At 42.3% G+C, this 109,571-nt stretch overlaps 2 protein-coding genes and 1 pseudogene across 4 annotated transcripts; 1 reads left to right on the plus strand and 2 right to left on the minus strand.

Moving 5' to 3' along the window:
• Positions 1–20,710: 20,710 nt before the first annotated feature.
• Positions 20,711–83,233, minus strand: LOC135522597 (limb region 1 protein homolog). Of its 3 annotated transcripts, XM_064949021.1 has the most exons (17): positions 83,061–83,233; positions 74,653–74,725; positions 65,766–65,805; positions 64,013–64,152; positions 62,620–62,723; positions 51,590–51,716; positions 50,636–50,704; positions 50,309–50,373; positions 49,776–49,848; positions 43,230–43,316; positions 41,908–41,984; positions 40,963–41,040; positions 37,387–37,460; positions 36,921–37,011; positions 36,243–36,309; positions 31,352–31,513; positions 20,711–23,988 (listed from the first exon to the last, which is right to left on the minus strand). In XM_064949021.1, the coding sequence occupies exons 1-17, from the start codon at positions 83,121–83,123 to the stop codon at positions 23,903–23,905; spliced, it is 1,476 nt and encodes a 491-aa protein (XP_064805093.1). In that variant the 5' UTR covers positions 83,124–83,233; the 3' UTR covers positions 20,711–23,902. The 3 variants fall into 3 exon arrangements, with proteins under 3 accessions (XP_064805093.1, XP_064805094.1, XP_064805095.1); XM_064949022.1 differs by lacking the exon at positions 64,013–64,152; XM_064949023.1 differs by lacking the exons at positions 62,620–62,723; positions 64,013–64,152; positions 83,061–83,233 and having other exon boundaries at positions 74,653–74,687.
• A 4,627-nt stretch (positions 83,234–87,860) lies between these two features.
• Positions 87,861–97,426, plus strand: LOC135521646 (nucleolar MIF4G domain-containing protein 1-like; annotated as a pseudogene).
• Positions 97,427–106,990: 9,564 nt separating this feature from the next.
• LOC135523153 (motor neuron and pancreas homeobox 1-like) lies at positions 106,991–109,050 on the minus strand. The gene is made up of 3 exons (XM_064949879.1): positions 108,549–109,050; positions 107,506–107,666; positions 106,991–107,278 (listed from the first exon to the last, which is right to left on the minus strand). Exons 1-3 carry the CDS (start codon positions 109,024–109,026, stop codon positions 106,991–106,993), a joined length of 927 nt encoding a protein of 308 aa, XP_064805951.1. The 5' UTR covers positions 109,027–109,050.
• Between the last annotated feature and the right edge of the window lie 521 nt (positions 109,051–109,571).

Genomic DNA, 109,571 nt, shown 5'->3' on the forward strand with positions numbered 1-109,571 from the left:
CTTTGGGGGTTTTATGTTGTTGTTTTTTATGATGGGCTTGGCTTTTGACAATCAAACCATTTTGATTTTTTGAGTGAGGGAAATGTTTGCGAGAGGTTAATCCTGTGTGCTGTATTGGCACGAAAGTGTAACCAAATGCCAAAATATATTGTCATGTATAATCAGAAATGTGGTAGCAATGAGTTCACTTGTGGTGGCACTGGCAACAAAGGTACACCTGCCACAAAAACACCTTTTACCTAAAGACATTTGCGTTTTCCGGAGTAAGCACTGTAACACAGAAGACCAGAAAACACAAAACATTCAAGTCACGTGCCGTGATCTGTCAGTCTATTTGAAAATGTACATCTAACCACAAACCTCAAGTACCTTCTTAAAAAGTGCACCGTTGTTGTTGTTGTTTTGAGCAGTTCAGAAACCCTGTGTTTTGTTGTTGAATTATTTTTGACTGGCACAAGAACATCTCTACCATGTTGTAAGCTCTCATCACCTGAACATGTATTCATACAAGCACGGTAGAGGAGACAGTGGGGTCCTGTACTGCAGACGCGGAAAGTCCTCAGTTATGTGGTAATTCTAGAGAGTGGTTGGGATATTTATTCTTATTGCCCAAAGAACTTGGCATTTACGAGACTCACCACAAAACACATTCCACCAAGCACAGCACAGGCAAACTTGAGGCTCCCTCCCTCCCTCCCTCCCTCCCTCCCTCCCTCCCTCCCTCCCTCACTCACTCCCTCAGATGAAATAGCTACTGATTTATGGTGTATTTTGAAGGAAGTCTCCAGGCTTAGTTTTTAATTCTGGCGCTTTTTAAAATTAAATCAGTTAATTACCTTTTCTTTGAGGAGGGGTTGGCAATATTAACGAGTATGCAAATAAACTACAACAAACAGCCTGCAGTATTTTCACCTCACACCTCAACCATTCAATATGCCCCCCCCCCCTCCCCCCTTAGGTAGGGTGTGAAAACCATAGAAGTACATATAGATAATAGGATCTCTATGGTGAAAACATTGCTGTAAATTACATGATCTCTAAATGGTCATTTACTTTTGCGTAAGACATATTATATACATATGTCATGTTAGTTCCAAATGTTATAACGCTTATTTCCAAAGTCACTCCATAACTAAGAACAGGGGAAGTCCTGTTCACTGTGCTCACAATGTTTTTTTAGGATTGGACCAATGGACCTCAGTGCTAAAGGTATAATTTGAATCATTGCTATGTGCCATGTATGTAATCAGCATGCAGTCAAGGATAAGTACAAAACCCTGTATGGAAGTTTCAATGCCTTTCAGACACAGCAGGGTTGGTCAGATTTTCTCTAATAATTCCGTCCTAAAGCACCATTTAAGGCCATTATGTGAGTCTATTTTTGGCCACAGTGATGGATTCTGCTCAATTATTGTCCATTATGGAGAGAGATGGCCTAACATGCGTGACAGGAATTACTGGTGACGGCTGTGACATCCACTGTGAAATCCACTTTGCACATTTAGCTCAGCTCATCAACAAGTTTGTATTTCTAATTCACTTATTTGTGCAATGGCTGGCGGTTGCTTTCATGTTGTCTTCTTCCATTGTCATATTAGGTATCTTTACAGATGTGGGATCTTAATTTGACCAGGTTCGTCTCAGGATTAAAATAATCCTGCAGCAGGAGGATTGGACTATAAAAAAGGTGCTCATTTCTAACGGGAAATGTGTTTTGATGGGCTAAAGTAGACTATAGTTTTTGGCGTGAGATCTAGTGAGAGAAAGAGAGCTGCAGGTTTTCAATTCATTTATGTAAATGTATGTCATTTATTTTTTTCTGCGACAACAGATACAACACCTGTAGTTTATCAATTCATTGGTAAATGCTCCACATACTCAACGTAATTGTACCTATGATGAATAGGTACCCATCACGTATAGCCTACCAACTCTCCATATAGCCCAGGGTTATGTGAAAATATCATAAAAGCATGAAACTTGGTACAGTTTGGGGCATATATAATGCTATTTGCATAACCTGCAGTGGTAGTTGTCTTATCCAGACTAATAGAATAGAAAAAGGCAACAGAGGTTGAGTTAGTTCCTATAACTCTTCTCCTGGCACTAGGGCACTGCAGTGGATGTCGTCTTGCCAGGGTTCAGTCACAGCAGTCAGCACAAACTGAAGCTAATTGAGAAGGACAAGTGGAAACAAGTTCTACCAGAGGGCCTGAGAACAACCCCAAGAGCCACCAAGGCCCCCGCCAGAGATGAATCAAAATGGTCGATCAATAACTTCTCAAGTGCTAATAAGCGCTGGCACATTTGGTTATATGTGAGCCTGTTCGTCATTTCAACTGCGCAAAGAGTTATGGGAAATCCATTGTTTGGTCCAAAGTATGACGTAATGTAGCACTTAGTAAATGAAGGAAAACCAAAAGCCCTCTGTGATTTGTATTTCATTTACAAAGGACAAGTCTAATCATTAGGAGCTCAATCTCTTCGAAACACATAGGAAATGCTATAATGATGGCCATGTTGTTTTTTTATAGCCGACTTAGTCAGCAATGAGTCAACGACACAGGAGATTACAGCAAATAGTATAGCCTTTCTGTCTTCCATCTTTGATTGGTTCCTTCTCAGATAACCAGGGGATGGATTCCTATTCACCATAAGGTGATTAAAGTCATGTTAGGAAACCGTTATAGGGGAGTCGTAAAATGATTTGATTTCTGTCCTCTCCACTGTCCCCTATCAAAGTGATTGGTCTACTAGGTCATCTGCAGTGTTTGACATAATTGTTAATTAGCCATTATGGCCTGGCCTCTCTCCCCCGGAAATGTAATCTCTGACCAATTATTCATTTGAAAACAATGCCTTATATCACAGTGTGATGTATGGATCCAGAACAGTTTTATTACCACAGACTGACACAGTGGCCTGAAATGGTGATATATTACACTCCAGTCTAGACATTACATTACATATTGATTGCAATATGAAAATTAAATCATAATATAGCAAAAGCTGCAAGTCATTCCCTGTATTCCTTCACTCATGCTGCCAAACATACCATCGTAAAACTGACCATCCTATCGATCCTTGACTTTGGCGATGTCATTTACAACATAGCCCCCAACACTCTACTCAGCAAACTGGATGTTGTCTATCACAGTGCCATCCGTTTTGTCACCAAAGCCCCATATACTACCCACCACTGTGACCTGCATGCTCTCGTTGGCTGGCCCTCACTACATATCGCTTCGCAAAACCCACTGGCTCCAGGTCATCTATAAGTCTTTGCTAGGTAAAGCCCCGCCTTATCTCAGCTCACTGGTCACCATAGCAACACCCACCCGTAGCACGCACTCCAGCAAGTATATTCCGCTGGTCACCACCAAAGCCAATTCCTCCTTTGGCCGCCTTTCCTTCTAGTCCTCTGCTGCCAATGACTAGAATGAATTGCAAAATCTTTGAAGCTGGAGTCTTGTAACTCCCTCTCTAACTTTAAGCATCAGCTGTCAGAGCAGTTTACCGATCACTGTACCTGTACACAGCCAATCTGTAAATAGCACACCCATCTACCTCATCCACATATTATTACTTACCCTCTTGCTCTTTTGCACCCCAGTATCTCTGCCTGCACATCATCTGCACATCTATCACTCCAGTATTAATGCTAAATTGTAATTATTTGACCTCTATGGCATATTTATTGCCTACCTCCCTACTCTTCTACATTAGCACACACTGTACATACATTTTTCTATTGTGTCATTGACTGTACATTTGTTTATGTGTAACTCTGTGATGTTGTTTTTGTCGCACTGCTTTGCTTTATCTTGGCCAGGTCGCAGTTGTAAATGAGAACTTGTTCTCAACTGGCCTACCTGGTTAAATAAAGTATTTTATAAAGAAATATATTTCAACTGTCAACTTTCAATTTCCCTGCATATTAAATAGTTCGGTCCAGCTATACTCATCAGATATAGTACTATATCACTGTTCAATGCGTTGTCCATCCAAGTAAGCACAAGGCTTATGTTTTATTAAAGAGAGACCCCGTTTATAGAGAGGAAAATGGAGGTCGGTAAAAGGCTGTGTGACCATGTGGATACATACCAGTGATATGGGTCAAGTCCACGGTCAAAATATGTGAAACGGAGAAGACTGCTTCCTCTTTAGATAGGCAACTCGGATTGACAAGACTAAAATGAAAAGTTGATATCAAAATCATGGGTCACCTGACTTGAATCAACAACGATGTAAAACAAATTGTATCAAACTGATTATTTAACAGTGAGGGATATATGAGGGAATAGCTGTATAAAGCAGATTTTTGTCATCCTTTCAGTGAATATTCTTAAATGTTATTTTATTTACCCTTATAATTGTATATCAGTGATTGAATAAACATGTGATATCATATCAACCATTGTAACATATTTTGTTTGTGTTCCTGGCATCTGGGCATGTTACTAATCAAATCATGTTGATACCCTGCATGTCTTTTTCAGCATAGATAAATTGTGGGATTATTTCTTCTATCATATTCAAGTTGTCGTTGGCTCACACAGTTTGCAAAGGGGTACAGCAAAGGGCTCTCTTTCAACTCTTTACCACTACAGACCACCTTTTTTTCAGTCGTCAGCTTTTTGCACGACAAGGTGAGTTTTTCTTTTCAAAATACCACAGATCAGGTAAAGAGGTTGGGAGGGATGAAAGTTAAATAAAAGGCTCTTTAACATGGTATTCATAAAGAAAAAGATAAACAGTGTCCCTGTTGAAAATAAAAGTTCTGAAATGTTCGGAAATCCATTCTGATGACAGTTGGAAGAATGCAGAGCTTTATGAAGGACTTGAGCCCCATTTTTGCCATATCTTTTAACCATGATTATTTACTTAAAAACACAAGCGAGGGCCCAAGTCTGGCATTTTGGACGGCAGTCTTTTGATAGGGGCTCTAGGCTTGAATTCTTAACTAATAATTTGTTCCACGCCTTTGTCTGAGGCATTAACGGCAGTGGTCTGCGTTTTTCTTTCTCTAATCTCAAGAATGTGCCAGCCTCTTGAGAAGCGCAGGGCTTCCCTCCTCTCCCTGAGCGGGCTCCTGGTTTTGTTTTTTTAGAGGGCTCCCCAGATTGACAAGCCTCATCGTTGGGCCCTCTCCTCAGCCATCTGTTTTCACTGATTCTGTCCCAGCACATCAAAGTCAATCAGAGTCACAAAGCATTTTAAAAGACACATACCAACCCCACAGTGTGTGAGAAATAAGGCTAACTTTCATCAACCCGACAGAAAAAGATTGTTAGGAACTCATTTATGTTTGTGTGTACAATTTTCCATGTTGGGGGACCTGAGAGGGATTCCTTAGCTCACAGCATAGGTATGAGCAGCTAAGCTTTGTTCATCTCCAGCTCTGACGACTGCTCGGTGAGTAAATCCGTCCCAACATATACCATAGACTTAGATAGACATCGCATCAATATATCTGTCCATTATGCTGTCTATGAGGCCATTTCCATTTTGAAGTAGTCCAATTCTTATTCTACGAACTGAAAGGGGGCATACAAACAAACTGAAAAGGTGCATACTGCCACCTAGAGTGTGTTGTTTGAACAGGTATAAACCCTCCTGGGGACCTGGATGGAATGATGTGATCCTTCCTTAACCCATAGGAGATCCCACCCAGCTGACTACTTAAAAATTGTGAAAATCATCAATGGCGCTGCACATGCTAAAACATGCTTTTTGGCATTAGAATCCACTATTTATCTCTATGACATAGACTGATTTTTTTTGGTAATGTATTCAGTGACATCTCTTGACAATATTGGCAGACTCGACAGCCTTGGTTTCTCAAATGATTGCCTGGTTTACCAACTACTTCTCTGATAGAGTTCAGTGTGTCAAATCGGAGGGCCTGTTGTCTGGACCTCTGACAGTCTCTATGGGTGTGCCACAGGGTTCAATTCTCGGGCCGACTCTCTTTTCTGTATACATTGCTCTTGCTGCTGGTGATTCTCTGATCCACCTCTACGCAGACGACACCATTCTGTATACTTCTGGCCCCTCCTTGGACACTGTGTTAACTAACCTCCAGACGAGCTTCAATGCCATACAACTCTCCTTCCGTGGCCTCCAACTGCTCTTAAACGCAAGTAAAACTAAATGCATGCTTTTCAATCGATCACTGCCCGCACCTACTCACCCGTCCAGCATCACTACTCTGGACGGCTCTGACTTAGAATACATGGGCAACTACAAATACCTGGGTGTCTGGTTAGACTGTAAACTCTCCTTTCAGACTCACATTAAGCATCTCCAATCCAAAATTAAATCTAGAATTGGCTTCCTATATCGCAACAAAGCATCCTTCACTCATGCTGCCAAACATACCCTCGGAAAACTGACCATCCTACCGATCCTCGAATTTGGTGATGTCATCTATAAAATAGCCTCCAACACTCTACTCAACAAACTGGATGCAGTCTATCACAGTGCCATCCATTTTGTCACCAAATCCTCATACACTACCCACCATTGCGACCTGTACGCTCTCGTTGGTTGGCCCTCGCTTCATACTCGTCGCCAAACCCACTGGCTACAGGTTGTCTACAAGTCTCTGCTAGGTAAAGCCCCGCCTTATCTCAGCTCACTGGTCACCATAGCAGCACCCACTCGTAGCACGCACTCCAGCAGGTATATCCCACTGGTCACCCCCAAAAGCCAATTCCTCCTTTGGTCGTCTTTCCTACCAGTTCTCTGCTGCCCATGACTGGAACGAATTGCAAAAATCTCTGAAGCTGGAGACTCACATCTCCCTCACTGGCTTTAAACACCAGCTGTCAGAGCAGTTTACAGATCACTGCACCTGTACAGCCTATCTGTAAGCAGCCCATCTACCTACCTCATTCCCATACTGTTATTTATTTATTTATTTTGCTCCTTTGCACCCTAGTATCTCTACCTGCACATTCATCTTCTGCCGATCTACCATTCCAGTGTTTAATTGCTATATTGTAATTACTTCGCCACCATGGCCTATTTATTTCCTTAACTTACCTCATTTGCACTCACTGTATATAGACTTTTTGTTTTCTTTTGTTCTACTGTATTATTGACTGTATGTTTTGTTTATTCCATGTGTAACTCTGTGTTGTTGTACGTGTCGAATTGCTACGCTTTATCTTGTCCAGGTCGCAGTTGCAAATGAGAACTTGTTCTCAACTAGCTTACCTGGTGAAATAAAATGAAAATAAAATAAAATGAAGAAATCACCTGTAGTGAAGACAGAAGTCAGTTCAATTACGTTTTTGTAGGAAATCATATTTTTATTTAGGTCAAATGAAGAACATGGCTATATATAGTGACATGAAAGATGACTAATGGGACTGGCTGGGGGTATTGTACCACAATACTCTATTAGCCCACTGTGCGAAAGCCTAGGAATTAGCACGGGGAGCTAACTCAAGTCTTCAAGTTTCAGACAAGGTTGCTTAGGCAAGCGTAGTTCACCGAACCACGTCTGCGTGAACCAGTGTTTTTTACGGTCTCTAGTGTGAACCCATTAAGTATCATAGCAGAAATATTAAATCTGGTTGATACAATACATTAATTTATCTTTCTTCATGGAATAAACAGCATTTTATGATGTGTGAATGTGATGATTGGAAAACAATGTTCTATTCAAGTTCAAACCCTAAAGGTAGCTAGACAGTTAGGGCTCAACAACAACAAAACCCAAACATTACTATTATTATCATGCTATTAGAGCCCTAATATTTTTTTTCAATTAAAAGCATGAACATTTTATGTAGTCAAATCTGGGTAGCCTGGTTCAGACATGTAAAACATTCTCAATTTCCATCCAGTAACCTAGAAGACAACGGAAATGCCATTAAACCATTACAAAGTATATTCTTGTGTTTTCTAGCAGGTTAACAGCACAAGGCAAATAGACTTATTCTCAGCCCAATCGGTGATTCACTTGGCCAAGGAACTTGTTGGGGGTGGATGGGGAGGAGGATGTGATGGGGGACTATTATTCAATTATTCAAGTATTCTAATTCCTAATTCTACGGGGCAGATCATGATGAAGGTTTGGATTTTACTCTTTGTATCGGTCTTGTTTTCGATTCCTGTCAATCATGAAATCCTTTTTGCAACAATCGTAGCGACTGTTCTTTCCGGACAATCATTCAGACGCATGAATAGGTAGACAGCCCTTTAGCTAGCTATTTCGACCTGTAAATGTAACAACGTTACAATGTAGCGAAGCAGCTAGCTTTCCGACTAACAAGTCTCAGTTGGGCATCTTTCAGCTAGCTGAGTGACATGTTCTGACTGAGAAACATATGTTTGAACATAATTAAGTGCATTTGTCATAGGCAATGTTTTAATGTAAGTTTTGGGGTCCAACTGTGAGAGGCATTTATTTGTCTATCATAAAGCAACAAACCAGATTCATGTCCCATTTTGCAAAACACCTTTTCTGCGTGTGCACATTTCCACAGATTTTAAAAGTCTTTATATGAATGCAAAGACACTAAATTAGGCTATGTGAATATTAGTTCTTTAAAAAAAACTTGTCTTATTTATTCATTCTAAAATAGATGCAAACTTCACTATCACAGTTCAAGAGGGGGTTCTCTCATTAAACAGGGCTTGAACTCAAAAGCAAGTTGGCGATCACCACAATTGCTCTTCAAGACCATATCATATAAAACTTACTGTTTCGGAATTTGTCACTGTGTGACCCTGTGAAGGCAAGATGGTGCAGAATAGCCTCCACAGACACCCACTGCAAAAGAAACCATGTGAAAGGAACTGTGAATCAGAAAGGTTCTCGTCGTCCCCAGTCACACAATGGACCAGAGGAGAAACAGTATATGCTAGGTAGCCCCCAAAACAATCTACCAATCAATTACATTTACTTTACAGTAGTCAGTTGGGAACTGGGGAACTCGTTCAAAAACACTTCTGAACTAGGAAGTCTCATTGTGAAATCAAATCTGCATGTCGGTGCTTAGGCTACTACAGAGCTATTTGAATGTTTCACTTGCTATTTGATATTGTGCCGTTGTCTGCCTCTCCAGACCAGCTATTTGTAGTTTGGTGGAATCCCCGGCCAGGAGACTGATGGTGGATGAATGGAGTTGGGTCAAGTCGAGGTCTATTCACAAGGGAGACTCCAAGCAGCCCTGTGTGATCTGCAGGGAGGAGTTTCGCCTATAGACTCGGGTATTCCTCCATACACAATACCTGGTGTTAATTCTCAGTCAGAGTCAGTTAGAGGACCCTTTTTGAACGTTTTCAACGTTCCTCACCCTCCCTAGGGCAGCCCCCCCCCCCCCCCCCGACTCCCCAACACCCTCTCTACCCCTCCCCCTGGTTCTTGTATTTTCTAATCTGTGTAGACAACTGTACAAATTTCCCATACTGCCTTGGAACTCAACTGTGACACGATGATGTAGCAATCAGTGTGTTACTGTGAGGGGCATTCAGTCTTACATCTTTCTGATCCCCTTTTAAGATGCCAATCTCAAGAATGCGGACTAGAGTAGACTGCCTCACAAAGCACAGTTGCCATACATGCCTGTGTAAATATTAGTTTGACTGGAGGGAACATTTTTAATTAGAGCCTGGAAAGTGACAAAAGTGAATCTTTGTTGACTTGTTGATGTGTTTGACACAAACATGTTAAATGGGTTTGTTATTAGTGAAACAGTGCAATTATTTGAAATTGTCTTATTTCCTGTATTCTAAAATGCTTCCTTATTTCATACAATATCAATTATTGCAGATTATGCTTTCAGCTATTTAACACTGTACTAACACCAAATACAGACCATACCATGTATATATAGATATAGACTGAGCACTGCAGTGAGCCCTTTCACTGGTGATATAGTATGTTGGTCAGGCCAAAAACAATGGGAAATCAATATGGCTCCCCTGCCCTCTAGAGCTCGGAGTACACTGGTTTGTGTGTCCCAAGCCCCTTAGCTGGAGCTACTGACTCCTCAATCTCCTTGTGAGAGCAGACGACAAAAGAGTCTGTGGCAGGTGGAGCAGAGGAGAGGAGACTGCAGTCCCAGGTCCCAGCCCTCCCAGCAGGGGCTCGCTGACTCCCACTGCCCCCTGAGAAATAGCACACACACTCACACACACTCACACACACGTACACGCACGCACACGCACGCACACGCACACACACGCACACACACACACACACACACACACACACACACACACACACACACACACACACACACACACACACACACACACACACACACACACACACATCTCTCACAGGGCTCACCAGAAACACTTAGAGAGATGTGAAAAACTATACATATGCTCCAGCATCCCCCAGGAGACTCTGCATGTCACAATTATTTCAAAAGTCATTCAATCGGTAAAATGCAGAGGGTATTTCAGTTGGATAAAACCAAACAAACAAACCAAAAATCTAATCTAATTATAAGGCTGAAGATGATTCGTTTAAATATAACTAATATATATATATATATATATATATATATATATATATATATATATATATATATATATATATATATATATATATATACACGTGTGTTTATAATTTATAATTGTGTGTATAATATTCAACAATCAGCACTAATGATATTCATATTGTGTCTAGGTTTGGACGTCCAGATCCCATGTGTTTCACAGAGCCAGTATGCCGGCCTTTGAGAGGTTTTCAGGTAGGAAGTTCTGTCCTCTTTACAGGAAGGAGCAGTATGAGACCAGAAATTCACGATGGAGCTCGCCTCTTCAAAAAGAGGTGTGCCATCAGGTTAACTTCTCCAGAGATTGGACTGCATGTTTCCCTCTATTTACTGGGTTGTTACACCAATTTGGTGCCTTTCCTTCAGTGTAACTTAATTAAACATTTTTCAAAAGTTTAATTTCACCAGATTTTACCATTGTGCCATGAAGATCACATGTTCAAATTCATTAAAAACACATTTTCCTATCTCAAGAGGTTAAATTTTAAAAAAATACTATAATAGGTGCCTATCAAGTGCCAAATAAAGTAATTGTTGGGTTGACCTTAACAGGGTTGAAGGTTTTTGTCAAATATTACCTGGGGATTTTAACAAAGCAAATTTGAGAACAATGCTACCTAAATTCTATCACCATATTGACTGTATCACTGTTACTCTAACTTCCACAATACATACAAGGCCCTCCCCCGCCCTCCTTTTGGCAAATCTGACCATGACTCCATTTTGCTCCTCCTTCCTATAGGTAGAAACTCAAACAGGATGTACCCGTGCTAAGGACTATTCAACGCTGGTCTGACCAATCGGAATCCACGCTTCAAGATTGTTTTTGACACGGACTTGGACATGTTCTGACCAGCCTCAGAGAATAATATTGACGTATACTCTGATTCGGTTAGTGAGTTTATAAGGAAGTATATAGGAGATGTTGGACCTACTGTGACTATTAGAATCTACCCTAACCAGAGACAGTGGATAGATGGTTGCATTCGTGCAAAACTGAAAGCACGAACCACCACATTTAACCATGGAAAGGTGACTGGGAATATGGTTGAATACAAGAGTGAGCAAAGCTGTCATCAAGGCAAAGGGTGGCTTTTGATTTGTTTAACACTTTTTTGGTTACTACATAATTCCATATGTGTTATTTCATAGTTTTGATGTCTTCTAAATGATTGGATGTCTTCTAAAAAGTAGAAAATAGTAAAAATAAAGAAAAACCCTTGAATGAGTAGATGAGTAGACTTTTGACTGGTACTGTGTATTAAAAAGCAGATTTATTGAGTTCTCCATTAGGTCTCTATTAAAGGGCATTTAATTTCATATAACAGGCTTTTAAAATGCAATACTGGTGCACAATTTCAACTTAAAATATCAAAGTTACACAAAAGGCACTCATTTCGTTGAACGACCCTACTATATCCTGAACAATGCCATGACGGCTCAAAACACTTATCTGGTGAGTCTGTCAACTGGTGACCACCAGGTCACATTGCTGAGGCTTTTCCCTACTCCTATAAGTATGTGTCGCAAATGGCACCCTATTCCCTGTGTAGTGCACTGCTTTTGATCAGAGCTCTATGGGTCCTGGTCAAAAGTAGTGCCCTATAAAGGTAATAGGGTGCCATTTGGGATGCGTCCTAAATCAGCATTCTTTCTGAAACTCACCCGCCAGACATTCCTCACCTATTTAGCAGTGGTGGACTTTAGGTTGCTGTGATTGATGGACAGACAGCCGATCTGATCACAGGTCAGTGTGGAGTGGACATGGGCCTCAGTGGAGGTGGAGGGCCGAGTAAGGGGGAACTGAACTCTCTAAGCAGCTCCAGAGGGCCTTTGATGCCGTGTGAATCATACACTGTTTGTAAACTAATTATGGAGAGTGTGTGTTTTGGTCAAACAGTCTGGACATTCCAGGGTCAATACAAAAGCAAGTGTTTGTCTGTGTGTTTTGCCCCCAATGCACATCGGGGGCAGGTTCCCTGGTTGTCATTTGCATTGGCTTTTTTCACTGTCCCACTTTAAGAAGGAAAATATTCCATTGGATTTCACTTTGATCTAAGGAAAGAATACACATTCTAAAGGGTTAGTCCTTTCAGCTTTGGCTGGCTGGTTGCGGGATCTAGCAACTGGAAGGGGGCCTATCGACATTAAGGCCACTCTGCCTTCTCTAGTCTGTGGCTCCCTGGAAAAGGGAAGATTGCCACCTAGTGAGACTGAAATCTCCCCCTCCATTTTACTTACTTACCTCTGACTGGAGTGCAGCTTTGCAGAGGTTTGCAGAGGTTTGCAGAGGCAAGGCTGAATAGAAAACACTGACCATGGCTACTTTTGAGCTTTTCACTACATTTGGTTCTACCTTTACCGGTCGGCACAGTTTTTCACTAGCTATGCCATTTTTCCATCAAACAGACAAGTTAAAACTTGAGTAGCACATATACTGAGGTAGGCCGTCATTGTAAAAAAGAATTTGTTCTTAATTAACTGACTTGCCTAGTTAAATAAAGGTTAAAAAAAGATCTAATAAAAATAAAATAAAATAGGGCTCTGGTCAAAAGTAGTACACTTAAATAGGGAATAGGGTGCCTCTGTGGGATGTAGGATGTCCTACTCTATCCTAGAATCCTCTAGGAGCCGCCAATCACTTCTCTCTCTAGGGCTCTATGTAATCAATCAGTGTGCCTCTATGGATTCGGAGAGACCCGTTGATTACGCCCAACTTGTAATGCCTCGGAGAGGTCCATCACCTATAAACCCTGCCTTAGAATGTCACTTAAACACGGAGCAGCAGACATTATATTGGTCTCATTAACTCTGTTGGAACTCATTAGCCCCGTCCAGGGTCCCATCCTGGTGCCAGTGACGGCCACGTCAAGGATGGGGATTGACGGCTCCAAGAAGATTCTGAGATAGAGTAGGGCATCCTCCATCACACAGAGACAGGTTGACTCCCAAATGGCACCCTATTCCCTATTTAGTGCACTACTTTTGACCAGAGCCCTATAGGCCCAGTTGCTCCAAGGCAGCAAAGCCTTTAAGACGTTCTACCAGTTTTCACATTCTTATCAGCCGACTGCGATGACCAGCTTTCCATTTGTACCTTTTTGACGTCTGACCCGAAGTCAACACATTAAGGAGGATAACTGGTGACATCAAAAATGGATTGCAGTGAGATAATGCAGAACCCCCCCCCCCTCGCTCCATCCCTTTTCCTGTCCTCTGTGGTGAGACAAGGCAAAGTTCACCAGGGTCCATGTTTTTGGATTCGCTGTAGAAAAGTCAGCTCATAAAACCTCATCTGAATGGTTAACAGTTGTTTATCTCGTGCTAAAAGCCCAGCAATAAAGCACTTGTGATGTCACTGTGACATGAGCGAGCTCGGTGGGGCAGCCTGAGGGATGGCTTGTGTCCATTTCCCAACACCAGCTATCCTATTACTGGTTTCCATAAATGTTCCATGTAAGTCTGAGACGTGCCGGTGTCAATTTGGCCTGTTTAGTAACTTGACTTTGTCAGCAGGCTTCATGCATTACAATATAGCAGCAATTAAATCTGAGATAAAAACAGAACTCTATTTGGTGTCCAATTGAAGGACGCCCCTTGGTACAACTAAATGGTTTCCAATTAGTTGCAGGAGTTGAATGACAGCTTTGTCCAATACCGCCACACAGATGTGGAGGCTTTCCTGAAGGATATCGACGAGTTGTGCCATCGAGCTGAAGAGTGTTCCATCAGTTTAAGGGAGAGCACATCTCAGAGCCGCAGATGGATGATTAGAGGAAAATACAGGATAAGATTTGGGCCCTGAATGTGGAAAAGTGTTGCAAAATTCCTGGAACATTCCCAAAATTCCCAGGTTTTCCGGGAAAATCTCCAAGCGGGATTTCTGGAAAACCTGGGAATCTTGGGAAAGTTACAGGAATTGTGCAAACCCTACTGTGGAAAAAGTCGCCATACAAATACCATAGTGCACCATCAAAGAGAATCTCATAAAGTTCTAAACCTGGTCTAATTCTCCCTGTAGCCATGCCATTCATTCAACATGCTAACGCTTGTCCAGGAGAGGCAGCTGCTACAAAGTCAAATCTCCCAGAGATGATCATTCACTTTTCCAAGTGAATGATGGAAATAATTCTCTGTGTTTACAAAAAACTGAGCGAGTCTGTAATAATGCATTCATCTGTACCATCTGCACTGTGGTCCGAAATGGAAAGAGATCTAGACTTGCTCTTCCATATGCTCTGTTGTATATAGGTATTTTTAATGCCAGCCAATGTAGTTTCCCACAATCCCACAGGAGGTGAAAAAGGGTATGTTTCTTTATCTTGTGTTAAAAGGTTGTGCGCAGGGCAACAGGTGTTGCTCAACCTTGACTCTGTACAGAGAGAATAAAACGGTGAACTCGGGGTGTTAATCGCACACAGTGCACCTTCCTCATGAAGGTAAACACTATAAATGTCGCAAAGCTCATTATCAAGCGTTTAAGCCTTGGGGGTGTTGACCGTTTCTGAATAAAGGAAGCCGTCTCAGAGTTAATCATTGGTGGAGTTGCAGCAGACACCTGTCCCCCAACGGTATCTCAGAGACACACGGCCAAATAATCAAGCTTGTGTGACGCGCTAAACCAGATAATGTCAACTGAACAGGGGTGTGTAAAGAGGCTTTTGTGAGAGAAGATAACCATTATAAATGTGTGGTAGCAAGGTTGGGGTCAATTCCATTTCAATAGCGGAGGCGCATTAATATGGCGGCCCCCTTGCACTTAACACAAATTCCTTGTTTTGTTAAGTTTGCCTTATTGTACATTGCTCTCTGTTACTCTTAATTGAATAACGGGAAAAGTAGCTTGTGCTGATTTATAGGCACATTGAACCATGTAACACAACGTAGTTTAAACAGTCAGTGCAATGACGTGATATCTGAATTCAGCCATTTTTATTCACATTCCCCATTGTCAATTCAGGAAGTAGACTGACATTCTAATTACCCAAAATGTTCCTAGGCTTTGAGGAAAATGTGAGTTCCCTTCCTTACTCGACATGGAATTGACCCCAACAGTATGTGGTGGTGTGGTAACGTGTTGTGGGAATTTATTGAAGACTTGAAGTCTTATTTTGGAATGCTGGTCCGTCCCTTCAAATAACAGCCCTGTCTGGCACAGGTCATCCAGAGAGTGACACGGGAGGGTCCCATTTGCCTCACCGCATCCCCAGACTCGGGACAGACGCAGGGAGGATAGAACAAAATACTGGTTGGATGTAACTTCAACACGTACACACACGCACACACAGTACCAACCAAAAGTTTGGACACACCTACTCATTCAAGGGTTTGTCTTTATTTGGAGTATTTTCTACATTGTAGAATAATAGTGAAGACATCAAAACTATGAAATAACACATATGGAATCATGTAGCAACCAAATCAAAATATATTTTATATTTGGGATTCTTCAAAGTAGTCACCCTTTGCCTTGATGACAGCTTTGCATTCTCTTGGCATTCTCGCAAACGACTTCATGACCTGGAATGCATTTCAATTAACAGGTGTGCCTTGTTAAAAGTTAATTTGTGGAATTTCTTTCCTTAATGCATTTGAGCCAATCAGTTGTGTTGTGACAAGGTAGGGGTGGTATACAGAAGATAGCCCTAAACAGCTCAAATAAGCAAAGAGAAACGACAGTCCATCATTACTTTAAGGCATGAAGGTCAGTCAATTCAGAAAAATTCAAGAACTTCTTCAAGTGCAGCATTAAAAACCATCAAGCACTATAATGAAACTAGCTCAAATGAGGACCGCCACAGGAAAGGAAGACCCACCATAACATTAAGCATTGTACATGTTATTTTGGCCAACTCTGTGTGGTTACAGTATTGCCATTTTGTATTTTCCATTTCGGCACGGGATATTGCAGAGGATCAGTTACCAGCCTCAGAACTTGCAGCCCAAATAAATGCTTCACAGAGTTTGAGTAACAGACACATCTCAACATCAACTGTTCAGAGAAGACTGTATGAATCAGGCCTTCACGGTCAAATTGCTGCAAAGAAATCACTTCTAAAGGACACCAATAATAAGAAGAGACTTGCTTGGGCTAATAATTCTCTGTGTTTACAAAATAACTGAGTGAGTCTTATAATGCACTCTTGGGGCTTTCATCGCCCCATCTGAACCACCTGTATTGTGGCACATCTAAACATCAACTGTTCAGATGAGACTGTATGAATCAGGCCTTCACCAATAATAAGAAGAGATTTGCTTGGGCCAAGAAACACAAGCAATCAACATTAGACCAGTGAAAATATGTCCAATGGTCTGATGAGTCCAAATTTGAGATCTTTGGTTCAACCTCTGCGTCTTTGTGAGACGCAGAAAAGGTGAACAGAGTATCTCTCTGTAAGTGTGGTTCCCACCATGAAGCACGAAGGAGGAGGTGTTATGGTGTGGGGGTGCTTTGCTGGTGACACTGTCTGTGATTTATTTAGAATTCAAGGCACACTTAACCAGCATAGCTAACACAGCATTCTGGAGCGATATGCCATTGCCATTGGGCAAATCTGACCATAATTATATCCTCCTGATTCCTGCTTACAAGGAAAAATGAAAGCAGGAAGCACCAGTGACCCGTTCAATAAATAAGGGGTCAGATGAAGCAGATGCTAAGACAAAAGACTGTTTTTCTTGCACAGACTGGAACTTGTTCCAGGATTCGTCTGATGGCATTGATGAGTACACCACATCAGTCACCGGCTTCATCAATAAGTGCATCGATGACGTCATCCCCACGGTGACTGTACGTACATTACAGCCAACAACAGCACTGAGCTAAAGGGTAGAGCTGCCGCTTTCATGGAGCAGGACTCTAACCCAAAAGCTTATAAGAAGTCCCGCTATGCCCTCCGACGAACCATCAAACAGGCAAAGCGTCAATACAGGACTAAGATTGAATCGTACTACACTGGCTCTGACCCTCATCGGATGTGGCAGGGCTTGCAAACTATTACAGACTACAAAGGGAAGCACAGCCGAGAGATGCCCAGATGAGCTAAATACTTTTATGCTCGCTTCGAGGCAAATAACACTGAAACATGCATGAGAGCACCAGCTGTTCCGAATGACTGTGTGATCACGCTGTCCACAGCCGATGTGAGTAAGACCTTTAAACTGGTCAACATTCACAAGGCCGCAGGGCCAGACGGATTACCAGAAAGTGTCTTCGCTGATATTTTCAATCTCTCCCTGTCTGAGTCTGTAATACCAACATGTTTAAAGCAGACCGCCATAGTCCCTGTGCCCATGAACATTAAGGTAACCTACCTAAACGACTACTGACCCGTAGCATTCACACCTGTAGCCATAAAGCGCTTTGAAAGGATGGTCATGGCTCACATCACTATTATCCCAGAAACCCTAGACCCACTCCAATTTGCATACCGCCCCAACAGATCCAAAGATGATGCAATCTCTATTGCACTCCACACTGCCCTTTCACACCAGAACAAAAGGAAATGACTGTGCCTGTAAACAACTTGGAAAATTCCAGAAAATGATGTCATGGCTTTAGAAGCGTCTGATAGACTAATTGACATAATTTGAGTCAATTGGAGGTGTACCTGTGGATGTATTTCAAGGCCTACCTTCAAACTCAGTGCCTCTTTGTTTGACATCATGGAAACATCAAAAGAAATCAGCCAAGACCTCAGGAACAAAATTGGAGACCTCCTAAGGTCTGGTTCATCCTTGGGAGCAATTTCCAAACGTCTGAAGGTACCACGTTCATCTGTAGAAACAATAGTACGCAAGTATAAACACAATGGGACCACGCAGCCGTCATACTGCTCAGGAAGGAGACGCGTTCTGTCTCCTAGAGATGAACGTACTTTGGTGCGAAAAGTGCAAATCAATCCCAGAACAACAGCTAAGGACCTTGAGATGCTGGAGGAAACAGGTACAAAAGTATCTATATCCACAGTAAAACGAGTCCTATATCGACATAACCTGAAAGGCCGCTCAGCAAGGAAGAAGCTACTGCTCCAAAACCGCCATAAAAAAAGCAAGACTACGGTTTGAAACTGCATTGGTATAACTGCAACAGCAGAACTGAAAAAGTGTGTGCAAGCAAGGAGGCCTACAAACCTGAGTCACACCAGCTCTGTAAGGAGGAATGGGCCAAAATTCACCCAAATTATTGCGGGAAGCTTGTAGAAGGCTACCCGAAACGTTTGACCCAAGTAAAAAATTTAAAGGCAATGCTCCCAAATACTTATTGAGTGTATGTAAACTTCTGGAATGGGGATGTAATGTAAGAAATAAAAGCTGAAATAAATAATTCTCTCTACTATTTCATGCCCCAAACAATTGGAAAGGGCATTCATCAAAGAAAATGCCCCAGTCCTCAGCAGTCCAATCCCTGTACCTTTTGCAGAATATCAGTCTCTCCTTGGTGTTTTTCCTGGAGAGAAGTGGCTTCTTTGCTGCCCTTCTTTGACACCAGGCCATCCTCCAAAAGTCTTCGCCTCACTGTGTGTGCAGATGCACTCACACCTGCCTGCTGCCATTCCTGAGCAAGCTCTATACTGGTGGTGCCCTAGATCCCGTAGCTGAATCAACTTTAGGAGACGGTCCTGGCGCTTGCAGGACTTTCTTGGGCGCCCTGAAGCCTTCATCACAACAATTGAACCGCTCTCCTTGAAGGTCTTGATGATCCGATTAATGGTTGATTTAGGTGCAATCTTACTGGCAGCAATATCCTTGCTGTGAAGCCCTTTTTGTGCAAAGCAATGATGACGCCACGTGTTTCCTTGCAGGTAACCATGATTGACAGAGGAAGAACAATGATTCCAAGCACCACCCTCCTTTTGAAGCTTCCAGTCTGTTATTCGAACTCAGTCAGCATGACAGAGTGATCTCTAGCCTTGTCCTCGTCAACACTCACACCTGTGTTAACGAGAGAATCACTGACATGTCAGCTGGTCCTTTTGTGGCATGGCTGAAATGCAGTGGAAATGTTTTTTGGGGATTCAGTTAATTTGCATGGCAAAGAGGGACTTTGCAATTAATTGCAATTCATCTGATCAATCTTCATAACATTCTGGAGTATATGCAAATTGCCATCATACGTACTGAGGTAGCAGACTTTGTGAAAATGTACATTTCTATTATTTATTTATATAACCTTTGGCCACGACTGTACATACTGAGCACACAAAAAATGAAGAACACCTTCCTTATATTGAGCTGCACCCTCCCTCAGAACAGGCTGTTTGTCAGGGCATGGACTCTACCAGGTGTCGAAAACATTCCACAGGGATGGTGGCCCATGTTGACTTCAGTGCTGCCCACAGTTGAGTCAAGTTTTCTGGATGTCCTTTGGGTGGTGGATCATTCTTGATACACATGGGAAACAATGAGCTGGAACAACTAGCTGTGTTGCAGCTCTTGACACAAACTGGTGTGCCTGGCACCTACCACCATACCCCATTCAAAAGGCACTTAAATATTTTGTCTTTCCCATTCACCCTCTGAAGAGCACAAATACACAATCGATGTCTCAATTGTGTAAAGACTTAAAAACTCTTCTTTAACCGGTCTTCTCCCCTTCATCTACACTGATTTATTTAACAGGTGACATCAATAAGGGATCATAGCTTTCACCTGTATTCATCTGGTCAGTCATTGAAAGAGCAGGTGGTCTTAATGTTTTGAATACTCAGTGTATATGTAGTGAAGATGTTTGTTTCTACAGCACCTCCAGAATCTAAATTAAAAGCATTTTCACAGAAATCGTATAATTTCTCAAAATGGTTTAGATTGAGCGCTTCCAACAGGCCTTACATGTTGCGGTTTGTCGACTGTAAAGGACACAAGGAATCAAATGTGCAGTAAAACAGGAAGTTATTCCTGTTGTTTTATTAAAATAGTTTAAATGCATCATCAAAAGACAAAAATGCAAGTATCACTTTCAGGCATCCACACCAATAAAGTGCATTTATTACTCAAGTCCCCATTCCTCTGGCGGCTCAAACCCGGAATACTGTGTTACCACTGTGACTTTCCAGGAGTTCATACAGCCAGATAGAGCCATGGTAACAGCAAGCTTACTTTTGCCAAGTGTGCCCGTACATCTCAAAAAGAAGCCTGTGACGTACGCCACAAATGTAAATGTGAAATTAAAAAGCAAAACGTCAACATAAAAAGATTTTCATTGTTTTATTTGCAAAAAAAAACAACATCATAAAACAACAACACACACACACATATATAGCAACTCAGAAAAGAACAAGGTAAAAAAATATATACATTCACATAAATGGGCAGGAAATTACATGCGGACACAGAAAATCAAACAGACAGACAAAACTACCAGCTACTCCACCGACAGTACAGGCCACCCCTCAACATTTCAAACCCTCTGCGAGTGGAAAAAAAAACTGCAAGGCAATCAAAAGTGTTCCCTTAGGTTGGAACAGGCCTCGACTGTGTCCTCCACAGAAACTAAATGGAAAAGTCATATTGTAATAGATTGTGATCACTGGTGTATTTCTTCAACCAATAATACATGCAGCATAAACATTGTCTGAAGTAGCAATAATTAAAAAAAATATATTAAAAGAATAAAACTGATAGTTGAGGGTGAGAGGAACACAGAGGGGTTCACAGTCATCAAGGAAACACAAACCAGACATTATTAGCCACAGTAGTAATGGGTTTTGGTTAGTGATTTTTTTTTCAATTCTGGATTTTCACAGTATCATTTATCATCACCAAATCAACCTGAGATGTGAAATTGGATCACTCATAATCTTGCATTTTAATGAGGGGACAGAACACAGTACAAGGCTTGGCACTGCGAACTCTAGAATCTAAGGTGAGCCTTGTGACAGACAATAGCTACTGCTTTCCTTACTTTTAAATTTCATCCAAACTATTACTGTATAATTACATTCCTTTTTTAAATAAAACAGTCCCTGTAAAAAACAAGAAGTCTCAAATGCATATTTTAATAAAATATGTTAATCGTATCTCCTGCCATTTGCATCATGACAAGTCACAATGAAAACACATCATAAAAACAGTCTATGACACATTAATTATTAGGGCACATCACCTTCCCTTTTCACAAGTGCTCAGGTTATCTGATAATTCGTATTTTTGGAAGCCCACTATGGCTATTTGAGTTAAGGGGAGATTATATACTACATTCACCGCAAAGGACAATGAAGAAGTTCAAACTGGTTTGCAATTGAAATCCAGAGACAAGGTGTTCACAGTCAGGTTGTCTTTTTTTAAACAAACATACCTACACGTGAGCACACACACAAATAGGAGCCTCCTATAAAGACTGTGGTGAATTCCTCCTCTAGCTAAGGCATAAAAGGTGCTTCTAGTGACAAGTAGCATCACAGTCCAAAAAGAGCTTCTGTAGACTTTTTTACAACAAATACTTGAGGCTTAACGGCAGCCCACTATTTACATCCAAATAATGCAAGAGAGGTATGAAACATAAATGGTATGAAACAAATACAACATTTACCATAGGAAGAAGTTCAACAAAGCTTCATGCCAGGTGAAATAAGATACATTTTAAAATAGCTTAATAGTTATTTGGGGAGATCGAGATCAAGTTAACCAACGCACAACCTTTTTAGGACATTCACCCACAGAATCAAACTCTGAAAGCTGTGCTCTTTGGGACCAAAAAAAAGACAATTTTTCCCATCTCTAGAGTGATCGAAATCGACAGCACCGAAAACAACATTCATTAAATCAAGACAAAATAATTAACTACATCTTTTATGAAATTAAAGCACAGTAGGCCGACAGACTACGAGTAAAGGGAAATAAAAAAGAGCACATTGTTACACATTCACAACTGGCCTGCGACAACCAGAAAGATGGAAGGCTTGGCTAGTCACGCCTCCACAATGCCTCCCCATTCTTTCTGTGTTAATGGAGCTCCGGTGTGGCTCCGGTGGTCACTGTGGTGAACGGGTACTAAATGTACCAACAAAGAAGTGGTAATACACAGGCACCTGTGAGGACAAGCAAAGCAACTGGGTATGTCGTGTAAAATGGCTAAGAGTGATATGTCAAATGACTAAGAGGCGGGGCGGCAGTGTAGCCTAGTGGTTAGAGCATTGGACTAGTAACCGGAAGGTTGCAAGTTCAAACCCCCGAGCTGACAAGGTACATATCTGTCATTCTGCCCCTGAACAGGCAGTAAATCCACTGTTTACTGCCTGTTCAGGCAGTCATTGAAAATAAGAATTTGTTCTTAACTGACTTGACTAGTTAAATAAAGGTTAAAAAATTTAAAAATATAAGTACGATTTATTTTTCATGCAAAGGTGCTTTCAAAGCAAGTCTATCATAGAACGGCGTCATCTTTCACATATTATCTTCTGACATTAACAAATAAAAATGTCCACTTATTAAACCAGTAGCCATCCATACTTCACACATATAATATACATTACATGACAAACTAAATTAGATGACTGTTGGAGACCACCACAATACAGATAATCTATTGTGAATGCCCCCACGGCCACATCACATTTACTTTCTAATTCTGAAATGGAATTGTCTTCTCATTATACTTTGGTGAGGCGGCATTTTTTTCTCTCTCTCTCCAAATAACCCTGAGCTGCATTTTATAACTAACATGTATTTTAAACTGTGTTGGAAATAGAACAGGGTGTAGACATAAGTGTAAAAATGGCCACAAGTCGAAAGGTTACATTGCATCTTCCAAGACAATACGGCATAGTGCAATGGTTAGGTTATGGGGGAGAAAATAACAGATAAGAAGAGCGAAACACAAGAGGTTAGAATGAGATTGGTTAGAGCAGAGCTCTCCAACCCTGTTCCTGGAGAGCTACCCTTTCGCTCCAACCCCAGTTGTAGCTAACCTGATTCAGCTTATCAACCAGCTAATTATTAGAATCAAGTGTGATAGATTAGAGTTGGAGTGAAAACCTACAGGACGGGAGCGCTCCATAAAAACGGTTAGAGGGTAGAATGAGATAAGAATAGACAAAGAGAGAGAAGAAAGTTGGTGCTGAGGGAAAAGAAAGTCCCCCAGACATCGGCTATGGCCCATGGTCACAGTCACTGTTGAGGTCAACATCAAGGTCACTGTTGTGAAGACGGCAGTCTGTCAGAGGGCTCAAATCAGTCCCTGTCCTGCATCCATCCATCCACGAGGAAGGAATGTCACGAAGCTAAATTGCAGTTTCTTCTCAGTTCGCAAAGCCCGTCAGACACTGTGGGAGTATACTAAGTCGCTTCCACAGACTCAATCCCTTTCACCTTCTGCTGTGGAGTTCGGTACTATCAAAATCTCCCTTTGGCTGCCGTTAGGTGTGTGTCGGTTGTCTCTTTTACAATGTCTTCTGATGCCCGTTGGCCGAGAGCTTCCCAGACTCCGGGTCTGTGGGGCTGTTTGACAGTTGTAATTTATCCAGACCTGGCCAGGAAGAGATAAGGGGCAGAAATGTAATTAAAATAAACACAGTTAACCTTCAAGACGAGGAATGGAAAAAAATTAACTGCCTCCCACTGCCTCCATCTGACATTTTCTACATCAGACATCCTGGGTCTGTCACATCAAGCTTGAGAGACGTCCCCCCTTCGCCTCATAATATTTCACTGTCACATATCAGTCGTAAGGCACATTGGATTTTGCCGTCATTTCCCCACTTTGTCACTCGAGGTGTGTGTGTGACAGGAATCAACACTAGGCTATACATCTCTCTGGCTGCAGCCACAGTAGTCTTACTACTGCCTGAGTTGCAGAGAATGCAGACCCAGATAGCCCCTGCAGACTTGGAACCGGTTAAGAGTTATGATAATAAGTCATAGGGAGACTGACTTCTTTGTAATTAGTGTTGATTATTACTGAAATGAACAAAAACCTAAAAGTTTACTTCTCGTCAGTGCAAATAACTATGGTAAAAAATTTGACGATATTCAATCATACAGCATTCATTTGGTTCAATCGGAGCATAAAGCGTAATAATAATGTAATTATAATACAACTATTCATTTGGGACAATTCATACAAATACAGTGACTCAATGCGCTGTACATAATAAAATAACACAAAATAGATAAAAAGACAAAGCAATTTGCATCCCAAAGGCTGGCAGATCGATATAATATGCTAGAGCAGCTAAATGCTAATCCCAGATGTTGTGTATCGCGTTCAGCCAATCAGGTTTCAGCAATCTGTTGTTTACCATTGGCTGATCGCGAGGTGCAACATCAGGAAGTATCATTCCTAGGCATTAGCCACTCTAGCATGGTGGAGGAAAATAAGTGTTTCATAAAGAAAGTATGCATATTTTCCCCCTTCTCGTCGTTAAATAAAATTGAGGAAATCGAAGCCTTTTGCAGCCTGAATGGAGAATGTTTTCGGCACGAACCGGACCACGGGGTGGGGGGGGGTACGAGTGTCTTGCCGGCTGCATACAATGCATTTGGCCGGTAAAATGAACTCAATATCGAGATCAAACATTTGAAGCAGCATAGTGATCTGAATGGTCTGGTTTTATTAGAAGGTCTCATGTCGGCTGCTGAAGATCCCAAGATTCAACATGGTGAAATCTTTGCCAATCATAAGTATGCAGACGTTCGGTCTTCTGCCAAGGGGCTAGCTAGCTATACTGCTGCAGTTTTAGCCAACTTAGCTTGCTGATACAATACTTCCCTGTTTCTGGTGCATGTATTTCATGATAGCCGTTTACTACAAACCCTTGCTACAACCAGTGGTAACTTTGTTTCAACGTTTTATCACGTCATTGTAAAAAGGCACCTATACCGCGGGAAACGGTCTCGACCGAGCAGGGCTCCAAAGTAACATTTTTCATTGGTAGCACTGGTGCTCCCAACTAACACAATTTTTTATTTATTTTTTAAAGGTAGGCGACATTTTGGAAAATATATATATATTTTTTTTAATTGATTGAGATGCAGCCTATATTGGGCCTATATGAATTTGAGCTACTTTTGAAGCACATGTCGTGCGCTAGAAACTATACTGAACAAAAATATAAAAACGCAACATGTAAAGTGTTACATGAGCTGAAATAAAAAGATCCCAGAAAAGTTCCATACATACAAAAAGTGTATAGTGCTCTCTAGTGCACTCGGAAACAACTATACAGCGAAACCCTTTCATTACAACAATTATTATCTGGGATATATTTTTCATAGTCGCACAGGGGAGGCAGGGTAGCCTAGTGGTTAGAGCGTTGGACTAGTAACCGAAAGGTTGCAAGTTCAAATCCCCGAGCTGACATGGTACAAATCTGTCATTCTGCCCCTGAACAGGCAGTTAACCCAATGTTCCTAGGCCGTCATTGAAAATAAGAATTTATTCTTAACTGACTTGCCTGGTTAAATAAAGGTAAAAAAAAAAAAAGTGGTCCAAAAATAAAATTCCTGGTCTCACAGCAAAATATTTTGTTGCACTTTAGAGACCTTGCAACCAAGCAGCTTGGCTTTTTGACCTGAATGCCCAGTCTTTAGTCTGCTATTCTACAAAATGTTTTAAAGCTAATTTCCGGCAATTCTACATATTTTCACATAGCTCACTAATTAGTCTATATATTAGCCCATTATAGGAGATGTGAATTGTTCTAATGATTTACATCAGTTACTGTGAAAGACCAAATAAATTAAAACAGATCAAATCTCCTGAAGACAAGATGACATCGCTTAAATCTTCCCCTACACCCAACTCAAATGATCTTTTAATCTATTGTACTCCCACTAGAACCAGTTACACATTTGGGTTCACAATCTGTTTGGGCAAAATATGGTTCATAATAAAGTTGTATCAGGTCACACCACCAAACTTCCTGCTGAATGCTGCCTTTTCATTGTTACAGCCTAATGAACCTAGTGCTGAATTACCAATGACCAAACGAGGTGAATAACATAGCCTATAGACCTGGGGCTGCAATTGGTGGATTCAATCACTAGTAGGAGATGACATTATCACATGCTGTCAAAAGGAAGCATTCTGTGAGTGGGACAGGAGTGATAGCAAATTCATTTGTTGACAATTGTGTACAGAATAACGCTACAAGTTGCAGTTTTGACAATTGACTTCATGAACTTTGTTAAACGGAGAATGAACGTGCCTGTCCAGTCTGCCAGGGCTGCCTGCTCCACTCTAATCTTGAGGGGAGTTTCTTTACAAACACGCATCCAATCTCCTTGGGTCCGGAACCTTACTAAACCAATCACAAGCTTCAATCTGCTATGGTTCACAGTGCGGTGGCAGGAAAATTATGGATCTCCCAAGTGAAGCTGATGTGGTCACAATGCTCAAGATATAGAATTGCAGGCGCATATGCTCCGATTTCAAAATGATTTGAAGGCACAGTTGAAAAGAAAACACAATGAATGGAGTGGATTAATTAGAAAAGAAAAGCAGTATTTTTTTTCAATGTGTGAGAAATAAAAGGTGTGTTGTGTGAAGAGGGTCAAATGTGTGTGTCTCAATGCGTGAGAGGTGGCAGCACTGGGTGAAAAGCCTTGAGATGAGATGGCGCCGATAGATAGGGCAGCCATGCTTCTAGCGCCAAAGCAACTTTGGTGTATTGAGTTTATTTATGTGTTATTTCTTACATTAATAGCCCAGAATTTGTTTTGTTTTATTACATACACCCGTATGTAACTCACCAGCATTTACCACCAGGAATACGACATTCCCGAATTGGTCCTATGTTCATACCCCCCAGGGCAATTTATCTGATTCCAGTGGCTGATCAAAAACACCGCAGGCAAAGAAGAAGTATTCGGAATGAACTCCTAGTCCGATTCAGGAGGTGCGCACACCACCCACCGCTTCCGAGTATATTACTCGCTAATGTTCAGTCTCTGTATAATAAAGTAGACGAGCTCAGGGCGAGGATCTCCTTCCAGAGATATATCAGGGATTGTAACACACTCTGTTTCATGGAAACATAGCTCTCTCGGGACATACTGTCTGAGTCTGTTCAGCCAGTTGGGTTCTCAGTTTATCACGCAGACAGAAAAGGAAGGGCGGGTGTGTATGTTTCAAAATTAACTACTCATGGTGTGATTGTGATAACATACAGAAACTCAATTCCTTTTGTTCACCCGACCGAGAACACCTCAATAAAAAATACCAACAATATTACCCCCCAAGATAATAGTCTTTGGTTATAGTCACAGCCGTGTATATTCCCCCTCAAGCCGATACCACGACGGATCTCAAAGAACTACACTGGACTCTATACCAACTGGAAACCGCTTATCCTGAGGCCGCATTTATTGTAGCCGGGGATTTTAACAAACCTAATCTGAGAATAACGCTACTGAAGTTTACCAACACACTATACGTTGCACTAGCTCAGAGAAAACATCGGACAACTGCTACTCAACTTTTCGCAATGCCTACAAAGCCCACCAATGCCCTCCCTTCGGCAAATCTGATCACAACTCCATTTTGCTCCTCCTTTCCTATAGGCAGAATCTCAAACAAGAAGTACTCGTGCTACGGACTATTCAACGCTGATCTGACCAATCGGAATCCCATGCTTCAAGATTGTTTTGATCGTGTGGACTGGGAAATGTTCCAGGTGGCCACAGAATAATATCAACGAATACATGGATAAGGTGATTGAGTTTATCTGGAAATGTATAGGAGATGTTGTACCCACTGTGACTATTAAAACCTGCCCAAACCAGAAACCATGGCAGCATTTGCGCAAAACTGAAAGCGCGAACCACCACATTTAACCATGGCAAGGTGTAGTTACTCCCTCAGTAAGGCAATCAAACAGGCAAAACATCATTATAGAGACAAAGTAGACTCGCAATTCAACCACTCAGATACGAGATGTATGTGGCAGGATCTACAGACAATTACGGACTACAAAGGGAAAACCAGCCACGTCGCGGACACCCGACGTCTTGCTTCCGGACAAGCTAAAACACCTTTTTCAGCTGCTTTCCAGATAACACAGTGCCACCGACGCGGCCACTCCCAAGGATTGTGGGCTCTCCTTCTCCATGGCCGTCTTGAGTAAGACATTGAAGCGTGTTAACCCTCGCAAGTGTAACGATGTACGCTGAGAGTCGGGAAGCAAGTTCAGGGAGTGAATACATTTAATTAATAAATGAACAAAACAAGAAACATGAACAGCGCACAGACAAGAAACAGGAACATTAATGACTGGGGAAGAAACCAAAGGGAGTGACATACAAAGGGCAGGTAATGAAGGAGGTGATGGAGTCCAGGTGAGTGTCATTATGCGCATAACGCTGGTGACAGGTGTGCGGCCTAACGAGTAGCCTGGTGACCTAGAGGACGGAGAGGGAGCACACGTAACAGCAAGGATGCCGGCCCAGACGACATTCCTATCCGCGTCCTCAGAGCATGTCCAGACCAGCTGGCTGGAGTGTTTACGGACATATTCAATATCCCCCTATCCCAGTCTGCTGTCCCCACATGCTTCAAGATAGCCACCATTGTTCCTGTACCCAAGAAGGCAAAGGTAACTGAACTAAATGACTATTGCCCTGTAGCACTCACTTCTGTCATAATGAAGTGTTTTGAGAGTCAAGAAACATTTACCTGACACTCTAGACCCACTTCAAATTTGCTTACCGCCCCAATAGATCCACAGACGATGCAATCGCCATCGCACCGCACATTGCCCTATCCCATCTGGACAAGAGGAATACCTATGTAAGAATGCTGTTCATTGACTACAGCTCAGCATTCAACACCATAGTACCCTCCAAGCTCATTATTAAGCTGGGTCCTGAACTTCCTGACGGGCCACCCCCAGGTGGTAAGGTAGGAAACACCACCACTTTGCTGATCCTCAACACAGGGACCCCACAAGGGTGAGTGCTCAGCCCCCTCCTGTAGTCCCTGTTCACCATGACTGCGTGGCCAAGTGTGCTTCCAACTCAATCATCAAGTTTGCAGATGACAACATTAGTAGGCCTGATTACCAACAACGACAAGACAGCCTACAGGGAGGAGGTGAGGGCCCTGGGAGAGTGGTGCCAGGAAAATATCCTCTCGCTCAACATCAACAAAACAAAGGAGCTGATCATGGACTTCAGGAAACAGTAGAGGGAGCACCACCCCCCCATCCACATTTTGACGGGACCGCAGTGGAGAAGGAGGAAAGCTTCAAGCTCCCTGGCATACACATAACTGACAACCTGAAATGCTCCACCAACACAGACAATGTGGTGAAGAAGGCACAAAAGGGCCTCTTCAACCTCAGGAGGCTGAAGAAATTTGGCTTGGCACTTAAAACACTCAAACTTTTACAGATGCAGAATTGAGAGCTGTATCACCGCCTGGTAAGGCAACGGCACAGCACTCCAGAGGGTGGTGTACGGTCTGCCGAACACATCACCGGGGGCAAACGACCTGCCCTCCAAGACACCTACAGCACCTGTCACAGGAAGGCCAAAAGGATAATCAAGGTGAACAACCACCCGAGCCACAGCCCGTTCACCCCGTTATCATCCAGAAGCTTCTATCTCAAGGCCATCGGACTGTTAAATAGCCATCACTTGCACATTTGAGGCTGCAGCCCTATATACATAGACTTGAAATCACTGGCCACTTTAATAATGGAACACTAGTCACTTACATATTTTGCATTACTCATCTCATATGTATATACTGTATTCTATTCTAATGTGTATTAGTCTATGCCGCTCCGACATTGCTCATCCAAGTATTTATAGATTCTTAATTCCATTCCTTTACTTTAGATTTGTGTGTATTGTGTCTATTGTTGTGAACTTGTTAGATATTACTGCACTGTTGGAGCTAGAAACACAAGCATTTCACTACACCTGCAATAACATCTACTAAACTTGTGTATGTGACCAATACAATTTAATTTGGTTAGATTACCTGGCTTTTTATTTTACCTTTATTTAACTAGGCAAGTCAGTTAAGAACAAATTCTTATTTTCAATTACGGCCTAGGAACAGTGGGTTAACTGCCTGTTCAGGGGCAGAACGACAGATTTGTACCTTGTAAGCTCAGGGATTCGAACTTGCTACTTGTTACTAGTCCAACGCTCTTAACCACTAGGCTACCCTGCTGCCCCGGATAGTTCACCCAAATTACATATTGGGTTTGCTTACAATATATGAGGTATGCCTGCAAAAGATGCGTTGGTTTAATTTCTCTGGCACTAAAGTTTTAGCATTTGTGGAACAAATCTCATTCACATCATGACACCGATATTAGCATTATTATACCATACAGAAATGGTTTGTCGAGATCGGTGTGGAAGAACTTGACGGGCCTGCACAGACCCCTGACCTCAACCCCATCGAACACCTTTGGGATGAATTGAACTGCCAATTGCGAGCCAGGCCTAAACGCCCAACATCAATGCACAACCTTACTAATGCTTGTGGCTGAATGGAAGCAAGTTCCCGCAGCAATGTTCCAACATATAGTGGAAAGCCTTCCCAGAATAGAGGTGGCTGTTATAGCAGCAAAGGGGGGACCAACTCCATATTAAATGCCAGTTTGACCAATATCTTATAGTCAAAGGTATTAAAAGCAGTACTCAAATCTAAAAGACTGTACAGGTGGAGGATTTCAAAAGCATAGAGTGCGCTTTCATCAATTGTTGAAAACAATATTCTCCGATTGTCCTCGTTGTCTGTAGTAATCTATGATAAGGCTTTATTATTGTATATAGCAATGCATTCTTTAAGAATGTCGGTAACTCAATGAAACAGTAATAACGTCATTTCAGCTTTGTTTGACATGAACATAAGTATATGAATATAAAAATGTTACCTAATGCTTTCAAGAGTTCCTCTCGGACCGCTGAGGTAAACTTCCGGACTAGGCAGAGAGTAGTTACCACGGCAAATAGCAAGTTGTACGACAGGACGATATAGAAGTTTCCCAGCCAATTGAATCTCCCGAAGTCTCCGAGAAGGTCAAACCTGGTGATACCTGTGAAGATGTTAAATAAAAGAACAGCAGATTCAATATTTTACTATTTGAGTGGATTATAACGCAAAACAATTCATATAACTATATCATGATCATTTAGAAATACCGGACCATAGTTTATTATGTTTTTATTTTACTTCAAGCACGGATCATTTCACAACACAACACACCAGCTCTAACCCCTGGTTGAATTATCTAAGTCACAGGAGTTTGGTGGCAACTTAATTGGGCAGGACGGCCTCATAGGAATGGCTGGAACGGAATCGATGCAACGATAACGAACTCAAACACATGGTTTCCTTGGGTTTGATACCATTCCATTTACTCCATTCCAGCCATGATTTATGAGCCCCTCAGCAGCCCCTGTGGTCTAAGTAATGTAGACCTATCAATATTCTCTGATTCCCATTGAGGCAGTGACCAGCAGCATTACATGATCTGACACTGTGGACTGAAAACCAAGAGCAATCGAGCATGGGGCACAAAAATGTTACAAAAAAAGTGAGCTTGGATTATTTCCCAATGACAGACGCTAAGTATACATGTTCCTTTTTCCAAACACCTTTGGCAAGACAAGAGTTGTGTTAATAATCACAAACCCTTCCCCTTTCCACTACTGCTTCAGCAAATTAACTATTTAAGAATGTCTGTTCTGTCGGCAGTTGAGGCACTTTGAAAAGCGTCTCTTCAATAGCCTGACTCTTTCAACAGGAAAGAAAGGCCAAATTGAAAGAAGCGCTTATACCCAAAAACCATTTGATGTACACTGTATACTAAGATGCTCAGGCATTGCCGGATCCAGGACGGACGAAAATAAAACCAAAATAGCCAAACCCTTTATATAAATGATTTAGCGGCCAATGCCGCTCTTCCTGAGATAAAGTCATCTTCATTGTCTGACATTTGGCAGATTACTAATATTCCTTTCATAGGAAAGTGTTTTGTTAGTGGGACTGTATAGACAATTTGTTAGCGTGCAAAAATCGAGTGGAACAAAAAAAATACAGAAATGAGCCACACCCCAGGCAACATGGGTATCAATGGGACCACAGTCACCTGCACATACACCTGAGTCAACTGTTGTTGTACAAGCAGAATCTTGTAGGTTTCCGGTGTTGCCAAGACCGCTTGTACAAGTCATGGCGGGCGGGCCTGACCTCCCCCCTGCGAGAGGGAATCCTCAGTTTCAGGCCAGTCAGAGCCATTCACTCAATGTCTTGTCCCAGTGTATGCTTCGTATGAATCACACACATCGTAAACAAAACCATGTCTGAAATTCATCAGAACTTCACAAAAGCTACTTCAATATGGCCCAGTAGCCACCTCATCCTGTCCACTATTTAGCTACGCACACTTCTGCAGTTACTGAGGAGGAACTAATGTGGAGACGTGCTGCAAACAGTTTCAATGCATTGGGAGGTTGTCTCTACTGCTCCACCCATCCATCTCTCTAGCATTGACAGAGACAGAACAGAGTTGCTAATCCCTCGTTTCTCTAGTGGGGCCAGAGCCTTTTACAGCCACGCTGGGACTCCGCCAGACCTGAGCGGGTTTTCCAATTTCAAACAATCTGTCATGGCAGATCACACGCTGCATGCAGAGGCGTCAACACCCTATTGTTTTCCTATTTATTTATCATGGGCTGCTGCTTCTTCTAGAACCTTCCAGAATGTTCCACCAGCCCCGGCCAGTACAATAACATCTCGGTCCCAAATGGCATCTTATTACCTATATAATGCACTACTTTTGACTTGAGCCCTGGCCAGAAGAAGTGCACTACGCAAGGGAATAGGGTGCCATTTGGGACGCAAACCCAGACTCATCTCAGTAGTCAAGGGTTTTGCTGCCGTCAAAAGAAATGTACTCAAAAAAGTGACAGGATAACCTACCCTGAGGTGGATTAAAACACGTCAGTTGTAAATAGTCTTCACTCTTATAGTCCGAAGCAGTGGAACTCATTCATTCCTGTGCTTTCAATGTTCTCTACCCGTGTGAACTAAATAACAGTTCATGCAGCCCACCTTTCGAAGTAAGACCACGACAAGCCTACCCAATATCAATACATGAACCAACCAGTCACTTCATAAACTGGCATAGCTCACAGTGTGAGGTAATGTTCTTGGATCCCCCTCCCCCCCCTCCCCCCTTCGGTAATGCCTGCGAAACTGCTGCGTGGCAATCAATTTGGTATCTGGAAAGATGTATTTACAGCCTCTAAGCAGTTGGCAAGCATCAAGGGCCTTGAAACAAGTTGCTTGTAAAAGAGAGGCAGACAGGTTGGAGAGATGGCAGTCAATACACCTTGCCACACCGGTCAAGCCTAATTAATTTCTAATGCAAAACATTTTGATCTTGGTTTGGTATTTGGAGCTGTTAGATAGTAAAGTTTTTGGGGGCCTTTGGAATGGCCCCGTTAGCAGAAGGGGAAACTATGCTTACGTCCCAAGGGCCCATAGGGCTCTGGTCAAAGGAAGTGCACTTTGTAGGGAATATGGTGCCATTTGGGATGCTGCCAATATGTTGTGTGTCTAGAGATGACGTAACCTCTCATAGAAGAACCTGTCTTCCTCCGATCACCCGATTCACTTCAGCCAGTTTTTCTCATCACCATTTGCAGAATGTATCATTATGTATCACTGTGTGTATGTGGGCCAAGTGATATCCAACATGTCTCACAATCCATTCCAAGTAAGATGGAAGCCGTTGTGGGTGATTACATTTGCTGATTCATTCTGATCATTCATCCACTAATTTGCGAGAATGGTGACCTATGTATTAATTCGACTTCAGATAAGGAATGATAAATGACCATCTAGAATTGCATCTATGTAATAAATGATCATTTTCTGAGATGGTTTATACTCTGGTAGGGTGTATCCCAAATGGCACCCTATACCCTATATAGAGCACTACATTTGAGCAGAGCCCAGCCACCGTGTATTATCCCAGGAACAGCAGCCAGGCTGACAGTAGTGACCCAAGTCCTCTCTGCTGCAGTATCTTACTGTGTTTTTTGGGGACACTGCAGACGAAATTTACACAAACATCCAGGGGAGAAAATAACTTCTCGGTGGGAGCGATGGGGGTGGGGTCCCCCAAATGTCCCCCATGGTTTAAAGTAGTGCACTATGTAGGGAATGCGGTGCCATTTGGGACGCATCCTATACATTTACATTTAAGTCATTTAGCAGACGCTCTTATCCAGAGCGACTTACAACCACTCGGATGCTTTCAAAACACACACACTTCGATAACTGGTCCACCTGTAAAGCCTAGCCTCTTTTAGCCCCCCCCAAATAAAGTGTGTTCATTGGACTTTTACCCTTGTCTGCACCCTAACTAACCCCGACGTTGCTGCCACTGAGAAACGAGCACTCCCATTTCAGTAGCATTACAGGTCCCATGGCCCTCCTTCAAGAGAAGCTTAAATAAAACATGGCCGACAGGACTACTGTACAAGCAGCGGGTAACATTAGCCCCAGGATCTCCTACAGCCCCTCAACTCTGTGCAGTTTATTTCTCTCAGACATGCGTTCAAATACTTTGAGCGTTTGCTTGAGTGCCAGATGGGCAGGGTTTACAGTTTTGGGACTTTTCTATTGGTTTATTAAGCCAGGCAAGCACAAACAGGTACATAAAGTATTTTAAACAGTTGAAACCCAAGTAATCTGACTTATTTTGCTACATCAATCATGCTCTCTGGTTTACACACACAATAATAATAATATAATAATAATATATCCCATTTAGCAGACGCTTTTGTCCAAAGCGACTTACAAGTCGGCTAGGGCCACTACTTTTACATATGGGTGGCCCCAGCGGGAATCGAACCCACGACGCTTGGCGTTGCAAGCGCCATGCTCTACTGACTGAGCCACACACACACACACACACACACACACACACACACACACACACACACACACACACACACACACACACACACACACACACACACACACACACACACACACACACACACACACACACACACACACACACACACACAGTTTGCCATGTTAATATCTTCACAAAATAGCAGAACGGTAACACTAAAAGAGTTTACCTCTCCCATATCATTGACACACACATTACACAAGCATACACACTCCCTCTCCCCACGTCTTTCTCCTTTGGCTGAGGGGGGGCATTCATTTATTCCTTTTCATCTATTCAGTGTCACAGAGCAGAACCTTTGGTATTTTGTAAAGCTCTCTGACTCACTGTAAGCCAACACACACACACACACACACACACACACACACACGCAATGGTGCTATTTGAACAGCTGTGTCTGCTCCCTACGTGTTTATTAGTGCCATTGTTATGCCGCTGCTATCATGTCATTTTCTCCCACTCTTGCTCCATTCTCTTCTTAAATCGCTATGGCAAACTAGAAAGGAATTTAACTTGTTAACCTTAACGGTCTGTGAGTGGGGGGGGGATTCACCTTGCCTCCCTCCATCTCTGCCCTCCAATTAGTTTCTCACAAAAGCACTCCCGAAATGTTCACCGAACATCAGTGCTCACCTATTCATTCCATCTACTACGTGTTCAATCCATGGGTTGAATAGATTGATTTTGACATCTATGAATTTCACAAAGGTAGCATCTAAAATGGCACCATATTCCCTATGTAGTGCACTACTTTGACCAGGGCTCATAGGGAATAGAGTGCCATTTGGGAAAGAAAATTATAAAATATGGATAAAAGCTAGGAGAGACTCACCAAGTGTTCTGGACATGACTGGCAGGGCTGAACTCAGCACCAGGATGGACACACAGCAACCAATGATCTACATGGAGGGAGTCGCAGAGAGTTAGAGTCAGCAGGTATAGAACCTTAACTGATGAAAACCATTAACACATAGATAGGCCATGATGAAACCATTGAGTGTGAGAACTGAGGGCGTGATTACCTTAACAAGACACTGTGTACACACACACACATACAGATGTACACACACACACACACACACACACACACACACACACACACACACACACACAACCTCTTCACAGTAAATGGATTCCACACATATTGTGCAATTAGTAGTTCTGAAGATGCTCATTACCAGATTCTGCTCTTTTGTGGCTTTCAAGTCCTTTCACTGAATCGCCATGGCTCGTTAACAAGCCTCACCGTTCCCCCCGTTCATTACTAAGTGAATGGCTGCCCCCGTGTGCCAAACAGAGCACACAACCAGCCCCCCCACAACACACACAACCACCCCCACCCACCCCTCGCTGATGTACAAGAAAAGAAGCGAATGTTTTACGCAACTCACAAACAAATATTGGGTGGGAGATGAACTGAACCATTCAGACGGAGGACTGGAGGCGGGGGGCTGAAGAGGATGAAACACAAGGTCTCAATATATCATCACCGCTGTGTGTGTGCATTTACCGTTGTCATGGTCGTGTCGTCTTTCCTGGGAGTGAGGCCTTCAAACACTCGCAAGCTGTAGAAGCCGACAACTGAGGACACCATCAAGTAGCTGGTAGGGAATCAAGGACAAGAAATCCAAAGCGTCTTGATTCGGACATTTGTTGACATTTTAAGTGGCCAGTTGGCACCTTTTCACCAAGGAAGAATGTGACGAAACACAACAGAATGTCCCGGAAAATGTCAGACTAAGCAAGGTCTTAAGTAAGTAAACACCACTGGCCCTGGGAATGTCACTCGTATCACCATGGAGCAAGGGCCATATGTACCAAATGTCACAGAGTAGGACTGCTGAAATAGGATCAGTCTTGCATTTTTTTTATCCCAATAAAAAATAATACATTGACAGAGGACTTGATCCTAGATCGGTAACTCCTACTCAGACACTTCATATGGCCCCAGAGCAGAGGGATCATTGAAAGGATACAACATGAGGATGATGTCGACGACAGCCTGGACCAGTCCAAATGTGGACAGCGAGGTGTTCCCAAGCCCCCGATCCTGGAATGACAGAGGAAGAGGGGGTTTTGTTGTTGTTGTCTTGTTAAGGAAGGGGGGCAGTCACACTCCTCTTGATTTATTGTGGATAGAGAACAGGACAGGAAAGGAGACAAGGAGAGGAAATATAGGAGGAGACAGAGTGTGCTGAAATAGCAGTGGGCTCGATTCAACCCCATTCTGCAGTGGTATGTGTTCCAGAGGCCAAAAGGCTAAACCACAAATCAAATCAACATTCAAAATGAGGATCTCTCATTTGTTTGTGTGTCATCAGAAGAACACCAAAATAGTTTTTTTTTGTTTAACAGTGCAAATAAATCCTGAATAGAATGATTTTATATGACAAAAGTTAAAAACTTAGCTAGGTTCTGTAATCTGTAAGTATGTGATTACAAAAAAAAAAGAAAAGTTAAAACATTTACATTACAGGTTAGTCATTTAGCAGACGCTCTTATCCAGAGTGACTTACAGGAGCAATTAGGGTTAAGTGCCTTGCTCATGGGCACATCAACAGATTTTCACCTAAATCGGCCCTGGGATTCGAACCAGCAACCTTTCAGTTACTTGCCCAACACTCTTAACCACTAGCCTACCTAAAACTCGGCACAAGTCGAAGTTTCCCTTTCAACAGACTCCAACCGGCTCAGTAATGGATGGAAAGAGATGAAAGAGAGAAAAGACTCCCTTTTCAAATCACTGTCCATCACACCATATGCAAACAGGTGTTGAGACAAGCAGCAAGGCACAGAAGTGCTTACGGTAAAAAGTGGAGAACGTGAATGCATGCCAATAACAAATACAAATAAATTAAAAAACGCTTCAGCAAACACGCCAGATGTTTTCTGCCCTGCCCAATTGAAGTTCGTGCGGGGAAAAGAGACATCTATATATTACGCCAATAGTCTCGGCATCTGTGTTTTGTTTGAGTGATAAACATTTGCTTTTGTAAGACTTGGCACCCTAGCTGTTTACATGAACTACTTTTCACTTCAATCCAAAAGAGGATCAGTGACCTGCTTGCTCTGTGTTGGAGCGACTCGCAGCAGAGGACGTCGGCCGCGTCCCAAACGGCACCCCGTATTCCCTATACAGCGCACTACTTTTGAGCCGGGCCCCATTGGCCCTGTTCAAAAGTGGAGCGCTAGAAAAGGGAACAGGATGCCATTTGGGATGCATGCTCTCTGTTGGAGAGATCCATGCTATGGCACAGCAGCACAGGGACACGTTGTACAGAGGGTTGCACTTCTGTCAAGTTAAAAACGGCACCGGTCGTCAATATCTAGGAGCTAGCTCCAGCTGCATTAATACTGACAAAAACACACTTGTACAGGTCACTTTCAACAAACACACACACACACACACACACACACGGCAAAGAAAGAGAAAATAAAAAGGAAAGTGTAGTTTCACACCTTTTTCTGCAACGGTCTCTGTAGAGCCCTCTTTCTCAGTGAATTAGCACACAGCATCTGATGTCATTTATTAATAGTGGAGTGGGAGGGGTTGTGTAATGCATGTGACCATGTCATGGGAAAGGTCAACTCTTCAGTGTTACGTTTCTGCCATTTTGGGAAGATATTAACATGTTAAGGTGACAGGTGGGTGGGCGTGTGGCAGCTTTCTCATTAAGCCACCTTTCAATCTGGTCTCCTTTTCATTCCAGTGGCAGGGTGGAGGGCTGCTAGGGTTGGTGTTCCTCGCAGCCTGGCTCATTCAGACACACCGTGTCTGTTGCTTCTGGGATTAGCGAGGAGCAACACCTGTGTGCCGGCGAGGTCGTATGGAGAGCGTCACACCCAGCCAGGCCCTTCAGGCGTGTCCCGTCCTCCTCCGTCACGCTTTGATTTACCTCACATAGTTTCAGTGACGGATAATAACAGAAGAAAAAAAATACTCACCGTGGATCCCCCCCTTATCATTTCTTTGTTTTGCAAAGCCACAGATTGAGAAGGAACCGAATGTCATCAGTCAAAGGTTCAGAGGATCCCCTAGGTACGGATCTAGGATCAGCTTCCCATCCTCCAATCCTAACCTTAACCATTAGCGGGGTAAAATGCCAAATTGACCCAAGATCAGCACCTACAGGGGATGAGCTGGCAATAACACGGTTGTATAAGTCCTCTTAACGCCTGTTCATCAAGCTGTAAAAAGCCCTGTCCTCTGACTGGTGCACCTCCTCTCCTCCCCTCCTGTCTGGCTGTGAGTCAGGGAGAGAGATAGAGGAGGCTGGAGGTTGGAGCAGCAGTAGCCCTGTAGTACTGAGTATGCCGAGTGCCATGCAGTGTTGTGTAGGAGGGAGGGAGGGATAAACAAACATCTACAGTTCCTCTCCATTGCTCCGTTCTGCTCCCAGCCCTACAGCTCTATCTAGAATGGCCCTCAGTTGACTTTCCCCACAGTCTGGAGCCCATTGGCCCTACCCCTCGCTTTCCCTTCTCTCTCCCTTTCTCACCTACCTGGCCCAGTCATCCCTCCCTCCCTTGCTCCCTCTTCCCCTCCTCTCCCCCTCTCTCTCGGCCCCCTCGCTCCTCTCTCAGAGAGTGCATAGTAGCTGAGAGGGCATTGCAATGCACCAGCCATCCCTGTTAAGTTGGTTAGATGGGTATGATATCCGTAATGATTGACTGTTAGGACACACGAATGCCCCCCCCCCCCGGTCGCCTTAGCAATGTGAGATCAGAGGCGCGGCATCCTTCCAGCTCATCAAACGCGTAAACCATTTAGCTGTGCTGTGGCTGTCAGGGGGAGGCGGGAGGCAGGAATCAAGCTGCATGACAAGCATAATTTGGGGGATTTTCTGCAATGCGTCATGCCAAAGAAAATATCTCCTCAATTGGAATGTCGAGAAGGAGGGCGGACGGTCGCCCGTAAGACGAGCTGAGAAATTAGGCAGAAAGAAGATACCTTTTGTTACCTTAGTCATACGAAAGGAAAACACACACAAACACACAAGAGACGAGCGAACGCGCGTACACACACACACACTTCGTTTGTAGCAGATGAAACGAGATAAAGAGATTAAGGAAGTACATTACATGCAAGAGTATTAGGACCTCCAGTCAGACACATAACAGGAGTTCACCTGGTCTGCCTGGTCCACACAGCGCTACTGACTGAACCCCCCCCCCCCCCCAAACACACACACACAGAGGGTAAAGCAGCTTATTTCACCTGCTGCGGACATCACACATTTCATCTGCATGCCACTGTGAAATGACTTTCAATGAGCAGCAGCACGACAAAAAAGGCATCCAGGCCAGCTCTGCTATGATAAACATCTGGCCCAGAGCTTTCTTTCCAACATGCACCTGAGCATATCCGGAATTTGATTTATATCCCCGACGACTGCCAAGCACCTTCGCAGCGGTCTAGTTCAGTAGCTGCCTCGCTCCGGATTTACCTGTGTGTGCGTGCGTTAGGGCTTGTATAAAAAAGAAACGGCCCCTGATGTGAATCTGTTCATAAGGGGAACAGGAAGTAAGTCTCTCTCGCCATTATAGCCTACCTCTGATCCCTTTGGCATGGCAGTCTCATCCACCAGCAGATAGAGGATATTCAGCGCCACCAGTAGGACTGAGATGGTCTAGAGAGGAGGAGGAGGAGAGTTGAGAAACAGAGGAATTTAGCTAAAAAGATCAAAATCAAAAGACAAGAAGGAACTAATCATGGGTTTGTTTCTCTGTACTCTGCAAACCTATTCTGTAAGCAGTTCCACACTGAGGCTGTATAACAGGAGCATGTTAAAAGAGGCAGATTACTCTACATGGATGGATTCAATCGAAAGCCCAGCTGCTTCAGCGGTGTGAATATTTAGCGGAGCCTTTTCTTTAACTGTCACGAATCCCGCCGAAGATGGTGCCTCTTCCTGTTCGGGCAGCGCTCGGCGGTCGTCGTCGCCGGCCTATTAGCTGCCATCGATTCCCTTTCCTTTTGTTTCTGTTAGTTGGGTCTAATTGGTTACACCTGTTTTGAGTTTAGTTTTGTTTGTAGGCTATTTAAGGGCACTAGGCCCGCTGGTTATTGTGCGGGCTTGTTCTCTGTTTTATGGTGTTGGTTGATTATTGTGATCTCTATTTTTCCGGACAGTTTTAGTCCTGTTTGTTTGGAAGGGTTGTTTCATGCCTCCTTGTGTTTTGCATGTCCGTTTTTCCACTGTCATTGGAATAAAAGATCCCACGTACGGAACTACCTGCTCTCTGCGCTTGATTCCTCCACCCACCATTCATAGAAGTCTTAACATTAACACGGCAAACGATAGGGTGCCACAGGGCTCTGGACAAAAGGAGTGCACTACATAGAGAATAGGGTGCTATTTGAGATTGCAAACTAAGCTGACCAGGGAAAACTCCCCAGCAGCCACCAAGGCTTTATGCTTCATATGCCATTGGGAAACAGGGGGGGGGCTTTAGTGGGAGTGACTGGCTGCAGCAGTATCAATCTGAATACTCACCGTCCCTGTGAGTAGTATTAACATCACAATGGGGTAGAGCAGGTTCTTTTCCCATGCAGAGGCTTTCTTCCTCCTCTCTAGGGGAGGGAAGATGGGAAGGTAGGAGAGAGAATGAAAGAGGGTGGGGGGACAGTGCGAGAAAGAGGGGATGAGAAAGAAAGACAAAGAAAGAGATGGGGAGAGAGGTCTGAGTTGGGAAACCACCACATTCATTGAGTTTGGGATTCTAACCATTTAGGCAAATACGACCAATACCTCAAATCAATAGAGTGAATCACTTACGATATTAAAGACTGTTTGTTTTCCTAAACCGTTTCATTAATATATCAAAAGTGAGTCGTGAAACCTCATGGCTTCAGGGTTTATTTCTAGAGTTAGTACAACTTGGTTTGGTAAAACATATCGTGAGTGTGGGCACCAACATTATCTGCTCTCTCATCAGAGAGACCATAAATCAGTCTTCCTCTTTAATTAGTCTATCTTCGCTATATAGAAACAATAACGGAGTACAGATGAAACAGAAAACTGAGATTAAAATGAACAGCTTGATTTATAGGTCTACCTGTTAAAGGATGACAGACAGCGCCGCTACCGATCTGCCTTCTTGTTCTGACACAAATAGATGGTTACAGAGAATAGGTCTCTATCGTTTAAATCGTTCTACGCATTGAGAATCTGCCTTATAATAGTATTATGTCAGCAGTGATAGCTTCTGAAGACTGACGGAAGAGTACACCACAGCGTGGGCCAAGGACAGTAAAGGACATGTGATATAAAGGGATTTCAGAAAGGACATTACAACACTGTGGTCCAGTGTCCTTATGACTAGCTTGACTGACTTGCCCTCCATCCTTCTCTCTCTCTCGCCCCCCCCCCAATCTCTCTCCCTCCCCATGTGCCAGGCTGGGCGGCCTGTGACGTTTGCCAAGGCGCACTCTATATGCACCCTCCTGCTAAATTAATGACATCACTAAAAGGCTGGGCACAATATAAAGTTTGCATCTTGTCCAATATCCTAAGTGCCTTTGTGGCCTCATCTCCCCCTCCCAACCCCCAAAAGCCTTGGCGCGCACCCATTGTACCTCATTTATAATATCCTAAAAAGGATGGAAAATAATAATTATCGGGCAGAAATGCTTTGGGACGTGTCCAAATTAAGAAATAAGACCGAGAGGGAAAAGAAAGGCTCGCTGGCTCTCAGCAATATCTGAAAAGCCTACCTCTTTGCATATGTTTCAATGGAAAATTCAAAGTCCCGAAAGACAGCATCTGTCCATACACATTATAATCTGAGAAAGCATAATGCGGCACCAACAACTCACCCAGTTTATTCCTCTGATCTCGGACAATGTCCAATTCTTTGTTGAGTCGATGAGCACTTCCTTGGGAATGAGAGTGAGATGTCGACCCTGCGGACAAGAGGGGGGGGGGGGGGGGGGGACACACACAACATCAAATAAGGGTCTCAGGAATGGCATTTTATCAAGCTTTTAACTTACCTTTACACTTCACTCACTCACGCACCACGTAGTCATTGTGATTCGACTGCCAAGTATCTGCCAAATAACTGAAAAGGTATATTTGTTAATTCTGTAAAAACAGGGAGGCTAAACAGACAGTTCGATTAGCTACACGTGATTAATGTTCAACAATAATTAATAGTCATGGCAAGGGGTCTCCCTTTAACAGGTAAATAAAGCATTTTCAGTCACTGCTCACGTAAGTGCAGTTCTTTCTCCAGAAAGGTTGCACTAAAGCCTCTAATAAAAAAGCATGACTACTTCTGTATTGTCAACCCTCAACCTTTATGGCATTTCTCCTATTTTATTAAGAAATCCCATCTGAACGGGTAATCCTGCTTTGTACATAACAATGTGGTCTCCCAAACAAGTAAAAATAATCTCCCGTGTCAATGCTGTCTAGCGAGCGAACGGGTGCATGCTCCAACTGGTTCCCGGGGCTAGGGAGAAGACAGCGAGGGATTCTCCAGGAAAACCACAAGGGCAGCTCATTTAAGGCTAATTGATCTGTTTTACTCTGTTTTCCTTCCAGCCTTGACGTACAGGTTGGAGCCCTCAAAGCCAAGTGGAAGAGTATCCATTTGCATCCCCTGGGGTGATTGGCAGATCAAGACTAATTAGTTCAGTGTCACACTGTTACTAGCGTGCAATAAAAAGATGATCTTTCATCTTTGTTACAGGGGTGAAGAACCAATCACTTTGATCAAATATTTCTCCCCCCCCCCCCCCAACTATTATGACACACCCTGTCTGGATGGGCTTTGGGATACAACAAGAAAGAGAAAAAAAAGGATAGAGTAGGTGGAGGGGAAAAAAAAACCCAGAGTGGATCCTGTCTGTGCCCTGCCTAATACCTGTCCCAGGAACGCAGTTGGGGAAACTTTGAACCCTCAAACCAAATGCAGTCACAATGCAACAGGAAATGTCACGAGCAGTTCAACAGGACGTGATTTGAGAATTGAGTCGGACCCAACATCGAGTCCTGAGGGGCACCGTGACTGTTCAGCCACAAGACATCCCATCTATCTGGAGAACGTATGCAAAACAATATCCTCAGCCATCACCTTATCACAGTAATCCTATTATTACACCGACTCTAAATCAATTTCAAGCCAGGTCGCAGTTGTAAATGAGAACTTGTTCTCAACTGGCCTACCTGGTCAAATAAAGGTGAAATAAAAATAATATTTACAAAAAGCTCCAACTAGCCATGACTATTATTAGGAACATCAAATTATCTGACCACCAACCAAGAACAAAATCATTACATGATAAAAAACAACAACAATGCAGACGATAAAGGAAAAGTGAAGAATAGCATTTTAAGAAGTGACATCCTTCAAGCAAAAGCAAGATATATTAATGTACTGGCAGCAGAGGAGACAGCAGTCCCCCAAAAAGTTCCAGTGTTCCTGCACGTACCGACGCTGCTACTGCTGCCGAAAATAATGAAACTTCTCCTCTCCAACCTTCACCATAGTTTAGCGATTACGTCACCTAACATTATGCTAAGCAGCATGCGGAGGCGACGGACGGAGGCGTTGGCAAGGTCATCGTGCCGCATAGCATCTGGACCAGAGCACGCTGCTGCTGCCGCGAAACACACAGAGGGAACCAGAGGGGCTAGCGAGCCTCAACTAAGACAGCAGCTTAGCTCATGTCTGAGCAGCATCCCAAATGGTACCCTATTCCCTATATAGTGCACTTTTTTCGTCCAGAGGCCCTGCTTTTGGACACAACCCTGGACTGGAGTTGGAATACTGGACTAGCTCTGGTGCAAGGCCTTTACATTAGCATAGGGCCATTGTTACGTTGCCCTCTCACCTAATTAGCTACTGCGTCTGAAGATGTGGCATAAGGTCAAAAATCGAAACCATCCCTGTCACTCACTATAGAACACCGTGAACTACATAGACCCAGGCATTGACACTTTTCAGAAAAGGCCAGAAGTATCGGGGGAAAGACCGTCAAAAGAGAGATAATTGGATATCTTAATCCATTATGAAGACATTTTGTGACATTGGACAATATCAAATGTAGCCTAACTTTGCATAATCCATTTCCTAAAATGACCAACACACTTAAATTTATCTCAATGCACCAAACTGCAGTAACTTAACAAAAGAACACGTCCCAATAATATCTCCTTTTCTCCTGAAGTGTGCATTTGTTCGCTCCTTCCCACAAATCTAAAATCATTGGATCGGTGGAGGCATGGGCTAAATGTTTCGGCCATATTTCTTATACCAGTCATTTCCTTTCAGTCAAGGGATGTGAACAAGTGCATACTTTGGGAGGAAGGAGAGACAACAGGGACATAGCTAGACTCTCAATGAAATAGGCTACAGCATAGCAAACAAACAGGGACACCTGGTGGAGGGGGCTCCGGACACATCATTCTGTCAGGCCAATGTAAAACTATGCATAATGTCAATTCTCCTGACACGAATTACATATGCAGATAAATCATGCAACACTGTGCATTTTCAAAAGGACAAGCTTGCTCCCCATCACTGGCTAGGCTAGCCAGATCTGATATTGTAATGAGCGTGTCACTGCGCGTCTCCTTGCGGTTCATATGGTCCTATCAAACCTCTCGCAGAGTAAACGCACACGCACACGCACACACACACACACACACACACACACACACACACACGGCCACTCAGCCGGAATAACCCACCGCTCCTGCTCATCTAAAGCAAACAACCAAATCCTAAATGCTATTTGGGATGTAATTGCACAGAGAAGAGATGCAAACTCAAAACCCTGAAGAGTAAATATACATCAATCCAATCCATTGATCGGTCTCGTTAATCCAAAACAGCAAACATAAACAAAGTGTAATGAGACAGGTCTAATCTACGGCCGGGCAGGCGAGGGATGCAGAGGACACAAGCCAAGCGAGGAGGACATTGGGCGCTTGTGGAGTGTGTCCTGTGAACTATCCCTGAACCTCTTCCTCCTTCTCGAAAAGATCAGAGGGAACCTCACCCTCCACTCATACCCTTCGAGTTACACCCAAGTGTGTGTGTGGTGAAAAAAAAAAAACATTCCTGGGATTCCCGATAAGGCGACACGGATCTCGCTACTTAGCGTCTGAGCGATAGCTATTCTCCCAGCTGCTTAGCTCTCGCTCTCTCCACCACGGGAGAGCGGTGGAGTTAGGCCAGGCCGCGCCGCCCCGGTGGACTGGAGAAGTCGTGGAGTGGGGTTATTGTGTTCAACTCACGGCGACATCAAACCCTCGTCCCGGTGATAAGGAACAGATTACACTTATTTTATCAGGTGTTCAAAGCACCAGCATTTGGCATAAGCCCTAGGAAACCAAACCGCTCAATAGCAGACCTATTGAGAGGAGCACCGGCGTAGCGTTTGAAAACAGAACTATCAGCACAAGCAATCTTCCGTACCTCCCTGGTTTGTAAAGACACTCATCCTCTTTATTTACTTGCATCTGTACACTTTGTTGCGTGCTTCACTTGATATTAAAGTATGTTTGGCGGGCGCCCCAAATACTTCCTGCTTTGTGGGATTCTTCAACACTAAAAGAAGGAATTTGGGAACAGTGGCCGTAGGTAGATAAAAGGCAACGCAGGTTGACAAATAGTGTATTTTGCAAGTAAAACATTTTAGCGGCCCTCTTGACAGCAAATAACATTTCTTTTTAGTTTTAGTTCATTTCCTTTAAACCATGGGGAGTAGAGAAGATTTTGCAGTTGTAAAGCAATAATGCTGCACATCTACACATTTTGACATGGGGTGGAGAGAAAAAATGTGCAATTTTACAGCTTATTTCCTGTAGTTCTACACATTTGGTGGAGAGGCATGTTTGCAGTCTCTAGCATGATATGAGTGAGAGCGACTAACAAAATCAATGATAACCCTGTTGGTAATGTACGTTTAGATAGCTGGCTGCTAGACTAATTTACCAATCTAAAAATGTTTAGCTGACATGGGCTAATTGAGTGAAAAACTGCTGATGCACAACCAAATTTCGAAATGGCACCTTGTGTATTCTACTATTCTAACATTCAACAATAAGTTGAGATCCCGAGTACCAAAATTATTATTTTTTAAAAACCATTTTTTGGGGTCTTGGGAAATTGATTCACGGGCCTACAAAAAAGGGGGGCCGCCGCCAGTTGCCCATCCCTGGCCTAGTTAGTAGTAGTCTATCAACATGTTTCACCAACATCTACTACACCACCATCAGAAATAAATACAGTATGCGTCCCAAATGGCACCCTGTTCGCTACACAGTGCACTGTTTTTGACCAGAGCCCTATGTGCCATTTGAGACACAGTTACTCTCCAAGACCATTTCAATTCCCTCCTAATGAGGGGCCTGTCATTACTAGTCTGGGGCCAGAGATCAAATGAGGAAATCGCCTGGCCAGTAGTGCCAGTGGAAGGCAGTGTGCCGTGTTCTTAAATTGACTCTAAAACTCTCCACCAATGTAATTTATGGTCTCTGACAATGGCAGCTGCAGCTTGTCCTTTAGAAAAAGTGAAAGAGAGAGCGAGCGAGGGAGGGAAAGAAAGCGAGCGAGGGAAAGAAAGAGAAAAAGAGAGCGAGAGAGAGAGAGAAAAGACGAGAGAGAAAAAGAGGGGGAGAGAGAGAGGACAGGGAAATAGAGAGTTGTTGGGGGAAGAGAGGGGACGAGAGAGAGAAGGGAGCAAATGAGAACGAGAAAAAGAGGGGTGGAGTGGGGAGGCTGATTTGTCAATGCTAATTGGTTCCAGTGCAGGAGCGCTCCATCACGACCCAATGGCGAACGTGCATAAAGACGACAGGACATCAGTTTTTAGCACTATCCACTGAGTTTTAAAACTATAGCGTGCGATATGGTTCAAAGTGCCAATAAATGCCAAATTGCCGGCATCTTGAAATTGAGCTTTGCTAACGACCATACAAAAAAAAGAGTAATGGAGAGCAACGTACAATATGGCGAACTGAGCAAAAACTAGGAATTTGTGGTAAGTGCATGGGGGCCGCCATCTTTATGCACCTCTGCTATTGTGCAGTCATCTCCTTGTAATGTGCCAACACATTTCCTGGTCTGTGTCCGAAATGGCACTCTATTCCCTATAGCTGATAGCGCATTACCATAGAGCTCTGGTTAGGGCTCGCACAATTACCGTATAACAGACGGTCATGGGGGGGGACGAACAGCTGACTGAAGGTAGGATGGCCGGGCATTCGTGCGGTTGAGTCCCTTTCTGCGGTAACATGGACTCTTAACAACGTGATGAAACTTTATTGCTCCTTGCTAAAACAAACAAGGCGTTGTAGCAAACAAGTCTTTGGTTGCCTAGGCAATGCACCCCACCCTATAGCAGTAGCAACCATAGAAATAGAATGAATAGAACAGGCTTGGAACCTCTAACCCTGGTAATTTCACAGGTAAACTCATAGTCCCAGTCGATACAAAAATAGAACATCTCGGCCCTGCCCGCCTGTGAGGAAATCAACTTCTGGTTACCTCGGTTACCCCATTGGCTCACAGCCAAATCTCGACCAACAGAGAAGGTTTTTCTGGATCAAAAAGAGGGATAGATGATGGTCCTGTTGGGGTCGGGTAATGGGCGTTTATTGCCATTCTGTTCTTATGCTCAAACATTATAACAAAACCCATTTGGCCCCCAATCGGGTCCTCTGGGCATGTGCCCTGCGTGCCACGTCAGTAATCCAGTCATGCCAAAAACACTCCTAAATTCTTGTTTTTTTCCTCTCCTTGACTGTCTAGCTTGCATTTATTAGGTTTTGTAGTTCTCAAAGATTATATTATAAAAAATATATGGGTAAAGGGGCGGCAGGTAGCCTAGTGGTTAGGGCTTTGGGCCAGTAACCGAAAGGTTGCTGGATCGAATCCCCGAGCTGACAAGGTAAAAATCTGTCGTTCTGCCCCTGAACAAGGCAGTTCACCCACTGTTCCCCAATAGGCAGTCATGGTAAATTAGAATTTGATCTTACATGACTAAAGGTTAAATAAAAATGTTAAAGTATCTGTTTTACATATTTTCAGTATGGTTTTAGTCATTTAAGGTTACACTGAAAGCCTTTTCCAAACCGGAAAATTAATTTAAAAAAAAATGTGGGTGTGCAGCGTCGGTGCGCATTCTAAATGCATATAGGGGAAACATTGAACTTCTATTCATTCCATTTCTATGGCAGCACATGTAGTCAGGAGCTGATAAGAGAAAATGTGTGTCGTTTTCGCGATTCAAACGGTCATTACAGTGAACGTTGTCATTTGGCTGCCTCACAGCCCTAGCTCTGGTCAAAAGTAGCGCACTAAATATAAATAGGGTGCAATTGTGGGCGAGGATCTACTGACAACGTACCGTTCAATCTCCTCTGAAGGGCTTCCTCTTGCAAAGTAACGCAGTAAATCTGCTCATCCAGGTCCTCCAGGATCTGAGGGGACAAAATGGGTTATAATAAGGTCCGAAGTGGGGCCGGAGAGTAACAGATGGGTGGATGAGTTGGTGACATGTTTGTAGTCCTCGTGTCCACAAGTCGCACATGTTAATAGCAGAAATGACCCATTTCAGAGTCAGACAGAGGAAAGCTAGAAGTCCATGTCGGTCAAACGTATAAAGTCACTAAAATATTTACAGTACACATAAATACATGTAGCAATGTGTTCACAAAAATCTGAAGTAGCCAGCGTAATAAAAAAAAGGTGCCAGGCAGTGGAGGGGCATGCTCGCACTTTAAAATTGAATGTGGCATCTGCTGTACTGCAATTTGCTAAAGTCAATTAGGTAGCCAGTCATATGAGGGTTAGTATGCCAGCTATTTGGCTGGCATCTGGCGCTTATAAAACACAATGAAGGCGTTTGAGGTAGAGCATGGAATGGAAGTTAGCACTCACGGTTGGTTTGACTAGTAACTGGCCCATGACTGTGAACATTCTGGACAGGCCCACAGGAGTACACACTGGTGATAAAGAAGTTACAAGTGGCGAGACACAACCAAAACAGTTCCAGCATATTAGGGACCTAGGGATTACAACACAAATGACCTTCTTGTCCAAGCCATATGTGATCCCCCCCACCCCATACACTTTTTCTTAAAATCATGAAACTTGGTACACTTGTACAGTTTAGGCCCCTATCAAAAGTGTTACTGAACCTCCTGCACATGAATCAAGATCATATTAAATTTATTATGTTCCTATTGATTCAACAACAATACTCACTCAGGAGGAGCAGTCCCCCCATCAGAGATATACAGGAGTAGAGGTATGGTAAGTAGAATTCCCAGAGATCTGAAGGAAAAGGGATGAAATGTTAGTTAAAGCTGAACAAATACAGTACCAGTCAAAAGTTCAGACACACCTACCCATTCAAGGGTTTTTCTTTATTTTTACTATTTTCTACATTGTAGAATAGTGAAGACATCAACAGTATGAAACAACACATACGGAATCATGTAGTAACCACAAAAAGTGTTAAATCTAAATATATTTTAGATTCTTCAAAGTAGCCACCATTTGCCATGATGACAGCTTTGCACACTCATGGTATTCTCTCAACCACCTTCACCTGGAATGCTTTTTGAACAGTCTTGAAGGAGAGCCACATATGCTGAGCATTTGTTGGCCGCTTTTCCTTCACTTTGCAGTCCAACTCATACCAAACGATCTCATTTGGGTTAAGGTTGAGTGAAAGTTGTCATTTTCCAGATTGACTGACCTTCATGTCTTAAAGTATTGATGGACTGTCATTTTTTTCTTATTTGAGTTGTTCTTGTCATTTTACCAAATAGGGCTACCTTCTGTGTATCACCAAAGGGTGGCTACTTTGAAGAATCTCAAATATAAAATATATTTTGATTTGTTTAACACTTTTGGTTACTACATAACTCCATGTGTTATTTCACAGTTTTGATGTCTTCACTATTATTCTACAATGTAGAAAATTGTAAAAGAAAAATAAAGAAAAACCCATGAATAATTAGCTGTGTCCAAACTTTTGATTGGTACAGTACATCAAACCACACAGCTAGAAAACAGAGGTTGCATCCCAAATGCCACCCTATTCCCTACATAGTCCACTAATTTTGACCAATGCCCATAGAGCTCTGGTAAAATGTAGTGCACTAAATAGGGAATAGTGTGCCATTTGTGACACACAAATCCCCATAGCCTTACCATAGAGTGACTCCATACTGGCTGCGTCATTGTCGATGAGCGCGGACGCCACCCAGACAATTCCTAGGATGAGCAGTCCGAGGAGGAAGAGCATCACAAAGGTCTCTAGAACCCGTGACTTAATGCCCTGTGAGAAAACACACACAGATGGAGGAGAGAGAAGTGATGAACAAAAACAGCCATGTTACCGTTTTTATTCATACAAAGCTGTGATTTTTGCCAAGTTCTCCTAAGGCTTTTCACACTGCCTAGGAATTGAGTAAGGCTAAGAAGGGTCAGCAAAACAAGCTCATTCTAAAAAATGACATCAGTTGAATGAATCACTTGGGCCCAGTTCCAAATGGCCAGAGCCCATGACCAGAGTCCTATGTTAAACAAGTAGGCAGCCTTGCACGAGCCAGAAAGGCTCGTCCTGCCCTATGGGCCAATCTCCTGTTTCTGTAGCGTTCGACAGATTGGTACCCCAAACCTTAACCTTAATGCTGAGTGCCAAGCAGAGAGGCATTGGGTCCCATTTTTGGGGTCTGTGGTATGACTTGACTGGGGGTCAAAACCCCAACCCTGCAATCTCAGGTCGGACACTACCCCACAAGGCCACTGAGCTGGTATGGGCCCTGGTCAAAAGCGGTGCACTATTGAATAGGGTGCCATTTGGGATGCAATCTTGGAACATAGAGTGAAACCACGCAGACACTGCAGTCTCCCCACAACCAGTGTTGCTGCAGCCTCACTACGTTACCTCAAATATCAAATGTAGCTACTACAGTGCCTTCTCTATAAAATCACCCAAACTAATGCTGCACTCTACTTTTAATAAAACGCTATTGCTTTACATTCAGGGAACGTCCCAAAATGGCACCATAACCCCTATGTAGTGCACTACTTTTGACCAGGGCTCATAGGTGCCTGATCAAAAGTAGTGCACCATTTAGGGAATAGGGGAATGTTTGTGAGGCATCCCCAGATCCATATTTACAGCCCCACGCATACTTAACTGATCCCAGAGAAGACCATGTTAAAGCACCTTCTACAACAGTATATTAAAAGGGGCCTATCCAGACTCAGAGCCGGGTCCGGTTAAATAAAAAAACAAGTGGAAGTGAAGCCTCGCTCCTGTGTGTAGATTAAGAGCAGGCCTCCCATTACATCTGGGGACGATTAGGGGGCTCTTAACGCGCCCACGGCCCTGCGGCCCAGCGCAGACAGGAGTTGTGGTAATTTGGGTTTTCCGGGTCACAGACTGCTGAGTGGTTAATAAAGTCTTCTCTACCTGTTCACACAAGAGTCCATTTACCCCCCGCGCCGCCAGTGGAGGCGGACAGGCTCTACACGAACGCAAAAACAGTGGCTGCCTTCCAAATGGCACCATATTCCTTATCTAGTGCACTACTTTTGACCAGGGCCTATAGGGGTCTGGTCAAAAGTAGTGTAGTTTAAAGGGGATAGGGTGCCATTTGGGACGCAACCTCTGTTTAACAACACTGTAGAGGAGATACTGTCTGGCACTATAGGAATAGGCTGCAGAGCATGACTTACACAGGGCTTGTGGGTAAGCCTCAAATTGGGCATCTATGATCAATTTGTTACTAGGTAAATGGTGATCCGCTAACTGGTGTGTGGAATTTGTTTATAGCCAGGTATATATATATGGGGCTGCAGGTAGCCTAGTGGTTAGAGCGTTTGGCCAGTAACCAAAAGGTTGCTAGATCAAATCCCTGAGCTGACAAGGTAAAGATCTGTCATTCTGCCCCTGAACAAGGCAGTTAACCCACAGTTCCCCGGTTGGCTGTAATTGTAAGTAAGAAATTGTTCCTAACTGACTAGCCTAGTTAAATAAAGGTTCAATAAAAGAAATACATAGTGCAGTGATCTGTTTGAAAGTGATCCTCATGTAATGTAACTGCTTTTTAAAAGTCTGAACTCAACATTGAGCCCACATCTCACACACTGAACACTTAACTTACCAATGATCTCAAACACCATCGTCACAACCATTTTGATCATCAATCATATTCTGCAAACACACAATCTCTCCACACATACAGCGGAGCTGTTGAATCTAAGCTTGTGTTCCAAATGGCACCGCATTCCCTATATAGTGCACTATGTCAAAAGCACTGCACAATATAGGGAGCCATTTGGGGGACACACAGACTGTCATATTACTGACGTATCCCCCCCCCCCCCCCACACATGTAGGCTTGATAGAAGGTACCGGTGTAGAATTTTCTAGCACAGCAGTGGGAGTAGTCTAGAGCGCCCCATTGTGGCCATGTCTGGTACGATCTGCTGCACCTCAGCAGGCAGGCATACTGATTCTCTAAAGTGAGGAAAGGAGTTTTGAATATACTGTATACTGTATGTAGTCTGCATCCCAAATGGCACCCTAATCTCTATATAGCTCTATGGACCCTGGCAAAAATGTTGTACACTATTTTGGGAATAGGGTGCCATTTGAGACGAAGACAAAACCTCATATCTAGAGAAGCATCTCATGTGGTATACTGAGGGAATATGTCTTCGTCTCAAATGGCACCCTATTCCCTAAATAGTGCACGGCTCTAAAATGGTTTAATGACAGGCCCTTTATCCTGACCTGCATACTGAAACCTCTATCCTCCAATGTGTTCAGTTCATCCTACTGAGTACATAACTACTGTGATGCTGCAGTCTAGCAGCTCACATCAGAGCTGAACTGGCCAATAGTGAGCTCTCAATGCAGAGAGAGATAGATAGATGGTGGAGGAGAAGAGGAGAGCAGTTGAATGTCTGAACGCATCTCGAAAGAGGTGAGAGAGGAATGCTTTCAGGGACTTCTGTCACATCCCCCACACACACACTCTTAAGGAGGCTCTGGGATGGATAGAACCTTGCATGGCCTGCTACTGGAGGTGGCTCTGCTCGGTTGCCTCGGTCCACCTTAACCAGCAGCCCATGCCATGCTGAAGGTGTATTCCCTCCAGGCCAGGCCTCTCGATCATTTATAAGACTCAAATCATTACCCATTCAGATCATTTAGGGCAAAGGCAATGCATGTCACCTCCCCTAATATTATTTCTGTGGAGTGTCAGACAAAGGTCGGGCAAGTGTTGGGAAGCAGAGGGTCTGAATTGCAAGCTTTCAATTAATCACATATCACATAACATATTCCATTACTTATACCCTGCATTCTCCTTGTTGCTCTTTCATAACAAATTAGCATAATTATTTTCTTAAGTACTGAAGATGTGTTTTTTCATTAGAATGGTAAGCACTGCAGACAGTCACCACAATCATCAAAACGTGGAAAACGTAGTTAAAACTCGTTTAAAAATAGGCAAGGGAGAGCGCCATGGCATCTAGAGCCGAGCGCCAGCCCGAGCTGAATGTTTCTATTCTTGCCATTCTAAATGTGTACACCACTATTCAGCTTCCCAGATCCTCACACCGCACCGCTGTCGAGCGTGGGGCTAGCTGCCTGCTCTGCCCAGTGCAGCTCCACTAGAAAACCAGGGAATCAGATACTTCTAAGAAATGTGTGTGTGTGAGGGACACTGCCCTGTGTGTATGAGATGACTGCATCTAAACAACCACAGCGACACACTCGCAACAACCTACACTTGTGTGTGTTCTCACCCAGACCCATTCCAAACCACCAACAACCCAGGGGACACTGAATTAGAGGTCTAACTCCCTTACAGTGGATATACCCTAGTGGACCTGACCACGGCTCTGCATAAAGACTATAGCTTTTAGGTTAGGGGAAGTTGCTGATTATAGCATGCCTAAACTAATACATTAACCAGAGGGAAACTTAGCTGATACATTTTATTGTCTCTTTTTATTATTTTTTTACCGGGTCCGTTTAGGGTTCTTGTAGGAAATCCAGGTCAGTTCCTTTCCGATCCAACTTTTTGGACCTGTGAAGACCTCTACACTGAATCACTGGTTGCCCTAATACCAACACTGAATGGCTCAATGCCACCCTCTTACTCTGTAGGATCAGAAACTAAATATCTGGATGGATACATGCATTCCCATGCGTGTCCTTGGGGAAGCAGAGCTAGACAGTGTCAGCATCTTCAATGGCCCCCTATTCCCTACATAGTGCACTACTTTGACCAGGGCCCAAAAGGGGTGCACATGCAGTGTTTCATCAGTGCTGAATGTCATTGTGGCATGGTGTGCTATTCCCTCCGCATCCCCAGGGCAGAGAAAGAGGGCAAAAGAGAGAGAGAGAGTGATGGGAAATGAGATGGGACAGCAAGAGAGAAAACGAGGTATGAGCAAACGAGTGAGGAGAGGGAGAAAACAGAGGAAGGTAAAGAAGGGGCGGGGCAGAGTTGCAGAGAGAGAGAGAGAGGGGGACAGGAGAGGAATAGAATAAGGAAGGAGGATAGGGACTATAGTGATGGATAGAATAAAGTATAGCATGGGATGCCTGGGAGAGGTTGAGCGCCACAGAGACCCAGACATGGGGTCTCTGTGGCGGGGGGAGGGGGGGGAGCGCGTCCTTCCCTCCAGCCCCATTAATCTGCAGCAGGTCAGCGCACAGTGGCAGAGATCATCCCACTGCCCATCGCTCCCCTCCCCGACAGGAGCGTGTGGGATGGAGGGACAGAGGGAGGGGGCCGACCCCAATCCACCACTCCAAGCCAGTCCACTTCTCTGCCTATGCTTGCTAAAGAGACGCCAGATGCAAAGGGCCCTTATTAGCGTACCCTTCAGTCCCGTCCTTCAGCCGCGGCCGTGTCAGAGACAGAAAACAGAGAGGGAGTCGCTGGTCTGGAGGGGACTGGAAAGCTTCCCCCTGTTAAGCTGCCGCAAACTAAACTTCTAAAGATTCGCCCCCAACGACACAGCAGTGGGCGCGTGGGAAATCGTTTGCTTCACGTCATAGCCCGATCATTCGATTCACGTCCGCCTTGTACGACGAGAGAGGAAAAAAACAATGCCGTGAAACTCATGCTTCACTCGCACTCCCCTTTTTTTGTTTTAAATTTAAAGCCTTTAAATGAACCTGAGTCATTCGCTCCCAAGCTCCCATGGCCAAAACATTAGACGCGAGTCAGAAAAAGGGATTTACAAGTATGCTACTTTCGATGTTTTCCTCGAGTTTATTCAAATAAAAATGTATTTGTCAGATGCGCCGAATACAACAGACCATAGAGTGAAATGCTTACTTACAAACCCTTAACCAACAATGCAGTTAAGTAAAAAACAAGTGTATAGTAAAAACTAGATAGTAAAAAATACTAATAATTATAGAGCAGCAGTAAAATAACAGAAGCGATGCTATATACAGGGGGTACCGATACAGAGTCAATATGCGGGGGCACAGGTTGGTTGAGGTAATATGTACATGTAGGTAGAATTAGTGACTATGGATAGATAATAAACAGAGTAGCAGCAGCGTAAAAATAGGGGGGACAACACAAATAGTCTGGGTAGCCATTTGATTACCTGTTCAGGAGTCTTATGGCTTGGGGTTAGAAGCTGTGAAGAAGCATTTTGGACCTAGACTTGGCGCTCCGGTACTGCTAAATGTGCGGTAGCAGAGAGAAAAGGTCTATGACTAGGGTGGCTGGAGCCTTATTATTAGGGCCTTCCTCTGACACTGCCTGGTATAGAGGTCCCCCTGCAAGGACTCCATATTGTTGTCATTACCAAGAGGTGTCAGGCTGATAAGTCCTCAAAGAAGAAATGACCGTCACCTGTGTTAATAAAATCACAATTTTTGGATGTCGCACACCACGTTCAGCCAATCAGATTGCAGCAGTCAGTTGTTTCCCCTTAGCTGAACACGGTACGCAAGATCAGGAAGCAGCACTGGCCACTCTAGCATGGTGGTGGAAAATGGTGTTTTATTAAGACACTGCATATTTTCCCTTTTTTGGAGGCCGGCAGGCCATTAAATCAAGGAACCACCCCTTTTTTTAAATTTAATTTCACCTAAGATGACATACCCAAATCTAACTGTCTGTAGCTCAGGCCCTGAAGCAAGGATATGCATATTCTTGGTACCATTTTAGAGGAAACATTTTGAGGTTTGTGGAAAGGAATGTAGGAGAATAACACAATAGATCTGGAAAAAGATAATACAAAGAAGAAAAAAAACATTATTTTGTATTTTTACGGTACCATCTTTGAAATGCAAGAGAAAGGTCATAATGTACTATTCCAGCCCAGGTGCAATTTAGATTTTGGCCACAAGATGGCAGTGTACGTGCAATGTTTTAGACTGATCCAATGAACCATTGCATTTCTGTTCAAAATGTTGAACCAAGACTTCCTTCCTTTCCTTTCACTCTGTCATTTAGGCTAGTATTGTGGAGTAACTACAATGTTGTTAGTCCATCCTCAGTTGTTTTCTCCTATCACAACCATTAAAAACTCTGTAATTGTTTTAAAGTCATCATTGGTCTCATGGTGAAATCCCTGAGCGGTTTCCTTCCTCTCCTGCAACCGAGTTAGGAAGGATACCTGTACCTTTGTAGTGACTAGATGTATTGATACACCATAACTTCACCATGCTCAAAGCGATATTCAAATCTTTTTTTTTACCAATTTACCACTAGGTGCCCTTCTCTGCGAGGCATTGGAAAACCTCCCTGGTCTTTGTGGTTGAATCTCTGCTTGAAATCCACTGCTCAACTGAGGGACCTTACATATAAATGGTATGTGTGTGGTACAGAGATGCTGGAGTCATTCAAAAATCATATTAAACACTATTATTGCACACATAGTGAGTCCATACAACTTATTATGTAACTTGTTAAGCACATTTTTACTCCTGAACTTATTTAGGCTTGCCACAACAAAGGGGTTGAATACTTATTGATATTTCAGCTTTTCATTTATAAAAAATTTCAATTAACATAAATCCACTTTGACATTATGCGGTATTGTGTGTGGGCCAATTGACAGAGAAATAAAACGCAATATAATCCATTTTTAATTCAGGGTGTAACAACACAATGTGGAATACGTCCAGGTGTGTGAATACTTTCTGAAGGCACTGTATAGCCGACTGGATACATTAAAGTCGGACGCATACGACAAACTAAGTAAAAGTAATATGCAGAAATCGCTCCACCATATCCTGGTTGCAATTAGAAGATACCGCCTAACTTCAATTTATGTGACAAAACAAGCAATCATTGTGTAGATATTCATTGTAGCATCTAAACTGCTGTGAAATATATTTTCCATAACAGAAAAATATGATATTTTCAGCTGTTTGAAGCTGGTGTACAAAACCAAACTTAAAAGACTCAAAGCGAAACGTAAGAACAGGACGCATAGAAGCAGCGCACAAAGAACAGATCTACCGCTTCTTAGACATGCCTTCAATGAGAAAGACAGATCTATAACTCACATTTCTATACGGATTTGGTCGGGTCGCCCAAAAAGTTACACATTGCAGCTTTAAATCTTGAATTAAAAAATGTTTGTGCCAAAATCCGGGATCAAACCAATGAATAAGACTTTTATCTTGAAATGATTAACATTGGACTTCAATCTCAGGCTTGTATAGCAGGCATAATATATTTTTTTCCAAACCGACAGAAAGAAGTCTAATACCCCAAAAGACAACACAAGCTATAAAATAAACAGGCAATTTCATCCAAAAAATGTAAACGCAGTCCCTCTAGGAGCTGATCAATTCATTTGAAAGACAGAGGTAAATAAGAAATTCTCAGCTCAAACTAATATGTTACCATGGCGATGGACATTGTAACAGAGGGGCTTTCGTGAGACATTCTGACCTTAAAGGAAGGTATGTAAACATCACTTTATATTCTCCGGCCACCCCTGCCAGAGCAAAGGCCTGGGAAAAATGTCTACATGTGCAGGGAGATTTGAAATAAACATCCAGGCTCCATTGTGGAGCGCCAACAAAGAACAGTATCTTAGTAACACAAGGCGGTTTACTCAGCTCAGACGTTTCCCCTCCACAATAAACACACACACTTTTCTTCATTAAAGGGTTTGGCCTAGGGCGTTAGATTGATGAGTAGCTTCTTTTAGCAACAGATGAAAACTGCTGGCCCATAGCTGGGTCACTTTCTGGGTCAGACAAAGTCTGTGTCCCATATGGCACCCTGTCCCCTATATAGTGCACTAATTTTGACCCCCCCCCCAAAAAAACTGTAGTGCACTTTATGGGAAATAGGATGCTATTTGGAACGTAACCTAGCGAAAGGAGAGGATCCGCAGAGTACTCAATATTGGTTGGAAGACAAAAAAAGGCATGCCACTCTATACTTTATAACAGCTTTGTTGACGTGATGTTTCTATCCCATATGAACTGGAGACTTCTCATGCCTAGGGGATGTATGAGGAATTAGGCCCACAATGGGAGAGGAAGTCCTTTTTATGGAAGCCTTCGAAATGAGGTTGTCTTGGTGGACTGGGAGAGCTGCGAGGCCAAGGCAGAGGAGGGACCCTAGGCCACTAGTCCATCATACAGATACTGACCGACCATCATCATAAACATGCCATCTACTGGTGGTGAATACACAACAGGGCCTTCACCCTCCACATCAGAGGGATATGCTAATATACGCTAAAACCAAAATAATTCATAGTTAAAGATAATGAATAGATCATTGATAGTTAATATATAAACAAAAAAACACATAAAAAAATGTAATATCCAAAAAACATAGCCAAAATGTGAAGAAAAAAGGCCTGGTTAGAATTATAGCTTAAATCAGCGATGGGTAGCTTTGATGGGGGTGGGGGCCACAAAAGATATCTGAACACATCAAGACGCCCCCTTCTTGACAACGGAGAGAATAAAACTTGAATTTGAGTTAATTTCCTGTAATGCAGTTTTAAAGCAAGTTTGCAGCAATTCTACATTTTGATATGGGACGGAGAGAAAATGTTTCCATTATACAGCTAATTTCCTGCAATTCCACAATTTTGCCATATGGTGGACTGGTGGAGGAAAATGTTTGCAGTTTTTAATATGAAACCGGAGTGAAAGTGACTAACAAAATCAATTGGGGCCCCCCCGTTTCGATAATTAGACTACAAATACTATAAGTTTAGAAAGCTGGCTGCTAGACTAACTTACCAAACTAAAACATTTTTTGCTGACATGGGCTAATTGAGTGACTGTCAGTGACTGACATAACAAGAGAAAAACTACAGATGCACTACCATATTTAAAAAATTGCACCTTGTGTATTCTACTATTCTAACACAACAGTAATTCAGACTCTGACAGAGTCCCCAAAAAATGTAACCACGGGCCAGGGATAGGCCAGTGGCCCATCTCTAGCCTAAAATCAACCAGCCCTAAAAGGCAGTTCGTTCATCACAAAGTAGATCTAGTCTGGTATCTCTGTATAAGCATGAGATGATGACTTGCTGGCACACAGTCTGCAGCATAAATGGGTTTCTGGAACAAGACCAGGAGCCAAAACCGTTCAACGTTTAAAATCTGCCACTTCTCCGCAATGATTTTAAAAGCATTTTACAACCATTAGTAATGAATCTTCTTCAGCTAAGAAAGTCAGAGAGAGTAAGGTTATTGTGGGGAATTTTATGCCGGTGAACAAAGTTAGTTCATACCCACATTTGGGCCGTAATTCTGATTCATCCACAATTTGGACAATTTGAAAGACTGTTAATCATGTGGACAACAGAACGTCTGAGTGAGCTAATAATTTTTTTTTTTAAAGCATAGAACATTTCAATCTCGATTCAACTCGGAGAGCTTTAGTGCCCTCGTCAAAAGTAAACAGAGCCACATGAAAAGCCTGACTTAAACCGTTACCAGTTAAATTCATCATTCACTTCATTTCCGCAGTCAAAGGGACTTTTCAGTGGCGTAACATTATGGCCACATAAACCCCTGAAATCTAATACTCAAGTCTCTTAATACTTTTATTGGGCGAGGGATAATATCACATTATAAAAACTTAAATCAAGCTTTTAAATGTCATCCTGTGGTCGGTCTGTTGAGTGACTCGGCAGGGTGCTTTCCTCTGTTCTCCACAAATACACACAACTATACCTGGATGTGTAGCCAACATTAAGCAGTGCTTCCTCTCTGCGAATTTATAGATGATCAGTAGCAAGAAAGGGTACAAAAGCCTAAAGTGATAGAGGCCAGTGTGTTCCACTTCCTAGCCATCCTGGACTTCATTACAAGAAATCCAAACGAAACAAATTAGCAGTCCCCCCCCACTCTGCCAAAAAAACGAGGCTGTAAACTACAGTAACAGACACATTTTTATGTAAGTTTGCCAGGAGGGACATAAACCAGAGGGGTTTCAAACTGTGACACAGGATAGAGGTGTATTAAAAGTAAATCTTTCCCCGCGCTTTTTCAGCTCCATTGTGCCATCACGTTGTTCTGTCTTTATGGACCCGCGAAACACGGGCCCCGGCCTCTTTTCAGAGGTAATTAATTAAAAGAGGAAGTTTGCAGAGTCTTACAACTCGATTATTAGTTTGTCCGTTTGAAGTTTTATTTTAGGGCAGAGGGGGGGGGGTGTGGGGGATCAGGCCCTAAATCACGCCGGCCGATGCCGTGGTGTTGAACTGTTTGCAGCGTCTGGCTTATTGGAACGGCTTGTCAGGATGTGGCGAATGCCGAAGACCAGATTGTCGTTGTTTCATGGTTAATGAGGTTTTTGCGGTCGCAGTTACGGTCAACTGATGAGAGTCAGAGAGAGGGCAAGGACCAGGCACCTGCTGTTGTCACTAGACATACTCTCACACAGACAGACAACGTAAACAGGAATTAATAGACATTCTTAGACAACAAAAGGCGGAGAAACAAAAGAGACAAACTATCTACTCTGCAACATGCTCTGCTTATGACAATCGACTCAATAGCCATAATCATTAGGATTACTGATTGATTAAGATGGTGTAGTTCTGCTATGGCACAGTGGACAATTTTAAACAGCTGTGTGAAAACATGGAGATGTAAATCAAGAAAGATCAAGAGTTCATCAATACTACAAGAGCATGTAAAACAAAAATGCACAGGTTTTAGCAAGTTGTTAGCAAACCCATGCGTTTTGTACCTTTTTTGATCCAGCAAATCCCTCAGACTCCAGGAAGAAATAGGCAAACGGCATCAGGACGAAGAGGCAGAGATTGGAGAAGAGCGATACCAGATTCCACAGGCCTGTAAGGGCAACATTACAGCTAGTCCTGATCAATTAATCAACCAATCAATCTTTCAAGAATATCGCCAAGCAAAATACAACATGACAGAAATCACACCTTACAATAAAACACATTATCCTCAGAGGCATCCTAAATGCCACCCTATTCCCTACGTAAATGCACTACTACCCTAAATAGTGCACTGGGTAGTGCGCTATATAGGGAATAGTTTGCCATTTTGGGACACATGTCTAGTCTCACGAGAAAGCGTTGCTTTGGATAGATAGACAGCACAGTTGTTCCCACTGGCCACCATGTATTCCTGCAGTCAACTGCTAAACCATGGACTCTGATGCCCCCTTGTGACAGCAAATGAAGATGTTTGTAATACCCTATCCTTTGCCGAATCCCCAACAACCGGATGTTCCAGGTTTGAGGGAAATGGAAAGAGAGTCTGTGACACAACGCGACTTCCACTTTTGGACGCTAACAAGGCGACACGCCAGCTTAACTCCTCCTCCACATTTACTGGATTGGTTGAACAACGCAGAAGAGAACCCCCCCCCCCTCCCCCGACAGTTTTTATTTCTTCTTGTCAAGACCAGTATTTAGGGGATCTAGTTTCCGGCGTTAGCTTACTGATTACCCTGTTCCTGAAGACCTATGGGTGTGAAGACTTTTGTCCCAGGCCAGCACGCCACGTCAGTTTCCGCTAATGATAAAGTTGATTACATGAATCAGGTGCAGTGCTAGAACAAAATCCTACAACCCCCTGCAGACCTCCGGGACTAGGGTTGGTGGCTACTGCCGTTGGGATGGTTTCGGCATGCTTTGCAGTCATGCTCACAAATAGAAAAGCAGGTCTTGACGAATGTAACACTCTCTGACAAACCACCAGGTTGTGTCCTATTCCCTTTACTTCTTTTGACGAGGGCCCATAGGGCTCTGGTTGAAAGTGGTGCAATTTATAGGGAATAGGGTGCCATTTGGGAAGGACAGGTCTGATGGAAACAGATCTTTGTGACTAGATGTATAAAAGGAGTGATTCTGTTATGTGTTGTCAGTGGACCAAATCCAAAAAGAGACCAGGACTTACTTATCTAAAGCTGGAACTACAACATCGAAAACACTCAAAACAAAACCAAATCCACATACAGCCTGCGTCCCAAATGACACCCTACACAGTGCACTACTTTCAACAAGACCCCTATGGGCCCTGGTCAAAAGTAGGACGCTATATAGGGGAAAAGGTGCCATCTGGGATTCAACCAAACAAACAAGATGTGAAATGTGAATGACACTACTGACCATGGATGAGGGAGCCATTGAGCCACTGAATGTAGTAGTTTTTGGGGAAGGAGAGCAGGATCTCATTGCTAATGATAGAGAAAGGCAGGAGGAGTACAGCCCCACCCGACATGGCCAGGGTGAAGGTGCACAGGTACAGTCTGTGGGGAAGCCACACACACGTGCAAGAGCGCGCACACACACACACACACACAAACACACACACACACACACAGTGAAAGAGAGGAATTAGTAATAAAGTCTACAGTTTGCTGTGAAATCACACAGCTTTGTTAAGGAATTGTTAAGAACTTACACACATACAGTATCTTACAGGTAGTGTCGGCAACAGGTGGCCCGCGGGCCAAAACCAGCACCCGGGTGATTTAAAAATATATATTTTATTTGGGAAAATACAATAAAAATATTTTTTTTAAATCACCAGCTAAAATGAGTTTAATTTAGGAAATATAAAAGTATTCCCACAAATAAAAAAATACACTTATGTGATCGTGTCTCAATGTAGTCAAGGCATTAAATTATTGTTATTTTCAAATACAAAAATCACTTTTTGGGCTTAGTTGTGGTCAATTTGCAGTGATCAAATTGTTATAATTATGTTCTGGCCCCCCGACCCGTCGCTCTGACAAAAATCATCCCGAGGCTGAATCTAGTTGCCTACCCCCGTCTTACAGTATTAATTCATATAAGAATGGCAGTGTCGCAGCTCTACACATCAGCTTTCAAATGCATCTACATGAGCTGTATCCACACATACAATGCCCACATTCATGCAGGCTAGGAATCGTTTGAATACATTTGAGTACTCAAGTAGAACTGTATTCCAACGGTCTTGAAAGGATTCGTGTTCAAATACAAGTCACATTAATGGAGAATCTTCTTATACAGTGTCACAGGGATTAATAATAAGGGAATTAAGTTGTTTAGTGCAGCAGGCTGCTTCCCAAATGGCACCCCATCTCCTATATAGTGCACTACGGGCCCTGGTCAAAAGGGGCTCTGGTCAAAAGTAGCGCACTAAATGGGGAATAGGGTTCCATTTGGGATGCACGACAGTCGACCACTTCACTTAAATACTAGTGGAGCAGATGGCCACTTCAATGTCTATGAGCTGTATGTCAATCTATATCCCTCCCTCCCCTGCAACCTGGCATCCCAGCAGCGCAGGGGCCTGGGCTTTAGCCTGCATGTGGAGCTTGCCAGATTCTGCTGGCCAGAGGACTACTTCTGTTCCTCTCCCCCGTGGGATGTGGACAAGGTCACCACTTTGATATATAGCTCGAGAATTAAATTAATGTGGAATGCTACACCATTTACTTTGCTGAGCTGTTCCCCCTTGCAATAATCACCATTAGCTGGACCCAAGAGAACAAGTGACAAAGTGGGCCACAAACATATGGTCTACTGTTTCTGCTTTACTACCAGAGTTGTGTTGGTTAGGCCCGGTGTGCAGTGGTGTGTGCTATGTGAAAGACAAGCCATTCGAACCAAGACATAGGCTACACCTGTGTTTCCCAAAGCGGTCCGCGTGACGCTCAGCCGTTCCACATATTTGTTCTATTCCAACACAAGCACACCTGATTCACCTAATCAGTACTTGCTGATTAGTTGTCTAGTTGATGCAGGTGTGCTAGTGTTGGAATAGAACAAATATGTAGAATGGCTGAGAGGCATGAGGATCGGTTCGGGAAACACTGAGATACTAGAAGTAGGGCTATTTCTTAACAGCTTTATTGAAAGTAGTTCCACTCACGATATTCTGTTGACGATGGCGTCTTCGTCCTCCTGGTCATCTGAGGGAGAGGAAACCACTTAAGTCACAGCAGGTACAGCAAGTGAACCCTACAGAGACAAGCAAGGGCCTCTTGGGAATAAAAACCCCATGTTGCCCGGGTTCAAATCCTGGGTTGGACTACTGTTATTGCATTAATGTACTTGGCTTAGGGGAGTCCCTTTTTCCTATGGGCATGTCCCAAATGGCACATTCTCTATACAGTGCACTACTTTTGACCAGGGTCCATAGAGCCTATGTAGGGAATAGGGTGCCATTCGGGAGTGATACTGTACTGTAGCCACCTGGGTGCAGAGAAAAGAACAGCCTAGATTTTCTGGGCACAACATTTCACAGGAGGATCTTTGACGTGGAGTGGTTTACTTTTAAAAAGGAGCTTCGAGAAACCAGAGTGACCTGGACGTTCTATTCTTGTCCAAGAACAATGGGTGTGGAAGAGGGTTCATCGTAACTACATCTAGTGATTATTTTACTTTGATTCTACACATAGTAAAACATGCAGTTAGGCTGGCTATAGGCCCATTCCTATCCATGGTCATGAACCATCTGTTTATACTATCAACACACTTCATGTGGGGGTGGGGGTCATATTAGTTTCATCGTAGGGAACATTACATAGAAAGCCATATACTTTTGATCTTGAGAGAAACCTTTCCCTCTGAATAAATATCAAAATGAGTGATTGCATTTCCAGTGCTGGACAGAAAATGCATCTGAAGTTTATTTAAATGTATAAACTGGGTGGTTCGATATACCACGGCTAAGGGCTGAACCCAGCCACCCGCGTTGCGTCGTGCGTAAGTACAGCCCATAGCCATGGTATATTGGCCATTTACCACAAACCCCCGAGATGCCTTATTGTGTCAGTATACATTTTCACTAGTGCCTTCAAAAAGTATTCACAACCCTTGACTTTTTCCACATTTTGTTGTGTTACAAGTAGGGCTGCCCCAAATTAGTCGACTTGTCGATTGTTTGGTCGCTAGGCTGTCGGTCGACCAAGATTGTTTTAGTGCATTCGGAAAGTATTCAGACTCCTTGACTCTTTCCACATTTGTTACGTTACAGCCTTATTCTAAAATCGATAAAACATTTATTTTTTTTAAATACTCCGCAATCTATACACAACACCCTATAATGAAATTTTAGCAGACCTCTAAAAATAAGACATGTAAATAAGGTATTTCTAAGTATTCAGACCCTTTGCTATGAGACTAGAAATTGAGCTCAGTTGCATTCTGTTTCCATTGATCATCCTTGAGATGTTTCTACAACTTGATTGGAGTCCACCTGTGGTAAATTCAATTGATTGGAAATGATTTTGAAAGGCACACACCTGTCTATATAAAGGTCCCACAGTTGACTTTGCCTGTCAGAGCAAAACCAAGCCACGAGGTCGAAGGAATTGTCCATAGAGCTCCGCGAATGGATTGTGTCGAGGCACAGATCTGGGGAAGGGTACCAAAAAGATGTCTGCAGAATTGAATGTCCCCAAGAACACAGTGGCCTCAATCATTCTTAAATGGAAGAAGTTAGGAACCACCAAGACTCTTCCTTGAGCTGCCCGCCTGGCCAAACTGAGCAATCGGGGAAGAAGGGCCTTGGTCAGGGAGGTGACTAAGAACCTGACGGTCATAGTGACAGAGCTCCAGAGTTCCTCTGTGGAGAAGGAAGAACCTTCCAGAAGGACAACCATCTCTGCAGCACTCCACCAATCAGGCCTTTATGGTAGAGTGACCAAACGGAAGTCACTCCTCAGTAAAAGGCACATGACAGCCAATGGAGTTTGCCAAAAGTCACCTAAAGACTCTCAGACCATGAGAAACAATAATCTCTGTTCTGATGAAACCAAGATTGCCTGAATGCCAAGAGTCACGTCTGGAGGAAACCTGACACCATCCCTACGGTGAAGAATGGTGGTGGCTGCATCATGCTGTGGGGATGTTATTCAGCGTTAGGGACTGGGAGACCAGTCAGGATCAAGGGAAAGATGAACGGAGCAAGGGACAGAGAGATCCTTGATGAAAACCTGCTCCAAAGCGCTCAGGACCTCAGACTGGGGCAAAGGATCACCTTCCAACAGGACAATGTCCCTAAGTACACAGCCAAGACAACGCAGGAGTGGCTTCGGGACAAGTCTCAATGTCCTTGAGTGGCCCAGCCAGAGCCCGAACTTGAACATCTCTGGAGAGACCTGAAAATAGCTGGACAGCAACACTCATCCATTCAAACTGACAGAGCTTGAGAGGATCCCACACAGAAGACTGGGAGACACTCCCCAAACACAGATGTGTCAGGCTTGTAGCGTCATACCCAAGAATATTCGAGGCTGTAATCGCTTCAACAAAGTCCTGAGTAAAGGGTCTGAATACTTATGTAAATGTTATTTCCGTTTTTTTTTTTTTTATACTTTTGCAAACATTTGCAAAAACCTGGTTTTGCTTTGTCATCACAAGGTACTGTGTGTAGATTGATGAGAGAAAAACAAAACAATTTAATCCATTGTAGAATAAAGCTGTAACATAACAAAATTTGGAAAAAGTCAAGGGGTCTGAATACTTCCCAAATGCACTGCAGACAGGTGTGTATTCAATCAATTGAACTTACCATAGGAGGACTCCAATCAAGTTGTAGAAAGATCAAGGATGATCCATGGAAACAGCTCAATTTCAACTCTCATATCAAAGGGTCTGAATTCTTATGTAAATAAAGTATTTCAGTTATAAATTTGCTAAAATTTCTAAAAACCTGTTTTCACTTTGAGGTGCCGGTACTCAGCTCCTGTGAGCTCCTGCCAAAGTCAAGCACTGCTTCTTATCCCTTGCGCAAATAGCCTAGAGCTGTGTCTGTCTCGAGCTCACTGGCGCTGGAAACTGAGGGCCCAGAATATTTTATACAATGTTGCAAGTTCACTAGCACAACAAGCTTTGGCTGGACCCAAGTTAATAGTAGATCCAATGTTTCAAGTTCGTTGCAGACAGGCCATGTGAAGCCAATGTGATTTATAGGATATTTATATTTATCTGGATATTGTCTACCTGCAGGCTGCAACGTTTTTATTTGTTGGCTTTATGTAGACAATTTTTGGGCAAAAGAGATTACAAACTTAAAAAGTATCATATAGATTTGGATATGAAGAGGTTATTTTCTATATTTATTATGGATCCCCATTAGTTGCTGCCAAGGCAGCAGCTACTCTTCCTGGGGTCCAGCTAAATTAAGGCAGTAAAACAATTATAAAAACATTACAATACATTCACAACACACTAAGTATGTGCTCTCAGGCCCCTATTCTACTACCACATATCTACTATACAAAATCCATGTGTACGTGTGTGTATAGTGAGTATGTTATTGTGTGTTAGTATGCATGTGTCTGTGCCTATGTGTTGCTTCACAGTCCCTGCTGTTCCATAAGGTGTATTTTTATCTGTTTTTTAAATCAAATTTTAGTGCTTGCATGAGCTCTTGAGTTCCATGTCGACATGGCTCTATGTAGTACTTTGCGCCTCCAGTAGTCTGTTCTGGACTTGGGGAATGTGAAGAGACCTCTGGTGGCATGTCTTGTGGGGTATGCATGGGTGTCTGAGCTGTGTGCCAGTAGTTCCAACTGACAGCTTGGGGCATTCAACGTGTCAATACCTCTCATAAATACAAGCAGTGATGAAGTCTAGCTCTTCTCTAATTTGAGCCAGGAGAGGCTGACATGCATATTATTAATGTTAGCTCTGTGTACATCTAAGGGCCAGCCATGCTGCCGTGTTCTGAGCCAATTGCAATTTTCCTAAATCCCTCTTTGTGGCACCTGATCCCACGACTGAACAGCAGTCCAGGTGTTACAAAACAAGGGCCTGTAGGACCTGTCTTGTTGATAGTGTTGTTAAGAATGCAGAGCAATGCTTTTATGGACAGACTTCTCCCCATCCTAACTACTGTTGTATCAATATGTTTTGACCATGACAGTTTTCAATCCAGGGTTACTCCAAGCAGTTTAGTCTCCTCAACTTGCTCAATTACCACATTATTCATTACAATATTTACTTGAGGTTTAGGGTTTAGTGAATGATTTGTCCCATGCTTTTAGTTTTTGAAATATTTAGGACAAATGTATTCCTCGCCACACATTCTGAAACTAACTGCAGCTCTTTGTTAAGCGTTGCAGTCATTTCAGTCGCTGTGCAAGCTGACATGTATAGTGTTGAGTCATCCGCATACATAGACACACTTGCTTTACTCAACGCCAGCAGCATGATGTTGGTAAAGATTGAAAAAAGTAAGGGGCCTAGGACAGCTGCCCTGTGGAATTCCTGATTCTACCTGGATTATGTTGGAGGCTTTCATTAAAGAACACCCTCAATGTTCTCTAAGACAGGTAACTCTTTACACACAATATAGCAAGGGGTGTAAAGCGATTACACGTGTTTTTCAAACAGCAGACCATGATCAATAATGTCAAAAGATGCAAAGAATACTAACAAAAACAGCCCCCACTAAATTATAAATTAAATGCAACCATTTCACGAAAATGTGCATATGAAATCTGTAACTGGCATACAGATCAGTAGAAAATATAAATTGGCATTCCACATGAGAAAGGGTTGCCGACTCCTCGTGTAGCCTATTAACGGCAACTTCAGGAGAGTACTGGCAGAATCTGCAAAAGCCAACAGGAGTGGGAGAAGTTGGGTCAGGTTAAGTTCTTTCTTATGGTTATCTAGATCTCTGGCACCCTCTTACAGCATCAAACCGTAAACTTAAAGCATCAGACAAGCTTAATGCATATAGTTGGTTTTATTAAAACACAGGGTGTGTCTATGTATGGAAAATACACATTTAGAAAATGTAGAGCAATTGATTAGTCAAAAGAACACACGACTTTAAATCTAACAATATTTTTGTCAGTTAATTGTCTATTTCTGTCAAATTCTAATATTTGTAAAAACTTTATGTAAAATAAAACACTAATATAGACTACCGGTACATGAGCAAACCTACGTGGACACTAGAGGTCAGCCGATTAATTAGGGTCAATTTCAAGTTTTCATAACAATCGGAAATCGGTATTTTTGGACACCGACTTGGCCAATTTAAAAACAATATATATATATTTTTTTACATCTTTATTTAACTAGGCAAGTCAGTTAAGAACACATTCTTATTTTCAATGACGGTCTAGGAACGGTGGGTTAACTGCCTCGTTCAGGGGCAGAACGACAGATTTTTACCATGTCAGCTCGGGGGATTCAATCCTGCAACCTTACAGTTAACTAGTCCAACGCACTAACCACCTGCCTCTCATTGCACTCCACGAAAAGACTGCCTGTTACACGAATGCAGTAAGCCAAGGTAAGTTGCTAGCTAGCATTAAACTTATGTTATAAAAAATAATCACTAGTTAACTACACATGGTTGATGATATTACTAGTTTATCTAGCGTGTCCTGCCTTGCATATAATCGATGCGGTGCATATCGTTGCTCCAATGTGTACCTAACCATAAACATCAATGCCTTTCTTAAAATCAATAGACAGAAGTATATATTTTTAAACCTGCGTATTTAGCTAAAAGAAATCCAGGTTAGCAGGCAATATTAACCAGGTGAAATTGTGTCACTTCTCTTGCGTTCATTGCACACAGAGTCAGTGTATATGCAACAGTTTGGGCCACCTAATTTGCCAGAATTTTACATAATTATGACATAATATTGAAGGTTGTGCAATGTAACAGGAATATTTAGACTTATGGATGCCACCCGTTAGATAAAATACGGAACGGTTCTGTATTTCACTGAAAGAATAAACGTCTTGTTTTCGAGATTATCGTTTCTGGATTCGATCCTATTAATGACCAAAGGCTCATATTTCTGTGTGTTATCACACTCTGGAGTGTTGCTGTTACCAGCAACTCCCGAGATTAGGCTCGTGTAACCGATGTGAAATGGCTAGCTAATTAGCGAGGTGCGCGCTAATAGCCTTTCAAACGTCACTCGCTCTGAGACTTGGAGTGGTTGTTCCCCTTACTCTGCAAGGGCTGCGGCTTTTGTGGAGCGATGGGTAACGCTGCTTCGAGGGTGGCTGTTGTCGTTGTGTTCCTGGGTCGAGCCCAGGTAGGAGCGAGGAGAGGGACGGAAGCTATACTGTTAAACTGGCAATACTATAGTGCCTATAAGAACATCCAATAGTCAAAAGGTTAATGAAATACAAATGGTATAGAGAGAAATAGTCCTATAATTCCTATAATAAGTACAATCTAAAACTTTTTATCTGGGAATATTGAAGACTCATGTTAAAAGGAACCACCAGCTTTCATATGTTCTCATGTTTTGAGCAAGGAACTTAAACGTTACGTTTCTTACATGGCACATATTTTACATGGAACATATGGAACATATCGCACTTTTACATTCTTCTCCAACACTTTGTTTTTGCATTATTTAAACATGTTTCATTATTTATTTGAGGCTAAATGGATTTTATTGATGTATTATATTAAGTTAAAATAAGTGTTCATTCAGCAGTGTTGTAATTGTCACTCTTACAAATAAATAAATAAAAATCGTCCGATTAACCGGTATCGGCTTGTTTCGGTCCTCCAATAATCGTTATCGGCGTTGAGAAATCATTACCGGTCGACCTCTAGTAGACACCTGCTCGTTGAACATCTCATTCCAAAATCATGGGCAATAATAGGGATTTGGTCCCCCCTTTGCCGCTATAAGAGCCTCTATTCTTCTGGGAAGGCTTTCCACTAGATGCCGGAACATTGCTGCGGGTACTTGCTTCCATTCAGCCACAAGAGCATTAGTGAGGTAAGGCACTGATGTTGGGCAATTAGGCCTGGCTCGATGGGGTTGAGGTCAGGGCTCTGTGCAGGCCAGTCAAGTTCTTCCACACTGATCTCGACAAACTACTTGTGTATGGACGTCGTTTTGTTCAAGGGGGAATTGTCATGCTGAAACAGGAAAGGTAATTACCCAAAATGTTGCTAAAGTTAGAAACACAAAATCGTCTAGAATGTCACTGTATGCTTTAGTGTTAAGATTTCCCTTCACTGGAACTAAGGGGCCTAGCCCGAACCATGAAAAACAGCCCCAGACCATTATTCCTCCTCCACCAAACTTTACAGTTAGCACTTTGCATTTGGGCAGGGTTTTTCACACGCAACAGATTCCCACCCAAAGGACATCCAGCAAACTTGACACAACTGTGCGAAGCATTGGAGTCAACATTGGCAAGCATCTCTGTGGAACGCTTTTAACACCTTGTAGAGTCCATGCCCCAACTAATTGAGGCTCTGCTCACATCCTCTGATATGGGCTAATATTTGACTGGAGCAAGATTCCCAAATGCTGTAGCGCAGGCCTCCTCGCCCGCTCCAGTAGCGCTCATTTCACGTGCTCAGGGCATACCTGGCCCAGCATGCATTTGTAATTCACTTGTATGCTACTATCTAAAGCCCCTTGCTTTAGATACTGTCATTTTCATACAGAAACTGATAAAACACACAGGTTCTAAATCAAGGTGACAAACAAAGATGAGGACCAAGAGCAAGACCGGGATAGTGGTGATGTACAGTGGTGTCCACAACTAAAGAATCATTGTGGAATCTGAAAAGACAAGCATCCCGAAAGAAAAGGAACGAGGCGGGTAGATAAATACTTTGCTACAATTACACACTTAGTTATAAAACTACATACCTCCTCTTACACGTTACCTTCATTTTTGTTCTATTATCTACACAATAGGACGTTATATATTTCGGACCAATGGGCCTGGCATATTCCCAAGTTCAAGGAGCTTTCCGTTTTGCTTGGGTAATTTTACCTACAAACCTTTAGGCCTACCTATAGAAAATATATATATATATATATATATATATATATTTTTTTTTTTTAAATAACTCTGCCCAACCTGGCAATAGTGGCCAAAAGGGTGTTTAACTTCCCCAGTGGCTCTGCAAGTGTGGAGATGATATTCTCTGCTGTTGGCCTGCTCTTCAGGCACCATCGCATGAGCCTGAATCCACAGACTGACCAAACTTGTGTTTTCAAAAATGAATTCTAAAGGCACTAATTCCTTTTTCGTTTAATTTGTATTCATTCTAAGTAAATCACTGCCTATATGCACAATTTATAGACTAGAATGATTTCAATACAACAAAATGTTGTTTACATGCTCTGCGCTTTATGTCCCTACCAGCCCACTGGGTCACACTCACAAATGCTTATATTTCTTTGTAGGCTATAGCATTGAAATAATTTGTATAATCTAGCCTAAATAATTCATTTCCGTCCATTCTTAGGTTCCCTTTGACGCCTAAACCTATTTAGAGTGTTTATATGCTGTTTAATATGATATGTAGCCTATTTGAAAATGATGTGCGCTTCTTACATTCACCTTTTCATGTTTATTCAAATATTGTCATTCAAATCCATATGGTTTGGTTTCAATACCAAATGGTAGGTTCATGTTGTCACAAAAATAAATGAGTGTTTGTTAAATTGTGATTTTAATCAATGGAGCGAATTTGAAGCGGCAGTTTTTTTTGTGTTAGCACGGAGCCCTTTTTTAAGCAGAGCTCAAGTACCATGAGAGTGATTTCCAACCGATCAACTCCGCTCACATGCTCTGGCCACTAAAATGTCTTGAAACAATGTGATGGTCCCTCTGTGTGCAAACATACTGTGAACAAAAGGTTGAGCTCGGCAATAATTGCTGTGAAAACTCTGGGACCGTGTGCACATCTCAGGTGTGCAAGTATTACATAGAAACTGTTTTTGAAGTTGGTAGCACAATATGTGTTGGTAGTTTCAGTACAACCACCATAAAAACAGAACAAGACTCCTTACCTGTTTTCCTCTTGTACCTGGTGATGATGCAGTACGACACAATGTAGAGTGCTGCAAACAGTAGGAAACAAATCTGAAAAGGCAAAAAGAATTAAACAATTATAAAGCTGCTGAAGTGTTATGTAAATGATCAATGTTACAATATCTGGCATTATACTGATGTGAACGCATAACACATTTTGATATATATGTATTAGCCTCCCGTAGACATGGTTTGCATCCCAAATGGCACCCTATTCCCTTCTTAGTGCACTACTTTTGACCACGGCACATAGGGCTCAGGTTAAAAGTAGTACACTACATAGGCAATATGGTGGCATTCCGGACACAGATATGGTACTGTGACATTACTACAGTAGTTTATAGGGATGCACGATATATCGGTGAACATATCGTAATTTTGCGCTACACAGCATTCCTAACCTAGCACCCAATGTCTGCTGTGTGGATCAAGCAGTCAACAAGTCGAGCAGTCACTTGAACAAGTAAGAACACCTCAGCGAGACAACTCATAGGCGAAATCCATAAACGCCAAGACAATGGAATTCATTGCCCTTGACAATCAACCGTTCTCTGTCCTGGGTGATGTTCGCTTTCGCCAACTGGTCGGGCACCCGTACACACTATGAAGTGTGCCATTTTTCAGATGTTGCCCTACCGGAGTTACACAGTAATAGCGTCACTGCTACTAGCTTCACGACATACATACTATGGAACGCCATTTAGGGCTTTGCGTGTCAAAAAATATACAGTAGGATTGTCAAAGCTGTACAAAAAAGGTCTGCAAACAAGCAAACACCACGATCGATGTATTTACAATACCGCGTTGGTAATAAAGCATCATTTGTTTGACCGCAACTTCTGGAGTAGCTAGCTAGCTTTAGCTTGGTACCTAGCTAGCACCAATACAACCAGCCTGAAAACAATGACCAGCAGAAACTGCAGTCATTTTCATTATTCTTAACAATGATTTAGGAATTCTTGTGAATAAGTATTAGCTAGGTTGCCACTTGTTGTTTGCCTATTGAAATTAAACTTTTTTTTATTTTTTTATTATTTTTTTTTACAGGGACAGTGCACATTAATCAACATTTCAGTAAAAGTGCCGGTTTTAGCCAGCCGGCTAATTTTCAACCGCAGACCCTGGGCAGGTTATTAAAAACAATTACAATATAGACAATAGCAACATAGAACAAGCATGACATAGCAACATAGGACAAGCAAGACGTAGCATACAGACAGAGCAACATAGAGCAAAAAGCAGCAAGACAAAATTCATAAAAGCAACAAAGTGTTTCCACAACTCACAAGCTACAGACAACATGGAAAGCGGCAACACACAGCTAGGGACCATGTTCACAAATCTGATTGACCTTTAGCCATGTCTTCAAGCATTTTGTGAAAGTGTGATATGTGGTGCAGTTATGTGTGTCTGATGGCAGTGTATTCCAGACATGGGAAGCTCTCACAGAAAATGCAGATTTACTAAAGGTGCTTTTCCTTAGGGGAACTATACAGTCACCTCTCATGGCAGACCTTGTGGATCTGCTGCCATATGTCTGGGTTTTCTGTTTAACAAAAATATTGAGTGGAGGGGGAGCCAGGCCATTAAGGATCTTGAATACAAGACATGCGTCGGTGTATTGCACAAGATTTTCCCAACTCAAGAGCTCATGCTTTCTAAGGATGTGACAATGATGATGGCTATTGGGCTTCCTATCAAGCACTTTGAGAGCCTGTTTGTAGACAGACTGAATAGGTTTTAATGTTGTACAGCAAGCTTGGGCCCAACTAGTCAAGCAGTATGTTAAATGGGGGAGTATCATAGAGTTGAAGTACAGTTTTGCTACCTCTGTAGTCAAACAATTTCGTATAAATCGGAAATTAGCTAGGTTGAATTTAGTTATTTGAATTACCTTTTTCACATGCTTTTTAAAAGAGAGGTTGGAATCAAGTATGATGCCAAGGTACTTAAAATTGGATACCACCTGGAGCTTCTCCCCTGACACATAGACATCTGGCTCAGTAGCATCTGTTGCCCTCTTTGTGAAGAACATGCAAACAGTTTTTTTCACATTGAGATGCAAACACGAGTCACTGAGCCACTTTGTAACCTGGACCATTACAGTAGTGAGTTCTTGTGCAGCTTGTTGTTTGCTCTTTGGTTCATGAAAATAAATTGCTAGCCAGCTACTTAACCCTGTTACCCAAAACTAACGTTATAAGCAGCCAGCCAGCTCCATCTGGCCAGTGATGCTCGACCGGACCGGGTTATTTATAATTAATTATATATCCCATTTAGCAGACGCTTTTGTCCAAAGCGACTTACAAGTCGGCTGGGGCCACTACTTTTGCATATGGGTGGCCCCAGTGGGAAACGAACCCACGACGCTTGGCGTTGCAAGCGCCATGCTCTACCGACTGAGCCACACAGTTATGTGTTGTGAAGCTAGCCACAAAAAGGACTAGCCACAATAGTGGACTTTGCGGTTAGCCTTCAAAATAAAAGTATGTCATTGACAGGATGGAAATGAATACAAATAGTAGAATGTCATCCTTTTATTTTGAAGGCTAAACGCGAAGTGCACTATTGTGGCTAATCCTCATTATGGCTTGCTTCACATAGATGGGTCCGACCATCATTAATCAAATAAGAACTGTTGGTCTTGTAAATTAGGGTTATTTTAGATGACACATCGCTATATAGTTAGCTAGCTAACTATATAACTACTGAAACAGATGTCGTTTGCTAGGTTTTTGGGGAGAACATTGTATGCATCCATTAGCCAGCTAGCTTTTTTTATGACCAGCACTGTATGTGCGCAAGACAACTTTACCAGCATCATAGAATACATATTGATGAATCGTTGTGACATATGAAATACGAGTGAAAGTGTAATCAATGTGTAATAACTACATAATAGTTTAATGCGTTCATTAATTGTTTTATGTGACATGCAGTCATATTCCGGTCCTGATTGGTCAACAAGCTTATTTGACACGTCAAATAGTGTTATTTGACATGTATCTTTTTTGACACGCAAACAGAGTTCAATAGAAATCCTGGTTGAGAATGAAACGACTGAACAAATGAAAAACGAAACAGCACATCAAGTAAGTGAAAGAAATAAGATTTGATGATGTTTTACTGGTAATGGGGACATACCTAAATGCCAAAAAAAAAATTTGGGGTCAGTGTGGTGTAGAGGTCGACCGATTATGATTTTTCAGCGCTGATACCGATACCGATTATTGGAGGACCAAAAATGCCAATGCCGATTAAATCGTCCGATTTAAAAAATAAATAAAAATGTATTTGTAATAATGACAATTACAACAATACTAAATTAAAACTTATTTTAACTTAATATATTACATCAATAAAATCAATTTAGCCTCAAGTAGATAATGAAACATGTTCAATTTGGTTTAAATAATGCAAAAACGAAGTGTTGGAGAAGAACGTAAAAGTGCAATATGTGCCATGTAAAAAGCTAACGTTTCAGTTCCTTGCTCAGAACATGAGAATATGAAAGCTGGTGGTTCCTTTTAACATGAGTCTTCAATATTCCCAGGTAAGAAGGTTTAGGTTGTAGTTATTATAGGACCATTTTCCCTCTATACCACTTGTATTTCATTAACCGTTGACTATAATGTTCTTATAGGCACTTTAGTATTGCCAGTGTAACAGTGTAGCTTCCGTCCCTCTCCTCACTCCTCTCTGGGCTCGAACCAGCAACACAACAGCCACCCTCGAAGCAGCGTTACCCATGCAGAGCAAGGGAAACAACCACCCCAAGGCTCAGAGCGAGTGAAGTTTGAAACGCTATTAGCGCGCGCTAACTAGCCAGCCATTTCACTTGAAATCGGCCCTAATTAATCGGCCATTCCGATTAATCGGTCGAACTCTAGTGTGGTGTGTGTAACCTTTACTTAACTTGGCAAGTCAGTTAAGAACAAATTCTTTACAATGACGACCCGGTCGACGCTGGGTCAATTGTGCACCGCACTATCGAACTCCCAATCACGACCGGATGTGATACAGCCTGGATTTGAACCAGGGACTGTAGTGACGCCTCTTGCACTGAGATGCAGTGCTTTGAACCGCTGCGTCCATGTGTGTGTGTGTTAAGTATTTAACTGTACTAGAATGCTTAAAACCCCGCTATTATTTTTTATACCGGTCAAAAATGTTTTTGGATTTGCTGGGATATGCATCACTGCATCTCATGTACTGTATATGTAGAGTTAATTCCATAAGACAGCTATGATTGATGGAAGTTGGGATGGCCTGGCCGGATGGATACCAGTTATGCATGTAGCCTTGATCAGGTTACAGGCAGACCTCCCTCCAAAGGCCTCTCTCAAGTCTAGGTGATTCACTCCTACAGGGAAAGAATAGCCTGGGTGGGTGCCGATACTTTTGCTACGTATATTCAACAACACCTTGCCCTCGCCTTGTAGAATGGGTATGTATTCATAAAACACCTCAGTGTAGTGCTGATCTAGGAACAGGTACCCATGGCTATGTGATCTTGTTCATTATGATACAAAAGTTAAAACTGATCCTAGATCAGCACTCCTACTGAGGCACTTTATGAATCACGGCCCTGGCCACACCATATCAAAATCTAAAGAACAGATAGCTTAAAACAGAAAAGTTGCAACTGACTAGTTTAAACCATAATAGTCATTGTTTGTCACGAGATAGCCCCTACATTTCCAATTTGAATTAATTTATCGACATGCAACTTGATCTGGAATTAGACTGCCTAACAACAACTGAATATATTTTTCACAGTGCCATTGCCAAAACCAAGGCCTCAGAGCCCCACCACTAACAGAAATATTCCACATTCTCCTACGGGCGGTGGGACAGACAGAAAATAGGCCTGAGGACCTCCGCAGCAGCACTATCTCCGGTTTCCACATTATACAACACGAGGAGACATGAGTCAGCAGGAGTAACAGGCAGACAAGACACATATCTTTGTCTATCATTATAAAGTATGATAGACAAAGGTTGGCTCTCAAAACCCTTCACAAAGAAAACTCAATTTCGCCACCACATGACAACAGACCAGAAAAACGGCTGAAAGGTCAGTGCTCTGATCAGCAGCAACACAGCTAACCCCCTCAGACAAAACTTCAGATATGAGGTTGGGTGGATGCCTGACTGTGCCCAGGAGTGACAGGACACCGAGGGAGAACCCTGAGCTGGCTGATGGTGATCAACTGACAACAGTATACTCTACTTTGCTTATCGTCAAATTGCTCAACTGTATCTAGGCCTATTTCTTATTTTTCTCCCTTGGAATCCTCACTTGTTTAACAGTAGGCTCATAATTTAAACCCAACTATCCTAGCCTACATCCGCTTTCTACACACATTCCCTCGTGACAGGCAGCACATTGTTGCCCGGCTTCTACCAGGTCGATGTTTTGCATGATTCATGCATCTACTACCATCATACGCATGACTCAGTGGATGTACTGATAAAGCCTAACAGTCAAGGCGTTTTCAATATGCATTCATTTCTGCTTGAGGGTCAATGTTGTTAGACATCGCAGCAGAGACAACCCATGACATAGACTAGTTTAGAGTGAGTGCAGGGCACTGCCAGCACCTCAAATAGCATTGTACACCTCTATGATATTTGACCTCACACAACACAGGGGACACTATAGTGACCACACCTTTTTTTTTTAAGAATAAAAAAACCTTCATCCTACTAGCTCTGGTCCAGGGCGTTACCGCGCGTTAATCCACTAAGGAATGCGCAGCGGAGGAACGCAAACTAATGCCATGGACCAGAGCTATGATCCCTCATGTTAAGGTACATATGCTTCTACAGCACTAGCTGTGTAAAGTTTAGGCTATGCTACAACCCCGGTGACAGCAACAAATGTGGGTCACAAATGGTGGTCACATTCCATAGTAGAATCACTTAGGCACTATGTGCTAGAAGGGAGGAGGGAGCATTGGAATGCCAATGTGGATAGTGGCATTTCCATGTAAAAAGCCCCATGAGCGCCAGCATGGGAAGTTCATAGGAGCATGTCAAATTCGGTGTCAAATGAAAGAGTCTATAAAAATAAATAAAAACTACGCAGACAATTTTTTGGTTACTACATGATTCCGTATGTGTTATTTCATAGTGTTGATATCTCACTATTATTCTACAATGTAGAAAATATTAAAATTAAGAAAAACCCTGGAATGAGTAGGTTTGTCAAAACTTTTGATTGGTACTGTACAGTTGAAAGATGCTGTCTTGTTGGGTGTTAGGTTTTTGTTTTTAGCAGTGTTATGTAATGGTGTAATGTCAAATTGATTAAAAATAATAATAATAAATCACACAAAAAGAAACAACCCCTTGTGCCTAGTCATTCTGTTACCAAAAACCCACATATCTTTAAGATATTCTGTCATTTTTCACTCTCATGAGAGAGGGTGGATAATGAAAGTTCATAGAAATAACAAGTTAAGGTAGCCCTACCAATTAGTTAGTGTTTTTACTGATGTCAACTTTAAGCGATCAAAACTCATAATTCTGTTACCAATTTATCAGTCAAGGAATTACTGTAATTTAATTGGCTAGAATGGGAATTCATAGTAGTCACAAACCACAGTTGGGTCACCTGCTACTGTCCTACCCTTCCACTGGCATACTGTTATGTTCAGCTCATAACTGGTGGTCAAAGCAATACTTAAAACAGTCTGGCCACCCCTCCCTCTCACTCCAGTTAATGTCACCTCTCCCAGCTCTTACAGACACCTACCACCTACCCTCTTTCCATTTACTGTCACAAGTATCCTCAACCTCTGGACACCGACCAACACCGGACGTCCATAGACGTTGAAAAGTAGTTGACATTTGGTCAGTCCGCCCTGGCCAGACCAAATCTGAACCAATCATAGGCGTCTATGTTTCATACATTTGTACAGCACCCTACAGTAAAGTAAAGAAAATTAGAGTAAAGTACATTACAGTAGAGAACTCTAGAGTACAGTATAATGTACTGTATTTTACTGAACTCTATTGTGCTGTACTGTGATGTAGATGATTGGTTCAGATTTGGTCTGGTCCGGGCGAACCAAATGTAGTCTTGTTTTGGGGAATAAGAATAATAACCCATGTGTAGAATAATACCCAAATATGCAAAGGAGGATATTGAATATTTCTACCTTTCAGGACACATCACCATGAAGAGAATGATATTCATAATTATGCATTTTTTTTGTATGGTACAGATCAGGAACCCATGATGTAATTCCGTGATGTAAATCCACTTCACTTACTGTAGTTCAATAACCAAAAGTCAAGGTGTCATGTCATAGCTGACAACCCATTCTTTCTGCACACATCTTTGAATCTTAATTCAGAGCAGATATTTAAACAGAGTGTTTGGAAAACGTGGCCACATAAAAAAAAAAAGAGGGAGATTTGACAAAAATTCTGTTATCAAACTGAGCATCTGCAATTTTCATTTTTGTAAAATTATCAGCAGAAATTGTTAAAAATAGGCCTTGTGCAGAGTTAATATACTTTTTAAATTACATTTTTGTTTGGCAACATTAAGAAGGAAAAAGACTCATTACCATGGAATTGCCTATAGCTAATTGGGTAGCCACTACCAGCATACTGCATCAAATCCTGAGCTGACAAGGCACAAATCTGTCGTTCTGCCCCTGAACAAGGCAGTTAACCCACTGTTCCTAGGCCGTCATTGTAAATAAGAATTCGTTCATAACTGACTTGCCTCGTTAAATAAAGATTAAATAAAATAAAAAATACTGAACAAGGAAGGAAGGAGAAAGATGACAACAACAGAGGCAAGCTAACTTATTTGGAAACATAAAGGCGCAATTTGCCGTTCGAACAATAGCATGGCAGCTATCCCGACACTGAATTGGTAAATAGATGGATTGGACTGTAGAAATGGAACAACTCAAATTCATATAGATGCAAGGACTGACCGATATATATAGTTTACTTGTTTTGAGAATACAATTGTAGTGTTTGTTTACAAAACAAATGGGTAAAACAAGCTTATGTTTTGGGTTCTGATGAGGGTAAGACACATGAACTCATGGAGGTATTCATAAATTTGACTCTTCAAGAATTTTAAAGACCCAAAATGGATGCAGAAATCGCAGCTTTCCCCCCTTAACGTGGCTATCCCTTGTTGTGGAGCTACAATAAAAGGTGAGCTAATCAGAAAGCTACTATTACAGTTACACGTGGGGAACGTTCGCTAGTTATCATTGGTAGCTAGCTATATGCAACTTGCCTGATAGCAAAATAACGTTAGCTTTGCGTTTGACTGACCTAATGTAAGCAGCATCGCCACATATCAAATGTTGGCTAGCAAGCTAGCTAGCGAACGTTAGAGAGATTAACTTACAATGTACTCTCGAACTTGGCTGTGGAAATTCTGCTCTCTGATAGTAACATCGTCTTCTTCCATTCTTCATATTGCAAATGCAAGTCAATTGCCCCACTGAATACTAGTCGTACAACTGACGTCCATAAAACCTGTCTATGGTCAACAGAAGAAAACGTCTCAGGCTACATACACTTCTGTGACTAGTATTCTGCCAGCAGCACAAACGATGACGTCACTTTGTATGGTAATAACAAAAACTTCAAAATAAAATTCGGCATTTCAAAACATTGCAATAATATATTTAAGCAATAATGTCCGAGGGGGTGTGGTAAAAGTGTGGCTAAAGGCTGTTCTTAAGCACGACGGAACGTGGAGTGCCTGGATACAGGCCTTAGCCGTGGTATATTGGCCATATACCACAACCCCCCCCCCCGAGGTGCCTTATTGCTATTACAAACTAGTTGTCAACGTAATTAGAGCAGTAAAATGACATGTTATGTCATACCTGTGCTATATATTTTTTTATTTTCCCAGGCAAGTCAGTTAAGAACAAATTCTCATTTTCAATGACCGCCTGGGAACAGTGGGTTAACTGCCTGTTCAGGGGCAGAACGACAGATTTGTACCTTGTCAGCTCGGGGTTTGAACTCGCAACCTTCCGGTTACTAGTCCAACGCTCTCACCACTAGGCTACCCTGCCACCCTGTCTGATATACCACTGCTGTCAGCCAATCAGCATTCAGGGCTCAAAACACTCAGTTTATAAATGCCATTTAGCAGACGGTTTTATCCAAAGCGACTTACGTGCGTGCATGCATTTTATGTATCGTGGTCCCAGGAATCGAAACCACTGCCCCGGCGTTACAAGCACTATGCTCTACCAATTGAGCTACAAAGAACCACAATGTGGATAACTCTTTCAATTCTCGGGCCGACTCTTTTCTCTGTATATATCAATGATGTTGCTCTTGCTGCGGGCGATTCCCTGATCCACCTCTACGCAGACGACACCATTTTGTATACCTTTGGCCCTTCCTTGGACACTGTGCTATCTAACCTCCAAACAAGCTTCAATGCCATACAACACTCCTTCCGTGGCCTCCAACTGCTCTTAAACGCTAGTAAAACCAAATGCATGCTTTTCAAACGTTCGCTGCCTGCACCCTCACGCCCGACTAGCATCACCACCCTGGATGGTTCCGACCTAGAATATGTGGACATCTATAAGTACCTAGGTTTCTGGCTAGACTGTAAACTCTCCTTCCAGACTCATATCAAACCCAATCTAAAATCAAATCTAGAGTCGGCTTTCTATTTTGCAACAAAGCCTCCTTCACTCACGCCGCCAAACTTACCCTAGTAAAACTGACTATACTACTGATCCTCGACTTTGGCGATGTCATCTACAAAATAGCTTCCAAGACTCTACTCAGCAAACTGGATGCAGTTTATCACAGTGCCATCCGTTTTGTTACTAAAGCACCTTATACCACCCACCACTGCGACCTGTATGCTCTAGTCGGCTGGCCCTTGCTACATATTCGTCGCCAGACCCACTGGTTCCAGGTCATCTACAAGTCCATGCTAGGTAAAGCTCCGCCTTATCTCAGTTCACTGGTCACGATGGCAACACTCACCCGTAGCACGCGCTCCAGCAGGTGTATCTCACTGATCATCCCTAAAGCCAACACCTCATTTGGCCGCCTTTCCTTCCTGTTCTCTGCTGCCTGTGACTTGAGCAAATTGCAAAAATTGCTGAGTTGGATACTTTTATCTCCCCCACCAACTTTAAACATCTGCTATCTGAGCAGATAACCGATCGCTGCAGCTGTACATAGTCCATCGGTAAATAGCCCACCCAATTAACGTACCTCATCCCCATACTGTTTTTATTTATTTACTTTTCTGCTCTTTTGCACACCAGTATCTCTACCTGCACATGACCATCTGATCATTTATCACTCCAGTGTTAATCTGCAAAATTGTAATTATTCACCTACCTCGTCATGCCTTTTGCACACAATGTCTATAGACTCTTTCTTTTTTCTACTGTGTTATTGACTTTTTATTGTTTACTCCATGTGTAACTCTGTGTTGTCTGTTCACACTGCTATGCTTTATCTTGGCCAGGTCGCAGTTGTAAATGAGAACTTCTTCTCAACTAGCCTACCTGGTTAAATAAAGGTGAAATAAATCTAATAAAAAAATATTGATGTTATTGTGTCAACAAGAAAATGCAATAAGTAATTTATGAAAACATAACAAATAAAAAACATTTTATAACACCAATAATGAAAAAATACAATGTTGACACTGGTATGTTCGGCTATAGAAAGAACACTAGCTAAGACAGGTAGAAAAGTTGTGTGGAAAATACTCAGTAGGGTCTCTCTCTACTAACCAAATATAGTTTGTTTTGGAAGGCAACTGTTTTATAGGCACATGCATTTAGCCTTGCATGTTAGATTCATTCCAAAATGATACATTAATGTACTGTTGTTGTGTTGAATATCAGTTGTAAAGACAAAACATTTTAACCGTTTTTTGGGGCTTACCCTGTTTGCTTCCTGTGTGAAATAAAATGTAAACAAAGACACAATGTAAACAATGATGGAATGGCATACCTGTTAAAGACCTATATTAACCTAATGGTGCTGATAATGGTTGTACCTTTGTCCTGTGTTGAGGATCAGCAACGTGGAGGTGTTGTTTCCTACCTTCACCACCTGGGGGCGGCCCATCGGGAAGTCCAGGACCCAGTTGCATAGGGTGTGGTTCAGATCCAGGGCCCAAGCTTAATGATGAGCTTGGAGGGTACTATGGTGATGAAGGCTGAGCTATAGTCAATGAAAAGCATTCTTACATAGGAAGTCCTCTTGTCCAGATGGGATAGGGCAGTGTGCGGTGCCATGGCGATTGCATCGCCTGTGGATCTATTGGTGCGGTATGCAAATTGAAGGGGGTTTAGGGTGTCAGGTAAGGTAAGGTAGAGGTGATATGATCCTTAACTAGCCTCTCAAAGCACTTCATGATGACAGAGTGCTACAGGGCAGAAATAATTTAGTTCAGTTACCTTTGCTGTCTTGGGTACAGGAACAATGGTGGGCATCTTGAAGCGGGGACAGCAGACTGAGATAGGGAGAGACTGAATCTGTCCATAAACACTCCAGCCAGCTGGTCTGCGCATAATCTGAGGACGCGACTAGGGATGCTGTCTGGGCCAGCAGCCTTGCGAGGGTTAACACGTTTAAATGTCTTACGTGGTTTTCTCTTTGTAATCAGTGATTGTCTGTCGACCCTGCCACATACATCTTGTGTCTGAACCATTGAATTGCGAATCCACTTTGTCTCTGTACCGACGTTTTCCCTGTTTGATTGGTTTACTGAGGGAATGACTACACTGTTTGTACTCAACCATATTCCCAGTCACCTTGCCTTCACAGTCTACTGCTATACTGCTAACCTTGATAGAAAAGCAACTCATAAAGGCCAATAACTTGGTTCTCCATTGTTGTTCTGTAAGCTTGTTTATGCTGTGTATTGTTAGCCTATCAGCCTTGTTGGCTCTTGTAATACATGTTCAACTCTGCAAAATGTGCCTTTGCTGACCTTGATCGATAATCATGACAATATAGCTTGTAAATAATCTTTTCTCTGTTATTATTCTTTTAAACTAGGTAATAGGCCTTTACTGTATACTGAAAACCTTGATAGATAAGAAGCACATATCAGACTAAAACTTGTAAATCATCTCCATTGCTGTTCAGAAAGTGTGATTATGCTGTGTCTTAATAGCCTGGTTAATAAGCATTACATTTAACTTGTAAATAAATTCATTTTCATTTTGATTAAAACGTTTGATATTTGTGTTTCCTTTTCGTTGTTGAGTGTGTATTGATTTCAGGACCATGGATAGCACCAGGTAATTTAAAGCTGTGTTGCTGGATATGACGCAGTCCCCCTCCAAAACGACACATATTTGGTTAGTAGAGACCCTACTGAGTATTTCCCACCCCACTTTAGCTGAGACAGGTAGAAAAACTTTATCTCTAAAGTACCAACAAGTATCCCATATACTGTATATTGCATTGCAGTGATTGGAGTGGATGGAGTAAGGAGTCACAAGTACTCTGTATTAAACCCGTTGCCCAGAACAAGAGACCCATTTCATTTTTGCAGACTATAATGAGTAATTCCAATAACATTTATTTGTATTTAATTAAAAAGTGTATTTCTTTAAATATAGCCTACACAACAGCTTTAAACATAGCAGTATTTGTGTAAACTGATATAAATAATATAAGAAAAAAAAGAAAATACGTCAAATTATCAATTTATTTTTTCGAATGTGCTTACAATGCGCTGAAAAAACGTTCGATATTTGCATGTCTTTGCAGGGGGCTCTTATTTTTATTTTTTTAAATCCATGATCGTGCTCCAGCATAATATCCTGCTGCTAGGAGAACGGTAATTCAGCCAAAAACCCACTGAATGGGTTGTTACTAGTTGCCACAGTTACAAAGTCCTAATTATGGCTAAACCTCGCCGATTTCTACAATTTATCTTGTTAAAAACTGATTTTAAACCTTAACTCTAACTCTAACTACCGGTTAGCCTATATTGTATATCATACAAATTCATGAAAACACACCCCCAAAAAATCGTATTAATTTAAGGTTAGGTTTGGGCATAAGGTTAGCAGTGTGGTTAAGATGAGGGATACGTTTAACATCAGATTTTAAGAAGCTACATTGTAGAATAGTAGACATAATTATGACTGTGGTAACTAGGGACGACCAAAAATGAATGACATCATCATTCCGCGCTAAAAATTATAATAATTTGTTGTGTTTCCTGAGTCGTGTGTCAACCAAAATGTCTTGCCTCATGAAGACTGAATACATGTGTCTAATTATTTGACGTTTTAAGATAATTTTGTTCAACTATTTCAAGTGTTTCGAAGTAACCACGGTAGGGGTTATTTCACTTAAGTACCCCTTTGCTTCATAGACGAGTTTTTTGTTGTTGCTTCATACACGGGCATGTTTGTTTCTTGCCAAGCTTGAAACTAGTAGACACATCGAACGGAATTTAATTATAAAAGTCAGTGTCTTTCATCAAGTAACAATAAGATCATAGTTAAATAGTTAACGATAATCATCTCTGTTGCAAAGTTGAAAGCCAAGAGGGAAGGAAAGACACAGGAAAATTGCAAAAGTATATGGTGACAGTTAACGACTTTGTAAAGAGTAAGGTAGGCTGTGATGAAACGGAAGATGGCTGTAGTTTGAGATTTGTTAAGAAGAAAAGTAGAAGTCATGCATAAGGAGAAAAGAAAGATAAAAAAAACAAAGTAAGAATCGCTATGAAGGCTAACGTTACAAGGCTCTCAACGCATCCACTGGTGACAGTGAGGAAGTTGCAACCCCATCTGATAAACAACAAACAAAGGTGAATGGAAAATTGAAGAAAGGATGAGCCAGCAGCTCAACAGTCCAAGTCAACTCCTGTTGAGACTGCAGTTGAGAGAAGGTTGAGAAAACAGGACCTAAGAACCCGTCTAAGAAAGCACAGCAAAGGAACAGACTCGAGGAATCAAGGAAAAAAGCCATTTTGGAAGCAAATGATGCCGAGGACCGAGAAATTACGAGATTGGAGGGATCTCTTGGGTATAACAAGAGGGGAAACAATTTGCTGATGATGGACTTGATTACATTTTGGGTGTACTGGAAGCAGGGTCGGCAGCTTCAGGGATGATGTATGACAGTGATGACGACATGGACATGAATTCAGGAAATTGGAAGACAGTGAATCTGAAATGTCCGGCAAGGAGGAGGAAGAACAAGGACAAGACTCTGAAGGGGAGGGCAGCGAACTAGACAGTGACGGAGATCTGGATGCCAATGCGGCGGAAGGCAAGTATGTGGAGGAAGATGAGATTGATGAGGACGGAGAAGGAATGGATGAGAGTGGTGGAGCAGGTTCGGAAGAAGAAAATTAAGAGGAATGAGTTGAGACTCAAAGCTTGCAGGGCCTAAGGCAGAAAGTGTAACTTGCCCAATTAGAATCTCATTTGTGAATTTCAGTGAAAAATGTATGTTTTGTATTCCTGGACACAGATTAAGCCTAGTAGTCCTGGACTAAAAAGAAAGCTCAATGGAGAATCTCCACTGAAAATACTTTTTTTGTCCAGCATCAGGCTTAATCTGTGTCCCGGAAACCGGACATAAATGTATAGACTGAGAATTAAACACTATTCTGTGTGTATATAGGCAGCCCTGTCAGCAGGCACATATGTGCCTCCTCACTTTACGGGACACCGGGGATGATAAGCACAAAGCTGAGCTAGAGAGACTGAAGAGACAAGTCAAAGGACTTGTGAACCGGTAATATCATTCAAATTTGATTTAAAGTGTAGGAAGCATTAATTTGTACTAACTAATGTAACAACACAGTGTGGTCAAAGACTTAACTTAGTTGTAGTCACAATCTGGTTACCTGTAAAATACCAACATAGTCATTCTTTTGTGTTATTACATATTTATGAACTTATTTCCAGATATCTTTGAAAACTATCCACAACCACAATGCACGATTTCTCCATGTCATATGTAGGATCTACTCTGTTTTACCGAGTTAGTATGCTAGCTCAAGCATGTAATTATATTCCAGACCAAGTGTTAGCGGTGGTGAGCTACAATCCACCAATCACAGGAAGTGTGATGTAAACAAGAAGCAGATGGGGCACCTGCTGCCATGCAGAATGCTCTTCATTGACCTTGTGGCTGTGTTATCTAACGGGGCCCCGTAAGCGTGGCACGCTCGAAAGAAAGAGAAAATCATATCAGCTCTGATTTTGTAGTACCTAGTCTGTTCTCCGTTTTATTTTGTAAACTTTTCGGCATGTTCTCTGTGAAATAGGCTACAGCAGTTTTGTAACTTTTTCCACCTTGGCTTAGTGTTAGCTGACAGACACAAGCATGGGTAACTGCAGCTCAATATGGCAACCGGAGTATGGACGAGTGGGTGTGTCGAAAGGAGTGGGTGTATGGAAAGCGAATCAGCTAATTGGGCAGCTTTCTTGCCACTCAAGAATGTTTTGCGTGGCTGATTGGGGCGCAGAGTCGATAAGCTGGCGACCAGTGCAATGGTGTTGTATTGGCCTGCCTGCCGACTTGAAATACTTCTTACTGGCTATCAAGGTCATGTCGCTGCTGTAGCTAAAGTGGCAATGTTTTTAAATGCGTATACTAATGCAAATCCATATGTGACATGTGGTTATGTTTATGCTATCTACCCTAAAATGTGAGGGGAGTGAGATAAAAAACTAAGTTGGACCCCCTTTTAAAAAAATACTATCCAACCTTAGTTCAACACCTAGTGACCTCACCAAGCGATTTTTTTGTTGTTGTTGCCTTTTGGTATAATTGTTTTGGAATGACAGTCACAGAAACCAGGGTTTGAGTCTCAGTCAGGGTACTCCCCTAATTAACTACATTGGTGTCAGGTGCTGGATAGCACCACATGTGGGCCCTATGGGCCCTGGTCAAAAATAGGGCACTATATAGGGAATAAGGTGACATTTGGGATACAGACATAAAGTAAGGGAGCTAGTTACAGTCAACTAAGAATTACGATTGAATCCTAATGGATATGTAGCAGGTGTAGTTGTCTAGAACTCTGTTCTCTCTTGGTGACCTTTAGTTTACCTTTAGTTCACCCCTGTATGCTCCTCTGATAAGGGCACAGAAAGAAGAAAACAGTATTTTGTAACAACACAGTCTGTGTGAGAAAAGGAGTAACCATTAACCTATGAATGATCATTAGCTTGTGGTTTGTTTGATTTACGTGCTCAGTGTGACTTGTCACCAGTTCCTTTATAAGCTCCCCCCCCCCCCCCTCTGTTTGATTAATGGGAAAGTGGCAGTTCACACCTTGGCCTTCTATTAGCATTATCTCTTTCAGTCAGGTTTACTCCCCACCCGTCAGTAAGTGACCACACTCAATCAAACTTGAAACACACACGTTCACATACCGTCCAGTAATTCAAGGTTCCAATGACCTGCTTTATTTTCTGTTCTTTGACACAATGTAACATTTTGCAGGTGGGGGCTAATTTCTTGGAGAGAGTGGTGTGGAAGTTTGACGGAAGAGCCCGGTGGCCATGGTGGCACATCTCTACAACTTCCAGGTGGTGCACGCCCTCATCACCTTTGACATCCTGAAGATGCTGGTTGGGGCTTTCACCGAAAAAGGACATTGAGCTGGTACTGTTCATGCTGAAAAATGTAGGTTTCGCCCAGCGGAAGAATGATGCCCTGGCTCTGAAAGAGCTCATCTCTGGGGCCCAGCGCAAAGGCAGCGGTGTGGGCACCAAGTTTCAGGATGAAAACAGGGTACGGTCTGTCACAGCTACCACACAACAACCCTCTCAACATCACCCTCTGTCTATACTCTGAAATGCACCTTATTGGTGGTAATGCTTTCGAACATGGTCGTTTAACATTTTGCTCATTTAGCAGCTCTTATCCAGAGCAACTCGCAATTAGCATTCCTTAGCATTCAAAAATGAATAACAAGCCAACTCTCTTCTGAATATCATCTCTGTCTTTAGGTGCGCTTCAGCTGCAGACCATGCTGGCTCTGAAGAACAACGATATGAGGAAGGTCCCAGTCCATGACCCAGAGCCTGTTGAGAGACTGTAAAAGCTACAGAGAACTCTGGTGGGATATGGATCTGATTAACGTAATACTTACTAACAAACTGTCATATCATAACCTCAAAACCATTCTTTGCTCAGCCATGAAATATTCATCCATTGTTGATGTTTCAACCTCAAGAATATATCACTTGCACATTTTAGCTAAAACCACCAAGGGGCGCTATAATCTCACATAGCAGTTTATGTTTAAGCAATAAGGCACAGGGGTGAGGTAAATGGCCAATATTCCACTGCTAAGGGCTGTTCTTATGCACGACGCAATGCTGAGTGCCTGGATACAGCCCTTAGCTGTGTTATATTGGCCATATACCACAAACCCATGAGGTCCCTTATTGCTATTATAAACTGGTTACCAATGTAATTAGAGCAGTAAAAATAAAGGTTTTGTCATACCTGTGGTATACGGTCTGATATACCACGGCTGTCAGCCAACCTGCATTCAGGGATTGAACCACCCAGTTTATAATATAGGTTTTAGCACCCAGATGAGGGGAGTGTGAAGGAGTAAGGTGAGGTTGCCCCTAGATGCTGATCGAGGGTCAGTTTAGCATGTACCTCACTTACATTTAAGGTTGGGATTGGGGGAAGGGGAAGCTGTGCCTAGATCTGTAATTAGGTGAAACTTCACCCCGGAGCATTATGTGAATAATGTTTTAACTGTTGTGGTCAGATCCACCAGAGTTCAGGGGCCAGTGGTGTGAAGCTGAGGGTCTCTTTGGAGAACCTCTTGGCTGCAGAGCAGGTGGGCCGCTGGTGGATCGTGGGCTCATCGTGGAGCAGAGCACCCATGAAAGGTGACCAGGGCAACATGACATCAAAACAGACAACTGCAGAAGGAAAGGTACTAGAACCATAAAAGATCTTGGGCCGTAAACTTCTGGTGTCTCAGAATAGTCGTGCTGATTCAAACCATATAATCTTATTTAGACGGGGAGGGACCTGATCCTAGATTAGCACTCAGAGATGCTTGATACATATGGCCCCTGGTGTTCCACCAAATCATTACTGCAGCTCTTTCATATGAACATTTGAGAAGTGACGTGCGTTGAGGTCGGTGGGTGGCTAGGCACTGGCTATTATCAAAGCCTGATTTACTGACAAATAAACCTTGATGCTCCAACAACCAGTGACATAGGCTATTAACTGAAATTAACAAACAATTTTCACCAGATGTAAAAACCATTGTAGCCAAGATACAAAAGCGATAGCCTCAGATGGCGACATATTTCATATCATCCGACAAAATGGCACACTGCTCAACTCAGCTCGGCCATAGACCGGTGTAGCATCCACAGTTACATTTCATCCAAATAGTTTGCAACGCAAACTCCCTAGCCTTTCACAATGGATTTACAATTCTTCCAATGCACCGCGAGTGGAATGCGCAAATGCACGCACACACAAAATAATATTATTATGTGAAATATTATTACACACGTGATGAATACTGTTCTGAAGGAAATCCCATATCAACAATTGAAATGACTGAAAAGTGTTTCTTCAATACAAAATTATAGCTTGATAAATGAAATGCATCAAAGGGGTGTTGTCTATTCTCATGTTCATTGAACAGTAGCCAAAACCGCAAATTGCAAAGGAAAATGCATTTACTTGTGATTTTAGTCCATTCATCTGTCCTTTAGGGTGAACGTCTCGGTGACAGTGCTGTAGGGCCAAGGCTGACAAAAGGATCAAACATGGCTTTTATTTTAACACTGATATTGTCCAAAATGTTGTAAAACATTCCTCTCGTCTCTGATCGGTTGTGTGCTCCAGGATGCTGTGTCTGTCAGGCCAAGTGTGGTGCATTCGATCGGATGATTTTCTGTCCCTTCCTCTGATGAAGGTTAAGCAGCTCAGCTGTTGGTCTCCCTCTGAATTATACCAAGTTTTCCTTGAAAATCCAACTTGGAAAATTGTTTGAGGTGCATTTAAGGCATGGTCCCGGGAAGATGTTTTGTGGTGGGGGTGCTGAAACAGATTTTGCTCCGCTCCGCTCCTACAGGAGTAATAAAGGCCTAGTGGCACTATTTTGGTGGGGGGAAGAAATGCTCCCAAAACTCTTTAAAAAATATATATTCTTTTTAATTGTGATTTGTTAGGGGGTGCTGCAGGACCCTCAGCACCACTACTTCCCACCGCTATGAGTGAAGGAGGTCCATTTACCCAGGTTGTTTTTGCTAGCTAGCTTCATTCAGTTAAAGGGATGAGAGCACCAAATTATGTAGATACGCCCAAATGTGCAGAGCTTACCACACAACATGTTTAGGCAATACGCATGTGCAAAATATGAAATCATCTCAATGCAACAAATGCTTTCTGCCCATATAAGACATGTCAATGTCCTGGAAAGTTGACTGTTACTTACAACTGTCATGTCATCACATTAGCGCACGTTAGCTCAACCATCCCAGTATAGGGACACCCATCAGAAAAAAAAACATAAAATATCCAAAAAATAATGACAATTTGTTATATTCTTTTCTCATAACAGCGTTTTTAAATGATTATTATACTTTTTTTTATGCACTACCTACCCTGACTGTATATCACTACATTTGAGCTGAACTAGAGAACATTTTCAATGTGTTTTACTGATCATAATGCCATTTTTCCTTCACCTGTCTACTCAGTTCAGCTTAAAGATCTTAGACCTGGCCTGGAAATGGAGAATGAACAGACATAAGGAGAAATATCTTCTGCGTCATCATGACCAGCGAGGATTACCTGGATGCCTTTTGAGAAGCTGATACGGTGTGTTTTGTGTCCCTACCCTTCTGCACTGCTGAAATGCTCTCATACCAAAGCTAGACGTTGCCACAACTTTCAGTATGTGACACTACATTATTTCCTGTGTACAGGATGGGCCTAAACAGCTGGTTGCTACTGGAGTGAAACATGCTTTTATAAGCCCAGTCATTGCGCAACAATGCTAATGCAATCGTGTGTTTAACAGTTTTGATGGCCACGATTAAATAGAGAAGGATCCCAGCTTTCTATTGCGGCTATTTCTCAACTCGTATTGAAGCGTGCCTCCATTCGCCATTCAAGTGCATAGGCAAAGGTAGGCAGGCTATCAGCACGTCACCTTCCACTTTGCAATCTGAGCTGGAGGCGGTAGGCTTATACATTTTGAAAACATATAGCCCTACTTAATTGTTTGAAACCTGAACATTTTACCTCATATTAGCCCCACAGGGAAGGGGTGGTATGGGGTGGAAGGGGTGGTATGGAGAGGGTTTCTCTGGTCGCCAGGAGGGTGGATGTGGGGTTGGGGGAATAGGATGGGTGTTTGGGGGTGGAGGATCACTTATTTTTGTTTCTTTTCCTTGTATATTGTACCTGTAAACCCCCTAACCCCCCCCCACCCCCCCAATTAAGATCTTATTGAAAAATGGCCCTTCCTACCGCCTATATAGGTCCTAGATGGCAGGAAGCTTGGCCCCAGTGATGTACTGGGCCGTTTGCACTACCCTCTGTAGCGCCTTACGGTCAGATGCCGAGCAGTTGCCATACCAGGTGGTGATGCAACCGGTCAGGATGCTCTCGATGATGCAACTGTAGAACCTTTTGGGGATCTGGGGACACATGCCAAATCTTTTCAGTCTCCTGTGGGGTAAAAGGTTTTGTCGTGCCCTCTTCACGACTGTCTTGGTATGTTTGGACCATGATAGTTCGTTGGTGATGTGGACACCAAGGAACTTGAAACTCTCGACCCACTCCACTACAGCCTCGTCAATGTTAATGGAGGCCTGTTCGGCCTGCCTTTTCCTGTAGTCCACGATCATCTCCATTGTCTTGCTCACATTGAGAGAGAGGTTGTTGTCCTGGCACCACACATCCAGTTCTCTGACCTCCTCCCTATAGGCCGTCTCATCGTTGTCGGTGATCAGGCCTACCACTGTTGTGTCGTCAGCAAACTTAATGATGGTGTTAGAGTCATGTTTGGCCACACAGTCGTGGGTGAACAGGGAATACAGGAGGGGACTAAGTACAAACCCCTGCGGGGCCCCCAGTGTTGAGGATCAGCGTGGCAGACGTGTTGTTGCCTCTCTTACCACCTGGGGGTGGCCCGTCAGGAAGTTCAGGATCTATTTGCAGAGGGAGGTGTTTAGTCCCAGAATCCTTAGCTTAGTGGTGAGCTTTGTGGGCACTATGGTGTTGAACGCTGAGCTGTAGTCGATGAACAGCATTCTCACATAGGTGTTCCTTTTGTCCAGGTGAGAAAGGGCGGTGTGGAGTGCGATTGAGATTGCATCATCTGTGGATCTGTCAGGGCGGTATGCAAATTGGAATGGGTCTAGGGTGTCCGGGAGGATGCTGTTAATGTGAGACATGCCCAGCCTTTCAAAGCACTTCATGGCTACCGACGTGAGTGCCACGGGGAAGTAATCATTTAGGCAGATTACCTTTGCTTACTTGGGCACAAAGGTCAGTTTTCTTAGCAATGGAGGGAGCAAGGGTATCGTTTTTCTTTTCTGCATGGGAGGAGAATTCTCCACCTGGGTGGACTGTGAGAGGATCAAGTACAAACTCAATGATATCCTTGGGCATGCTGTAGTCTTCAAATCTGGTGGAGAAGTTGTCCCTCGGCTACTTGATGAAATTGTCCATCACCTATGTGACAATGCTGATGCCTGGTCCCTCTGCCTGTCGTTTCTTAATGTGCTGAGGTGCAGTAGCCTTCCAGATGACAAGTCCAAATGGAACAACTCAAGCTTCCTAGTAAAGGCCTCAAGTTTTTCCACCATGTCCTCTTTTTTCTCTCTTCCTTGTAACTGCAGATGTAACCCGTTTAAATGACAGAATGTCAGCCAAAAAAAGCTTTGTGTGCAGCTTACAGTTAACTCTTCAATGTTTCTGCGTCAGGCTGGGGCGGAAGGCCACTTCGACAGTTCCATGCTTAGATTCATAATGACGTCTGAGATTTAAATGATTTGCACGCAGTGACATTTTCATTGCAAATAAGACACACTGGCTTGGCATTGGGAAAATATGGTAAGATGAACGCATAACGCTCTGCCCATTCTTCCCTGAAATGGACAGAGATATACGTTCATCTTACCATATTTTTATGACCCACCTTTCTTTTGATACTTTTTGAGAGCGACATTTTCTCTTGCAATGAAGCTAATTGTTCTGAACGAATGTTGACGTTAAGAAGAGTAGTGTAGCCTAAAGTAGGCTACGTAGACCTGGTTTTCCCACCAATCAACGCACAGAGAAAGAGACAAAAATAATAATTGAATAGAGACATTGATCATTTTATGAGCATAATCAAATCAAAATGGTTATTTTCACTGAATATATTATGTGATAATCAGATGTGTTCAATTGTGTTCAATTTGTAATTTCAGATTCCTCCTCCTTTCACCTAGTCATGAAACATCTTTGGCCAGAGTCCTTTGGCTCTCCTGTAAAACTGCACCACTTAGGGTTGACCATGTGAAAAGTCTGGTATCAATATCTGCCATTGTGTTGTGTCTCGTCAGGATTTCGGGAATTCCCAAGCTAGGAATGCTGTGGGAGGGCTTGAAGCTGTTTATCAGTCACTTCCTACTGAAGAATGCCCAGCCCCAGGGACCAGCTGAGCAAACAGGCCTTCTGTCAGAGCAAGCCGAGGTCGCCCCCGAGGCCAAAGAAACCAAACTCAAACTGTAAAACACACACAGACACGTTCGGACTCTGGGAGAATGCCAGGAGAACAAAATAAACCTGTTTGGAGAAAATGGTCTTTATTACAAAGAACAAACCCATCAGTTTAATTTCAAGACTGAAGCAATGCTGTTTTGTTATGGGGTTTTTAAACTGTGATTTTGGATGTTGCCCCAAGGTCAATGGAAATGGCTCCTCTGGGAGGTCTTAGTCATCATATAAGTCATCTTTTTTTAATGAATTTCAGTATTGACAACGACAGAGATGGTTTTTATGACATTATAAATATCAACGTTAAGTAGAGGCTTCATCAAGTGGCAATGATAATGGCCATGCCGTTGTGAACAATTCTATTTCCAGTGTAGTTAACACTGATGCATCAAGTTGAATTCATTGTCATAATGGAAATTGCCTTTGTCTATATATTTGTACAGAATGCCAAGTTATTCTGTTTTTGCCATGTAGCAATGGTATGCAGTCTACTAAAATGTTTCCGATGAATAGAGGATTAATAATGTGAACATTTGAGATGTGCATAAAGGGGAAATAATAAACATTTGCATACTGAATTCATCTGATTTGATGGGTCTTGATACATGTGAATGTGTTTCCTGTATGTTATGTCTCTGGAATTCGTGAAAGCTTATTTGTATAATGTCAAACTCACTTTCCGGGCGGACGCAATGGTCATATGAAATAATCCTCTCTGGCGGCAGTGTGAAACAGTGTCTCGAAGTTCATACAGAATGTACATGGCCGTCATCACCGCTGCATATGAAATTTGGATTAAACTTATGTAGTTCTGACCTTGTCTACTAATGTCCTGTATTATGTCACGTTTTGTATGGACCTGAGGAAGAGTAGCTGCTGCTTTCGCAGCTGCTAATTGGGATCCTAATAAAGTACCTGTTGTGTGTGGTCATACTGATGTTACATTTTTACCAAAGCAGTCTATTGAAGTTTTACATTTGAATCCCTAGTTGATAAGTCAGCTTCCTCTCAATTGCATGGCATTGTGTACTCACTATATTAAATTATAAGTTGTATAAGTCTTCATCTTTTACTTTGTGTACGACCTTAACTATGAATTGCGTTTGAGGAGGAGGTTGTTGACTGAGTACAAAATGAATAGCTTTGGCTATGCCACTGGCATCTGATTGTCCATAGCTAACTTTATACGTCACTTTCAAATCTGTTGTCAGCATCATTAGCATCGCTCTGTGACATTGTTGACCTCTTCCCATGAGCAAGCTTCCATGTTTACGACCTTGTATCAGCAGTGCCAAATGAATCACTATTCAATCTTTTCAAGTTTTTACCCTTGAATGTATCAACATTGTAAAAGAGACCCAACATCATGTTCATTCACATTCTGTGTAGGCTAACACATATGAATGAAATGACACTGGGTTTTTATTCAAATCCAGTTTTATTGGTCACATACACACGGTTAGCAGATGTTAATGCGAGTGTAGTGAAATGCTTGTGCTTCTAGTTCCGACAGTGCAGTAATATCTAACAAGTAATCTAACAATTCCCCAACAACTACCTAATACACAATTCTAAAGGGAGGAATAAGAATGTATACATATAAATATATGGATGAGCGGCATAGGCATGGTGTAATAGATGGTATAATGTATAGTATATACAAATGATATGAGTAATGTCAGATATGTTAACATTACTAAAGTGACATTGTTTAAAGTGACTAGTGATTAATTTATTAAAGTGACCAGTGATATGAGTCTCTATGTAGGCAGCAGCCTCTCTGTGTTGGTGATTGCTGTTTAACAGTCTGATGGCCTTGAGATAGAAGCTGTTTTTCAGTCCCAGCTTTGATGCACCTGTACTGACCTCACCTTCTGGATGGTAGCGGTGTGAACAGGCAGTGGCTCTTGTGGTTGTTGTCCTTGATGATCTTTTTGGCCTTCCTGTGACATCGGGTGCTGAAGGTGTCTTGGAGGGCAGGTAGTTTGCTCCCAGTGATGCGTTGTGCAGATCGCAACACCCTCTGGAGAGCCTTGCGGTTGAGGGTGGTGCAATTGCCGTACCAGGCAGTGATACAGCCTAACAGGATGCTCTCGATTGTGCATCTGTAAAAGTTTGTCAGGGTTTTAGGTGACAAGCCAAATTTCTTCAGCCTCCCGAGTTTGAAGAGGAGCTGTTGCGTCTTCTTCACCACACTGTCTGTGTGGGTGGACCATTTCAGTTTGTCTGTGATGTGTATGCCGAGGAACTTAAAACTTTCCACCTTCTCCACTACCGTCCCTTCGATGTGGATAGGGGGGTGCTCCCTCTGCTGTTTTCTGAAGGTCATTATCATCTCCTTTGTTTTGTTGACGTTGAGTGACACCACACGAGTGCCCTCACCTCCTCTCTGTAGTTTGTCTCGTCATTGTTGGTAAACAAGCCCACTACTGTTGTGTCGTCCAAACTTGATGATTGAGTTGGAGGTGTGCATGGCCATGCAGTCATGGGTGAACAGGGAGTACAGGATGGGGCTGAACACCCACCCTTGTGGGGCCCCAGCGTTGAGGGTCAGCGAAGTGGAGATGTTGTTTCCTATCTTCACCAACTGGGGGCAGCCCGTCAGAAAGTCCAGTACCCAGTTGCCCAGGGTGGGGTTGAGACCCAGGGCCTCCAGCTTAATGAGGAGCTTGGAGGGTACTATGGTGTTGAATGCTGAGCTGTAGTCAATGAACAGCATTCTTACATAGGTATTCCTCTTGTCCAGATGGGATAGGGCAGTGTGATGGCGATTGCACCATCTGTGGACCTGTTGGGGCGGTATGCAAACTGAAGTTGGTCTAGGGTGGCAGATAAGGTAGAGGTGATATTATCCTTGACTAGTCTCTCAAAGCACTTCATGATGACAGAAGTGAGAGCTATGGTGCGGTAGTAATTTAGTTCAGTTATCTTTGCCGCCTTGGGTACAGGAACAATGGTGGCCATCTTGAAGCATGTGGGGACAGCAGACTGGGAAAGGGAGCAATTAAATATGTCTATAAAAACACCAGCCAGCTAGTTTGTCTGGAAGCGAGACGTCTGTGTCTGTAACGTGGCGGGTTTTCTTTTTGTAGATTTCCTGTAGACCCCGCCACATACGTCTTGTGTCTGAGCTGTTGAATTGCGACACCACTTTGTCCCTATACCGACATTTCGCTTGTTTGATTGCCTTACGGAGGGAATAACTACACTGTTTATATTCGGCCATATTCCCAGTCCTCTTTCCATGGTTAAATGTGGTGGTTCACCCTTTCAGTTTTGCGCAAATGCCGACACCCATCCATGGTTTCTGGTTAGGGTAGGTTTTAATAGTCACAGTGGGTACAACATCTCCAAATCACTTCCTTATAAACTCACTCACCGAGGCAGCATATAGATCGATGTTATTCTCAGAGGCTGCCCTGAACATTTCCCAGTCTGCGTGATCAAAGAAATCTTGAAGCGTGGGTTCCGATTGGTCAGACCAGCGTTGCATGGTTCTAGTCACGGGTACATCCTGTTTGAGTGTCGTGCTTGGATTTGCCGAAGGGGGGAGGTAAGGGAGGGCCTTGTATGCATTGCGGATGTTAGAGTAGCAGTGATCGAGTGTATTGCCTGCGCAAGTGCTGCAACCAATATGCTGATAGAATTTAAGTTGCCTTGTTCTCAAATTTGCTTTGTTAAAATCCCCAGCTACAATAAATGCATCCTCAGGATATATGGTTTCCAGTTTACATAGTGTTCAGTGAGTTCCTTGAGGGCCGTCATGGTGTCTGCTTGAGGGGGTATATACACAGCTGTGATGATAACTGACGAGAATTCTCTTGGAAGATAATATGGTCTCCATTTGATTGTAATGAATTCTAGGTCGGGTGAGAAGAAGCACTTGAGTTCCGGGATGTTGTTACAATTATACCATGAGTTGTTAATCATGAAGCATACACCCCCGCCCTTTTTCTTCCCAGAGAGGTGTTTTTCTCTGTCGGCATGACACATGAAGAAACCCAGTGGCTGAACCGACTCCGACAAAGTATCCCAAGAGAGCCATGTTTCCGTGAAACAGAGAATGTTACAATCTTTGATGTCTCTCTGGAAGGCAACCCTTGCTCTAATTTTGTCTAACTTGTTGTCAAGAGGCTGGACAATGGTATACTTGGAAGTGCTGGGCTGTGTGCACACCTACGGAGCCTGACCAGGAGGCCGCTTCGTCTGCCTCTTCTGCGGCGATGTTGTTTTGGGTCGGCTTCTGGGATTAGATCCACTGTCCTAGGTGGTCGTCCCAACAAAGGATCCGCTTCAGGAAAGTTGTATTCCTGGTCATAATGTTGGTAAATTGATGTCGCTCTTAAAGGCTCTGACAACATTGGCTGCGTGCATTGCATAGCAAAGTCATTGCATTAAATTTGATGCCTGCTACTATTAATTAGCTCCATTAACAAGGCTGGCATTAATCTGTGTGTGGGCCAGAAGGTGAGACAGGGCCATTGAAGTCACTCAGAGAAAACCCTCCGCCAGACCACCAGACAATGGCTTCTATGGGAGGGTGGCAATGTCTTCACCTTTCATGTTCTTATTTGTTTTGATGAAGGTGAAAGTGCAAATGTAGCTGATCCGTGTCAGTCAGTCTCTATCGTAACAAAGAGAAACCCTGTGAGTCAACTAGAGAGGCGAATTGCGACTGAGAGTCAGTGAAGAGCTCACAGGCTATTGTATGCAGGTGAAAGCCATCTTGCATGTGTCATTAGGTTGGTATTGACCCCTGAGTGACCCTCTAATGGTTCTGCTAAGATGTTAAATTCTACTGACAACACTCCAGCTAGCAAACATAACCAGCCAGTGAAGCGTCTGTAATCCCCTAATTAGTATACTACTTAACACTACAGTACTATCACAGGAATAAAGAAAATATACGCTATAATTAGCCTCAACATTTTATAATGCTTACAATGTAGTACAGTGTGTGTGCCCCATTCTTCACACTGACTCTCGTAAATCCCAAATGGCACCTTATTCCCTATATAGTGCACTACTTGTGACGAGCCCTGTGGGCCCTGGTCAAGAGAAGTGCACTTTAAAGGGAATAGGGTACCATTTGGGATGCGTACCTACTCTGTCTATTGTTCCCAGCTATATCCTGCCCGCCCAGAGAGTGTTCCCGTCCCGTACCTGACTGAGGGGTGTTGATAAAGCAGCTCTCTCTCTCTTTCTATTCTCACAGCTGGGCAAACTATCCGTTTGCTAAATTACTCCTCAATCAATAATACTAACACAGCTATACAGAAACTCAGAACTTCTGAAACATATTTTGGAACGCTCCCTTACAGAAATAACAAATACATTTTACAAGTGATAATGTGATCACATGTAAAATCAACAGGTCATAACATGAAACGTAACATTTTAAAACATGATCTCGTAAAATAAACGTGACAACATGGAGATGCAAATGTTCAAGATGTGATACTTTGAAACTACAAATTTGATTAGATGATCTCATGAAATAAATGTGACAACATAGGGATACAAAATGTCAACATGTGAAAAAGCAGTTTCACACTTGAGATTTAGATTTTCACAAAAGTTTTTCACATGTGAAAGTGCAAATTCGATTTTCACATTTGAAACTGAAAATGTCACATCTGAATCTGCAATTCACATGTGAGATGAAAACATTTGAACTCTAAATGTAATACATGTGAACATATGGTTTCACTGACCTCACGTATCTCTTTTTTACATGTGGAAAACAGCTATTTTACAAATTAAAATGTAGTTTCACATGTGAAACTGCCATTTTCACAATTTAAACTGCAATTTTCAAATGTCTTTTTTTGTTGTAAGGGAAATAAATTATATGGGGGTTTTAAAGACAGTGGTACGCTGTTCAGCTAAAATAGTGTAATTTAAAAAAATAATCTGTGACAGTATGATTCCATTTGACATGATGACTTAGTACTGACATCTCAATATGACCCCACCTGGGATTAGAGTTTACAACCTCTGGATTATGGATCTGCTGCTCCACAAATTCTGTAGCATTCCTCTACATGTTCATTACATATAACACATCTCTGCACTTAGCAAAAAAATGCCATCTGCACTGCTATTTTCTGACTATTCTCTCATCATTGATTTAACTGACTTATTTCATCAATTTGAGGAGTTTTCTGTATAGTTGTCTAATGTTGGTGAGGCATATTATTCTGTTTTAATGTTACTCCTGAATATAATAGTTTTTCTTTTTAACAAAACTGAGATTTACTTAAGTCCAAAGTGTAGGAATACAGGTGAAATCAATAATTGAGAAAGACATTGTGGCATGGCAGGACAATTGGAATGCTGTGAACCTAGAGGTTGTTCAGATCCAAGGTGAGGCCATACACAATGTTATCATGAGTGTCAAATATGTCAATTGAAAACACTGTATGTTAAAAGCACTGTTTGTGTGTGTATCCTAAAGACGCATTTTGGTTTGCAGGGCATCACCTGTGAAATCTAATGTAAAAAAATATGCACATGTGAAAATTTGAATCCTCAAGTGAGACTTATGTGATTAAATGTGAAACTCTGTGTGAAATATCATCACGTGAAGTGTTCCAAAAACACATCGTTTCACATGATTTCACATGTGAAATACATTTTTCAAACATGTGGTTTTTCCGAGTCACAAGTCACACATTTGGTCGAACATGAACGAAACGCTGATAAGGAATTCACAAAACAGTAATCATGCTATGCACCACATAAAGCATAAGTACCCCATAAACTCACCAATGTGCTACAGTGACTGATTTCCCACATTTAAGCTGTGCTAGGCTCTGTACATCAGACCAGACCGTGTAGGACTGAAACCTACAGTATGTTACAGGGTAGGGGAGTAACTGATTACATGTAATCGGTTATGTAATATGATTACAAAAATCTGTAAATGTAATCAGTTATGTTACCAGTAAAAAATATTGTTATCAGTGCAGTCAAAAAAAAATTTTTTTTTGTGTTTTATATATATTTCCACACTATGAGGTTGCAATAATACGATGAAATTGTGAAAATTATGAAAAGGCTCTTTTAGGCTAACAGCTGTTGAAATCAGTATGAAAAATCTATGCATGCATTACTGTAAGTCTCTCTGGATAAGAGTGTCTGCTAAATGACCTAACTTTAAAATGTTAGACCAATAAGAACGAGAGTTCGAAAAAAAAAAAAAAATCCCGTCCCGACTCAAACAACTCCAGAGCAGTCCAAGCAAAATTCTTGCTTGAGAAATAAATCGCTCTTTGCGAATAAGTTATTTTTGTTTATTTTTGACCATTTTAATTTGAAACAATCACAGTAAAGTACTTCATTGTTTATTGTTACCCAGGAAATATTGAGATAAAAACTGCTGCATTGGACCTTTAAGTTTGTTCTACTTCAGTGAGTCTAGTCTGACCACAATTCAGAGACCACTATGATGACACAACAAATGTGTTTGATGGATCCTTTTTGTCGTCTTCTAATGCCTCTTAAAGGGAAAGTAATCCAAAAGTAACTGAAAGTAATCAGATTACGTTACTGAGTTTGGGTAATCTAAAAAATTGCGTTACTGATTACAATTTTGGACTTGCTACTAGTACGATAACTGTAATTTATTACATTTAGAAAGTAATCTACCCAACCCTGTTCGTGAAGTAGACTGGTAAATATATCACACTTCTTAAACATATAGCTGCAATGCAAGACATCTGTATTTTCAAAACAAAAAGACACTGCATGTGAGTATGAACAACTATCAATGGAATAGGGGGATATTGGATGAGGCATTATGGCTAAAAGAAAGGGAATATATTGCAAAGGAATTGCTTTGAGCATTGTGTTGATATTTACATGTACCTGAGATATAACTCATTGGTAGCTATGCACCCTTATAGAAAAACACATGATTTCACATGTGGAAAATCACATGAAATTCCCACATGTTTAGGAAATGCTTTTCATTCACATTGAACCAAATGTATTACTAGATTGTTTGTTTAGAAAGTAGCTAAGCCCTTGAGGAAAACCCACACGATTTCACAATTTTATTTCACGTGAAATCATGCAAACGATGTGTTTTTGGAACACTTCACATGTGATGTTATTTCAATGTGGATTTTCATGCTGCTTTTACATGTTGTCACATCAACTCTACATGTAAAATTCATGTGTTCTTTTCTTAAGGGTGGGCCTAAATGTGTATTAGACTTTTACTTTTTATTAAACTGGACTGAATTACATTGCCACAAATGCCATTGCAATTACTAAGAACTCTGTCTTCTTCCAATATTGTATTTCTTCCAGATATATATCTTCAGGCCTAAAGATGATGTAGTGAGCTCAGAAGCCTATAATTTTGATAAATAAAAGCAATGTTGTGGTGGATGTAACATAGGCTATAGCCTAAATCAACAACAAAAAAACTGAATTATAAGCTGTGGTTCATAGGCCTATTGAAGGTTCTGTCGTAATCGTTGGTCTGACAGGTCGGGTCATGGAAATCGCTGTTTATAGCAGTGTCGGATCTGTGCAAACGTGTCTGGGGTAAGACTGTGGAACCATTTCACACTAAACCAGCAATTGGCTCATATTTTAAAAAATCTTTGAAACCGAACGTTAATGCGGATAGACAACCAAAGCACTATTTTCAAAGGATTGTCATTCGAACGGCTAAATAGACATTATGTCATCATTTATTTATGACTTAAAATATTTTCCTACTTCGCACAATAGCCCTCAAGAAAATGTTACATGCTATGCACTTGCTGACTAAATCAATTTATCAATCAAAATTATACTAATATCATAAGTTCAATTATAGAGACCTATGTGTATGCTTATGACCTTTAAACGGAGACCAAATTGGCTCCAACATGGGACCATAATTGGCTAAGTGTGTTTGATAAATTCACATTGGTCAGCATTAAAAAACACAATGTTTTATACAACAAATGTATTTAATGCCGTCTGTAGGCTATCATGGGAGACGGTTTACAATAATTTAGCATGCATCGGTATAGCCATTTTATAAATACAGTATACAAAAATAAACAAAGGACATTTTTCTGCACGTTAACAGTATATGACACAATTACATTAGTGTTATAGGCTATATCCACACAAATTCAAAACATTAAACAAAATAAAATGCAAAGATGAATATCATGTCTGAATTTACAATTGGTCGCCCTATCAAAATAGTATGACAATAACACCTATAGTGGAGTACCTATATGATTGTACTGGACATCAGGGTCCTAAACCAACTGGATGATGACATGACATTGTCACATAAAACCATGCAATATTACAAATAGCAGACTGTACCTCAATACTGCATTCTAAAACGTCAATCTGACCTTATAGGGCCATTCTGCACACTGAATCTCAGTCAGGCATTGATCATTTAGTATTTTCCAAATTATTCTAATTACTTTCATAATTTCCGGGTAGGTGATTGAAGGTTGTTATTACTGTACATGCAGCTGCAGTTAGGTGGAAAATGTGATTCACATTTAAGGAGTGTAGGACCATAGCTTTTCAAAAATACATGTATCCTTACCCATATCAAGGTTGTGGGCTTATATCACTGGTGTGGTTTCTATCGTCGTCCGATGAGCAATCCGAGGAGTTGTACAGGAAGTTGTCACCTTCATCATCGTCACTGTCCCTGAAGTCTCTTATTCTGTTACTTTTGGCAGAACTAGTCTTTTGATAATCCGTTTGATCCTGTCCGTCCGATTTCTCCTGTCCGTTTTTGTTGCTTTTCTTAGTTTCAGCCTCCTGTGCGGCTTGCTCTTTGGCCTTCTTGCTCCGTTTCCACTTCATTCGCCTGTTCTGAAACCAAATTTTCACCTGAAAATGAAAATAACAAATATAATTGAGACAATGTGCTTTATATGGTCGAACAATAATAGTTCGAGTTCATATGCCGTTTTTAGATACGAGCCGTTCGTAATGGGCAGCACCTGGCCAGATCAACTAAAGAACAGTGTTTTCGTGTAAAAACGGATTGAATAGCAACATAGTGGTATGTTTCCCAATGGCTCTCAATCAAACATGTATTTGAAGCTCTTATATACCTGCGTTTCCGTCAGCATCAAGGATGTAGCCACCTCAAAGCGCTTCGGTCGCGACAGATACTTATTCAGTTTGAATTGATGCTCGAGCTCCAGTAGCTGCTGACTTGTGAATGCAGTCCTTGGTCTTCTGCACTTTCCAAGCAAGTTTGACTGGGCCTGAGCTGGAAAACAAAATGTAAGTTAATTTCTATACTCATGAGGTCAAGAAAAAAATGATGTCAACGTGCGTGCGTGCTTTTACGTTAGGCATATGCACGGCGTTTGAATACATGATTCGATAGGCAGTAGACTGAGGCTACAATTAAACCGTTATATGCCTGAAAAATCAAATTATTTCTGCAAACAAAATGAATAATATTGAGATAACAATTTCCTCATAGATGTTTGGCCTATATGATATAGCCTATAACAATATGTACTTTTGTAATAAGCAGATTGAAAATGAATGGATAATCATTTCAGGTTAAAATGGTTAATCAGTTGTGGAATATTAAAAATGGATAAAAGTTGATATTAAACTGATTTAAATGGAACATATAGAAAACATATATCCTTTGGGATAAAAATGTGTTGTTTATTTGCACACTATGCAGCCTTCTTAAGAAACGGGTTCAGGTCGAAATTGCCATAATATTGTTAGTATAACATCTAACATTGTCTGAGTATATATTCAGAGAGAGCTAAGCTATTTGCCACCTCATTTTAAACACATCTGTTAAAACAAACAGGAACAAAAAGCGCAGTATCTGGTTAGCAAACAATGTGTCGGCTGCGAGTTTCACCCTGTCACTTTCCCACTGTCCATTATAGTTTCTCTCTGAAAACCTATCACCCTTCTCCTCGCACCTTCAGGAAGTCTTGAGGCAATACAGGCACCAATGGATGAATAATGTAAAATCCATGAACTTGCTCGCCAAGTGCGTATACAGCAAATAGAAAGTCAGCAGTTTTTTTATTAGCAGTGCAAAAATAATTGTATAATTAAAAGCATAGACAATAAACTATGAAAATGAAATGGCAGCAGTTATACTCACAATACTCACAATTAAAATCGGGCATTTTGGGTAGCATCATTCCCGCTGTGGAGACTCGCAGCCAGTGGTCGAGTTGAAACGTCCCGGCCGAGAGTTTGAGGGAGTCGCTGCATGGATGGTGGTGATGGGACCCATGCGGATATGAGTAGGACAATGCAGGGTGCTGCCCGAGGGAGTAGGTATACATGGGGTGGCCATAAAGAGCCTGGGGAGGGATCCCTGCGCTGCTCTGTGGATGTAATCCAAGCATACTGTGGGGACTGTTCAAGAAGCCTGGTTTAGGAATCAAACCAGAAGGGGAAATCCTAGGTGGAGACGGCGTCTCATTCCGTAAAGAGTCGGCATTCAATTCTGAGTTTGGTACACTTCCGGACGATGAAATGGAAGAGGATGATAGAGAAGTCACAAGCGCAAGCGGAGATGTCTGCACCTTCGGCGGGTCAACAGCCAGAAGCGCATCGATGCGGAAATTTTTGGATTTCTCCATTTGAAACAGTGTCCCCGTCGTTTGCAGACGTTGAACAGTTGTATCAAAACGATATTGAAGTGTCGTCGTCGTTCCACCTCTTACAAAGTTATGATCTCGGTTAAAGTGTGAGCAGTGAAACCAACGTGACACTTAATTCTTATTCGATATGGGATTGGTTCCACCCGTTTGGCATGGGGTTATCCCATTGGTCAATCCCAGCCATGTTTACAATGCGTTTAGTTGGCACATTGCATACCTCTCTAAGAAATGACCCGTCCCACTTTGGGTCGATGGGGCACTTTTTTTTGTGAAAACATTTTAATGAATGTGTTGGATATATTTGCATATCACACGTTTAAAAGTTAATACTATCTAAACGTATAGTCTACCCATACAACATATACACTGAGTGTACAAAACATTAGTAACACCTGCTCTTTCCATGACATAGACTGACCAGGTGAATCCAGATGAAAGCTACGTTCCCTTATTAATGTCACCTGTTAAATCCACTTTGATCAGTGTAGATGAAGGGGAGACTACAGGTTAAAGAAGGATTTCTA

Source organism: Oncorhynchus masou, chromosome 30 (genome assembly GCF_036934945.1).
Source record: "Oncorhynchus masou masou isolate Uvic2021 chromosome 30, UVic_Omas_1.1, whole genome shotgun sequence".
Classification (NCBI taxonomy): Eukaryota; Metazoa; Chordata; class Actinopteri; order Salmoniformes; family Salmonidae; genus Oncorhynchus; species Oncorhynchus masou.

Bases quoted from the DNA above. Each gene is read 5' to 3' on its own strand.
- LOC135522597 (XM_064949021.1), bottom strand. From the start codon at position 83,123: ATGGAAGAAGACGATGTTACTATCAGAGAGCAGAATTTCCACAGCCAA. The intron at 74,726-83,060 runs GTAAGTTAATCT...TTGCCTTTTCAG, and splicing joins GCCAAGTTCGAGAGTACATT to ATTTGTTTCCTACTGTTTGC. The intron at 51,717-62,619 runs GTACAAAACGCA...GTTTTCTCACAG, and splicing joins GATTTGCTGGATCAAAAAAG to GGCATTAAGTCACGGGTTCT.
- LOC135523153 (XM_064949879.1), bottom strand. From the start codon at position 109,026: ATGGAGAAATCCAAAAATTTCCGCATCGATGCGCTTCTGGCTGTTGAC. The intron at 107,667-108,548 runs GTGAGTATTGTG...TTTGTTTTCCAG, and splicing joins CAAAATGCCCGATTTTAATT to CTCAGGCCCAGTCAAACTTG. The intron at 107,279-107,505 runs GTATATAAGAGC...TTTCATTTTCAG, and splicing joins TGATGCTGACGGAAACGCAG to GTGAAAATTTGGTTTCAGAA.